Here is a 144,179-nt window from a genome sequence, read left to right as displayed (position 1 = left end):
ACAATATCATAGAAAATACCTTAAATTGCGCCCAGAATAAATCAACCTCATTTCATGTAGCAACTGTTCTCGCATGGAAATAATTGTGCTACATGGAATGGGGGCATTGTTGCATTAATGAACAAGACTAAATGAGGTCATACTTTTTTAAAAGCAATGCTAGATTATTTTTGAAAGAAAAATACCACATGCAAGAGTGACTAACCCAAAGCAATTAAAAAAAACCCAACACTTTATTGAGGTTTAACACACAAAAAGCTGTGCATATTTAATACGCACCCCTGGGTGAGTGCAGAGAAGAGTACATAGCTGTGAAACCATCACCACCACCTACGCCATAAACATATCCATCATCTCTAAGTTTCCTCCCACTCTCCAAGTTGTTCTTAAACACGTGGCAGGTATTTTATATATACTCTTTTCTTGCATGTGAACATGTATACATATACTCTACACTCATTACCTGGACTATGAGATAATTTACCTTCCTAATATACCCAATATATTGACAATTGCAATGAACAATAAATCAACAGACAAAAGTAAAGGTGAATGATTTCAAAATGTGGCCTAATGGGTAAATGTATCAATATTTATCCTTATTAATTAATATGGGGAATGTTCCATAAACTCTGAGCATGATGCTGGCACAAAACAAAAGGCTAATGTTGCCTTTTGGAGGGGGGCGGATTACAGTATAAATTATATACATTTACAGTATGCTGTGTGTTGAATTGTGTTCCTTAAAATGATATGTTGAAGTCTCAGCACCTGATACCATGAAAATAATTTTACTTGGACATAAGATATTTGTATGTATAATCAAGTTGTCATAGTGGATTAAGATTGGACTTAAATCCAATCACTGGTGTCCTTTATAAACCACACACAGGAAGAAATTCATGTGAAGACATGCAGAGATTAGAGTGATGTGTCTTCAAGCCAAGGAATGTCAAATATTCCTGACAATTACTAGAAGCTAGGAGTAGGACATGGAACAGATTTTCCCATAGAGCCCACATCTTGGTTCCAAATTTCTGGCCTCCAGGACTGTCAGAGGGTTACACCACCTAATTTGTGGAGCACTGTTACGGAAACCACTGGAAAGGAATAATACTGCCTTGGAAACTAATTAATCTAGAAATATAAATTATAAAGCATCAATAAGAAGAAAATTATATTTACATAAAATTACACAATCTAGAGTAAACTGTAATAATTATTTGTTCAAATTGTCTTTTGTTAAAATTGTTTTAGCTTTATTTATGTTTTTGGCACTTTATATATTTCTTATTTTTACCATGTTTGTGGTTGTCAAATTTATTAATAGTTTTCCTTTGTGTATTACTTGTTGTATGAAAATAAGACTCTCCATTATACAAGTATAATTCACTTAAATAGTGTTATTGTTTAATTTTCATATTTAAATATTATATCTCTCCCTCCCTTGCCCTTTCCCTTCTTCTTTTCTTTTTTAATGTAACAATCAGCAAAAATCTCAATACAACCAATATTTGATCTTTTCTCAAATAGTTTATTTATTTTGTTAATTTTTTATTTTTTCCTTATTGATTTTTTAGAGAGAGAGAAAGGGAGAGGGAGATAGAGATAGAAACATTGATGAGAGAGAAGATCTATTGGCTGCCTCCTGCATGCCCCCCACTGGGGATCGGGCCCACAACCTGGGCATGTGCCCTGACCGGGAATCAAACCTGTGACCTCTTGATGTGTGGGTTATGCTCAACCACCGAGCCACACTGGCTAGGAATCTTTTCTCAAATAGTTTAAACTGCTATCTTAACCATGAGTTATATTATATATGCAGTGACTTGGCTTTGTGCTTTCTAGTCTGTTTCATTGATCATTCTTTTTCATACTGAAAGGTTGTCATATACTTTTTAATACAAATGTGTAATGTTTATATATCTGAAACTTTAGTTTGTTCATTATTACCTTTTGGTTCAGATTTTTCCAGTTCTTTGTATAATATTTCAAATAAAATTTAGAATTAATTTTTCAAGAGCCATTATTTAATTATATATTGTTTATATAATAAAAATAAATAACAGCAATTAAGCCACTTTAGCATATGTAATTTAAAACTTGTAGGATCTATATTTCTTGTTCTAAGCAAGAAAAATTTAACATGGCAAAATTTTTTTTATTCTAATGATCATATGTAAATTAATTCTAATCTTACTCCTTAGTTAGCTGAATTTTTATCATTGATGCTGTTTTTTTTCTCTGGTTACATCATCCATCCATATCTCCTCCAATCATATTAGCAGACTTGTATCCCTACACATAGATAAGCCATGGTAATTCCTAAATGTTTTTTTCTTCAAAATTATCTCTATAATTATAAATTTTGTAAAAATTTCATTTTACATTTAAAAAATTCTTTGTTTGTTAATCCTCACTTGAGGATATTTTTCCATTGATTTTTAGTTAGAGTGGAAAGGAGGGAGGGAGAGAGACAGAGAAAGAAACATCAATGTGAGAGAGACAAATTGATTGGTTGCCTCCTGAATGACCCCAACCAGGGCTGAGGATCAAACCCACAACCCAGTTACATGCCCTTGACCAGGAACTGAACCAGCAACCCTTTGGTCCAAGAGTTGATTCTCTAACCACTGAGCAAACCAACCAAGGCTATATTTTTAAAATCTTGCTTTTCTAACTTGGGTAGGAAATTTTCTTCAGTTTTAATTACACTTTAATTGTAATATTTTTCCATTTATTTTTTCTGAATTTTTTCTCTATTGTCCTTCATTTTGTTTCTCTCTTACTTAGAACAATGCAACAATAAATATACTTTTATTTAAGCACTTTGTAATTGGTGGTCTCAACTTTTCAAATATATTCAGTGTTTGAGATATTTTATATTTATTTTGTTATTCATGAATTGAAGCATCTCCTTATGTTTTATTAATCTTCTGAATATTTTCTTCTTTGTAATATCAATTCATCTTTTTGGCATTATATTACATTCATTATTTCTTATTAAGTTCTAGTAATTTTAATATTAGAAAAATTAATTTTTGTCTGTCTATGGTGATATAATTGTTTAATTCATTGATAGTATATATATATCTTTTCTTATCAAAGATCTTTTTTTACATACCTTTGCAATTTCTTGCCTTGGTTAGAAAAGACTTTTCTATATTCAAGTAATTCCTATAGTTTTGTAGATTTCTTTGAAACATTTTTATTGCTTTTTAAAAATATTTGAGTATTTTATTTATCTGGATTTTAGTTTTGAATATGATAAAAACTGGGAATCAATTTTTCCCCCTTCCTGTTGAATATCAACTATCTGTTACTGTTAATGATATTGTCTATCACTTTCTCCTGCCTCACAGATTCTATAGAGATTTTAAATCCAGTTTTTCTATTCTGATCAGTTGGTTTGCATATTCCTCCACCAGTTCCAATTAATTTGTGTACCTCTTATATTTTAATATATTTGTAAGAAAATTTCCCACTAAAATTTGCAATTGTGTTATTATTTATTCTTATCTGTTTGCTGTTGCATACTTGTCTGTTGTGGTCCTTCACTTCCCTTTGACCAACTCTAATTTCAGCAGCAGCTGCTTTGGATAATTCCCTGAGAACTCAGATTACCTGTCACTTCAGACTTTATGTGTGCCCTCTGGTTCCATCCTCAAAGCACAAAGGGACACAGTCCAGCCGGTATGTTTCAGTGGTTGAGCATCAACCCCTGCACCAAAAGGTCTCCGTTTCGATTCCCAGTGAGGGCACATGCCTATATTTTGGGCTCAATCCTCAGTGGGCAGCATGCAGGAGGCAGCCAATTGATGTTCTCTCTCATCGATGTTTCTCTCTCTCTCTCAAGTTAATAAAGAAAGAAAGAAAAAAAAGAACAAGGGGACACAGATGGTGTAGAAACACACCAGCCTCCCAGCTGGTGCACAATTCTGGGATACACCCTTTAGACTTTTCAGGTAGCCCCAATATATTGAGCCCACAGTGCCCACAAAAAGAAATTGTGAACATGCAGCTTCTTATGGGTGCTTTTTGTCCTTGACTCATTCTCCCTGTTCCTTCTCTCTTGCTCACTAAAATCATCTCCCAAGTAAATAATTTTCACTCAAATATTTTTCTCAGATTGATCTTAATTATTCAAATAATTTTGTACAAATTATTACAGACCAAAATCATTTTATTTATTTATTTTATTAATTAATTTATTTTTGTTAAGATGGTTCTCCTTTTCCCCCCATTGACACCCTCCTCCCAATCCCATGCCCCTCTCCCCCAGCATAGTTGTTAATGTCCATTGGTTATGCATATATGCATATAAGTTCTGAGATCTAACTCTTCCCTCCCCCAACCCATCTTCTGAGGTTTGTCAATCTCTACCCCACATCCATGTCTTGGTGTATTCTGTTCATCAGTTTGTTTTGTTCATTATATTGCACAAATAAGTGAGATCATGTGATATTTGTCTTTCTCTGATTGGCTTATTTCACTTAGCATAATACTCTCCAAGTGCCTCCATGTAGTCTCAAATGATAAGAGATTTTTCTTTCTTACAGCTGCACATTACTTCATTGTGATTATGTACCACAGCTTTTTTATCCACTCATCTATTTATGGACACTTGGGCTGTTTTCAGATCTTAGAGACTGCAAATACTGCTGCTATGAACATAGGGGTACATATATTTTTTCTGATTGGTGTTTCAGACTTCTTAGGATATATTCCTAGAAATAGGATCACTAGATCAAACGGCAGTTCAATTTTGAATTTCTTGAGGAAACACCATATTGTTTTCCACAGTTTCTTGCACCAATCTGCATTCCCACCAGCAGTGTGCTAGAGTTCCCTTTTCTCCACACCTTCACCAGCACTTGTTGTTTGATGATTTGTTGATGGGAGTCATTCTGACAGGTGTGAGGTGATACCTCATTGTTGTTTTAATTTGCATCTCTCTGATGATTACTGATGTTGAGCATTTCTTCACATGTCTCTTGGCCATTTGTATGTCCTGTTTGGAGAGGTGTCTCTTTAGGTCCTCTATCCATTTTTTAATTTGGTTCTTTGTCTTCATTTGTTGAGTTGTATGAGTACTCTATATATTTTGGAGATTAACCCCTTATCTGATGTATCGTTGGCAGTTATGCTCTCCCATAGAGTGGGTTCCCTTTGCATTTTTTTTAAATCCTTACCTGAGGACATTTTTCCATATTTTGTTCAGATAGAGTAGGGGGGAGGGAGGGAGGGAGAGAGACAGAGAGAGAGAGAGAAACATTGACATGAAAGGAATACATCAAATGGTTGCCTCCCGCACGACCCAACCAGGGCCAGGGACAAACTGCAACTAAGGTACATGCCCTTAGTGGGAACCGAATCCAGGTCTCTCTGTACCGCAGACCGACAATCTAACCTCTGAGCCAAACCGGCCAGGGCTCCCTTTGCATTTTAATGGTGTTTCCTTTGCTGTGCAGTTCGATGTAGACCCATGTATTAATTTTTCCTTTATTTCTCTTGCCTTAGGTGTTGTATCAGTGAAAATTCTGACACATATGATATCAATATTTTGTTGCCTACATTTTCTTCTAGTTTTTTTTATGGAATCATGAGTCACATTTAAGTCTTTCATCCATTTTGAGTTTATTCTTGTACATGGGGTAAGTTGGTGGTATAACTTCATTTTTTTTGCATGTAGCTGTCCAATTTTCCCAACACAATTTATTGAAGTGGCTTTTAGTCCAGTGTATGCTCTTGCCATCTTTGTCAAATATTAATTGAGTACAATGTCTTGGGTCAATTTCTGGGTTCTCTGTCCTATTCCAATGATCTATATGCTTGTTCTTGTGCCAGTACCAGGCTGTTTTGATTACAATGGCTTTGTAGTATAACCTGATATCTGGTATTGTTATCCTGCCTACTTTGTTTGTTTTATGTTTTCAAGATTGCTGTGTCTATTCAGGTCGTCTTTGGTTCCATATAAACTTTTGGAGTTTTGATCTAGTTCCATGAAAAATGGCATTGCTATTTTAATGGGGATTGCATTGAATCTATAGATTGCTTTGGGTAGATTGGACATTTTAATGATGTTGATTCTTCCAATCCATGAACAAGGTATATGCTTCTACTTTTTATATCTTCTTCTATTTATTTTCTCAATGTCTTATAGTTTTTTTTAGAATAGGTCCTTTACTTCTTTGGTTCAGTTTATTCCTAGGTATCTTATATTTTTTGCTGTAATGGTAAATGGGATTTTGTTATAATTTCTATTTCTGTGAGTTCATTATTGGTGTATAAGAATACCATCGATTTCTTGATGTAAATTTTGTATCCTTCTACTTTGCCAAATTCATTTATTAGTTCTAGTAGGTTTTTGATGGAGCCTTTAGAGTTTTCTATGTACAATATTATGTCATCTGCAAATAATGACAGTTTCACTTCCTCCTTTCCAGTTTGAATCCCCTTTATTTTTCCTTCTTGTCTGATTGCTGTGGCTAAGACTTTCAGTACGATGTTAAATAAGAGTGGCAGAAGTGGGCATCCCTCTCTTTTTCCTGTTCTGAAAGGGAATGATTTTAGTTTTTCCCCATTGAGCGTGATGTTGGCTGGAGGTTTTTCATATATGGTCTTTATTATTTCAAGATATGATCCCTCTATTCCCACATTGCTGAGAATTTTTATCAGAAAGGGATGCTAGATTTTGTCAAATGCTTTTTCAGCATCTATTGATATGATGGTATGTTTTTTATCTTTCATTTTGTTAATGTGGTATATCACATTTATTGATTTGCAAATATTGTACCAGCCTTACATCCCTGGGATGAATCCCACTTGGTCATGATGAATAGCTTCTTTAATGTATTGCTGGATCTGATTTGCTAATATTTTGTTCAGGATTTTGGCATCTATGTTCATTGGAGATATTGGTCTGTAGTTTTCTTTCTTTGTAGTGTCTTTATCTGATTTTGGAATTAGAATTATGCTGACCTCATAAAATGAGTTTGAAGTCTTACTTCGCCAAATTAGGGAAGTTTCTGTCATTATTTCTTCAAACAGGTTCTTTATTCCTTTCTCTGATTCTTCTCCTTCTGGTATCCCTATGATGAGAATGTTGCTACACTTTGTATTATTCTAAAGCTCCCTTAAACTCTCCTCCTGTTTTTTAATTTTTTCCCCCATTTCTTGCTCCATTTGGGTGTTTTTTCTACCTTATCTTTTAACTCACTGATTTGGTCTTCAGCTTCTTCTAATGTATTATTGAATCCTTCTAAGATATTTTTCATATCAGTTTGTTGTTCTTTATTTCCTCTTGATTTTTATTCATAGCTTCTACTTCTTTTTTTAAGCTGATATAGTTCCTGCTTAGCTCTTTACAATTCTGACTAAGTTGCTTGTAGTTCTCACTGAATTGTTTGAACACCCTTAAAATCATTGCTTTGAATTCTTTATCTGACAAATTGCTTTCTTCCATTTCATGTAGTTCTTTTTCTAGTAATTCCTCTTTTTCTTTCATTTGGGTATTCTTTATTGTTCTCCCCATTTTTGCCATCTGGTAGTTCTAGACCTGGTGACAGATATTGGGATGCGTAAGCAGGTCAGTGTGTATCAAATAATGCTGCTGTGCCTCCCTGACTATTCTGGTGCGAGATGCCTCTTGCCTGCTGTGGGTCCTTAAGAATTAACTACTGGCAGCTGGTACTGGTCTGTCCTGGTAGGCAATGCTGCTGAAGCCGCAGGCCCCACTGGTGCCACAGCCTGCTGGATCACGCAGGCCCCACTGGAGTTGTGGGCCTCGCTGGTGCCACAGGCAGCTGTATAGCACAGGCCCAAGTGGAGCTGTGGGTTCCACCACTGGCAACTGGAGAGCACTGCTGTCTGATGGGGCTCAGCTCCTGATCAGCCTCTGCTGAGGCTGTTGGGGATTGGTCTCAGCTGCTGATCTGTGTTGCTGCGTCCTGGGGATGGATGTCTGCTCCCTAGACTCTGTTGCTGGGGTTTGTCTTGGCTGTGATCAGGCTACTGCTTTGGAGGATGGTGCTGGGCTCCCCGCTGCTTGTGGCTTCCACAGCAGGCACCTTGACAACACTACTACTGTGCACTGGTCTGTGTTGACACAGTGAGGTCACTGGTCTGATGGTGGGAGATACACTGATGGGCTCAGGTCACAGGGCCCTAGCCGCTCCTGCTGTCTCCCCCAAGAAAAGACAGGCATCTTCCAAAATGGTGGGGCCTCCAGGCCATGCAGGGAGAAGCACCTTAAAGAGCCACTTACTGTGATAGCCAGCTGCTCCCCATCCACAGCATAGGATCCTACTGCCCCACATTTCTGTACTACTTGAGGTTGCTTGTCCACATTCATGTCTACTCACAATCGCACACATTCACCCTCACTTTGGTCCTGACCACCACCATCATTTCTCTCTTTGTCTTCAAACTTTTGTATTTTAATTATGATGTGTCTTAGAGTGAGATGCTTTGGGTTCATCTCACATGGGACTCTACATTTCCTGGACTTGTATGTCTATTTCCTTCCCCAGGTTTGGAAAGTTTTCTGCCCTTATATTTTCAAAAGATTTTCTATTTTTTGTTCTTTCTCTTCTCCTTCTGTCACCCCCATGATGCAAATGTTATTACCCTTAAAGTTGTCCCACAAGCTTCTTAACATATTCTCATTTTTGGATTAGTTTTCTTTTTGCTATACTGATTGTTTTTTTTTTTTCCCCCTTATATTCCAAATAGCTCATTTGATTCATGGCTTTATCTCCTCTACTGTTGATTCCCTGTCAATTATTCTTTATTTCAGTGTATCCTTTATTTCTGACTTCTCTTTTTTTTATGCTATTGAAATTCTCACTAAGTTCATTGAGCATCTTTATAACCAGCGTTTTGAACTCTACATCTAGTAGATTGCTTTTCTCCATTTTTGTTTAGTTTGTTTTTCTCTGTAGTTTTGTTCTTTTCTTTCATTTGGGACATGTTTCTTTGTCTCCTTATTTTCGAAGCCTCCCTGTGTTTGTTCCTGTGTATTAGGTAGAGCTCCTACATCTCCAAGGCTTGGTAGAGTTGCCTAATATAGTAGGTGTTCTGTAAGGTCCAGTGGAACAGCCTCTCCAATAAAACCAAGCTGAGACCTCAAGATTCACCCCCCACCCCGTATGGGCTATGTACTCCCTCCTGTAATTGACCTTTGCTTACTGTTGGCATATCAGTGGGAGGGATTTACTCCTAGACCAATCAGTTTTAAGGACTGGCTGTGACTACTGACCACCTGCCTCCAACCACCTTGGAGGATCAGCTGTGGAGGGGCCCACCCCACAGAGCAGGACTTACTTCAGTGGGTCTCTGGTGCTCACTGAGTCTGCCCTTTGAGTATGTCACTTGTGGAGATGATTGCATTGTGGTGCTTTAGTGTTGTCATATGCTGTACACTGGGTGGTTCTGGGGCCTTCCAGTAGGTATAGGTCAACGTCAGCTACTGCTTGTGCTTTTCCCACGGCCACCTTGCATACACTACAAAGTGATCTTTACCTGGCTGCTACTTGTGCTGGGCTTGGAGGTGCCCACTAGAGGCCAAGCTGTAAAGCGAGGCTGACTATCACTAGTGCCAAATCTGGGGCCATTCTTATGGAAAAGGCATTGGAATAGCTTGTGTTGGCCTGAAAATTAGTGGGGCAGGGCCTCAGGGAATCACCAGGGCAAGGCAAACAGTGTGCGCCAGCTCATTGGAGACTCAGATATGACTCCTGTGTGCTGGCTCTGTGGGGGAAGGGCTCAGAAAAGGATCAATGGCCCCTGCCAGTACTTCTGTCTGGAAGAAAGCTTCTCCTCAGCCTCACTCTGATGCCAGGCAATTCAGTTCCTCCCTGTATGTCTCTGGTACCTTCTGTGCTGCTACTGCAGTGCTGTAGCTCAGAAGGAATAAATTCGAGTAAGTCTGTGTGCAGGCCCTTTCAGAGAACCTGCCTTGGGAACCCAGAACCCTCTGTCTCTCTCAGCCTCAATTCCCACTGTTTTTCACAGACAGAAGTTATGGGGACTTCTCTTCCTGGCACTGGAGCCCTAGGGTATTGGGCTGGGGCACCTCACTCTTCAGGGTGGATTTCTGTAGCCAAAGATATCCCTCCCAATTTTTATCATAAGTGGGTGTGAGACCAGCCTGTTCCATGTCTCCGTTCCTTCTACCAGTATCAAGGTGTTTACTTCTCTAGTTGTGGGACTTCCATTCAGCCAGATTTCAAGTGATTCTGAATGATGGTTGTTTTGTAGTTTAGGTGTAATTTTGATGTGGTTGTAGGAGGAAGCAAGTACCACATTTACCTATGCTGCCATCTTTACCAAAAGTCTCTATGCATATTTTTTACCTTATTGGATTGGTGCACATTTTTTATATAAAGCAATTATGTTTTCTCTCACTAATTCTATTACTAGTTATTTTATATAAAGATTGTTATTTGTGGCTACTTATATAATTTATCCTTTAAGTTATAGACTATGTAGGGGAGATAGTAATTAACCAGAAGCAGAATAACTTTCATATAGAAAAAACTTCAAAGACTGATAAGACTTTGCTCATCTATTTTGGAGAAAGATTGAGTAATGTTTTGTTTCTTGAGCAAGAGATACATTTTTTTTTATTACTGTTGTATTGTTTTTATGCTAATGTTTAGAGATGAATAGATAGACATGTTTAAATGTTGAGTAGACAATGGCTGTGTTTTGTTGCATATAATCAATTGAGACCTCTTACCCATTTCTACTTCCTTCTACTGAGTTTTAGGTACAGCAGAAGATAGATAGGTAAAACAAAACAAAACATCTCATTCTGCTTTGCAGCATTTACAGATGTGCATACTTTCCCTTTAAATAGATTCACTTTCCAAGTTTATGTAATAGACTTTACTTTAAACTGCTTTGTCTATTTCTGTTCTCAAGCAAGGCTGGGAGGACTTGATTACTGAGAAACCACTTTTAGTGTCAATAGCATCTAGACTTAAAGATCAAATCTCTGTTGGCTGCACAAAATGCAACAGCATTATGCATAGCCTCATGACTTCCACACCTATACAACCCTTTTCCTTGTACTTACTTCTCTGAATTAATTCCCATTTACTTACATGCAAAAAATTATTTCTGTTTTGTCTTGCTTTTAATTTGTAATTATATAGGCTCATTGGAGATAAAAAGGGGAAATGATAAATTGGGGGAAGGAAAGATAAAAACATTTTTACCTCTGTGAAGAAGAAATAGGGGAGAAATTGGAAGATAATGGAGAGAGAAAAATGTATCTTATGATGAAGACTATTTGGAATATTGCTTACAAATAAGTATAAAATTATAACTGATTAAGAATGCCAGTGAAAACTTCAACAAAGAGATAGGAAACATGAAAATGGAGCTAGAAAGCATAAGAAAAAACAAGTCATAAATGAAATATAAAATAACTGAAATGAAGAATACATTATAGGGAATCAACAGTAGAGTAGATGAAGCAGAGGATCAAACCAGTGATTTATAAGATAAGGAAGTAGAAAACACACAAGCAGAACAGAAAAAAAAAATCCAAAAATTAGGATAGTTTAAGGAGTTTCTGAGACAACTTCAAGGGTACCAACATTCACATCATGGGGGTGTTAAAAGAAGAGAGAGAGAGCATAATATTTAAAACCTTCTAGAAAAGATAATGTTAGGAAACCCCTAACCTAGTGAATGAAATAGAAGTACAAGTCCAGGAAGCTCAGCATCTCAAATAAGATGAACACAAAGAGGCCCACACTAAGACACATTATAATTAAAATGCAAAAGCTTAAAGACAAAGAGAGAATTTTAAAAGCAGAAAGAGAGCCCAACTGGTGTGGCTCAGTGGTTGAGCATTGACCCATGCACCAAGAGGTAGCTGGTTCAATTCCCTGTCAGGGCATATGCCTGAGTTGTGGGCTTGATCCCTGGAAGGGATGCAGCCAATTGATGTTGATGCTTCTTTTCCTCATCGATGTTTCTATCTTTCTCTCCCTCTCCCTTCCTTTCACTCTAAAAAATAAAAACAAAAAAACCATTAAAAGCAGCAAGAAAACATCAGTTAGTTACTTGCAAGTGAGCTCCCAAAAGATTGTCAGCTGATTTCTCAACAGAAATCTTGCAGGCCAGAAGGGATTGGCACAAAATATTAAAAGTGCTGAAAAGCAAGGAACTGCAACCTGGATTTACTTTACTCATCTTAGCTATAATTTAGAATTGAAGGACAGATAAAGAGCCCAGAAAAGAAGAAGCTAAAGGAGTATATTACCACCAAACTAGCATTACAAGAAATGTTAAAGTATCTAGAAAAAGAAGAGGAAGAAGAGGAAGAGGAGGAGGAGGAGGAGGAAGATGTGGAAGAAGAAATATGAATAATAATATGGCAATAAACTCATATCTATCAACACTTAGTTTAAATACAAATGAATGAAATACTCCAATCAAAAGATATGCAGTGGTTAAATGGATGACAAAACAAGACCCATATGTATGCTGTCTTCGAGAGACTAATTTCTGATCAAAAGACACTCAGACTGAAAGTAAAGGAATGGAAAACATATTTCATAAAAATGGAAACAAACAAACAAAAAAAGCTGGGATAGTAGCAATACCTATACCAGACAAAATAGACTTTAAAACAAAGGCTATAACAAGAGACAAAGAAGGATCCAGTCACTCCACTTCTGGGTATTTATCCAGATAAATGTGAAACAGTAAATAGAGAAGACGTATACATCCATATGTTTATTTTAGCATTATTTACAATAACCAAGATATGGAAGCAGCCTAAGTGTCCATCAGTAGATGAATGGATACAGAAGAAGTGATACATTATACAACAGAATATGACTCAAATGTAAGTAACAATGAAATCTTGCCATCTGCAATAACACAGATGAACCTAGAGGGTGTTGAGCTGAGTGAAGTAAGTCAGACAGAGGAAGACAGATGCCAGATTATTTTACTTATATGTGGACTCTAAGAAACAAATGAGTAAGCAGAACAGAAATAGACTCATAAGTACAGAGAACATTTTGATGGTTGCCAAATAACAGGGGGTTTTGGGGTATAAGAGAAAAAGGTGAAGGGATTAGGAAGCACAAATTGGTAGTTACAGAATAGTCATGGGGAATATTAAAAACAGCATAAGGAATATAGTAAATAATATTGTAATAACTATGCATGGTGTCATTTGGGTACTAGATTTATCAGGGCAATCACTTTGTAAATTATAGAAATGTCTAATTACAGGCTGTATACTTGAAACTACTATAATAATGTATGTCAACTGTAATTGAAAACTTTAAAAGATCTAAAACATGCTAGAGAAAGATGGAACTTATCAATTGAATACAAAAATACTGGCAAATATCATAATTTTTTCTTATATTTCAGTCATTTATATTTTGTCTTAAGGTTTAGATGCTTCTAGGACTTCATCTTTCAGGCTACTTATTCAAATCTTAATAGTTATTATCCAAATCTATAGGTTTGCTACTGAAGTATGTTTTAGGAAAATATTTACTTTTTTTAGCTCCTTGATTCTTTTTATATTAGATTTACTTAATTAAATGCATTTGGATTGTTCAACATGATACTTTCATCCCTCAGGTATTTTGAAAGCTAGTTGAATAAAAAATGTAACAAAGTAAAATTTGAGCATTAAGATTCAGTTGTAGAAAGATGTCAGTTCATCTCATATTAATGCATAAAATACAGTTTATGCATTAACATATAATCGCTTTGCTGTCTCATATCATTTACTTTTAAAAAAAGAGAAGTATTACCCTGGCCGGTTTGGCTCAGTGATTAGAGCATCGGCCTGGGGGTCCAATTCTGGTCAAGGGTATATACCTCGGTTGTGGTTCATCCCGGCCCCTGCTGGGGTCCTGCAGGAGGCAGACAGTTGATGTAGCTCTATCACATCGATGTTTTCCTCTGTCTCCCTCTCTCTCCCTCCCTCCCATTCTATCTGATAAGTAGAAAAATAGCCTCAGGTGAGTAATAAAAAAAATAGAGAGAAGTGTTTGTAAATTTTTTCTCTGTCTCTTTGAGATATGAAAACTTTTTTTTAGCTTCCTGCCAGTATTGCACCCCTGGATTAGGATTTCTGTGGTGGGAACCACACTAATTTGAGTGGGTGCCTTTGTCTAAGTTGTAGAAAAGATCTGTCATGAAGATATGAGAAAGTTTACTTTTACTTTGGATGAGACCAATGGCAAACACAAGTGGCCTATGGTCCACCCACTCCAGCTACTAAAAACTCTCTTTTGTTTCAATGGAGTTGAACTCAAACTAGGTTCTAGTCTCTCTGCCCTATTACAAAAGTCTTGAATGCTGTTCTTTCTTTCTTTTTGCTTCAACAGAGAAAATTTATGGTAGCAGATTTTAAAGCTAATTACAGTTATATATCTTCCATCCCTAAACACTAAAATGAGTACAAATAAATTTAATTTTTTTTTCCTGAGTTTTATTTATTCCTGAAAAAATATTGAAAGTTTTTGTTTGTTTGCTGGCTTGCCAAATAATTTATTAAAGTTAAAATATATATGTAATGCATTGAATGACCTGGTGTCAATAAGATACAAGCTAAAGCAAATTTATTTAGTTTCAGACTTGATTCTTTTAAATTGCTGCCTTGATCTTTTATTTATATATATATATGAAATGCTTGGGTTTTGTGGTAAGTCTCAGGTAATATACGAATCCAGTTTATTCTCAAAACTCCGTACTCTCATTCTTCACCCAGATTCATGCTACTTTAGGCTGAAAAGTGACGGTTGGGTGGAGAAGAACGAGTGACTGGTGCTTCTTGGGCTCTGTTTCCTTCCTTTCCTTTCTCGAGCTGCTGCCTGTGGTCCCTCTGTGGCCAGGCCCAGCGGAAAAGGACTAAACAACGAGGAGAGATGCAGCCTGGCAGATCACAGGTACCAAAGCTGATGCTGTCACTTGGAGGGCACACTTTTGGGTTCTCATCAATCCCTCTACTGGGTACTGTGAACAGAGTTCCCTGACAGGGACAAGGCCTTCTCATCTCAGCTTCTTATGACTGCCTCCTACAGACCCTGCCTTCCAGGGATCTACTCCTCTCAGTGCAGTGTTTTTGAGGGTGGTGTTTTATAAAAAAACTCCCATCCATAAAAGTAGTTGCATTTTTCTACAGTTTGATATGAAAACAATGTAACTACGCTAAAATATGTGTGAATTTGCAGTGTTTTTGAGATGAGACATTTTTACAAATGCTGTCCCAGTGACCAGGATCATTTGTTGTCCACAGTGAGCAATGCATGTGGCAGTAGGCAGGGCGTGGAAGGGGGTGGAAGGATGCATAAGGGAATAAGGAAGAAGAACATGTTTAAATATTATTTTGTTTTTATCAGTCTTATATGCATAAACTTACCACTAAACCCCCACTTTGGCTATAGAAAGAGGTTAAAAGACATAAAAATGTCAATATGTTAGGAATTAAAGCAAGAAAACATTAACACCAATAACTAGGAAATCGATAATAATGCGCTTTCAAAATATTGTCTTAACATTTATTTATTCATTAGACCCTCACTTCTCAAAAAGAAGTATATTTCTTATAATGTGCTTTTCAAACATAAGTGAAGTAAAACCAAGAAGCTAAATAGATTGGTCAAAATTACTAAATTAATATATATTGTGGTTCCAATTGCAAATTCATTTTTTTGGCTCAAAATGTGATGGGCCTTCCACTAACTTATACTGCTTTAACAATGTATTTCAGATGTAGTAGATTTAAACCACTTGTTTTATTTATGCTATATGGATAATACCAATTTCTAAAATATGCATAAGTATAGACATGTATGATAAAGAATTTATTCTACAAGAAATTTCTGTACCTAGAGAATGTGTGTCTAAGTCCAGATTAATGAGTTTAAGTTACACAGAATTCAGCAAAAAATAATTTTAAAAGAATTCACTAAGAGAAGAGCTATAGTTTAAAACCATAGGGAAAGAAATCATAACTGAGACTATATATTTCAAAGCAATGTAGCAAAATTCTAATTTAAAACTTTCATAGGACCAGAAAAAATTAAGGCTATAAAAAGATGAGCTCTGAAAGTAGATTTTTAAATTTGGTTTGGGAAATATTCAAAAAGTGAACACCAAATTCTATATAATTCTATTATGATTTTTATTTTATGGAAATAAGTGGTTGGGGAAATATTCCATTTTATGGAGAGCATTTTCAGGGCAAATAGACAATTTTGAGAGCCTTCACCTGAAGTACAAAGAGGAGTGTGTCAAGGATGTCTTAGGGTAGGTCTAAAGGGTAGGTCTTTGCTTTTTATTACTTCTCTATTCATTTTATACTTTTTTTCTTTTTTTGCTTTAAATTTGATTTAGAGCCAGAAAAGAGTGTTGAAATACTGTGCATTTTATACGTGTTCTCCATCAGTATCTCCCATAAAAACTTGTGCAGTTTGCAAATTTATATATTTGCAACCTAGTGTGACAAAATCAATCCAGAAGGTGTGGCTCACGCTATGTTCTTTTCACCCCTTACACCTCATCACTAATAAAGTATAGCTAAATATTGTGTTGCTGACACATGAGCTCAGGCTGTTCCCTACCCAGTGTCTGGATGCTGAAAAATGCTGGTTGAGGTTAAAAAATAATGTATCAAAGTAAGCAAGTCTAAGTCAAGAATGTGGCCTTGCGTATAGCAACTATATTGTTTTCAAAAAGTGGCATATTTGCAGAACTATTGTCTAAAGGATTTCATATGCTTTTTTTGCTTAGTGCAGTAGAAATAAGAGAGGGTCAAGTTCTTTCCAGTTAAACTGATTTCTTTAGTCCTCATTCATCAAAATGGTCTACAGTCAAATTTGTAAAGAAAGTATTTGTGAGACATCATGTTAGTTGAATGAGGCTTTAGAAGAAACACATAGCTATAGGGATTATGCTTCCTAAGTCTGTCCTGTCTTTTTCTAAACCTTAGCCTAACTTTGGGAACATACATTAACCCCAGATAGATATAAATACCATTAAAAGTATTCAAAGCTTACTTATACTTAGCACTATGCTAATTCCCTTGAATAACTCAATGAAGAGACAAAAATACGTCAAGAAATGGAGTAGATTTGGAAGTTAGAGTACAGAGTTGAATGTTTAGTGAGTTCTTCTTTTTTTTGCAGAGTAGGGTTTAGGAGTTGAGATGTTGAGTTATATGTATGTAGTTTACGAGAGCTTTGTGTAAAACACAAACAAAAATAAAAGGAATAGGTTGTCGAATGTGAAGAAAATAGGGGAAACAAAAGTAACCAATGGAAGACCTACTTAAGGACAAAAATCAAGGAAGAAATTTTGCAATGAGTTTTAGATGAATGGACTGAAAGAATAGGAGAAGAGTTAGAGAATATGAGACAGATGCTAAAAAATAGAAATTGTTTGCACAAAAAATTAGATGAGAAACAGTGTTAAATATTGCCAGATAATCAAGTAAGAAAAGATATCTGTGATTTTATTTCCCTTGGATATTCTTGTGGGACTAGTCATTTTTATAGCATAGCTTAAGAAATGCTGCATTAGAAGAAATGGGATAAATGTCTAATGATGTGGCACCCAGATATATGTGAGTGAGGCCAGATGTTTTCAATTTTCTCAGTTAACTCTGAAATTTAGAAATAAATATTGGAATGGAAATAAGCTTTAAAAGAACTGCTTTGCAAAGCTCACTGTGGAATTAATATGAGCTGATACCAGAAAGATGTCTTGTCAAAGTAAAATAAAAATGTGGTGACTTTAGATAGTATATACTTATCTGAGGCTTCTATATCAACTGCTCTTGTATATAGAAATAAAGAAAGGGAATAGTATGAGAACCTGACTTAGGAGTTAATGTAATATCAGGGAGGGAGAAAGTATAACAGAGATAACTAGCTCTGCAACAAAATTTCATTATCTTGCATAGTGTTGAGCTGATTCTGGGAATCGTCTATCTAAGGACTGGTTTTCACAGGCCTGCGTCTAGGTTGAGCGGTGTCAGAGGCTCTGAGTATTGAAAGGTAAGTGGAAGTGACAGGAGTCACTTTTAGGCTGAGGTAATAACAAGCCCGTGAGCTTTCTTCATTTTTTGTCTCTTATGCCAGTTAGTCATTGACATACAAGTTGATGTTAAATCCTTCAGCCTGAGTCCCTGAATGACTTTGAATAGACAGCTACATCCCATCCCTTCTAATTCCTGACCTCAGATGAATGGATTTTCTTTTAAATCCTCAGCTGAGGATATGTTTATCGATTTTAGAGAGAGGAAGGGAGACAGAGATAGAAACACTGATTGGTTGACTCTTGTATGCACCCCGATCGGGGATCAATCTGGCAACCTAGGTATGTGCCCTGACCTGGAATTGAACCAACTGACCAACACTGGCCAGGGCTGATAAGTGTATTTTTATAATCAAAATGTAAACTCTATTCTGTAAAGCCACTGAGATTTAGGGAATTATTTAAAGTATTACCATAACTAATACAAATGTTTGGGAAATAGGGAGATTTTAAGTAATAGCAGGCAATTTAACACATCAGTTAACACAGGGATGGTGGAAAACACTTGTTATGAGTGGGTAGGAATTATCAGAGTCCTGATGTAGATGAAGAGCGGGGTCACAGTATGGATAAGAAGAAGTAAGATAATGGAAGTTACCAAAAGACATCTGTGCTAAGACAATGCTTATGTCAAGTCCCAAAATCCTGGTAATGATGAGTTCTCATGTATAGGAATAATGATTATAACACAATTGTAATGTAGTAACAACTTTTATGTTTACCATATTTATTCCTCACAACCAACTACAAGGCAGAAAAAATAAATAGTATTCCTTGTGTTTTTTTTAATCCTCACCGGAGGATATTTTTCCATCTATTTTCAGACAGAGTGGGAGGGAGGAAGAGGGAGAGGGAGAGGGAGAGGGGTAGGGGGGAGAGAGAGAGAGAGAGAGAGAGAGAGAGAGAGAGAGAGAGAGAGAGGAAGGAAAGAGAAAGAAAGAATCATCCATGTGAGAGACACACATCAATTGATTGCCTCTCGCAAGACCCTGACCAGGGCTGGGGACCAAACTGCAACTGTGCTCTTGACTGAAATAGAACCTACGACTCTTTGGTCCATGGACTGACACTCTAACTGCTGGGCCAGACCAGCCAGGATAATAGTATTATTTGTTTTAAAGATGAGGAAACTGAGAGCTAGAGGGATTAAATAATATTTTATTTTAAGATCGTAGTTTTGGAATGTATTAAAATCACATTTTTAAAAAGATGATTCACTAAGCCAGAGTTCAACACAGTGAAGCAGGTGCAGAAACCATGAGTTCAGTTTATAGTGTAGAAGTCACATCATGTTGAAAGTAGAAAGATACACTTTTTTTTGTTACATGAATTCTTTAATGTAAAATACATAACACTTAAAATTAGCAAAGCTTCGTTTAAGTTAAAACTTCATTTCACTAAATTTAGTTAACGCCAAGAAGTGTATAGTAGTTGATTTCTGCTACACAATGCAGTCCTAATGCAATACAGGAAAGAATCACACATCACTGATGTCATTTTCCTTCACTGTTCTGAACCCCAAACTGTGGGGAGGCAGAATCAGACACAAAACAAAATACAGCCCAAATAAATTGCACAGTGACTCCTAATAGTTCTAAATACATTTTAACTAAGCTATCCAACCAAATGCCTGGGAAATAAACTGCAGGTTTTTTTACAGAGCTGATAAGTGATTTTGTTTTTTTACAGCTTGGTAGAAATCGTGCACTAGGGGAGAGATCAAAGTTTAAGGATGCATGTTTCCTTAAATTGTCTACAGAAGTAGAAATACTGAGAAGAGTAGACAATAGTGGTAATTATCAGAAGGAAACAATGAGGAGAAAGGCACAATTCTCAAGAAGTAGTTTAGAAAATGAGGGAATGAGGTTAAGCAATTCCTGTCCTTTGGAATATTAGGATCCAAAGATGAGATCATTGGAGGAGGGTTGATGTCAGTCAATATATAGGCAAATGCACCAAATGGATTAGAGATTAAATTACCGTTGAAGGAACTGAAATTCTGCCACTCTGTAGCTGCATTTTGGGATATTGAACATATTCCCCTCCACACTTTTCTGCCCAAGAGAAACCTGCTGCAGGAAGATCTTCAGATGCTGCCTTTGTCTAATTTGAATTATGATAAACAAGAAGGCCCCCAGCAGGCCTGTGAGCTGGAAGCCCCTTGCATCCCCTTGTTTCTGAGTCAACTAGCAAGGATGTAACTACCATGTGTGTTCCTCTCTTCCTCAGCTACCTGCAATCACACATTCTTCCTTCTGAAATCGAATACCCTATTCCTTCCTTTTTCCTTTGTTCAAAAATGTCATATATACTCAAATGTTGACTCACTATTTTTGGAATTTTCATGGATTTATTCTCTATGTGAATTCTCCCTGTACAGGTATTAAAATTTGATTTTCTACTGTTACTTGACCTCTGCTAATTTTGTTATTAGCCCAGCCAGAAGAATTTAGAAGGCAGGAGGAAAAGGTATTAATATTGTTTTAGCCTCCATACTATGCGATGTGTTACCTCCGTAGGTAAAGCTACAGGTACCTACTTGAGTGCACTGTCCGCTACAACAAAGAACAGTGTGAAATTAAGGACAATAGATGTGTAATTACCTTGAAGACGTAATGAGTTCCTACTACATAAACGGCACCGTGAGAGGCATGAGAGGGATTAATGCATCTCAGAGGTGGTTCCTGCTCTGGAGCTTGCCATGCGGTTGGCAAGAAAGGCCCGATTCTTTCATCTTGACTAATAACAAGTAACCGATAACTACCTTAAAAAGCAGAATATACTAGAAATAATAAAGTTAGAAGATTTGGAGTTTAGAAAACTTTCCTTGGGAAGATCAAGGAAGACTCCTTGGAAGAAGTGATATTTAGTTGGTCTTTAAATAGATTTTTTTCTAGAGCAAAATTGGGAGTGGGGAGTATATTTAACAGTAATGAATGCAGCAAAATGTTAAGGTAGAAAGGGCAATGAGGTGACATGGCAATTAATCGACAAGTTCTACAATTTAGTTGGTGGATGAGATCAAAATTGGAACTATACCTGGAAAGAAAATTTTTGTTAAATAATTACCGTATGCCTTGCATTTTATGTACATCGTAATTTGCTCCTGATAAAATCACAAGGTAAAATTTAATGCAACATTCAAAAGTGAGAAAACAGATACTTAGAAAAGTTAAACAACTTTAATTATATATTAAAGGTATAAGTGACACTAAAGAGAATCTTACCCCCAAACCTTGTTCTTTCAACAAAGTACACTATTGGCCTGAGTTTTAAATATAAGATTTTAAGTAGTTTGTGGAAGACTTGGCCACTATGTGTAGGGTTATTGAGTTTCTTTTGATAGTCCCTGGCAGAAATAAAACTTGATTTTATATCAGGGAGAACACTTTGTAATGTATAAGAAACTATGTTGTATACCTGAAACTAATACAATATAATATTGAAAGTAAACTATAATTCGGAAAAAAAGTTCTTTTAATTAGAAAAATCTTAAGGCTAAAAAAATCACCTTGATTTTAAGCAAAGAAAACTTATTAAACATAGAAGAGGTTTAAGTAGGTTGATTAGGTAAAAGTACATATGGCAAAGTGAAGGAAAGAATCAAGGCACAGAGAGAAGAGAAAATACAAAATAGATTGAAAGATATGTCACTACATCATACACTTTTAAACATAAGGGGTCGGCCAAGAAGTAAAGACAAATGTTGTGACATCACACATCTCTCCTATCTGGCAATTTTGAAAGAAAGGGATTTAAAGTCTTGAGCCTCACTGTTCATATCTTCAAAATAGAGTTAGTTATGAAGCCTATCTCAGAGTTGTCATCTCATTTAAATAAACACCTCATGAGGACCCTGGGCCTGGTTTCTGGCATATGGTTGTGGATGCAAAAAAGGTCTGCTATGGAAAGTAACCTCACAGGGTGATTTGATTGATCATAAATTCCTAGCTCCCCAGGCATATAACTTATTTCTTAAAAGGCTTGTCTTTGCCTTAAGCAAGCCCTGTCCATTGTTTCTGTGCATCTAGATGAACACACTTTTGAAATATCCTTTCTGACCCCTCCTTCCAGTACCTGACCACCTTAAGAGAGCACATAATCTTAATTACCCTTTAGCCTGATCTCCATGAGACCCCCTGAAGAGAGCTAATAATTTTAACCATTTTGTAGTCTCATCCTAACATTGCTCCTCCCACCTTCATGTAATCTTCCTTATGTTCCTTCCTTAGTCTAAAATGCATAAAAAGAAACTGCCAACTCTTATTCTCTGGAGCATTCATCTCCAGTTTGTGGAGATCTTGCTTCCAGGTGTATCCTCGGCTTCGTTTGTGGGCCCTAGAAATAGTCCCTAACTCATTTAATACTTCTGGCAGATAAACAGAAGAAAAGAAAAATTTTAATATGGTAAACAGGTACTTCACATAAGCATGAAAATTCCGAAGACAGTGAGGCAATATTGGGTTTATATGACATTTTTGGACAAAGGAGAAAAGGATGGGGGATGGAATATTAGATTTCAGAAGTGAGAATGAACAATTTATAGGTAGTTGAGGAAGAGCAGAACACACTTGGCAGGAAAATCTTTGCCAGGCAATTCAGAAATAATGAAACAGGGGTGGGAACGGAGAAGGTGGTATCCAGTCTAACATGCTTGGACTCTTTCTGACTAATGCTAGGGTGTAAATTCTTAAGGCAATTACCCCAAAGCTCCTTTCCTAAAGTAGGATTTTTTTTATCAGAATCCCTTTAGAAAAAAGGGTAAGTAGCCCAGCCAGTGTGGCTTGCTGGTTGAGCATTGACCCAGGCACCAAGAGGTCGCCGGTTTGATTCCTGGTCAGGGCACATGCCCAGGCTGTGGGCCCAATCCCCAGTCGGGGGCATGCAGGAGGCAGCCAATGGGTGTTCTCTCTCATCGATGTTTCTATCTCTCTCTCCCTCTCCCTTCCTCTCTTACTAAAAAACGTCAATAAAGAAAAAAACATTAAAAAAGAAAAGGGATAAGTAAAAAGCTTTTTCTGAGTCTGTTGGGCTTTAATTGATTACAGTTTAAAATAATCTGTGTCAGGGTGGCACATTTCAGGGACACTGGCTCTTGACGCCCACAAGCTTAAATACATTTTTATAAAAATTCTCTAAAGGTTTGGATGTACTTACATCAACATGGTAAATACAGAATGAGAGTTACTACTGTGTTTATTGTCTTTGTATTAACATTCCCATTATTGTTTTCACTTTTGTACCTAGATAAATTTCATTCTACATAATCTTAGAATCTTTAGCATAAATTCTTTATTTTGATAACTAAAATTGCCTTCATATCCTAAAATGGTCTGCAAAAGAAATATTATCTTCAAAAGAAATCTGTGAATAATGTAGGAATAGAAGTAATCCAATGCATGACTGCTATAAAATTAAGGGTCTTTGTTTCTATTTTGGTTTCCCTAAATATTATATTTATTTGCTTTAACATTTGGAGCACAAAACAGGGTTTCCCTAATCTAGAAATGTTGCTAGGAGCCTCTCACTGTGTAGCAAGCTAAGGGTTTAAAGATTGCTGTTGGCAGAATACCAGGAAGAAAATCCTTAGAGAAAATTACTTTTAAGAGGTGCTGTTTTTTTCTCTTACTTTGATGTGCATATTTCTTTGCCAGATGGTAGTAGTCCCAGTAGGGAATTACTTCAAACGATAGGCCTCTACTTACAAAATTTTTCCCTTGGAAACGAGTGGATCTATTCTGGTGGAGTAATTTCATTGAGAAGAAAATGATAGAAACAATCTTGAATTTAAGTGTACTTAAACTTTCGATGTATGTGTGTGTGCATGCAATGTGCTCAAATATATATGTGTACTCTTAATTTGTAGAAAATTAATTTTTCTCTTAAGATGAAATATGAATTTTACTCTATGAATTGTCTGTTTCATTTGCTGTTATTACTAATATCAAATTTATTAATTTTAGAAATTATTTCCAAAATGCATACATGATTAAAATATATGTAGCCAATAAAATAAAAGAATAGGTGATAGATCACAGGAAGAACAGAATGATGTTTATATGAGTTCTGGAATATAGGAAAAAAGGATGCATGGTTTGGGGATCAAGTAGTAAGAATTATTGCAGAATTGCTTAATCTGGTGCTCAGACTCAAACTCTCTTGAGTGGCATAGTGCAGCAGGGTTCTAGAGAAGCCCACTCTTGCAGAACCAGACCTGTGCTAGCTGCCAGCAGGGGCCGATTGTGCCCACTGACTCCTGGCTTTGCATAGGGTAAACTTGGGTGAGTTTTCCTTGGAATTCTTTTTTTTAATTATTTTTTCTTTATTGGCTTGAGATAGAGAGAGGAAGAGAGAGAGAGAGAGAGAGAGAGAGAGAGAGAGAGAGAAACATTGATGAGAGAGAACATCAATTGGCCACCTCCTGCATGCCCCCCAGTGGGGATCGGGCCCACAATCTGGGCATGTGCCCTGACCGGGGATCTAACCGGCAACCTCTTGGTGCAGGGGTCGATGCTCAATCACTGAGCTACACCAGCTGGGCTTCCTTGGAATTCTTCACCTCCTTGTTTTAAGATAAAAGGTCTACTTTGTTTGAGCTGCTTTTTTCTTTAAAAAATCCTGGAGGTGGAGCTAAAGATTAAGGATTGAGAGAATCTAGCCTAAAAATAAGAATAAAAATAACTCAGAACAGGAGAGAAAAAAAACGGGTGGCTGTTTTTTTAACTTTGGCTTTTCAATTGGAATTGCTTTCTGAGAGTCTGAACAAAAGCTTTTGTTCATAAATGAGAGCCGGAACTCACTGGACCCTGAAGATAAGGAAGAGTTCCTCCCTTCAGCTCAAATATCCTACATGCTTAGATGACTAAGAACCTCTGTGGAGATGTCAGAGGGCATCCCTCATGACTTGTAGGAGCACCATAGGGAATTTTGCCTTAATGGTAATTAAATAATTGACTTGTTCAGGTATGCACACACAGGTTTGGTTTCTTAGCTCTCTAAGTCCTGACATCTGGGGAGAAAACTGAGACATATAAGAGGGTTGAAATAACTTGGAAGGTGACAGCCCCTTGGAGCTCAACCCATAATCAGCACACTTCAACCCACTACACAATCCCTAGAAATTTTGCTCAGACTCTACAGATTTGGGATTAAAACTAAAATTAACATGAATACCATGTCTCCAGGGCTGAAAACTCCCTCCCAGCAACCCATTTATGCTCCTGCAGTTATATAATAAAGGGAAACATTTACTTGGAAGTTCTTAAAGAAATGGGAAGCTTATCTTGATTGGAAATTAGAAGCTTCTTGGAGGAGCACTGATAAATGCTCTTTTCTAGAAGTTAATAAGAACTTTTAGAGCCTGTCTCTGTGCTAAGGTAGGCTTCTGAAGCTTCTCAATCACAACAGCCCTCTTTCCCCGTCTCCAATTGTCCTGCTGCATTCTGTACTCTGTTGTTCCCACTTACCCTCCTTGTCTCCTCCCGTTTTCTCTGTCTCTTCTCACCTCCTCCACTGCAGCTCCTGGCTGACCTAGGAGGACACTCAGAATGGAAAACCAGAAAAGGCTGTCATGGGCACAAGGGAACAGGTAGTTGTAAATGTCCTTGCACTAGAATAGAATTAAAGAATCTACATAAAGATTCCCCACTTTCTTCAGAATCCTGATGGGTTCACAAAGGAATTTTTAGTTGAACTTTTAGAACATGTAATCCTAGCTATTCTAACCTATTTCAATTAATATATATATATATACTGGTTTCTGGGAGCAAACGGCAGAATTACTAAATAGGGTCTGCTAGGAAACTTTTATAGAGGAGTCAGTTTTTATTGCAGAAAGCTAGGTCATCCTAAGGGTTATAGGAAATTGAGATGAGGTTTAAGTCCTTGCCTTCTCAATTGGCAAGTTTCTGGAAATTTAGCCATCCTCGTCCTCATACAGAGAGGGACACACCCTTATAAATGGCAATTTCCCTTAAAAATGTAAATTTCTCCTATAAAAGAGTAACTTTTGCTTGATTTTCAGAGCTGTTCCTATGTCTGCAGTTTCCTAAAAAGAACCAGCTCAAGGCAATTTTGTGTCAAAGAGACATATTTTGGGTCAGTAAATTCTTCTCCCCTTAATTAGCAAAGCTGGAAACAGGATGTTTCTATTGTAAGGCCTCTTCAGAGGAGGGGCTTCAGTAGGAGGGACTAAAAGTTCCTGTTACAGTGTCCATCAAACCTAGATTCACTTCCTTTGTCATGGGTGCAAAAGAAGGCTACATTTTATAGTCTGTGTTATAATAAAGTTTGGGCTCTGTGGCTAGGTCAGGACAAATATGATACAGACAGAATTGATGCAAGCCACACACCAGGTTGGCTAAAGAAACACTTTTTATGATTTTTTCACCCACTTTCCCTTCCCCCATTGCAAAAACAATCGCAGGATGGTGCCTCAGTATGAGAACTTGAATGTCCCAGTCACAAACACAGATGTCTGTGGGAACAGCTTGCCCCACCGTGGACTAAAACATGAGCAGGTTGTCAGTTTAAACAATGTCAAGTCATTTGAGACTTTGGGGTATTTCTAATACCAGTTGGTGTTGATTACCCAGTCTGCAGTAACTCCCATCAAATCCTTATTTTGTCCACTCATCATTTTGTAAACATTCAGATACTTTCCTTTTCCACCTTAGTCTCTGTCCTCTGATGCTATTGTATCTTCCTAGGAGCAGGGTCCATGAGTGCTTTAAGCTTGTCTGCATTCTGCTGCAGCACAGAAGCACGCAGAACAATGCTTGTCGATAGCAAGTGCTCAGTCAAGAATCTGTTGAGGAAATAAATGAGTTTATTTCTCCCCAAGTGAAGTAACTATTGTTATTAATATATCTTTTGTACTAATAAGGAAACCAAGACTAAGAGATTCAAATACAGGACACACAGTTATATGAATAATAAGTTAAAAAAATGATACTAGGACTCTCACTCTTAATCACTGTACTTCATTTTAGTTTGATAGAAGTAAATGTAATCTCAGTGAGGCAGTGAAAAGCAGTAGAATTTAAATGTATCATTAAGGAAGAGAGAAAATTTTACTCCATAGAATCAGAGATAATCAAGGATGGAATTTTTATTATGAGGGAAATAGCACTACTATTTTGAACAGTCCCTGAGAGAATTAATATATTGGAGTAGTGCAACTAAATTATATTCATAATGATTATACTAAATCAGAGAATTATAGTAAAGGACCTTAGGTGATATGTAGTTCTAAGATTCCATTCTATAGATGCATAAATCAAGGTCCAGTATAGATAAGTAACTTACCAGAGGGACATACAGTAAGTTGATACATTAGAACTGAAATCAAGTCTAATTTCCAATACAGTGCTGCCTGGTTAACATATGTTTCTTTCTAAAGGTTTCTATCAAAATTAGTTGAACAATTTAAAATTATCTGAATAACTTATAGTAAATACAGTATTCCCTGATATTGTACAATATTGTGTTTTAGAGTTCTGTCACAGCAAGGATCTTCAAATTAGAAAAAAAATGAATAATATGCTGTGTGTTACATTATTTATGTTATTTAATATATATTTATATGTTATATATAATGTTATTCGATCTATTTTGTTGGTTAGATGATGTTTTTAGTCTCCTTCAAATATATAAGAAATAAATGATTACACACACTTAATAAGCATTTATATTAACCTGGTCCTGTATAAAGATAAAGGTATGTGGATTTTAATAATTTTGAGAAAAGTACCAGGAAATGGATATTTTGAGTAAAAAGAAAGAGAGAAAATTAAAAGAGTAATAGCTAATTTTTATTGGATGCTTATAATCAAACAGGCACTGTCTAAACACTTACTTGTTAAGTTATATATTTCTCATGACAGTCTTAGGTGGTAGATACATTTATAGTCTTTTTTTTTAAAGAAAAAAACTGAGGAATTAAGATTAAAAATGTGCTAATAGCCATACCATGATGAAGCAAAGCTATAAACTCAAGAAATCTGTCCCTAGGACCTGTCCTATAAATCATTATACCTCCACTTAATGGCCAGTAATATTCAAGTTGGCTTTGTTTTGGTGTAGAGATTGTATTATCCCATTATGCCTAAATTCCCTCTTCTCTCAGGCAAGAATACTCTCTACTTATTAAGATAATCCTTGCCTATGATCTGAGGAAGTTTCTTTCTATTTTCCAAGTCTGAAACCTCCTGCTCGCTCTTTATGAAGGGAATATATGTACAAATATATCTGTGTGTATGTATTTTTTTATTAAGCAGTGAATGAGAAATCCATAACTTTGAAAAACTTCATTTATATTCGATACAAGATACATTAAGTAAAAATGAGCTCTTTTCCATACTATTCTCTCAGCCTCAGCTGTTTTATTTTGTGTCAAATCCTGAAGAATGATTTCTCCTTCAATCTTAGAAGGCACAGATATATTGTGGTCCATACAGAATTTTAACATCTGTAGACACAGCCTTGTAAATGCTTTCAAAGGAAGAAAGGATCAGATCCCTATTTTATAATAGAAATTTTCAAACTTTTAAAAACATAGCTCATTCTAAGAACTACATTTTACATTGTGACAACTTTATAAACGTGTGTTTTTAATAAATCAAGATTCATGAAAAAAGATCCTTTATATGTGCAGCTCATGGTGATCATTTATATTCTATTTTAAGTAAATCCATGACTACTAATCTATTGTGCTTTTTAAAAAATTGCTGGTCTTGACTGATTACTTTGATTTAATGCCACACTAAGGATTACAACCTACAATTCGAAAATCACTCATCTAGATGATAGACAGTAGTAATATCTCATAAAATTTTTATTTATTTTTTACTCGGGTAATTAAAAGGTGACTCCCTCTATTTTCTAATGGAAATGTTACAAAATAGTCAACACATATTTCTTTGGACAAAGGAACCAGAAATGTAGCGGTAGTTTGTTTTGTTTGTCTATTCATTAGTTTAGAATAATTCATATATTCTCCTTTGTTGTAACCTGAATACATTTTCTTTTGGGGTGAAACCTTCAGAGCCTTGTAATAATAACATTGTTTCAGTACAGTTCCCAGAAGAATCGGTCCATAGATTGAGTTGTGATATTAAAGAGCTTTTTGTAATAAAGAGACTATTGGTAGATATATGAACTAGGTTATAAGAATTAGCTAAGGCTATTGAGTCACCCTGATGTTAGCAATAGCGTACCTGGGCCTGAAGTTCTGTGTTTGTATGGGTGGTATCGAAGCATGAGGCAAGCGGAGTTCCCACACAGAATCTCTTCAGAAAAGAAAAACATTTTTTTTTTTTCTGACTTGTTCTCTTCCCACTTTGATCTCCTGCCACACCTCCAATTGGCCAAATCCAAGAGGAAGACAGATGACAATGGAGCCTGAGTGATGTGGCCCATAAGTGGCATTGCAGGATCAAGAAAGATGGAACATGAATCTAAGGGGCAAGTGGAGAATAAATTACTGCAGTCTAATTTCCAAGAGATGAAATAATGATTGTTGTTATTTGCAAATAACAAAGGCGTCTTAAAGGTCTCCTGGAACTTCCACTTTTGTTCTTTTTGTTATGATTACATGAGATTAAAAAATAATTTCAAACAGTTCTCGACTCATCGTACACATACGCTAATGTTCTACACATCTCCCTTATTTTACTGCCTTTCAGAAATTAAAGTAATTTAGGATTGTACTTGTTTTCTAAACTCATATGTGGATCCAGGAAGTCAAGAGTAATCAAGCTGAAGGTGAAGTGCAAACTCCCTCGTCTGTGGACACATGGCTCATCTTTGATAGGAAGCAATACATTTGTTCTATTATGGGAGACTCCAGGGAGAGAGAATAAAGGTTAACACATTGGCAGACTTGTCAGGTGGCTTCGAGAACTAAGAAAGGCAGGGGGTGGGAGGGACAACCAAACCAGGTTCTGTCTTTTTCACCCCCAAGATTAGCTATTTCCTATTACATTCTATTATAATACTGTAACTTAATGTACTTATTGAAAAATTGTGTAACATTTTATTATTTCCTTATCCACATAAGGAGCTCAGAGTGTATAGTACATGTAGGTTAATATCAGATTTAAAAATCGCTGAGGTTTTTCAATTTTTAATAAATGATAAAACTACATGTTCACATCTATATTAGAAATTGTAAGACATTTGAAGAGTGAGATCTAGTTTGCATAATTCTCTTATTGTGAATCTGTAGTATCTTTCTGAATTAGATAATGATGAAATTATTTTTATCAGACATAGCAGCCCAGATGTCCTAGGTGAATAGTAATGTTCCCTATGATTTCAATTCCATTTAACTATGAATATCTTTAGTCTATTAACTATTTGCATGATGCTCTCATTCTTCTTTCATATGTGATAACCCTCTAATGAAAATGACTGAATAGAAGGAAAAAAATTATGCCCTGTATTTCATCACCCAATTAGGAATTAGGTTTAATATCACATGCAAAGATGGATAAAAACCAAGGATCTGTTCAGAGTCTCAGAGTTGTTTTCTCTCCGAGGACAAGCCAGTCCTAATTGCTGGATAACCATTACGTTTTCTTCTTTGTATTTAAACAATGTTTTGGCAATGTTACCTTGAATATCTTCTCCTGATTTCTGTAGATACCCAAAATTAAATTCTACATGAAAATGATTTGTGGGAATAGTATCTTGAGATTTACTTTTTTCTTCTGTTAGTATTTTTTTCATTCCCCTTTTTAAAGGAGTGGCTAAGGTTAGTTCTAAGTTTTAATTTATTATGCGAAATTAGAGGAAATATGGATAGTATTTATTGACCTATGCATTTTAGAGTGAAAATCAGAAATTTCCAAATATATAGACCAATCCTCACCAAACAGGTTTTTGTTGCTGTAGATGTTGAGGAACATGTCAAGTAAACAGAGCCACATTAAATGGTTTATATTCTTAAAGACTACAATGTTTGGTGGTTTTAGGGGTTTCTTCACATGGCAGAAGGTATTAAACATTCCCAGAATTCTCTCCTCACAAGTTATGTGACTCTGTGGTCTATAGAGCAGGTCTCAGTAAGGGACTGATCCCATAGTTTCTGAAAGTCATCAGTGGGTTATCACCCAGAGACAACTTGCAGTAATAGCCTGAGTAACAGTAATGACAATAATAGTGACAGGCATTGGTAAAGGATCTGTCTCCTCCCAATATTCTACCTCCTTGTGAACTTTGGATCATTACATGATCCCGGGGACATACATTGGAAGCCTTAAACACAGCTGAAGTTGTATTTATTATCAGTTACCAACAGAAGAGGTTATAAAAAGGTAAAATTACTTAAGAGAAATAAATTAAATATTTTCACTCTCACCTTCTGAAAACTCGCGTAATAATTTAGGAGGCCCAACTAAAAGATGATCTCATTAATGCAGCCTTTCTTATCTTTCTAGCTGGATGCAAATGTTTTTTCATCTGAATTAGCACAGTGTTTATCTGTACTTCTTTAATCATTCTCATTCTTGAAGTGATTCTTGACATTTCTCTTTCCTTAACACTCTATATCCAGTCCACAGGCAAATCCTATTGTCTTTTCCTTTAAAATATATCTAAAAGTCAACAAGTTCTTTTGACTTCCTCACATGATGGGAGAGAATCCTATTGCATTTGTGCTAGTCTCAAACGCATGCACTTCATAGATGAGAAACAGTGGGGTCACAGATGTGACATAACCTGGTTTAAGTCACACCCTGGGTCCTTGTGATTGTTAGGACTGCATAACAAGTCTCTTAAAAGCCACACCTATTTGCACTAGAAAACAAATACATATGATGTTTATCAGAAGTCAAAACTTGTTGAGTCACAAGTGGTGGAGTTTCCCCTCAGAACTGTTGCTAGAAACAGTGAAGCATCTCAGTGGAGCATAGTATTACTGCAGTTAAGTGTGTCAAATTAAATTTTATTTTTGCGTACAGGAATTCTTCTTTATAAGCCACCAATTAACCTCTCAACCACACTCAAACAACTCACCAGTGCAGGTCCATGATCTCAAAAAAGACCATGTAATTCCTGCCTAGAGCACACCATGAGTAATATATTTATAAGGTTTATATAACTTTAAAAATGTTTTTTTATTGATTTTTAAAGAGACAGGAAGGGAGACGGAGAAAAACACCAATGTGAAAGTGGAACATGGATCAGCTGCCTCCTGCATGTCCTCTGCTGGGGAATCCAGCCTGCAACCAGAACATGTGTCCTGCCTGGAATCAAACCTGCAACCTTTTGGTACATGGTGCAATGCCCAACCAACTGAGCCACACTGGCCAGGGCTTCTATAACTTTTTGAGGAAAAGTCTTTCACAAATGAAACACACATACCTATAAGCTAAAACATAGCATTTTCCTTTTACAGTTTTCAAAGACAGAGAAAAAAAATATCTAAATCCAAATGGGAATGTTGAAAGGAATGCACTTAGGACATAATTACCAAGATTAGGCAAACTACTTCTTTGGTAGTTTCTATATGTCTCTAGACTGTGCTTATTGTAATTTCACTCTCTATTTTGTGAGAAGGAAGAAACATGTTGTGATGGCACTGGTAATTGGCAGTACCATTTATGTGTCTTTAGTGATTGCAAATTTATCCCATTGGTTCTCATTATAGGTGAAATGAATTATCTTGAAACAACTCTGTGGGGCACTATTCACGAGTAATGTTTAGTGAAAATCATGTTTTGGCTCTTGATGTGCTTATTTACATTTCTCAGCATTTGGAGTAAGCAGACCTGTGACTGTTAAAAATATTTCCTTCTGTATTTAATTCTCTGGTTTTAGAAATATTTAAAACATGGTAACTGGACAAGTGTTTCAAGTGCTGCAAAAAATTATATTAATTTGACCAAATTGTTTAAAATAAAATTGTTTTAAAATAGATTTCAAATATATGTTTTAAATATTTCTAAATTTAAAAATTACTTACATTGAAGCAGTCTTCCATTGTAAGAGAAGGATAAGACAGGATTTTTTTCAGTAATTCTTTTGAAAGTATTAAATAGAATAACACTGATAAAAAAATAAATAAATAAAAACAACAACTTTGGGTTTTAACTTAAGTATATCTGAAATTCGTCTCTGGTTCTCTCCTTACACAACCTGTGTGACCCTTAGCATGTGTTCTCTTAATGAAAATGGGGAAATAATCCCTACTTTGTGTAAAGGTTAAATGTACCCTTTAAAAACTCAGCAGATGATGATCAGTGGAAACTCTTATTATTAATACAAAAGTGTGCTATTATAAATGCTGTGTGCATGTTTTTCTAATACTATATTTCAGATAAACATATATTTTAAATTTTTTAACTTACTCTTGGTCATATTTAACAATTTATTTTTAAGAATTTTGGAAACATTTGAAAATTCCTTTAGATTTTCCACACCCTTCAAACTAAAAAGTTAAATTAACTTAGAAATTAATATTTATTTATTTATTTATTTATTTATTTATTTATTGTAGTTAGTAATGTTCTGAGTTTAATCCATTTTACCCCCTTTTTTTTTCTTGAGACAATGGGTTTTTAAAATGGTTAGAAAACACTATTATATATCATACCTATGATATTAAATATCATCAGAAAATAATTTCTACCTTTTTTTCTTAAGTAGGAAAAACTATATTGGTAATATTTTGATTACTTTAGGTAGTGAGGTGATTATTTGACTTTGTATCAAAATACCTTAAACTGATGGTTGCTTTTACAGTCTAATTATGTAATTTTGGAATATCTATATAAATTTTATAAAAGTTAATTTCATCACCTCTAAAGTGAGTCAAATAATACCATTATTATGAAAATAATATTGAGTACATCAATGATTGGGGGAAGAGTTAGACAGAGTAGAGTGAAGGAGAAAGATTGAGAAAGTAAGCTGAAAATGAGAACAGGAATCAGCTTTCACAGAACTCTGTAGACCAGAGTTTGGGCCTCATCATACTTAGTCCTTGGAAATCATAAGATATAATTATAAGATATTCTCATAACTGCATTTTAGAAGGATAACTCTGACAGCACATATGGAGTGAAGAGAAGTAAGAGAGGAGGGAGGGGAGCAGCAATTAGACAGAGACAACAATTTAGGTGAGAGAAAACGAGATCAGAAATAGAACTGTGACGCTAGGTGAGATTTGAGAGAATTATGAAGAAAATTGGCAGTACTTAGTATACCTAGTAGCCAATAGTAGGTAAAGAATAGGGTAGTTAGATGAGTAAGGGACAAGTCAATTATATAATCTAGGACATAAGTAGAAGGAAAAAAAGGAGAAGCAACTCCAGAGAACAGGAGGGGGAGTATAGTTTTGAACATGGTTAGTTTGTGGTGATGATGGACATACATGTCTTACAGTCACCATCTGTTTGAAAATTTGATCCTGGTGCTCAGGACATAGGACAGGATAAAAAATTGGGAATCACTGACATAAAAATGGTCCTGGAATACGTGAACTAGATGGAATTTCTCAGAGATTTTGATAACACGGAAAAGAGTAATAATTTGACTACCATTTACATAAATATATAGTAATAGAAGAGAGGTTCATCAAGGAAACTGGTTAGAAGTGAGTGATCAGAGATAAATGGAGAATCAAGATTAAAATACTACTACTACTATTAATAATAATAATAATAATAACAGTAGTCAACAAGCAATAGCTATGCAACAACTCTCATTTCCAGAGGAAATGAGAAAGAATTGGTCAGCAGTGAGTTGTAGGACTGGTTTCATGCTGAATTATATGTGGAAGACTTATTATAATGGGATGGGAGACAAGTATCAGCTATATTTTCTTCTTAAGCATTTTATTTACAAATGTTTATAAACACAAACGTAGAGTTAAGAACTACCAGCACTTTGCCACACTTTGGAGATAAAGGATAGGGAAATATTTACCAATGTAGAGAACTTTGAAAATCTTCACAATAAAAATATTTATAAAAATTATATTAATTAAAGTTTTTCTTTCCTACTTATTACCTTCTTATTTGCACTGAGGAAAGGGTTGGGGAGATTGGTCTTACCTCTTTATTGCGTTTTCAGCACCATTCACATCAACAAATCAGCAACATCTCTCTTTTCACTCTTGACTGAAACTCTTACTATTCTGACCGCAACTACTGTCAATGGGCTAGGAAGCAGCTCTTTTGAGACAATATACAATACCTATACAGAGTTATCTTTTTGTAACAGTTTTGAACCAGACAATAAAAAAAAATATGTTCAGGCTATTGATTTACACATATAATAGATCTCCAGTCAGACCCTTTAAGCTTTAGCAAAAAATTACATTGTGTTGCAGTCAGATTAGAAAAACTATCAAGAACCTATATGTTTTACTTGTATAAAATACTACACTGACCTTCATGGTTCAGTTATTTTGTTTTCACTCTGTACTTTTTTAAAGCCATAAAATATGACATACTACTTTTCCAAACCTAAGCAGCTATATGAAGAAGAGCTGACTCCCATGCCCCAAGTCAAAAGATAATGAGAATCACCTAAAGTACCGATACTTGCATTCTTCAACCTCACTCCGACATATGATCAGAATCTGCATATTTACATGGCAACCAAGCATATTAGATGGATAAAAAATACTTTAAAAGTGAAGACTTAGTTCTCACCAGCCAAGCTTTAAAAGATGACAGATTTTCATAGGAAACAAAACGTGAGTGTTAAAGCTGACAGTTCCCGTATTGAAAAGTATATTGTTGAAGGATGTATCAGCAGACAACAACGGGAGGCTGGATAAAAGTGTGTTGTACCTATGTGGCATCCAATTCCTGAGCAGGGGAGTACACAATAGAAAGTACAATTGATTGTAAGGGTAAACTCAGAAAGAGAGTACCTAGAGGTTATCAGAGAATGGGAACAGAGATTCTCAAAAAGGGTTATTTGTCTCTCAATGTCAAGTGACAATAATTACTTCACATACTTTGAACATTTAAATAATGAAAATTCCTTGGAATTCTACTTTGTAAAAAAAAAAATACAGAACATAATTGACAATACATTTGTTGGAATGACCTTTGATATGTGGAGAAGTGTTACAATCATGATTCTGCTTCCCATACAATATCAGCTTGATTTTTCACATGGAATCTATCAAATCTTATGACAGTTTCTAAATGATCCCTTCTAAACTTGTAGGATGCCACATTTTTATTAATTTTTTGTATTTATTAATTGTTTATTTATCAAGAGAAACTATTTCTTAGCTCAAATATTCAAGTTTCAGAGCTCAGGAAAACAGGTCAGTGACAAACTTCCAGGAATTTAACCCAAGAATTTTTAAAATTCAATTTATCTCTATTGTTGAAAGTATTACTGATATCTCTCTTTTATCCCCCCACTGACACCCTCCTCCATCCTCCTGCCTCACCTCTACCTTCATCGCACTGTCTATATCTATGGGTTATACATATATGCATATACGTTCTTTAGTTTATCTTTTCCTGCCCCCCTCAATCCCTTTCCTCTGAGGTTTGTCAGTTTGTTTTCTACTTCCATTATTCTGGATTTATTTTGTTCCTCTGTTTTATTCATTAGATTACACAAGTAGGTGAGATCATATGATACTTGTCTTTCTCTGACTGGCTTATTTCACTTAGCATAATACTCTCCAGGTCCCTCCATGCTGTCTCAAAAGGCAAGAGATCTTTATTTTTACAGCTGCTTAGTATTCCATTGTGTAAACGTACCACAGCTTTTTTATCCACTTGTCTACTGATAGACACTTGGGCTGTTTCGAGATCTTAGCTATTGTAAATAGTACTGCTATGAAGATAAGGGTGTATATATTCTTTCTGATTGGTGTTTTAGAATTCATAGGATATATTCCTAGAAGTGGAAGCACTGATTAAAATGGCAGTTCCATTTTTGATTTTTTGAGAAAACACCATAGTGTTTTCCATAGTGGCTACACCAGTCTGCATTCCCACCAGCAGTGTACTAGAGTACTGTTTTATCCACATCCTTGCCAGGACTTGTTGTTTGTTGATTTGTTGATGGTAGTCATTCTGGCAGGTGTGAAGTGTTACCTCATAGTCACTTTAATTTTCACTTCTTTGATAATTAGTGATGTTGAGCACTACAAGACCAAGAATTTTGAATGATAGCCTTGCTGGATAGAATAGACTTGGATTCAGTCCCTTGCTTTTCATTACTTTATATACTACATTCCACTCCCTTCTGGCCTGTAGTGTTTCTATTGAGAAATCTGCCAACAGTCTAATGGGAACTCCCTTGTGGGTAAATTTCTGTCCTTCTCTAGCTGCCTTAAGATTCTTTGTCTTTAAAATTTGCTATTTTAAATAAGATGTCTAGTTGTGGGTCTTTGGGGTTCATTTTGATTGGGACTCTCTGTGTTTCCTGAATTGAGTGACTTTTCCCTTAATCTGGTTAGGGAAGTTTTCTGCTATTATTACTTTATACAGGTTCTCTATCCATTGCTCTGATTCTTCTCCTTCTGGTACCCCTATGATGAGGATGTAGTTACATTTTATAATGTCTCAAAACTTTCTTATTAAACTATCATCCTGCTTTTTAACTGGTTTTTTTTTTTTCTTTCTATTTGCAGCTCTGATTGGGTGTTTTTTCTACCTTGTTATTTAATTCACTAAGTTGGTCTTCAGCTTCTTCTAGTCTACTTTTTTAATCCCCCCAAGTATTCTTTACTTGAGCTATGTCATTCTTTATTTCTGCTTGGTCTTATTTATTTTTTCTATATCTGTTTTCATTTTATACAATTTCCACTAAATTCACTGTAGTTCTCACTAAGTTGTTTAAGAATCCTTATAACCATTACTTTGAACTCTATATCTGATAAATTACTTGCCTCTGTTTCATTTAGCTCTATTTCTAGAGTTTCCTCCTGTTCTTTTACTTAGGGCCTGTTTTTTTGTTTCCCCATTTTTGTTGTTTCTCTTCTTTTTCTTTCTTTTATTTTCCCCTCTGTGTATCGAATAAGACTGCTATTCCTCTCAGTCTTGGTGGAAGGGTCTCGTGGGACCCAGTTCAGTAGTCTTCTTGATCTTCTGAGCTAGATGCTCTAGGAATAACCAGCATATGGGTTATGTGGGCTCTCCTATTGAATTGGATCCTAATTGCTATTGTCCAACTATGAGTGGGCTCAGCCCTCAGGGTTGTTGAATGTGAGTCTCAACCCTGATCCTGTTGTGCCAGCTGTTACATAGGTGCTGACAGAACAAAACAAGGCAAAACCAGACCAAACCTAAAAGAACCCCCCAAAATATCTGCAACAACAATAATAAAAGCAGACACCTCAAAAATATTAATAAAGATAAATTAAACACACACACACACACACATACACAACACACAAATAATACTAGAAGACACAAGACCAAAAGAATAAGAGGAGGGAAAAAAATAATATGAAAGCAAAGAAGGCAAAGACCAGAAATAGGTTAAGTATAAAAAGTAAAGGGTGGAAAATAATGAATGAAAGAACAATAATAATTTTAGAAAACAACAGTGCAAATAAAATAAAATAGAATAAGAAAGTAAAAAATGGGAAAAGAAAAATTTAAAAAATTAATTAAAAATAAATAAACACAAAAACCACCACCACCACCACCACAAAAATCCTTGGATCTGCTATTTGTGTAGCTCACTGGATTTTGCTTCAATATTATTGGATTTTCCCCTTTGTTGTGTGAGTCCCTGATCTCTTGGGCAATTCTCTGGTGCAGGCCATTGTGAATTGATGTCCCTGGCTGGGTTTGGGCAACCTGGCTGAAACCCTGCAGGGCAGGATCCCAAGGTGGGTAGCGCTTCCTTAATCCAGAGGCTGGGTCGGCTTCAGGGCTTACCTGTTGAATGTAGTTGTTCTGGGCGCTTTCCTTTCCCCAAAGAACTAGGCTCTGTGTCATATGAAGTCTGGTGAAGATAGTTTAAACAGATTTGTGTTGGGGGTGGTGCCTGTGGCTTGTAGGGGGTGCAGGCAGTCACTTCCTCTCCTTCCAATGCCTCAGCTCTGCCTGGGTTGCTGGCATCCCCTGGTCACTACCCCAAGCAGGGGAGGGTATAATTTAAAAAAGAAAAGTAAGAGAAAAATACAGTCCTGCTTGGCTCTCTAATCTTTCAGGATGGCCAACTCTTGCTGAGTCGGGCTTCTGCCCAGGCTCCCACAAGGCCAGGTGTGCAAATCTCCACCACTGCCAGGCCCAGTCACTGGGGTGCCAATTTCCAGCCCAGAGCTATTCCATGGGTGGGGGAACAGACATCTCCTCTTCCCTTGAAGTGCAGAGGATTGCGCCTCTTTCCCAGGGCACTCTGACTAGTCTCTTCCCAAGTTATTTCAGCAAATAATAGGCCTCTCAGATTCACTGCTGTGTGATTTGCTCAGACCACTCCACAGGTCCAGAGTTCTTTTTAGTGTCCCCTCCTGCTGACCACAATCAGGATGAGCTTCCCAAGCTGGAGTTGAACCTAGCACTTGCTTTTAGCCTGGGATAATCTTGTCTGAGTCCCCCCCGGTTGGCCAAATCACCTCTGATGCCCACTGTCCATTGCTACATGGGCTCCCCTTCCCTTTTCTGTTGCTGTTGTTTGGGGATCCCTGTGTGGGGCTGAGTCACCCTGCTCCCAGGGGGCAGGAGCTGCACTGCTGCACCTCCCTTTGGCTTCCCAACTGTGCTGCACAGCTGTGTGAGTTGGCTCACTCACCCACTCTGTGTCTTCTTTTGTCCCCTCTCCGGGCTCCCCACTTGCAGCATTTTCAATCAGCTATTTTCAGGTGGTTTTTGAAGTCTAATGTTCTACAATTCAGCCTCAAGTCTCGTCCAGTGCTAGGAGCAAGTGGACAGAACTTCCTTAGGCTTCAGCCATCTTGCCTTTCCCAAAGAAATTCTTCACATTTCAAGATTACTTTGTACTGAGAAAGATACCAACCTTCCTCATCTTAAAATCTTTCATGAAATCATAATTTCTGTAGAAATCTGCATATGCCTTCTCTCTTGGTTCAGCCACAGCAAACTTATAGAAAGCTGCAACCACCATGGATACAATGATGGCTCCAACATTATGAAATCACAGATACTTAGCCAGAAGACTATGCATCTGAGGTTTGATCACAGCACTGGAAGACATGATAGCTATACTCTCCTCAACATCAGTGTCATTCCTGATGAAGAAATGGAAGCTGCCTTTTATAAGTATCTCTTCCCTTCCTTATATACTCTATGATGGATAAAAACATTGTCTCCCAAATCAGTATAAATCTGTCTCAGGCTATTTACATATTGCTTACCATAAATTACTTCAATTGCTTTTCTTCTTTTGGCCAGACAGTAACTTACACTGGATCTTCCGAAGGCCAAATTGGATAAGGCCTTGTAGGACATTATAAGAAATATTAGTTATTTTTATGGCTCAGCAACACAAAATTGCATACAGATCCAAAATATACCCTCAGATAGATTTTATCAGTAAGATATGCTATCTCTGTATCTTACATAAAATGTAATGCCTCACTCTAGTATCTTTTAAAACACATTGAAATCTTCAAGGGTTTATTTGCCAAATGTCTGTCCCTAGGTCTTAGGAAAGTAGCTGGTTTAGAGTAGATATTTAAAACATGTTTGTTTAATTGCATATTGCATCTATTTGTTATAGATAAAGAATTGGAACATGTTTCTGTATGTCAAATTCTGTTTATACTATTTTGTAATTGCACAAAAATTCAGAAATAATGAAGGATGATTTAAATAACACAGCAGAACTATAGCTTATTGATAAACAGGAGCTATGATGGTCAATCTATCAAAAATCTTGTTTCTGATTTAAAGTATTTGAATAATGATGGTTTATAGTAGCGTGGGGGAGTAGCAAACTTTCTTCTACTCTCAAGGTGTTTTTGGCTGGTCTAATGATAAAGTAGACATAAAGAAGATTAGCAAGAGAAAATAACCAAATTGAATACACACTCTATATATGGAAACCACACGTACATGTCAGCGACCCCACATGCTGGAGAGGCTCAGAGACACAAAGGGGAATTGAGGTGTACAAGACACTCTGAGCTAGGGATGAGTAAATACATCTTGGGGGCTTCAAAGGATCATTATAGGATGAAAGGAAGAACAAACATTTAGTAAACAGTAGTTTTCCCTGCCTTATAGATAGATCAAAAGGAGTTATCTCTGCTAATACTTCACACCCTTTAATGCATGTGATTCTCATGAAAACCGTCCACAATATATTCTATTGCTATGTATTTAGTATGAAAGGAAAAAAAGGTCTAGAGAGAGATATAAATGCAGAGCAATAAGCAGTCCAACCAAGTTCTGGTTTTGTTTTTGAAACTACACCCCTAGCCACTTAATTCTCATCATATTAATCTATTTGTTGGAATATGTATTCTAGGAAGACAAGGACAAACAATTTTTGTAAAGGGTCATAGCTATACAATCAAGGATGTTGTGAAATGAGTATTAAAGCTTGAATTTAGGTATTACAAAAATCCATAGGCACATAATCAGTGTTACAATCTTTTCAGATAGCTGATTAAGATCATGTTGAATATACTAAGGTAATAAAATTATGAATAATTTTGAAAATAGTACTCCTGTTGATATCAAATTTCCATGAATTTTATGTATCAAAATGAGTTAACAGAGGGATTCTTACAGAGACATTGAAATTGAAGCTTGATATAAACTTTTAATACAATACAATTGTTTATTTTAGTGAAGGTCAAAGGATGGCCATGAAATAGCTTTCTGTGATCTGGAAAACATAAAAGAAAAAGATAGATATATTTTCAGTTGTATGGTACTATAGGAATAACTGGGCTTATTTCAGCAATAAAGAATTTGATTATACATAAGGAGAGCTGTGATTGGTATCATTGTGTTTTATACTGGAAATATACACATGATCATAGGTTGACTATTTGGATTTCTGATGGAGTAGTGCTTAAAAATGAGTAATTGCATTATTAGTATTAGTTTATTTAAAATTACCAAATTTCAAAGTTCTGGTGTTGGTTAGATACAAATGAGGAAACTGATCCAGAATGGGTGAACCCATAATAGAATGGGCTTCTTCTGATTTCTAATGTAGTGCACGTGACAACGGTAGTTAGGAACACACAAGACTCATGCAGAGACAGGGCCAGATCATCTCTTGGGACTTAAAGCTGAAAATCAATTTACTTGTATACTACAGAGTTAGTGGGATCTTATTAGCCACAGTAGACCCTGAGTCAGTGGCTTATACAACCTATATTGGTCAGTATAGCTAAAGAGATGAAAGAATAGAAAGCTAATTTTAATTGAAATAGGCAATATTTATCCTGTTGGAAAATAATTTTTCATATTTTTCTTTAAAAGTTTTTAGAACTCCACAACATTCCATATATGTAAAAATGTCAAATGTAGGGTCTGACTTTTAGTTGTTGACTAAATTACACATACCCATTTTCATTTTGTGTGTGTGTGTGTGTGTGTTTAGTCATTTTAACTATAAATATCCTTGACAGTTGTTGTCTTTAATAAGAGAGGCTTTACATAGGTTTTGCACATTGACGGTGTTTGTTCTCTATTCGTTTTGTTGTCACTGACATAATAACTTGTTATGCATATTTTAATAACTTTGTTATCATGCACTTGCAGAACAATTTTCCAATTACTTGCTCTAGTTTTACCACAGCTTTATTACTTCTGTCTTGATTGTGATAACTCCTGATACAGTTTCCTTATAATAATGTATAGTAATGTCCTAGTTCGAATACTTTTCCTCACTTCCAAATGTAACACATACTGTGTTTGAAACCAGTAAGATTTATTTAGTAAACAAACTAGTCATCCATTATTAAGATGCAAATTATATAATAAAAGGAAAGCTCTGTATTTGTTAAGTAATCTGTGTAAATAGCTGCAGGTGTGTAAAATGTGTGTCCTGTTCTAATGAGTGAAAGCTGTATTTCCACTCATAACAGTAAGACTTTACTATTTTGAAAATAACTTTACACTCTTAAATTTGTCTTTGGAGAGCCATCTTTTTAAAGTTATATTTTACATTAGCATGTTTAAAATATTTAAAAGCCACTAAAACCAGTTTTGTGTTACATATATTTACATGCTTCTACAGTAAACTCTTTATTTCTAGCATAATAATTGTATAATACATAATATACATATAATACATAATTATATAATTATATCATATTTATATAATAATAATTATATAATTACTCGTTGAATTGACTAATATTAGTCAATTAGTGACATTAAGTGGTGTTTTTGTGATGAGACCATTTCTTCAGTGATGAATTGTTCCTTTTGATGTCCTTTAATAATGAAGCAGTTCTACTCACAGAGAAGATTATATGGTTTTACCCAAACTGATTTTCTGGATTTTTTCAGAAGTAATAAAACCTTATGAAAATAATATTAGGTGATATTATACTTCTTAAAAATAACTATTTCAAGGCAATATTTGCTCTAGGGGCCAGGCACATAATTTTTTAAAAAATAGAAGCAGGACTATCTCTACTACACTTCTTAAATTAAATGTACTATTGATATCAGAGATCATTTTTCCTAGTAATTTCCTTCTCAGTTAATATCTAAACCATGCATATGGTAGGAAACGATTAGACAAGATAGCAACATGAATGCCCATCAAATGTCAAAACTAAAGTGCAGAGCAATCAGTGTGTTTTGTGTTGGCTAGGAGTAGCTGATGAAATAACTAGAAGATGTGACATGATGTCTCTTTCATCTTTAAAAGTATCAGCTCAGAGGTTATGCTTCATTAGCTTCAAATGTAGCATGCATAATAAAGGAGAAATTCAGAGCAGTTCTTTGATTCATTGTGAAAAAGCTTATCAGATCCCCTTTCAAGTGTCAGTTCATTAAATAAGATGAATAATAAAAAAATATTCCAACTAAAACGGAACTATAACCCTATATTTGGCACTTGATTGCAAAGTACAGATGACAGTGCTGTACCTTCATTTTGTATGATTACAAACTAAATAGGAAGAGATAGGCAGGCAATATTCCTTGAATTTAATGACTTTTTAAATTTTCTCTTTACTTCTGCCTTTTTTCATCTTTTTTATATGAAATAGTTAATTGAATGTGAAAAAGTGATGGGAAAATGACTTTATTGCAAAATATCAGAATGCTTTCACTTCCTCAACATAGAGATGGTCAAGTTAAATATGTGAGCCATACCTAGAGAAACCATGGTTCCACTTACATTCTTCACTGTCCTTAGATATTCTTTGCAAAGGCATTGTCTTCAGGCAGTATCTATCTCATTTTTTCAATGATTCATTTATTAGTTTATTGTTTCATTCATTCAGTCATCACTTCTATCAACCCAATCAACAAAATATTTTATCATGTTGTGTTTTATGATGAATTCAAAAAGCCTTAGATTCTAAAATATAAACATGGCCATTGCTCTTATAGATATTATAGTCTAAAATAATATTTAACATTTTTTGTGAGTTTAGGAGTTCTTCTACTATTTAAAAAAAAATGCCAAGCTGCCTTCCCTACCAACATACTTCTCCTTTTAAAATAGGTAAAATGTTTATCACTTCCTATGGCAAGACTAGGTGTTCCTGAATTATACTCCAATATCTCCAAGTGTATCATCAATAGTAGCATTTATTAGGCTATGGAATTATTTCTGGTTATTAACCTTCCCCCCCCCCACCCCCCAGCTCTGAAGTCAGATTCTATAATATTTATCAACACTGTATTACCAAAACCTAATAACAAGTTTAGACAGTTTCATAAGGTGGTTAAAAGTACAGAATCAAGTAAAGACAAGAAAACTTCTCTAGTTCTTGCTACTTTTGTGAAGCTGATTGAGTTTCTTAATTTCTCCAAGTCTCAGTTTCCCTCTCTGCTTGGGAATATACAACTGTACCTCATAGGGTTGAAAAAATTAAACTATTTCCTGATAATTAGTAAATATTATATATTAACAGCTACTGATGTTTAGTTAATGTTAATTTTTTATTTTAAAATAGTTTAAATTCTGGAAATAAAAATGCACAAGAGCAAGATATTCTTCAGGCAATGTTCAAAGCTTACATGAACCCTAAAAAGAAAAAATTAAACAGGAAAAATATTCATCATGTTCTAATGCCTTATCAGTCTGAGCTCCATGATTTGTAAAATGCTATGGAAATTTAGAGAAGGGAGAGATTGTGTTCAGCTGGACCTATCAGGAATGGGTGCTTTGTGAAGAAAATGCTATTTGATTTGGTTAATTGAATCTATAATAGCTGAACACTAGTGTGGACATTCCGACCAAAGGCAACTGAATGCACAGTAGGGCCATGAAGAACTAGTGCAAAGTGTGTCTGGAGGCAGTGGATGGTGTATGTAGAGAAAGATAACAAGAAAAGAGAAGTTTGATCAGAATGCCGAGAACTGTGAATTATAATAACTGTGAACAGGTATTATTGAGTAAGGGCATTTTAAAATGGGAGATGAGTTGGGAATACAGATGTACTTGAATTTTATAAGCAGGGAATAAGTTGTTATAGTTATGCTTAAAAGGAAGAAATATGACAGTGCATAAGATGAATTCAAAGTTGACTTCTAGACAAACATGTTTAGATAATCTGTTTTTCTCCAGTATTCTTACTTTTAGAAATAAGTTTTTCACATTTGCTGTCAGGAAACATGGAGTTGCCTTGAATAATGAGTATGCTTTTATTTTATTAAATTTATTGGGGTGACATTGGTGAATAAAATTATAAAAGTTTCAGGTGCACAATTCTATAATACATCACCTGTATATTGTGTTGTCTGTTCACTACCCCAGGATAAACCACTTTCCATCACCATTCATCCCACCATTCATCCCTCCCTTTCACCTCTTTCACGTCCTCCCACCTCGCTTTCCCTCTAATAATCACCATACTGTGTCTGTCTATGAGTTTATGAGTATGCTTCAGTTGGTACTGATACTCATTCTACTGGATAAAGCTCACAATGTGCTTGCTTATTCTGAAATATGTCTGAAATAACTGTAACTGGTATGAGCAGACTTGGAAATGCTGCAATTAAACTGCTGATGAGAGTTTTCCAGATGTTTGCTATAGTTTAATATGCTTTATTGCTACTTAATCTCTGATAAAAACATTTAGATAGTCATTAGAAAAACAACAGTGCTAATGCTTCATAAATATCAATCTCATTTACAGTCAAGAGAGTGGAGTGGTTAGAAATTTGGTTTTCCCATTTGTGATACAACTTTCTTTTTTTCTTTTTATCCTCACCCGAGGACATTTTTTGATATTTTGTTCAGATAGATTGGGAGGGAGAGAGAGAGAGAGAGAAACATCGACGTGAAAGGGACACATCGAGTGGCTGCCACCCACACGACCCAACCAGGGCCAGAGACAGACTGCAACCGAGGTACATGCCCTTAGCAGGGACCAAACCCGGGTCTCTCTGGACCGCAGGCCGACACTCTAACTACTGAGCCAAACCAGCCAGGGCATGTGATACAACTTTCTTAATTACAGCTTTTCATTGATTTGTGTCACTCAAACTCAAGTGCTTCTATCAACCAATTGCAAAGTGAAGTATGATGGCAGAGGATCCATTGAAGCTTTTGTTGGGTCAAAGGTTCTCTTCCTTGTGAACTATTTTGTGAATTATGTTTTCTAAAATCAACTGGGCTACAGATATGAGGGGTCATGAAGAATGTTGCCTTTCATTCTTTAGCTTTTTTTCTGAACAAAATCACTACTGAGCTCACAAGATAAACTAAAGGAAAACCACCTGCAGCCGTGTATGATCATTGAATGGACAGAAGGCCATTTCGGGGCATCAGGAGATATATTCTGTTGCACTTCTGATATCCACTAAATCATCTAGACACAGTGGCATTCCTTTCTACTTATTAGAAATGCCAATTATGCAAGTTGTCTAATTACTTTTATCTTTATACTGAAATCTTCATGTTACAGAGCTGGATAGTTTAAATTTCTAACCTGTTTTTTCTATGAAGTTGTATTTCATTTATCTTTACTAGACTAATGGGGTCATCACTTTATAAGTTATAGAGATATCTAATCACTATGCTGCACTCCTGAAACTAATATAATATTGAATGTCAAATGTGATTTAAAAGTAAAAAAAAAATTGGCCTGACCTGGTGGCTTAGTTGGTTGTAGCATTGTCCCATACACTAAAAGGTTGCAGGTTCAATTCTTGGTCAGGGCACATATCTAGGTTGTGGGTTCAATTCCCAGTCTAGGTGTTTACAGGAGCCAACAGACGGGTGTTTCTCTCTCACATAGATCTCTCTCTCTCTCTCTCTCAAACCAATAAACATATCCTTGGGTAAAGATTAAAAACTTTTAAAAATTATTTAAATAATAATAATTCTATTTACAATAATAAAATAATGCAGATATTTTAATAGATGAGGAACTAATATAATCATATTTTACTGTATTCAGTATTATTATTAATAGATAATATATCCCAACCATAAAAATGTATAATAATTATAATATCTAAATAGAAACCTTTACCATCCCAAGAAAATAGATGTAAAAATTGACCCAGTTACATGTTTTAATATTGAACTAACATAGCAGGTTAGAAACAATTTCTTTACATTGATTGCAAAATGTTTTGTTTTTATATTTACAATATGTAACATTTAGACCAATCAGTAAGAAAGGACGATCCTGGGAGGCTACATTAATATCTCACCAATCTCACACAACAAATGCATTCTTATCCTTTGATTTAATTTCATTCTGTAATCTTGGTACCAATTAACAGACTTTGTATCATTTCATGGGTTGGCTATTTTAGGAGACGAATGTGACTGCTTTAACACTTCCCCTGACACCTACTAAGAAAGTGGAAAAGTGCACTTTTAAAAAAAAATTAAAAATCTTTAGTAATATTTTTTAGGGAAAAAGATAATTATCAGAAAGTGGCTTTTTTTTTATTTGGTTCATTCCATAGCACTGTGTGATGATAACTAGAGAATAATGTCATCAAAGATCAAAGAATAATTAGAAATTAGAACAATAATTTGAGTCACTTTTTTAATGACTGAGGCTGAAGACTCAGGGTCTTGTAAGCTGACTTTCGGCTGCTTATTAGCAACATGGTGTTTGTCAATTCATTTAACATGTGCATCTAAGTTCTTCATCTGTAAAATGATCCTCATGACCTGTTTTGCTTCTATGTTTAAAAATTTAGTGAAATACTTTCTAAGTGATCCTTGAGAAATACAATGCATAAAAGTACTTAATAATTATTACTAGCCTTCAAAATCAGTATTGAGACAATCAGGTTCTTTATTTATCTTAAGTTTGTTGATCCCTATTTGTAAAAGGAAAAAAAGTAATTAAACTCATAAAAGGTTAGGTGTGGAAGATAATTTAGGGAATATTCCAATCTGCTTATTTTAAGTAAGAATTTTAAAAAAGGTTAGGTGGCATCTTTAGGAGGATTGGACCTGAGTTTCTGTTTATCATAGTTTAGAGTCATGGGAGGCAATTAAAAGTTGACTGGTCCCTTTGCTTTCTACGGACCTACTCACGAAAATGAAGGTTAATTAGCCATGTTATAAATTATTGTGTGTTCTTTCTTTTTCCACTACTTATTTTCTCAATATTTCATTACTTCATAATGTATTTACAGATTATTTGGCAAGGAGTGAAAAGTTTGTTCATTTATTATTAATACTGAACATTTTTGTTCATTATTACTGTTATTTGACAATCATTGAGTCATTTAGTACTTTTCAATTGTTTAGCACTTCTTAAATTCTACTTTTAGTGGAGCTCATTGTTACAATATTCTTCCACATGATTGTAAACATCTTGAAAGCAAGGTTCTTGTTCAACTTAGAGACTGTGTGGTACCAAACTAAGGGGCTGGCCCATAGAGATACCCTCAGTCAATACTTGCTGAAATAAACCCTTCCATCTCTGCATAATCTTGAATAGACTAATAATTATTTTGTGAAAGCATTTAATTCAAATTAAGACAATTTAATGTGTTTTTATTTAATGTGTTAAATCTCTATAGTCCTATCCTTGAGAATTTTAGCCTAGTATGAAAAACAAAACAAAATAAAACATATAATGAGCAATTTTTTAATAAAAAAGTAACATTCTCATGTGGGTAGTACAGCTTGTGGAATCATAAATTTTGTCCACCTCACTTCAAGCTAATGACTGCCTTGAGTCCATTATTTAATTATTTGAACCTCAGCTTTTATTTTTTACAAAAGAGAAATCAAATGCTTTGTAATGTGGTCAGTGGGGCTAAAAGAAATAACCTTAAATACTCTATACAAAGAGGGACGATGTGAATATATTAAAAACAAAAAAAAATAAAAAACAAGTAGATACACCGGACAATGTATTTAAAGAGGAAAAATATGACACTTACCATTATTTTTGTTCCTTCCACACTTTTTACAGATTTTGACTCTGAGGAGAGTATCTCTATCCTGTCATTGGTTATGAACCACAGTGCCATTACCATCTAAGGCTTTTGATTGCTAAGTACATGGTTCATTTGCATGACAATTTAAGTGAAATACATCTCTAATAGGGAGAGAAAGCTGTTATGCAAATTATTATAGACATTTGTCTCTAAAATGTCAGTGTAAAAATAATCTCTCAGTTATGATAGTTTTTTTCTAAATCATGTCGGTAAGAAGACAAGCATTAAGGTAAATCTTTTGGAGAATCTAGCATTCTGGGTCTGAAACAATAAGAATGTTGGGGAAAATCAACTGAAATTAAACACTTTTAATTTTAATTCGTTTTTGCCCCTAGAGTTTTATTGAAGTTTAATTGACAGATAAAATTTATGTACTGTATTTAAAGCGCACCACATGGTGATGTATGTATACATTACAAAATGATTAGCACAATCAGGTTAATTAACATATCCATCACATCGCATAGTAAATTTCACTTTTTTTTGGTAAAAACACATATTAAGATTCACTTTTTTAAAGCAAATTTAAAGGAAGTAATGCAGAATTATTAAATATCATTAGCTCCTCAGAAATTATTCATTTTATAACTAAATATTGTACTGTTTGACAAAAATCTGCCCATATTTTTTCAACTCCAGTCCCTGAAAACCACCATTCCATTCTGTTTCTATGAGTTCAGTTTTCTATACTTCTATATATAGAAGTTAACCATATAGAAGAATGGAAAACTTTTAAAAATTAAGAAAAAAATTATTTAATAGAAAAAATTAGTTCGAATGATACAAAGATAACTTCTTTTTAAAAATCAACAAATTTATGGCAAATTTTATTAAGAAAAATATACGAAACACAAGACGACATTAGGTTAGACAAAGTAAATATATAACCTAAAACCAGGGAAATATTAATGGGATTATATGCTGATAAAATTAAAAATTCAGATAAAATTAATATTCTAGAAAGTTGTAGAGTTGACCAACATTTAATTAAGAAGGGTTAGAAAAAGGGAAAGAATTTAGAAAAATAATAGGCCCATATAGTATTGAGACTTCTATTAAACCTTCAAACAAGAAATTGTATCTCTAATTTTAAATGTCCAGAGAAGATAAATACTTCAATTTATTATATGATTACTATAATTCTGGCATACAATCTAATCAAATATTGAACTGACAAGTAAACATTGGAAAACTATTCTAATTGAAATATAAGATGTTTAATATAGAATTAATTTAAAAAGTTATGTGGTATGACTTAGAAATTTTTAATCTATGATTACAAGGATCATTGATGATGGGAAAACTCACTTATGTGATTAACTACATTGATAGATTAATGTAATCACTATAGATATGAAAATGACATCTGATAATTTCAACACTCATTCTTGGTTAAATAATAAAACTCATATGAATTTAAAATTAGAGAAAATTCTCTCATTATCATGAGAAAAATGTATCTTTTAGAAATTAATAGCAAACATGATACCTAATAAGGAAACTCAAAAATATTTCTATTGAAATTAGGAACAAGTTATGGAAACCAATAATCATTGGCATACTTGTAATATGTCCTCCTCATAACCAACATGATAAAGTAAAAATAGATTAAGATGAAAAAAATATTTAAAAAGAAATAAAATGTATTATTTTTGATGATATGATTGTTTAACCTTCAAATTCAAGGGTATATGTATTGGTGAAATCTTTCAGAAGGCAATTTGTTCATGCCTACTCAAATAATGAATGTACATTCGGCTCTTATAGGCCTATTTGATAGATACTCATGGAAAGAATATATTTAAAAAATATATTCATTGCCCTGGCTGGTTTGACTCAGCAGTTAGAGTGTCAGCCTGCAGTCCAGAGAGACCTGGGTTCAGTTCCTGCTAAGTGCTTATACCTCGGTTGCAGTTTGTCCCCGGCCTTTGTTGGTTGTGCGGGTGGCAGCCACTCGATGTATCCCTTTCACGTCGATGTTTCTCCCTTTCTCTCTCTTCCTCTCTCTCCCTCCTTCTCTATCTGAGCAAAAAATGGAAAAAATGTCCTCGGGTATGGATAAATATATATAAAAATATATTCATTCATTTACAAAAAACACATCACAGAAAACACTGACTAAATAAAATAATATATCTATTCTATGGAACATTATGCAATTTATTAAAACAATGAGTTGTATCTCTGTGTACTGATGGGGCAAATTATTTATTACATAGTGTGGAAATATTAAAAAAATGTATAAAACATATGTAAATGAGATACATATATTATATATAAATGAAGACCATGCTATATAATGTATATTACATATATACATATGTGTGTGTGTGCATATATATATATATATAATACTTATTTTATGTTTGATTAAACTCAATTCAATTTGCAACACATATACTAAAATCTTCATTACTCTAGGATATGTTAGGGTTTAAACATTTCAAAAGAATTCTTCCTTTGCTTTTCAAAAATTATAGTGCTAAAATTAAAAAGTTTATGAATGAATAAAATTTTGAATGTTGAGTTGAGAGTAGTCCTTGTAAAATTAGGATTATGTAAATGTCATAGTCTAGCTTTGTTTCAATTAAGTGTTAAAGTAATAATTGAAAACAATTTTTAAAATTTTAATCAAAATATAAAGTGATTTTGTGGAAACTAGTGGACTGAAGTGCTCACAAGTGACTTTTAGATGATGTATTAATCGAGGGTCATATATCTAATAGTTCTCTTAACTAAGGGACCAAAATATTTAGTTTGATTTTCCCCCAGAAAATAGTTTACCCTGGATTTCTCTACTTTGCATACATTATTCAGAAAATACAGTTATCGAGATGGAAGAATTTGCATCGTACAAAGACTTGTTTTCAATCAATTTTCTTTTATTGAGTAACATGTACATTTGGACACATTTTATCAAAAGGGGTTTATATCCGCATAGTGAAGTAGCCCCTTAGTCAATGTTAATGCATCAAATTATAAAATATACTTTTTATTTTAAACAATCACTGGATATTATAGTCTACCTATAAATAAATATTTATATTATTTTTGTTTGTTTCCCATTCTAGCAGATTTTGCAGAGGAAACACTGAGAACAGTTTTTGTTTTGAAGACCTCAAACTATAAGAGACTAAATTAAAACTTCCCAATATCATTTAGAATGTGGAAAGTTTAAATTGTACAATATCTTAAACAGAATGGGGTGGAGGGAAGAGAAAGAATGAAGAGATTACGGGAAAGAGAGAAAGACAATTCCCGACATCAACATCAGTCAAGTTTTTGGTTGTTAGACAGAATCCACTTATAAATTGAAGTATGTTTTTCAATGCTATTTTCTAATTTTATGCATTCATCTGCATTTCACAAATGCATCAAGTCCAAAGAACTGTAAATTGGGTGATATTTACATGGTTGAAAATAGAATTAAGGGAGAGGGAACAAGCATTTTTACAATTCAACTAAATAGTAGATTCATATTGATATATTTAAAAATCTCTTTTCCCCTGAGTTCAGTAAAGCAAGCATTTATTTGGTTCATTGCTGTCAAGAGCACTTCTCTGGAGATAATTCTCTTCCTCTGGATATAGAGTAATAGGTTTACAATCCTTTGTAGAGTTTAGTAGCAACCCAGAATTTATTCTTTTGCCTGTCGCACCTAGTATGCAAGTAGCCATTTCCTATAACTATAGAAAATTTCTGATGCCTGGAGGACCAGTGGTAAATGTCAATCCAGCTATTTAAAGGCTCATGTATGTCCATGGTATTAATTGGATAGGAAACTGGGGAAATAATTTTTTAAAAAAAGAAATTAAGTCCAATAAGGCCTGAATATAATATATATTTTTAGGTTGAGAATAAATTCAGGCTATGTTCAATCTCATGAAATAAAAGCTGATAGAATTCATTTTAGGTGAGATAGTTTCATTGTCAGTTCAGGATGCTATAACAGATTACCATAGACAGGGTAGTTTAAACAATAAACATATTTCTCAGAGTTATGGGGGCTGGGATGTTCAAGATTAAGGTGTCAACAGATCTGGTGTCTGGTGTCTGGGGGGGGAGCCTCTTCTTAGTTTGCAGATGGCCTTTTTCTCATCCAATCCTTATATGGCAAAGAGCAGAGAAAGAAAGCAAACTCTTTTTATTTTTTGTCTTTTCTTTTTTTTTTTAATCCTCACCCGAGGATATTTTTCCATTTTTTGTACAGATAGAGTGGGAGGGAGAGAAAGGAAGGGAGAGAGAGAGAGAAACATCGACGTGAAGGGACACATCGAGTGGCTGCCACCCGCACGACCAATCAGGACCGGGGACAAACTGCAACCGAGGTACGTGCCCTTAGTGGGAACCGAACCGGGGTCTCTCCAGACCGCAGGCCAACGCTCTAACCGCTGAGCCAAACTGGCCAGGGCTATTTTTTGTCTTTTCTTACAAGGGAACTAATTCCATCATGATGGCTCCACGCTCATGACCTCATCGAATCCTTACCTCCCAAAGGTCTTACCTCCTAATACCACCCACACTGGGGGATAGGATTTCAACACATGAACTTTGAGGGAACACAATATTCAATCTATAACATAAGTTACCACAATTTATTTGTAATTATCATTTTGATCTTTCCTCGCCTCTTACTGGCTTGCTCATGTCGTTGTACCCAGAAGCTTGCAAAGATATAAATATTGAGTTTAATTTTCAAACATATTCACATTCCATTTGCTTCTGTGAGGTTTCTGTAGAACTTTAGCACAGCAGTATATCAAGTTTCCTGTATACGTACAAAACCACAGACCACTTTGTGATCTCTTGTTGGAAAAGGCAAAGGAAACTAGTTCGCTGGCACCCTAATTGTATAAGGAGGATTGTTAATTAACCAGAGTCATATCTTTGACAATGTGTGCTTTACCGTTACCCCCATACTATTTCATAACAATATGACTATTTTATATAAAGGTCTGTATCATGTGAGAACACGACCTATTACAAATCCTCCTTGAATTAAATATTCCAAGTGCCTGTTATATGCTGTCAAGAAAAAGCAGGAAACATAGCAAATATTATCTACCTTGAAGATACTTAGCATATGTAGAGATTCATAGTGCCCCATGTTTAGCTTTATATGACCATGGTAATTATAATAATCTTATGTTTAAGCAATAAATAAAGAAAAATGAAATAAGGCAGTTGAACATATATGTGATACACATTATTTCTCAAAACAGATTGATAAATTGTCATTATGTTATCCGAGAAATGAATGGATGGTCTTTCTCCATTGCTCAGCAGAGTGGGGTTCTTGGAGTACCACTGGAATAAGCATTTCCAGAGGCCCCACAGGAGTATGAGAATAGTAGAAAGCTTTATTTCTGTGGAATTGCATCCCTTCAGTAAAGCTAGAAGCAAAGCCAGAGTCCAGAGTGTCAATTCCATGTTGGAACTGGGTCCACTACAAGAGCAGCCTAGCTGCAGCTCATTAGTCCATTCTGTGTGGGGTCCACGTAGGTGTGAGCCATGGGGGTGAATGAGGAGCATGAGAGCCCAGCAAGCCAGTGGTCAACCAAGAGGGAGCCAGGGGCCAAGAGCACAAGAGAGGGAACTCCTTTGTTTAGAAAATTAAATACCTTAAATCTTCCCAGGCTTGCAGTGGCCACACCTACTCTGGCCAATGACTGGTTCTCAGGTGTGACTGACAGGCAAGCACCTTCCTTATTCCACCCATACCTTACTGAGCATGTGCCTGTTTTCCCCCTGCCCAGTCCCTTCCCCCAGCCATCTGTGGGAATAGACCCATGATTTCCTGAGGAGTGTTAAATTGCAGCTTCCCGACAAAGCTGCACAAATGGCATACCTCTAATATTTGGCCTTCCCTTTGCTTTTTTCCAGTTATACATAACTATGTTAATTACAAGAGTATCAACTAGACTGTTGGCAATGTGTGGTGGGAAGTACAAGAACTTTGGTAGCCCTGGCCAGTTTGGCTCAGCGGTTAGAGCGTCGGCCTGCGGTACAGAGAGACCCGGGTTCGGCTCCCGCTACGGGCACGTACCTCGGTTGCAGTTTGTCCCCGACCCTGGTTGGTCGTGCGGGTGGCAACCACTCGATGTGTCCCTTCACATCGATGTTTCTCTCTCTCTCTCTTCCTCTCTCTCCCTCCCGCTCTGTCTGAACAAAAAAATGCAAAAATGTCCTCGGGTGAGGATAAAAAAAAAAAAAAAAAAAAAGAACTTTGGTAAATAACAGAAGTTAATGTATTAAATTAGAAACAATAAAAACATTGTTGAATGAATAAATGCCCTAATGAAGTTGAATGAGCTCAGAAACTAGGAGGCTTGGATTTGAGTTTTAGTTCTTGGACTTGTTCCCTGCCTCAATAGGTACCAGTCATCTAAACTTTCAAGGCCTTATTTTAATTTTTTTACAGTGGAGATTGGTTATATTATCTGTAGGACAACTTTTGTAGTACTACTTGTGATCAGGACTGCACTAATGAAAAACACCAAGCTTGAAATCTTATAATTTAGAAAACTGTGACAGGAATATTTTGATGTAAATGTTTTATTGAATATATCATGCTTACAACTCAAATTTCCACAAATTAAACAAAATCTCTTTAACCAGCAGCCAGTTCAAGATATAGAATATTTCGAATACCCTCAAAGTTATAGAATCACTGTACCCCAAAGCTAAATATTTTGATGACTTTTGTCATCATAGATTTGCTTTTCAAAAATTTAATATGTCTGATGTTTTTCACTTAACATATTTTTATATTCATCAATTTTTTTGCATATAGCAAAAATCTTTTTTATTTTTATTGCTATATGCAATTCATTGATTCTATATCTATTTCTATATTTATATAACAGTTAATATATAATAACTGGTATATATGTTGATGTATATATATTAATATATATCATATATCCATATGTAAGGTATCCCCCAAAAATGTATGCAGGGTGTCTGGCTTTATAATTATTCAAAGTATGTATACATTTTTTGGGATATGTTATATACATATATCTGTACATATACATGTCATATATATAAATATACAATTATACACATACTATATAAATTTATTGATTCATTGTAATGTTGATAGAGATATGGGCTGTTTCTAGTTCAGGCTGTTATAAAGAGTGTTGCTTAGAATATTCTTATATCTACTCTACTAGGAGTGATTTTTTTAATCATAGGGTACTTAAAGCTTTAGTAGATACTGCTAAATAATTTCCTCCCAAATTATAATAATGTACATTCCCATCAGAATTATTTGATTGTTATCGTTGCTTCACATGATTGTCAAGAAAAAATAATATTGACTTTAAAAAATGTAATCCTTCTTGTAAGTATACGGTGGTTTTTCTTTCTGTTGTTGTTAATCCTCGCCCAAAGATATTTTGTCCATTGATTTTTAGAGAAAGTGGAAGGGAAGGAGGGAGGCCGCGCGGGGGGGGGGGGGAGAGAGAGAGAGAGAGAGAGAGAGAGAGAGAGAGAGAGAAACATCGATGTGAAACAGACACATTGATCTGTTGCCTCCAGAATGTGCCCAACAGTGCTGGACATTAAACCTGCAACCCAGGTACATGCGCTTGACCAGAAATTGAATTCGCAACATTCAGTGCTTGATCTGACACTCTAACCACTGAGCCACATTGGCCATGGCATATGGTGGTATTTTAATATGGTTTTGATGAGCGTTTTACTGCTAAGTATTGATGATGAACCAATTTTAAAATTTATTAGAAATTTTTTCCACTTTTGTAAAATGTGTATATAAATCTTTAAGTAGTTTTTTAAAAATTATTAATATTTAGACATTCCTTATCAATACTAGTCTATTGTTAGATGTATGTATTATAAATATATGGTCCCAGTGTGGCTTTCCTTTTTATTCTCTTAATGAGTACTTGAGTGAACAAAATTTATTATATAAAAAATATAAAATAAAATATATTTTTTTTCAAAATCTAGGCCAGTGGTTATGGTAGTTAATCTGTATTATATTTTAATTTAATATCTATACAAAGAATGTAGCAAATATATTTCATTATCCTAACAATTTTTAACTAAGGAGACAATTTTTCTGTTTCATCCAATGATATACCCATATATTGTCATTATGCACTTTAAACTACTAGAAGAAACACATTATTTTATAATAAAAGGAAATTTTATTTGATATGAGGGGTAATAAATGAATTATTAATTGCATACTTTCTTGCAAGATGCACTATGAAACTTAAGGTTCAGAATATCACCAAGAAATTACTTTAAATAATTTCAACCAGATAATTAAAGTTTTTCCTGCTTTTAGTTGATATTGCTAAGCACTCAAAAAAGGAAAATTATTTCAAGAACTTCCGATAGTTATGTCTTGTGCTAGTTTAGATGCGGAAACAATTTTTCTTTGCTAGAAATATTTGATATCATATTAGAGACCCTTTAACAGTATATCCTATTTTCATAGTAAATGTAAGCTTAGAAAGAAATAAGAAATATTTATATAGTACAATACTGAAATCCAACCTCTGGAGCTTTGGGGTAAAAAGAAAAGTTCTTGATCTTTTAGGTGGGTGGTAATTAGTTCCTAAAACTAAATCTAACAGGAAGTCCTGTTAAAATTCATTCTGAGTAGTGACCTGTAGACTTGCATCCCTAGTGACTGACGTGTCTGGCAGTGTCTCTGAACTTTGCATTGACCAGTACGCAGCCTAACTGATCTTCTGAACCATAACATTCCTGTCCTCTATTAAAAAATAGTTTAATACCATCTGTAATAAGGTGACAAATCAGACATTCTCAAAAAGAATCATTAATATCATATTATATTTATTATTTGCTAATTCAACAAGAGATTGAAAAGACTACAAAGCAAGTTAACGAGACCTAACATTTTAGGAGTATCAAACTGGGAACACAAAACAGACATTTTGTGGAGTACGTGTGGTAGTCGATGACATATATTTAAACATACATTTAAATAATAGTCTTGAAAGTTTGGTCATGAGATAAGTTAATGTAGATAGTGTCTCTGTGCATATGTCACATTGGAAGTTTTCCATTACCTATTTGGTATCAAAACTATAGTTGTGATCACTTCTTTTTTCTCCTCTTCCCATTCTCTTTTCTCTTCTCATCTCATCTCTTTCTGTCCAATTCAGACATCAAGCCATTAGGTGGGCAGAAAAATAAATGAAATCGTGAGCCAGAAGTGGGGGATGAGGCACCTTATGGCTTAGAACAGGGAGTTAGAGCTTAAGCAGGAGGGTGAAATCCACTCAGAGGACTCATTAGCTTAGGGAGTCAGAGCATATCTGCGGATGGTCCAGAGAAGGCGTATAGCCCAAGCAGAATGAAGAGGAATCCACATGGTGGGGTGAGTCGTAGTCTAATCAGGGTGATGAAAGCACCCATAAGGATGGTGTAGGGGATGGAGAAGGTTGATTTACAGGGAGATCGATCAAATGTATGAATGTATGTGTGTACATAATGTATATAAAAAGGATATTGATATCTAAGTATATCACTTTCAAGGAAAGATGGTACAAGTATGAAAATATAAAAAGAAAAAGAGACAAAAACCTATGATAATGGGCTATAATTGGAGGAATAGGTATGTACTCCTGGTTTTTAAAATATATAGATTCATACAGAAAAAATATAGATGTAAATATCTCTGTGTATGTGTGTCCAGTTCTGTCCACTGACAGAATGTAGAAGCAGAGTCACCACCATAGTGATGAGTGTATCTAGCACCTACAGCTTGATTTATAAAAATCATTAAAATCGACAAAATCTTCTCTGAAAATTGACTGATACCATGGCTGACAAGTTTAAGTGCTAGATGAACCTGAGACATCTTTTTTTACCCGAAAGTAACAAAGTGCTCAAAAAATATCAGGGGCATGTCAAAAGGACACAGGAATAGGCTTGAATGTGCTCTCACTGGCCAAGTCTTGGACAATTTGATCATCAAAGTAAAATTTTAATAATGATTTTAACACATTTAATAAAATAGCAATCTATGAATCAACACATACAAATATATTAAATAATTATTGAAATTTGAATAAGAACCAGATCACAGTGATAATGGCAAATAGCATGTTAGAGAAAGTTAAAAATGGGAAAAAAGATATCTGTGTTTTGATGAATAAATGAGTGACTACAAATTCTAAACTTAATGGCAAAAATATTCCAGCATTGTTCCTATTACTACATTAATACTAATATTTATGAAATACTTGGTGTCAGGAACTGTACTTAAAGTATTTTATTTTATATATAAAATTGTATCCTGCCCCTAAATAAGTTAGTTATCATCCTCTACTCCATCTTTACAGATCAGTAAAATGAGAACTAGCAATTGAAAAATCTACTTTATATGGCGGAGTTGCTTACTCCATCACAGTTTGCTACCCTGTGTTGTATTGGTTTCTATCTCAAAAACATAACTTGTAGCTTTCAGCTACTATTTTGTGCTACATTTGTAGGGACCCATCAGCTGAGAGGTTCCAAGTTTGTTAATTGCCCCTTTGTAGACCTTTCTGAGAATATTGAGAACTAAAAATAAGACTGAATCAAGAAAACCATCTCTGCCCTGATGTTGTCATTATTATAGTAAAGCCTATGTTTGAGATGACTTTTTAAAATTCCTGATTACAAGGTGATTTATAACATGCTTTATTGTATTTGAGTCTCCATGAATAACAGCTCATGTTGCTTTTTACTGGTAAGAACCTTTCTATTTTTTTATTACCTATTTTTTTTTTTTTGAGGAGGGAATTTTTGTAGCCTATATTAAAGAAAATAAAATAGTGTGAAATCTCAAAAATATATTTCCCTATGCAAAGGATGGCGAAATCTCTAATCATTTATATACTGTAGATAAAAGGAAATATCAACTGAAGGTTGATATATGAATGTTAATATTCTAATATTCTGAGGGCTCTGTCCCACTTGGTTCAGCTATTAGAGCATCCACCCATGGACCCAAGAGTCACAGGTTCAATTCCTGATCAAGGACTGATATCTCGATTGTTGGTTCAATCCTCAGCTTCAGCTGGGGTGCAGGATGGATGTTTCTCTCTGTCTCCCTCCCTCCCTCCCATTCTATTTAATATTCTGGTAAGCCTTATAACCTATTCTGTCATTTTCTTTGTGTTAAATGAAACTCAATAAAAAATAAAGGTTGAAAATTATTTTATTGTATATTGGCAGGTGAACTAGATTTATGTTGTATTTGTTTGCAGTTTGCATGAAAGAACTAAATAAAGTTCTTATAAAGGAGTATATATTCGAAATGAAAAACAAAAGTAATTATAGGTGCAGAACAAGTCCATCAAAATAATAAAGATGGAAAGAGTTCCCTCATGATTGAGGTGATAAGGTTTTAGTCACATTGAAACTGTGTCTTTCACACTATTTATATGTAACCAGCTACATGTGTGAACTTCATGTATAGGTGAGGATGAACTGAGCTAGAGGTGATGCCAATTCTGTGTTTATAACATTCATAACCAAGAAACTAAGATGAATGTATTATTTCTTCATTAATGCTAAAATATCTCACTATCCCATAGGCATGCATAATACCCCTTTCATCAAAAAATACTGATACGGTCTTTTCCAGTAATTGTATTAGTAAAGCATTTGAATATGCTCTTACAAATCAAGTTTAATCTGATAATAGATTGATATTGTTTTGTTTAAACTAATTATTAGGCACCTATGGACCTTCCAAATTTTAAAAATAAAAAAAACATATTACTGAGATTTTCTCTTGTATAGTAGAAGACTCTTCTTCTAGGCATTTTGGTATATGTGTCATATGCTAAATCATATTATATACATGCACGCATATATATACAAAAATGGGTACAAATGTGTTTCTGTTGATTAATTTTCACAAAGTGAATGCCTGCAACCAGATAAATAAACCACTGTTACCAGCACCTCAGAAGTCTTCTCTTCTTTCTTCCACATATCATCCCACATCTGTAGGACAAATACTATCCTATCTAACTCCTCGTACCATCATTGGTTTCCCTGTTCTAAAACCTAAGTAGTTAAACTAATAAATGTGTCCTCTTTTCTGTCTGGCTTCTTGTGCTCATTGACAGCTTTGTGACAACATTCATGTTTTTGCATGTAGGTATGAGGGCCACAGAACATTTTTCTTTAGCTTTAGGTGATTTATTTTTTCAGTTTTCCTAAGGGGTTTTATCAATTTATACCCATACCCATAAACTAGAGTTTCATTTGCTCCACACCCTAGTCAATACTGCTATTATCTGCCTTTTCTTTTAACATTAGCCATTTTGGTGAGTGAATAAAGTTATATTGTGGTACTAGCTGCATTTCATTGATGTCAGAGTTGAATATCTTTTTATATTTTCTTAACTACTTTTATGTCATCATTTGTGAAATTTCTGTTCAAGACTTTTATTTAATTTTTTGTGTACTGTCTCCTTTTAAAAGTAGATTTGTAGTCCCATTTATTAATTTTTCCCTTTGTTTCTCTTGTCCTAGGCAATGTATCAGTGAAAATTCACTACATATGATGTATGAGATTTTTATGCCTACATTTTCTTCTAGGATTTTTATGGTTTCACAAGTTACATTTAAGTCTTTTATCTATTTTGAGTTTATTCTTGTGTATGGTGTAAGTTGGTGGTCTAGTTTCATTTTTTTGCATGTACCTGTCCAATTCTCCCAACACCATTTATTGAAGAGACTTACCCTTCTCCGTTGTATGTTCTTGCCTCCTTTGTCAAATATTAATTGTGCATACTATCCTGGGTTGATACCTAGGTACTCTGTTCTGTTTCATTGATCTATATGCCTGTTCTTGGTCTAGTAGCAGGCTGTTTTGATTATGATGGCTTTGTATAACTTGATATCTGATTTTGTAATCCCTCCCACTTTGTTTGTTTCACGATTGCTTTGGCTATTTGGGGCCTGTTTTGGTTCCATATAAACTTTTGGAGTATTGGCTCTAGGGATTGCATTGAATATGTAGATTGCTTAGGGTAACATGGGCATTTTAATGATGTTGATTCTTCTAATCCATGAACATGGTACATGTTTCTACTTTTTTATACCTTCCTCTATTTCTTTTTTTAAGTGTCCTGTAGTTTCCTGAAAACAAGTCTTTTACCTCCTTGGATAAGTTTATTCCTAGGTATCTTATTTTTTGGTGCTGCAATGGTAAATGGTTTTTTTTTTTTTTAGTTTCCCTTTCTGAGTGCACATTATTTGTACATAAGCATGCCACTGACTCTAAGTGTTAATTTACTGCAAAAGAAAGCAGCATGAAATTGAAAATGGAGTCCACTTTATGGGAGAACATATTTGCCAGTGATACATTGGGTAAGTATTAATATCCAAAATATATAAAGTACTCACACAACTCAACAAAAGAAGACAAACAATCCAATTAAAAAATGGACACAGCCCAGCTGGTGTGGCTCACTGTTTGAGCATTGACCCATGTACCAAGAAGTTGCTGGTTTGATTCCCATTCAAGGTACATGCCCAGGTTGTGGGCCCAATCCACAGTGGATGGCATGCAGGAGGCAGCTACTCAATGTTCTCTCACTTTTTAAAAAAATTAATTAATTAATTTTTGTTACAGATGTTTCTCCTTTTCCCCCTACTGGTACCCCCCTCGCCCTCCCTCCCCACCCAGTCCCCAGCTTTGTTGTCCATGTTATACATTCATATAAGTTCTGTGGTTTATCTCTCCCCCACCAACCCCTCTTCTGGGGATTTTCAGTCTGTACCTCACTTCCACATCTCTGGGACTACCCTGCTCCTCAGACTGTGATGTTCATTATATTCCACAAATAAGTGAGATCATGTGATATTTGTCTTTCTCTGCTTGGCTGCTTTCGATTAGGATTATACTTTCAACGTCCCTCCATGTCGTCTCAAAGAATAAGAGATCTTTCTTTCTTACAGCTGTATAGTACTCCATTCTGTATATGTACCACTGTTTTTTTATCCATTTGTCTACTGATAGACATTTGGGCTGTTTCTAGATCTTAGCTATTGTAAATTGTGCTGCTGTGAACATGGGGGTACATATATTCTTTCTGATTGGTGTTTCAGGCTTCTTAGGGTATATTCCTAGAAGTGGGATCACTGGGTCAAATGGCAGTTCAATTTTTAATTTTTTGAGGTAACACCATATTGTTTTTCATAGTGGCTGCACCAGTCTGCATTCCCGTCAGAACTGTACTAGAGTCCCCTTTTCTCCACAACCTCACCAACACTTGTTGTTAGGTGATTTGTTGATGGCAGCCATTCTGACAGTTGTGAGGTGATACCTCATTGTTGTTTTAATTAGCATCTCTCTGATGATTAATGATGTTGAGCATGTCTTCATATGTCTCTTAGCCATTTGTATGTCCTGTTTGGAGAAGTGTCTATTCAGCTCCTCTGCCCATTTGTTAATTGGGTTCTTTGTCTTCCTTTTGTTGAGCTGTATGAGCACTCTATATATATTGGAAATTATCTCCTTATCTGATATATCATTGGCAATTATGCTCTCCCATAGAATGAGTTGCCTTTCCATTTTGGTTGTTGTTTCTTTTGCTGTGCAGAAGCTTTTGAGTTTGATGTAGTCCCATGTGTTCATTTTCTCCATTGTTTCTGTTGCCTTAGGTGATGTATCAGTGAAAATTCTGCTGCGTATGATGTCTGAAATTTTGTTGCCTACATTTTCTTCTATAATTTTTATAGATTCATGAGTCACATTTATGTCTTTTATCTATTTTGAGTTTATTCTTATGTATAGTGTAAGTTGATGGTCTAGTTTCATTTTTTTGCATGTAGCTGTCCAATTTTCACAGCACCATTTATTAAAGAGACTGTCTTGACTCCACTGTACGCTCTTGCCACCTTTGTCAAATATTACTTAAGCATAATGTCTTGGGTCCATTTCTGGGTTTTCAGTTCTGTTCCACTTGTCTAGATTCCTGTTCTTGTGCAAGTACCAGACTGTTTTGATTACAGTGGCTTTGTAGTATAACCTGAAATCTGGTAATGTGATCCCTCCAACTTTAATCTTCTTTTTTGAGATTGCTGTGGTTATTTGAGGTCTTTTTTGGTTCCGTATGCACTCTTGAGGTATTTGTTCTAGTTCTGTGAAGCATGGCATTGGTATTTTGATGAAGATTGCATTGAATCTATAGATTGCTTTGGGTAGTACGGATATTTCATAATGTTAATTCTTCCAATCCATGAATAAGGTATATGCTTCCACTTTTTTGTATCTTCCTCTATTTCTTTTTCCAATGACCTGTAGTTTTCTGCGAATAACTCCTTTATTTCTTTGGTTAAGTTTATTCCTAGGTATCTTAATTTTTTTTTGTCATGATGGTAAATGGGATGGTTTTATTAGTTTCTCTTTCTGTGAGTTCATTATTGGTGTATAAGAATGCCGTCGATTTCTTGAAGTTAAGTTTGTATCCTGCTACTTTGCTTAATGCATTTATTAAGTCTAGTAAATTTTTGATAGAGTCTTTGAGGTTTTCTACGTATGGTATCATGCAAATAATGACAGTTAAATTTTTTTCTTGCCACTTTAGGTAGGCCTGTAGTGCTATGAACTTGTCTCTCAGAACTGCTTCCGCTGCATCCTATATTGTGTTGTTGTTGTTCATTTTCATTGGTTTTCAAGAAGGTTTTAATTTCTTCCTTGATCTCCATGGTAACCCATTCATTTTTCAACAACATGTTATTTAGCCTTCATGTGTTCAAATGTCTTTGCATGTTCTTGTTGCAGTTGATTTCTAGTTTCATGCCTTTGTTATCTGAGAAGATGCTTGAAATGATTTCAATCTTCTTGAACTTGTAGAGGCTTAGTTTGTGCCCTAACATGTAGTCTATCTTTAAAATGTTCCATGTGCACTTGAGAAGAATGTGAATTCTGCGGTTTTGGGGTGTAATTCTCTGTAGATATCTGTGAAATCCATTTGATCTGGCACTTCATTTAGAGTCTGTGTTTTCTTGTTAATGTTTTGTCTAGAGGATCTATCCAGTGATGTCAGCAGGGTGTTGAAGTAACCTGCTATGATTGTATTGCGGTTGATTTCTCCTTTGCTGTCCTCCAGAAGATTATTAATATATGTTGGTGCTCCTATATTGGGTGCATATATGTTTACTAAGTTTATATGCTCCTGTTGAATAGATCCTTTCAATATTATGTGGTGGCCTTCTTTGTCTCTAGTTATGGTCTTCATTTAGAAATCTACTTTATCAGATATGAGCATTGCTACCACAGCTCTTTTTCCTTTTCATTTGCTTGAAAGATTTTTTCCATTTCTTCGCTTTCAACCTATGTGTGTCTTTTGTTGTGAGGTGGGACTCTTGTAAACAACATATATGTGAGTCATACTTCTTATCCAGTCAGCTACTTTGTGTCTTTTTATCAGAGCATTCAAACCATTTACACTTAAGGTGATAATTGATATGTACTTATTTATTGCCATTTTTATTTATTGTGGTTATATTTTTCTTCCTATATCTTCTACTAATTCTAACAGTCCTTTTAGCATATCTTGCAGTGCTTGTTTAGTGTTAATATATTTTCTTAGCCTTTTTTTTTTTTGTCTGGAAAGCTCTTTATTTGACCTTGTATTTTGAGTGATATCCTTGCTGGAGAGAGTAGTCTTGGAATCAGATCCTTGTTTCTCATGACATTGATTACTTCATGCCACTCCCTTCTGGCCTGTAGTGTTTCTGTTGAAAAGTCAGCTGAGAGCCTTATGGGGTTTTCTTTGTAGGTAACTTGTTGCTTATCTCTTGTTGCCTTTAGGATTCTCTTTGTCTTTAAATTTTGGCATTTAAATTACTGTGTGTCTTGGTGTGGGCCTGTTTGGGTTCTTCTTACTTGGGGCTCTCTGTGCTTCTTGAACTTGAATGCCTTCTTCTTTCACCAAGTTAGAAAAGTTTTCTGTCACTATGTCTTCAAATATATTCTCTAACCCTTGCGCATTTTCTTCCTCTTCGGGGACTCCTATGATGCGAATGTCATTATGTTTCCAGTTGTCCCATAGTTCTCTTAAGCTATCTTTCTGTTTTTTAGTGTTCTGATTGGTTTATTTTTGGTGTTCTGATTGGTTTATTTTTTCTACCTTGTCTTCTAATTCACTGATCTGGTCCTCAGCTTTCTCTACTCTTCTGGTTAGTCCTTCCAATGTGTTCTTTATTTCTTTTATGTCATTCTTCATTTCCACTTGGTTGGTTTTCAGTGTTTCTATATCCTTACTCATGCTGAAGAATATTATGCTTAGTGAAATAAGCCAGTCAAAGAAAGACAAGTACCACATAATGTCACTTATTTATGGAACATCATGTACAAAATAAGCTGTTGATCAAAATAGATCCAAATTCATGGAAGTAGGAAACTGACAAACCTAAGAGGGATGGGGCGGTCTGGGAGGGGTGGGAAGATATAAACCAAAGAAGTTATATGCAGATATGAACAACTAATGGATACAGACATTAGGTTGGAGAAAGCAGGAGCAGGAAGAAGGGAGTCAATGGGGGAAAAAGAGGGGCCATCTATAATACTTTCAACACTAAATAAATAAATTAATTAATAATAAATAAATTTCTATTAAAATAAATAAAACTAGATTTGTAGTTGTGTTTCAATATTAGATTATGTATTATAATTTATAAAAAATTTAATTGATTTTTAGAGACAGAGGAAAGGAGAAAGAGAGATAGAAACATTGATGAGAGGGAATATCAAGTGGCTGCCTCCTACATGCCCCACACTGGGGATTTGGCCCACAACCTGGGCATGTGCCCTGACTGGGAATGGAACTGGTGACCTTTTGGTGCATGGGTCAATGCTCAACCACTGAGACACACAAGTCGGGCTATAATTTTAAAACTCTAATTAAATTTCAATTAATTTAATTTTAATGAATTTCATTGCAGTCCAATTTATCAAAAATGTGTTTAGGATTAGATTTATCCCATATTTTAAATTGTTAATTTTTATATAGTATTACCCAATAAATTAAATTTGTATAATAAACAGAACAGTCACTAAAAATGTCTCAAGTTGATTTTTCCTTTATTTTAATCTATGTAAAATATGATATAGACTAGATTATATCATATAGCAGAGCCACTGCTAAACTGAATATTTTTTCTTATAATTAAACCAGTTAATGTGTTGTGGAGAGTAGAACAGGGTGATAGACTGAATGCCAAATCCAGACCTCTGATTTTAGAAATCATATTTAATCTCTCTTTCCTCTACCTTATATATGTACTATATTTTTCACACACACACACACACACACACACACACACACACACATATTGTTTCAGATATATATATATATATATATATATATATATATATACACACACATATCTATTCAGAGATATTTTATATATAAATTATATAGAAAATATAGTAGAACATGTTATAACAATAACATGATTATATTAATATAATTTCCCCTCAACTCCATACTTCATGTATCTAACTGCTTGCTAGATATCTCCTTAAGCTGGATGCCCAGCAGGCAACTTAATCTTTTCATGTTTGAACAGAAATGTTGATATTTTCCCCTACTGCTCCCCCAGTCTGTCAAGTCCTTCAGTCTTTTCTCTTAGTATTTGGCAATTTCACCCATCTAGCTGCTTTAGACAAAACCCTATCACACTTGATTTTTCCTTTTGATTCTGTCTCTAAAACAAAGTTCTAAAGTACTTCAATTCTCATCTTTTACACAACCCCCATTCCAGATAAACATTAGTCATTCCCCTATCCAAGATTACAATAAGAGCTTCTTAATTAGTTTCTCTGATTTACTCCTACTACTCAATCTTTGCTGAATCACCAGAGAGGTCTTTCACAATGGTAAATCACTTCACTTCCCTGCTTAAACTCTCCAGTAATATCCTATTCCGTTTATAATATGATCCAAATACCTTTTCCTAACTGCTCTGGTGCACTACTAGACGTGGACCACATCTCACTTAATTTGGGCAGGGTAGGACATGCCTGTCACCAGTTAATTTGCCACTAAAGTAGCTTGGTTGACTCCCTCTTTCCCAGTAACCTTTCAGTTTCTATCTCCTCTGTAAAGAAATCTGACCTCCATAAGCTTTTTATCTTACACCCAGAGTTTGAGAAGCTTATCTATCCCTTCTTATTTTCTAAGTGTCAGAAACATGGTTATTTAACTTTTCTATTTCCCCTCTTTGTTTTTGTTGTATCATTTATTCTATGCTTGTTTCCCTTCTGGATATTGTTTAATTCTCAAGAACTCAGTAGTGTATTCAAACTAGAATAAGTGTTATCACTTCTATAAAAAATGTCCCCCATGTCTCCAATCTATTTATCCTACAGCAGATGGAAGCCAATCTTTTTTTTTTTTTTAGCCTTTCGTTGGTTATTAGTCAAATTTCACTGTCAGTTAAGAACTGAAAGCGACCATAATCATCCTTGCAACCTTGTGCATAAGTCTAAGCATAGAATGGTTCCTTGCTCCATGCCAGGATATATGTGGGCCAGTGAGACTCTTGCCAATGAGGTCCTAAAATAATAACTGACATGGATCTCCAATTGGCTAAATTGGTGTTCTACTTTAGACTATGAGAGATGTTCATAATCAATGAAAATATTGCTCAGTCTAGTATGATTAATAATTGTTAGAACTGAAATCCTAATCAATCAAGTACTACCATATAAAAAATCCAGTTAAATTATATTTTTAGCCCTGGCCAGTTTGCTCAGTGGTTAGAGCGTCAGCCTGCAATCCAGAGAGACCCAGATTCGGTTCCCACTAAGGGCGCATACTTCAGTTGCAGTTTCTCCCTGGCCCTGGTTGGGTTGTGCGGTTGGCAGCCACTTGATGTGTCCCTTTTATGTTGATGTCTCTCTATCTCTCTCCCTCTCTCTCTCTCCCACTCTATCTGAACAAAAAAATGGAGAATGTCCTCAGGTGAGGATAAAAAATATATATATTTTTAATATGTAATTTATATACCAGGTTGTATCATGCTTTTTTTTTTTTTTTTTTTTAATAATCCCCACCTGAGGACATTTTTTCATTGATTTCTAAATAGAGTGGAAGGGCGGGAGGAAGAGGGAGAGAGAAACATTGATGTGGGAGAGACACATCAATCGGTTGCCTCCCACACAACCCTGACTGGGGCTGGGGATAGAACCTGCAACCCAGGTATGAGCCCTTGACTGGGAATTGAACCTGAGACCCTTTGGTCTGCAGACCAATATTCTAATTGCTAAGCCACACCAGCCAGATTTATATTATGCTTTTTAATTTTAATGTAGAATGTTGAGAATGGATTTTGACTTAAAATAATTTACTATATTTTATTTTTTTAAATATTTTAAAAGAAAATTTTGATTTAAGTATAACTGGTAATACAATATTATATTGGTTATATTAGTTTCAGGTGTACAATATAGTGATTTGACTTTTTTTATACCTTACAATGTGATCACTCCACTAATGCTAATACTCATTTGTCACAGAGCAAACTTATAGCAACATTATTGCCTATATTCACCTTCCCTTTTTTGCCCATCTTCCCACCTACTCCCTTCTGGTAACCATCCCTTTGGTCTCCGTTTTTATGAGTCTGGTTTTGTTTTTTATGTTCATTTGTTCTACTTTTTTTTCATTCCACGTATAGGTGAAACCATATGATATTTATCTTTCTCTTCCTGATTTATTTTACTTAGCATAATACCCTCCTGATCCATTCATGTTGCAAATGGCAAGATTTCATTCTTCTTTGAGACTAATATTCCATTGTATATACATACAATCTCTTTATCCATTTTCTATCAGTGGACACCTAGATTGCTTTCAAATCATGCTATTGTAAATAATGCTACAATGAGCATAGGGGTGCATATATATTTTCAAAGTTGTGTTTTTGTTTTCTTTGGATAAATACCCAGACATGCAATTGCTGGGTCATATAGCATATCTATTTTTAGTTCATTGAGTAATCTCCGTATTGTTTTCCACAGTGACTACACTAATTTACAATCACACCAACAGTGCGTGAGGGTTTCCTTTCTCAGCATCCTCGCCAATATATGCTATCTGTTGACTTTTTGACAGAAGTGAGATGGTATCTCATTGTGTTTTTGATTTGCATTTTCCTGATAATTAGTTATGTTGAGCATCTTTTTATAAGTCTGTGGGCCTTCTGTAGGTCTCCTTTGGAGAAATATCTCTTTATGTCTTTTGTCCATTTTTTTGATGATTTTTTTGTTTGATATTGAGTTATGACAATCTCATAAATATGTTTTTATTGATTTTTTTAGAGAGAGAAGAAGGGAGAGAGAGAGAGAAATATCCATGTGAGAGAGAAACATCTATCCGCTGCCTTCTGGACACCTCATAATGGGGATTGAGCCTGCAACCTAGGCATGTGCACTAATTCGGAATCAAACCAGGATCTATCTCTCAGACCATAGGTCAATGCTCAATTCACTGAGCCACGCCAGCCAGGTTACTAGTTCGGGATCTTAGAAAAAAAGCTTTTTTCCACTATTCACTGTTGACTATGATCTTAGCTGTGGGATGGTCACATATAGCCTTTATAAAGATGAGATAAGTTCTTCCTACACCCACATTGTTGAGAGTTTTTATCATATAGGGACTTTAATTTTGTCAAATCCTTTTTCTGCATCTATTGAGATAATCATAGGTTTTATTTTTTTATCCTTGGTTTTGTTGATGCAATGAATCAATTAATTGTTTTGTGGGTGTTGAGCCTCCCTGGCACTTTATATAACTCCCACTCGATCATGGATTATTATCCTTTTAATATACTGTTGAATTCATTTTGCTAGTATTTTATTGAGAATTTGGCATCTCGATCCTTCAAGGATATTGGCCTATAATTCTCTTTCTTGTAGTGTCTTTGTCGGTTTTGGTATGAGGGCAATGCTAGCCTTTAGAATGAATTTGGAAGGATCTATTCCTGTTTCGATTTTTTAAAATAGTTTGAGAAGGATAAGTATTAATTCTTCTTCTTTTTTTTTTTTTTTAATGGAAGAATTCACTGTGAAGTTGTCTTGTCCTGGGCTTTTGTTAGTTGAGAGTGTTGTGGTTACTGCTTCAATTTTATTGCTAGTAATGGGTCTGTTCAGATTCTTTAGTTCTTACTGGTTTAGTCTGAAAGGTCATATGTTTCTAGAAATTTATCTATTTCTTCTAGACTGTCAAATTTGTTGGCATATAATTGTTCCTAGTAGTCTTTAATAATCCTTTGTAATTCTATGGTGTCTGATGTAATCTTTCCTTTTTCATTTCTATTTTATTTATTTGTGTTCTCTCTCTTTTCTGCTTGAGGAATCTTGCTATAAGCTTGTCAATTTTATTTGTCCTTTCAAAGAACCAGCTTAGTTTCATTAATTTTTCTATTTTTTTATTTTTAATTTTATCTATTTCCTCTCTGATCTTTATTATTTCCTTCCTTCTATTTACTTTGGGTTTTGTTTATTGTTCTTTTTCTAGTTTCTTTAGTTGTAAATTTAGATTGTTTATTTGGATTTTTTTTCTACTTTTTGAAGTAGGCTTGCATAGCTATAACATTTTTTCTTGTAACTGCTTTTTTTGAATCCCATACATTTTATAAGGTTATATTTTCATTTTCATCTGTCTCAAGGTAGTTTTTATGTTCCTGTTTGATTTTATATTTGATCCACTGGTTTTTTAGAAGCATGGTGTTTAATCTCCATGTATTTATGTTTTTTCCAGTGTTTTTTTTTTCCTGTAGTTGATTTTTAGTTACTTGCCATTATGGTCAGAAAATATATTTGATTTAATTTTAATATTTTTGAATTTATTAAGGCTTGTTTTCTGGCCTAGTATATGATCCATCCTGGGAAATGTTCCATGTGAACTTTAGAAAAATGTTTAGCCTGCAATTTTTGGATAAAATGTGCCAGAAATATCTATTAAGTCAAACTGGACTAATGTGGCAGTTAAGGCCATTATTTCCTTATTAATCTTCTGTCTGGATGATCTATCCATTGAAGTAAGTGAAGCATTAAAGCCCAACTATTATAATATTACTGCTAATTTCTACCTTTATGTCCAGGAACATTTGCTTTATATACTTGGGTGCTCCTATGTTCAGTGCATAGATATTTACAATTATTATACCCTGTTCTTGGACTGATCCCTTTAAAACTATGTAATGTCCTTCTTTGCCTTTTTTTTTTTTTTTAGTTTTGAAGTATATTTTATCTTATATGAGTATTGCTACCCTTGCTTTCTTATTAAAATATATTTTTATTGATTTATAGAGAGAGGAAGGAAAAGGGAGCGAGAGAGAGAAACACTGATATGAAAGCAAAATGCTAATTGGCTACCTCCTGCGTGCCACAGACCAAGGATCAAGCCTGCAACCCAGGCACATGCCCTGACCAGGAATCAAACGGGCAACCTTTCAGTGCACAGGACAATGACCAGCCAGTGGAGCCACACCAACGAGGGCAACCTCCATCTTTCTTTTTATTTCTGTTTGCATGAAATATTTCTCCCACCCCTTTACTTTCATTCCATGTGTCTTTCAATCTAAAGTGAGTCTTTTATAAGCAAAATTTTTATTTTTTTAAAGTATCAATTTTTTTATTGTTGAAAGTATTACAGATGTCCCCACTTTTTCCCCATTTTTTTTGTTTTTCTACTCTGCCACCCTATGTCTTTTGATTAGAGAATTTAGTCCATTTACATACTATATTTTATTCTAATGGCAGAGTATTTTTAGAAAATTTGTCATGAATTTATTTATGTGAAACTTATTATTGCTTCTTATGTTTAGTTGGTGACAATTTCTCACAACCTTAACTATGTACATAATTCAGACTTAGTCATTGAAAATGCTAATATCTAAAAATAATCATCCTCCTTTTTAAAGGAGAATTTATAGACAACCAAGTTTGAATATGACATTCAACAATCACTTCATCAATAATTTGGACTTTGGACAAAACTACATTTCTATTACCCCAGGAACAACACTGTTCTTACAATAGCAAATAAGAATTAACTTCCTTACATAAAGAGCAATATTTTCTCTTATATCAATTCAGAAAGTTTCTCTTCATTCCTAAATTTAACTTGCTTAATATTGCTCATTTATATTTTTATCTAAAATATTTTTGAAGTGTTTTTAGCCATTCATAATAGAAAATACATTTATTTTTGGATTTTATCATTTTTAGTGCTTGAATTTTTAAGCAAAGTAAGAAATCTTTCTTCTTTCTTAGGGTTGACCCTTTTTGTGAGAGAGAAATATTGGTTACTTTCTGCATGTACCTTAACCTGGGATCGAACCTTCAACCTAGGTATGTGTCCTGGCTGGGAATTGAACCGGCAATTTTTTGGTGTACAGGACAATGCTCTAACCAACTCAGCCACCCAGAAAAGGGCCTTTTTTCCTTGGAGATATGCTTCACACAAATTAATTGCAAGAGTCCAGTTTAAATAAGTATTCCTTCACAACTCTGACATTAAATGTAATTTCTAAATATGTTTATCATTCTGACCACAAACATCCAACTAAAACGAACTGTATTGTGTGAAATTTACACCTAATACAGCTACAGGTTAATAAGGCTAAGTAACAAGTCAATTTTTAAAAGGCTATGATTGTTTTAAGAAAAAAGAGAAAGTTAGATTTGCAGGCAATTGACTTGGGCAAACATTTTCTCCACAACTTAGCCTAATTATCACCATATTGTTTTCACAATTCCGTTTCATCCCTGTGAAATAAGCAGAAAAACTCCTAAATTATCCACAGTGTTGTTAGGATCAAAGGAAGAGTGTGTGTGTGGTGGTATGTCATGGTGCTTAAGAAGGACTAAAACCAAATCCCAGTGCTGGCCCTATGACAGGCATGACATTAGTGAGTCCTCAAAACCTCATTTCCCATTGCAGTAATGAGAATAATCATAATTATGTGGTTAAAGATTACTGTTTTATAATACAGCATAATTCATTACAGGGATTCAGTAAATTTTAGTTATATAAAACTACTTCATAAACTTGTAAACAGCAGTAAAGTATATGATTGATAATTGTTATCATTTATTCAAATACTAAGATGGAAGTTATAGCCTCTAAAAGATTGTTCATAAAGTGCAAAAATGGCAGTTATGGTTCAGCCTAATTTTCACTTCATCTCATTCTTCCTTTTGGGGAAAAGGTGTTCATTTGTTTTATGACATGTATTGCATTTTCTTCATAACCATGACATTAAAATTGCTAATGAGCCCTTGCTGGTTTGGCTCAGCAGTTGGAGCATCGGCCCACAGACTGGAGGGTCACAGGTTTCATTTCAGTCAAGGGCACATACCTGGGTTGCAAGTTCAATCTCTGGCCCTGGTCAGGGTCCTGCAGGAGCCAACCAATCGATGTGTTTCACATTGATAGATTGATGTCTCTCTCTCTCTTTCTCCCTCACCCTTCCATTCTATCTTTAAAAAAAAAATTACTAATGATATTGTGACACAGAGAAGTCCCTATTACCATAAAGAATGCTGTGTGATTCTGGGAAATCTTGCTATAAATGAGGTGACCAACTCAAAGAAAGACATTATGTACAAATGTTTAAAATGTACTATTATAGTTCATGAGCAAACTTCATGCCCTAACTTAGTTGCTCGATTCTGCACCTTATCAAAACAATATACAGTTGTCTTCATTAACTCTACCTCCATTGGGTTATATTAGAATTTTAAATCTGATTTTTGCAAGAATAATTTTGAATTAAAGGCTATCAACATATTTCAAATGATATATTTATATACAAAATCAAGTATATCTTAAAATATAGTTCTTTTAAAGAAAAGGATATGCTTTTTAAGTAGTACTCTGTATATTTTATCATTTCACCTTTAACAAAATTGATTCTAAATCTCTGGTGAGACATTTCATCTTTTTATCTTCTAATTGTAAGCCTATATCTATTGTCTGTTTTAAAGTCTCAATTTTGGTTCTAGTATTTTAAGTTTTTTTAATACTGGTTTTTTAAGTTTTAAAAACATAAACACCTCAAATGAGGTTCTTTCTCCCTATAAAGTGTGCATCTTTTCCTCTGGTAGTCAGAAAAGCTGACAGCAAGGATCAAGTGCCCTTGAACCAGGCCAGCTGACATCTGGAGGAGCTCTGGCTCTCTCCTCTGTGTTCCTGCACATATATCAGAGTTGAGAACAAAATAAATGTTGTCTTGTCTTAAGCCATTATGTTTAGGGGTAGTTTGTATGATAGAAATAGATAATAGAAAGAAGAATCAACAAATAAATAGAACATATTTGAAAAAGCTTTTTAGATAATATATTAATATTAATGTCTGGTAATAAAGCAAAATGTTTAGTTAATTCCAAATTATTAAAATTCCCTCCAAAATAGTCTATAGCTCTATTACATTTTTTCTCAATATACCCAGTTGTTTTGTAGAAATTATCAAGCCGATTCTAGACTTTAAAGCTTCATTTGTTGTATAAAGGCAATCTTCATAGGAAAGAACGAAGCCCGAGAATTGAGATGACTATCAATATTTGTACATAAAGCTATAAGAGATTAAGAAGGTTTAGTATTGATTACCCATGCAATAATGGAAAAATGGATAAATGGAACATAGTAGAGCATTCAGAAATAAACAACACATACTTATATCTAAGGTGACATCACAGTGCATTGGAATAAAGATGGCCGTTTTAAAATAAAATGTTCTGTGAATATTGAATATCCTTCAGGCAAACATTACTCTTGTATACCCTAATGGATACCACAGCAAGCATGAACTTCAAATTAGTCATAACCTGAATATGAAAGGTATAAACAAGAAGGCTTCTACAAGAAAAGAGATTATCTTCATAACCTGTGTGTAGGTAAAGATTTATTTCATAAACAGTACAGAAAATAATGAAGGGAAATTGATAGGTTAGAATTTATGAAAATTAAGAAATTCTGTTCAATGTCAAAATGAGACTGAAAACACTCATACCCAAAACGTTTATATCCATTATGAATGTATACATATTGATGTATATTGATTGGTGCATACATATTCAGAATTGAATTATTTATTTAAATATGTGAACTGGGACTTCTCAGTCCATGGGATGACATTCAATCCTTTGAGACACACCAGCGAGGCTATTAATTTTCCCCCCATATCCTTCACATCAATAAGGTAAATAGACAACCAGTAAAATAATATACAAGAAATTTCAACAAACTAAAAAAATAATGAAAAGGAAATCTCAATAGGTACTTCAAATAACAGAAAAAAAAGATAAATAAGACTTTGAAATGGGACTCAACTTTATTAGCTATCAGGAAAATATAAATTAAAATTCAAATGCAAATTACTATATACCCTACAGAATGATTACATTTTAAAAAGGCAAACAGTGTTATTCATTTATTGATACCATGTGGAAAAAAATTGATTATCATAACTGCCACAGCAAAGTAAATTTGTATAAATAACCTGTATAAAATATTTGGCAGTATCTCTAAAGCTAAATTCATATCTATCCTAAGACCCAATAATTACATTTCTCTTTAAATGCTCCGCAAAAGTAGGTACATACATTCTTCAAAATGAAAATAACCCAAGTATCCGTCAATGGTATAGTGCATAACACCACAGAAAACTGAATACATTTCACAGAAAAGTAATGGGGGGAAGTGGCCTCCCAAATATGAGTATGTACTGTGAGATTCTAAGCATGTCAAATTCAGTTTCTGTATATAATAATTCAATTAAAAATTCTAAATATATAAAAGATTCTTCTGGTCCAAGGTTACACATCCACCATGCTATTTCAATAAGTTCTGACCGTAATGATCTTATATAAAATTTTCTTTTCTTTTCTTATATTTGATAGAAATTAAGTCACAGATTAAATAAACTTGAGGCAGAGGGTACTACTGGTTGAAATTTGTAAATAAAACAATAGAGCATTTCTCTAAGTTCAGTTTATCTTTATCTTCTGCTTATATCCATATCTGAACAGCTGTAGTCAAATTTTATTTTATTTTTGTCACATATAGTGTTTCAGTGTTTTTCAAGTGTTACTCAGTTACAATAGGTGGGTCTTATATCCATTTTATTGCTGAGCATTTATTTTTCAAACATTGAACTTTCCCAATTTCACACTAATACAAAGGGAAAGAATTTTGAATCAAACCTAGTTTTTATCACTTTGAAACTAGAATTTGTTGTTGCTAACAAAAACACTCAAATTCGTATGTCTATGTAATTTATTTCTTATTTGAATATTTCTATTAATATGGCATGGCCACAAGTATAATAATGAAAAGAAAGTGTTTAGCACCATGCATTTCATAATGTACTTTTGTTTAAAGAGCTACTCCCACTTCCCAATTCATTTGGTCTCTTAAAAATTGTTTTGCTTTTTAAAAAATTAAATTCATATTCTTATAGTGTCATATATTTTATATATTCAGTTTATTAAAACTTCTCAGTGCTAGATGTGCTTGCCTATGTTTGCCCGAGTTCAGGTAATTAGTAACCTGTCTGATGTAATATGCAGCATAATTAATATAACTTAATGGAAAGTAATTTTTAAACCCTCATATACTCTTCAGAATTACAATAATGAAATTAGTATCTAAAGGTCACAATAATGTCATTTTGGGAAAGCATTCATTCCGAAATGAATTAAGCCTGAGTCATATTTTCTCATGTGATTGATTAAAAAATAAAATCAGACATTTTTTAAAGCTGATTTATACATTAATGTTCACATTGTTGACATGTAATTTTGGTAAATAAATTGATCTTACAATCTCCGAAGTCGATGAAAAATGTGTAGAAGCCTAAATTATTGGTATAAAATTGTGTGAAGTTATTAAAATAATATAAATGTAATGTTTGAATGAATTTGTAAATTCACTGTTATACTCAGTTAAAATTAATTAATAATTAATATTTCATATGTTTAACTTACAACTAGCTAGTGTCACAGTGATGATAGTAGTGAGCAGAAAGATTACTGTATGCATTCTGAACCATAAATATAATCAATCATATATGTATATTTTAATTTCTAGTTTCATTAAATTATGTTCTATGTCTACAAAATTGTTAATCAGATTATGGCCACCAAATAGTAGCAAATAATAGTTAAATATTATATTTTAAACTTTAGGGTGCAATGCTAGAATTGATAACTGTTTTTAATAACAATGACTATCAAAATATATCTCAACCAGCTAAATTTACAGGATTATAAAACAAAACAGCAATATGTAATGTGAAATTTTACTATCTTGTATTAGTCTTCATTTTGGACTTCCGGAAAGTTTAAACACCACATGTGAGGACAGTTTTTCCTTTTCTTTTCTGTATTTCCATTTTTGTACATTTATGAAAGAAAAAATTTGTGAGAAATTGAATAACATAAACAAGATGACAGCTGAATTTTTTAAAAATAAATGTTATCAAGATTAAAATACAGCAAAATTGGCACAGTTATGATTATTATGCAGTATAATTTTTTATGGACAAGTCCAAAATAGTACTATAAATTAACTGATATTACTAAAAGAGGGTTCAACTTTTTTATTGCTATAGTTTTCTTTCTTTTTCCCCCTTTTTAATTAATTATTATTTTTTATTTATTTTTAAATTAATTAATTAATTCATTTTTGTTACAGATGTTTCTCCTGATTCCACCACTGATTCCTCCCTCCCCCTCCCTCTTCTCCTTGTCCCCAGCTTTGCTGTCCATGTCCATTGTTCATGCATACATGCAGATAAGTTCTGTGGTTCATTTCTCCCCCCTATCCATTCTTCTGGGGATTGTCAGTCTGTACCCCACTTCCACGTCTCTGGGAGTACCCCATTCCTCAGACTGTTATGTTCATTATATTCCGCAAATAAGTGAGATCATATAATACTTGTTTTTCTCAAGTTTGGCTTGAGAAACTTGTTTGGCTAGTTTGGCTTAGGATAATACTTTCCATGTCACTCCATTTCATCTCAAAGGATAAAAGATCTTTCTTTCTTACAGCTGCATAGTATTCCATTGTGTATATAGACCATGGCTTTTTTATCCATTCGTCTACTGATAGACACTTGGGCTGTTTCCAGCTCTTAGCTATTGTAAATAGTGCTGCTATGAACATGGGGGTACATATATTCTTTCTGATTGGTGTTTCAGACTTCTTATGGTGTATTCCTTGAAGTGGGATCACTGGGTCAAATGACAGTTCAATTTTTAAATTTTTGATGTAACGCGATAGTGTTTTGCACAGTGGCTGCACCAGGCTGCATTCCCACCAGCAGGGTACTAGAGTCCCCTTTTCTCCACAACCTCACCAACACTTGTTGATTGATGATTTGTGAATGGCGACCATTCTGGTAGGTCTGAGGTGATACCTCATTGTTGTTTTAATTTGCATCTCTCTGATGATTAGTGATGTTGAACATTTCTTCATATGTCTCTTGGCCATTTGTATGTCCTGTTTGGAGAGGTGTCTATTCAGCTCTTCTGCCCATTTTTTAATTGGGTTCTTTGTCTTCCTTTTGTTAAGTTGTAAGAGCACTCTATACATTTTGGAAATTAATCCCTTATCTGATGTATCATTGGCAATTATACTCTCCCATAAATGGGTTGCCTTTTCATTTTGATGGTTGTTTCTTTTACTGTGCAGAAGCTTTGGAGTTTGATGTAGTCCCCTCTGTTCATTTTCTCCTTTGTTTCTGTTGCTTTAGGTGATGTATCAGTGAAAATTCTGGTGCGTATGATGTCTGAAATTTTGTTGCCTGCATTTTCTTCTAGGATTTTCATGGATTCATGAGTCACATTTAAGTCTTTTACCTATTTTGATTTTATTCTTGTGTATGGTGTAAGTTGATGGTCAAGTTTCATTTTTTTGCATGTAGCTGTCCAATTTTCCCAACACCATTTATTAAAGAGGCTGTCTTGACTCTACGGTGTGTTCTTGCCAACTTTGTCAAATATTAATTGAGCATATTGTTTTGGGTCCATTTCTGGGTTCCCTATTGTGTGCCATTGATCGATCTGTCTGTTCTTGTGCCCATGCCAGGCTGTTTTGATTACATTGGCTTTGTACTATAACCTGAAATCTGGTAATGTGATCCCTCCGATTTTGTTCTTTTTTTTTTTTTTTCAAGATTGCTGTGGCTATTCAGATTCTTTTTGGTTCCATATGAACTTTTGAATATTTGTTCTAGTTCTGTGAAGTATGTCATTGGTATTTTGATGAGGATTGCATTGAATCTATAGATTGCTTTGGGTAGTATGGACATTTTCATGATGTTAATTCTTCCAATCCATGAACAAAGCATGTGTTTCCACTTCTTTATATCTTCCTCTATTTCTTTTTTCAATAACCTGTAGTTTTCTGGGAATAGGTCCTTTATTTCCTTGGCTAAGTTTCTTCCTAGGTATCTTAATTTCTCTGCCGTGATGGTAAATGGGATTGTTTGTTTTAGTTTCTCTTTCTGTGAGTTCATCCTTGGAGTATAAGAATGCTGTCAATTTCTTGAAGTTAATTTTGTATCCTGCTACTTTGCCAAATTCATTTATTAAATCTAATAAATTTTTTGATGGAGTCTTTGACGTTTTCTACATATAGTATCATGTCATCAGTGAATAATGACAGTTTCACTTCCTCCTTTTCAATTTGCATCCCTTTTATTTTTTCTTCCTGGCTGATTGCTGTGGCTAAGACTTCCAGTACTATGTTAAATAAGAGTGGTGAAAGTGGGCATCCTTGTCTTGTTCCTGTTCTTAAGGGAAATGCTTTTAGTTTTTGCTCATTGAGTATGATGTTGGCTGTAGATCTTTCATATATGGACTTTATTCTGTTGGGATATGATCCCTGTATTCCCAGATTGCTGAGTGTTTTTATCAGAAATGGTTGCTGGATTTTGTCAAATGCTTGTCAGCATCTATTGATATGATCATATGATTTTTACTTTTACTTTTGTTTATGTGGTGTATCACATCTATTGATTTGCGAATATTGTACCAGACTTGCATCCCTGGGATGAATCCCACTTGGTCATGGTGAATAATTTTTTTGATGTATTGCTGGATCCAATTTGTAGTATTTTGTTCAGGATTTTGGCATCTATGTTCATCAAGGTATTGGCCTGTAGTTTTCTTTCTTTGTAGTGTCTTTTCCTGGTTTTGGAATTAGAATTATGCTGGCTGCATAAAACAAGTCTGGAAGTCTTCCTTCTTCTTGAATTTTTAGAAATAGTTTGAGTAGAATGGGTATTAGTTCTTCTTTGAATGTTCAGTAATATTCCTCCGTGAAGCTCTCTGGGCATAGGCTTTTGTTTGCTGGGAGAGTCTTGATTACATCTTTAATTTCTTGTGTTGTTATTTGTCTGTTCAAGTTCTATCTCTTTCTGGTTCAGTTTTTGGAGACTATGTGTTTCTAGAAATTTGTCCATTTCGCTTAGATTGTTGAATTTGTTGCCGTATAATTGTTCATAATATTTGTTAACGTTCCTTGGTGTTTCTGTAGTGTCAGTTTTTATTTCTCCTCTTTCATTTCTGATTTTGTGTATTTGGGTTCTCTTCCTTTGTTTCTTGGTAAGTCTAGCTACGTGTCCATCAATCTTGGTTATTTTTTTCAAAGAACCCGCTCTTTGTTTCATTGATCCTTTGAATTATTATTATTATTTTTTTTGATCTCTGTCATTTATTTCTGCTCTGATCCTTACTATTTTCTTCCTTCTACTTGCTCTGGGGTTTTCTTTTTGTTTGCTTTCTAGTTCTTTAAGTTCTGAGGTCAGATAGTCTATTAGAAATTTTCCTGTTTCTCGAGGCAGGCCTGCAGTGCTATAAACTTCCCTCTCAGAATGGCTTTCACTGCATCTCATAGATTTTGTGTTGTTGTGTGTTCATTTTCATTGGTTTCCAGGAAGTTTTTAGTTTCTTCCTTGATCTCCATGTTAACCCATACATTGTTCAATAACATGCTATTTAGCCTCCATGTTTTCAAATGTCTGCATGTTTTTGTTGCAATTGATTTCTAGTTGCATGCCATTGTGATCTGAGAAGATGCTTGATATGATTTCAATCTTCTTGAACTTGTAGAGACTTAGTTTGTGCCCTAACATGTAGTCTATCTTTGAGAATGTCCCATGTACACTTGAGAAAAATGTGAATTCTGCAGCTTTGGGGTGTAATTCTCTGTAGATAGCTATTAAATCCATTTGATCTAGTGCTTCATTTAGAGTCTGTGTTTTCTTCTTAACGTTTGTCTAGAAGATCTCTATCCAGTGATGTCATTGGGGTGTTGATATCCCCTGCTATGATTGTATTGCTGCTGATTTCTCCTTTGAAGTCCTCCAGAAGATTTTTAATATATTTTGGTGCTTCTATATTGGGTGCTTATATGTTTACCAAGGTTTTATCTTTCTGTTGGATAGATCCTTTCAATATTATGTAGTAGCTTTTTTTGTCTCTCGTTATGGCCTTCATTTTAAAATCTACTTTGTCAGATATGAGTATTGCTACCCCAGCTTTTTTTTCCTTTCCATTTGCTTGGAAGATTTTTTTCCATCTCTTCACTTTCAACCTATGTGAGTCTTTTTTTGTGAGGTGGGTCTCTTGTAAACAACATATATGTGTCATGCCTTCTTATCCAATCAGCTACTCTGTGTCTTTTTATTGGAGCATTCAAAGCATTCATATTTAAGGTGATAATTGATATGTACTTAATTATTGCCATTTTTGTTTAGTGTGGTTCTATTTTTCTTTCTATTTCTTTTACTAATTCTAGCTTTCCTTTTACCATATCTTGCAGTGCTGGTTTGGTGTTAATATATTCCCTTAGCCTTTTTTTGTCTGGGAAGCTCTTTATTTGACCTTCTATTTTGAATGATAGACTTACTAGATAGAGTAGTCTTGGATTTAGATCCTTGTTTTTCTTGACATTGATTACTTCATGCCACTCCCGTCTGGCCTGTAGTGTCTCTGTTGAGAAGTCAGCTGAGAGCCTTATGTGGTTTCCATGGTAGGTAACCGGTTGCTTATCTCTTCTTGCCTTTTGGATTCTGTTTATAATTTTTGACATTTTAATAACTATGTGTCTTGGTGTGGGCCTGTTTGGGTTCTTCTTACTTGTCACTCTCTCTGCTTCTTGAACTTGAATGCCTCCTTCCTTCACCAAGTTAGGAAATTTTTGTGTCACTATTTCTTCAAATATATTCTCTAACCCTTGCCCATTTTCTTCCTCATCAGGGACTCCTATGATGCAAATGTTATTACATTTCCAGTTGTCCCACAGTTCTCTTAAGTGATCTTTCTTTTTTTTAATTGTTTTTTCCTTTTGGTTTTTTGATTGCTTGATTTTTTCTACCCTGTTCTAATTCACTGATCTAGTCCTCAGCTTCCTCTACTTGCTGCTGAATATCCTAGGGAGGGGAGGGCAGCTGCTTTTCCCCACATTTCTGGGAAGTAGCACACTGGCCACTGTCCTTTGTGGCTGCAACTCAGCAAAAACTCTGAGTGCCCTCCAAATCTCGGGTTTCCCCACAGAGCTTCTGCCCAGTCTGCCCTCCCTCTGCTGGAGCCCCAGGTTAGTGGCTGTGGCTATTTTAGCGCTCTGTCCCAGCTCTCTGTGCTGTGGAGCAGGATTGATCTTTATTCTCCAAGGGTGCTGCTCACAGCTAAGACTGCTGCTGTCCATGGGTTCCTAGCCTGCCATCCTCTGACACCTCCACAGATCCTACCAGTGTCCCTGGTTACATGGTTGTCCTGCTGCTTTTCTGTTGCTTTTTTCCTAGGATTTGTCTTTATTTTAGTTGTAATTCTCATTTGGTCCTGGGAGATCATCTGTGTAGCTTCCATTCACTCTGCCTTTATTTTCACATCCTCTAAGCCTGTCTTGTGCACAGCTGGGTCACACAGGCTTCTCTGGTGCCCCTCACCCTGCAGGTCCTGTGGGTAACTGCATCTCACAGTCTCTTTTGGGACCCGGCTCTATGCCTATATAATGGGCTGGTGGGTTGCACAGGCCTCTCTGGTATTTCAGCACCCCGCAGGTCCTGCAGGTAACTGGATCACACAGTCCCTGCTGGGTTGCACAGGCCTCTCTTGTGCCCCCGCATCCTGCATGTCCTGTGGGCAGGCAGCTGGATTGCACCAGTCCATCTAGGGCTCTGTCTTCCCAATGCTCTTGTGGGCTGCTTAGTCCCACTGGCTTCTCTGGTGCCCCAGCACCCTGCTGGACCCATGGGCTGCTGGATCGCATCAGTCCCTCTCGGTCCCCGGCTTCCCACTGCTCTTGTGTGCTGCTGGACCGTACAGGCCTCTGTGGAGTCCCAGGTGCCTCCGCTGGTGTCTGAGGAGTGCTGCTGTCACTTGGGGCTCAACTCCTGTTCAGCTTTTTCTGTAGTTTTGGGTTTGGTTCTTAGCTGCTGGTCTGTGCTTCCTTTGCCTAGGGATGGATGTCTGCTCCCCAGTCTTTGTTGCTGGGGGTATATCTGGACTCTGATCAGGCTGCTACTGCGGGGAATGTTGCTGGGCTCCCGGCTGTCCATGGCTTCCGCCACTGGGACCTTGGCAGCTCCACTACTGTGCACTAGTCTGTGTTGACACAGAGTATCCGCTGGTCCTATGGTGCCGGGGGGCTGGGGGGCTCAGGTTTCTGGGCCCTCGCTGCTCTCACGGCCTCCTCGCAGGGACGACCTGGGATCTTCCAGAATGGTGGGACCTCCCTGAGGCACGGGGAGAAGAATCCTGAAGAGCCGCTTACCGTGGTATCCGGCTGCTCCTGTCCACAGCACAGAAACCTTCTGCTCTGTGTCTCTGCACTGCTAGGGTTTGGTTGTCTACCTTCAAGTCCACTCGTACTCTCTCACACACTAGCTCACTCTGTCATACACTCCCCCTCCCTCTGGTCCTGCCCGCCACCATCTTCTCTATTTATTTTTGTTACAGATGTTTCTCCTTCTATCCCCCATTGACATCCTCTACCCCTTCCCCCCCCATCCCCATCTTTGTTGTCTATGCCCATCAATTATGCGTACATGCATATAAATTCTGTGGTTTATCCCTTCCCTTCCCCACCCCTCCTTCTGTGGATTGTCAGCCTGTCCCCTACTTGTATGACTCTGGGTCCAATTTGTTCATCAGTTTGTTTAGTTCAGCCAAAAAAGCCAAGCAGAGAAAGACAAATACCACATGATCTCACTTATTTCTGGAATGTAATGATCTTTTTTTTGTTTTTGTTTTTTGCCAATTATACAGTATCTTTCCAAGAGTAAGATGACCTTTTACCATTATGTATTCAGAAATGTTTTAGTAGTGCTGCTATGTAAAGGATTTGCTTATAAATTATTGTCTTTCATGAAGGAGGGTTTAATGGACTATGCTAGCACTATTTGCAATTGTCTGTATTGATCATTTGAAAATAATAATGATGGTTTCTTTCCCCCTTTTTTGATTTTTAAATACTTTAACTTCAAAATTCTTAAAAGTAACAATTTTTAAAATTTATTTTTTATTTTTGACATTATTACAGATGTCCCCATTTCTCACTCCCTTTGCCCACCTAAACCCAGCCCCCATCCCCTCTTTCCACTAGCTATCACCACACTGTTGTCTGTGTCTGTGTGTTTTGTAGACATGTTCTTTGGCTAATCCCTTAACCTTTTTTCATTCAGTCCTCCCCACCCCCTTCCCCTCTTGACTCCTGTCAGTCTGTTTCATGTATCCATGCCTCTGGTTCTGTTTTGTTTATCAGTTTATTTTATTCATTAGATTCCACATGTTAGTGAGATTATGTGGTATTTGTTTTTCTCTGACTGGCTTATTTTGCTTAGCATAATAATCTCCAGGTCCATCCATGCTGTCACAAAAGGTGTGGTTTCTTAATAGTCCAAATATTGATTTTATTTCATATACCCATTAATCTATAACAATTAAGTCTTTGTATCACCCACATTTTTCTTAATTGGGGCTATAATGATTAAAATGATTAATCAATTTATTAGAATAGAGATGAAAATGAGTTCTGAATTGAAATAAATATAAAATTTTTAATGTTTTAATTAAATGATAGAATATAAGTTTTATGTTAGGAATACATGGATTCTTCTTACAGTTTCAGGGGTCTTATATCATTTATGAATATGAAAATGACATGACATTGGAGTTATATATTCCTTTATTTGTGTAGTATTACATTTTTGTGATATTTCTATAATGAAACCAAGGTTTATACCTAGCAGTTCTCACATTTTGTAATTTATTTTCAAAAGTGGAACTAGATTTTTAAAAATATGAGTAAGAAATATGTAAAGATGTATTTCAATTTTAAGTTTTAGTAGAAAAAATGGAGTTTAATAAAATGCTTGTACTTATCTACTTCCAGATAGTACTTATCACTTTCTTTGATCATTTAAAACTATTTTTTAGGATAATAGATGAACTAACATTTTAGAATAATTCTTTTAAGAAAAGTACATTGTTTACTCCCTAGAAATATATTTTCTGAAGAATTATTTGTCCCTCTGTACCAAATTTTCTCAATTTGCATATACAGTTTCTCCTATTCTTCTTCTGGTCTCTCTTAAATCCTCGCTCCATTAAAATCTCAAGATAACACAACCACCATTGATAGTTTTACCAATGGCTCCTATTTTGGTAAATCTAACGGATGCTTTTCCGTCCTCATTTATGTTATCAGATAACAGAATTTAATATGGTTAATCCTCCTCTCTCCCTTGGCATATGATAGCTAAGACCTCATTTTCTTTTGGAACCCACTTATGTTGTAAGGCAATAGTTGATCAGTTCTCATCCTCTTCTCTCTACTAGTACTCACTCCCTCAGTAATTCATGTAGTATGCTGGCTTTAAATTCAATCCACCTATCAACGCCTTAAAAGTTATGTCTTCAATCCAGACCTCTCTCTGAAACCCAGAATTGATAGTCCAATTGTTTATTTGATATCTTGACTCATATGACCAATAGTTATTCCTTATTGACCATATCCAAAATTAGTCTCCTGATTTTTTCTAACCTGCTGTACTCACAAGCCTTCTCCTTCTCAGTATTGGTTATCAAAGTATTTTGAGTCTTGCTTGATCCTCCCTTTTACTCATATCCCAGGTAGATAGGATATACATTTCACCATCTCCACTGTTAACCCTCTGGGACAAGCTACTGGCACCCTCCTCACATGTGCAACAACAGCAGTCTTTCTATTGATCTCCTTGCTTCTAACCTCATTCCCCTAAAGTCTTAATCATGCAGCAAAAAGTGTGAACCTTTTAAAATTATGTAATTTAGCCCAGCCAGTTAGGCTCAGTGGTTGAGCATTGACCCATGCACCAAAAGGCCACCAGTTTGATTCCAGATCAGGGCACATGCCCAGGTTGTGGGCCAAATCCCCAGTGGAGGACATGCAGGAAGTGGCTAATGTTCTGTCTCATGAATGTTTGTATCTCTCTCTCCCTTTCCCTTCCTCTCTCTAAAAAAAAAAAAAAAAATTCAATAAAGAAAAAATGTAATTATGTAATTTATTTACTTGTTATTTTTACAAAAATAAATTGTGCACATTAAAGTATAAACATGATTTAGTATATATATATTCATAGCAAAATGATTATTACACTCAAGCTAATTAATATAGTTACCATTTTTAATGATAACAGTACCTAAAATCTCTCTTAGCAAATTTCCTATATTCAATACAGGATTAATAACTATACTCATCATGCTGTATATTTGATATCTAGATTTATTCACCCTACAAAATTACAACTTTGTACCCGCTGAACATAACCTCTCCATTTCTCCTATATCTCTGTCATGGTAACCACTGTTCTATGTTCTGCCTCCATGTATTTGACTTTTTATAGATTCCACTTAGGTTGTTTCCATATCTTGGCAATTGGGAATAATGCTACAATAAACATGGGCATGCAGATAACTCTTCAAGATACTGGTTTCATTTCCTTTAGCTGTATATTCACAAGAGGGATTTGACTTTAAATGTGTAAGTCAGCTCACCCTTTTCTCGGGCTTCCTATTTATTCAAAGTAAAACCTAACATATTGCAATCTCTACATAGTCTTGTATGATCTGGCCATCCCAGTTCTGTCTTTGACTTCATATTTTATTTCATTCATCTCCAGCCATGCTGGTCTCCTTACTTTCCTACAATATGACAAATAAAATTCCACATTTGCATTGTTGTCTGGAAATATTTTTCAACAGAAACCTGCATTGTCAACGACGGACTCAGCTTCTTTAAGTCTTCTCACTGTGAACCACCCTGATCACTTTATTTAGAATTGCAAAGTGCTCTTTAGCACTTTTATTTTGACTTTTCTTCTTCCCACAGCATTCATTGCCTTCTAACACATTGTTTAGTTTGCTTGTTCACTGTATTCATTGTTTATTTTTCTTTCTCCCTGACATCTAGAATCAAGCCTCCTAAAGGCAGGGATCTTTGTCTACTTTGAGCACCTAAAATGAAGTAAACACAGAACAGCCTTTCCAAAAATATTCACTAAATGACAGCATATCAGAAGTTCCATGGAAGGATAAATAGCTGTATTTTGATATGGCATAAAATGCTGTTGAATATATCATGCTTAACATAGACTGCATCAAAAAAATGGTTTATAAAAGTATGAACATTAGTGAGCATTCCAGATCTGGTGCATGGAGTCTGTCAACATATGTACCGTTCTGGCTAAAAAGATTGGATGTAATCACAGGGACAAGCCAGGAAGGCAAATATTGAAGAGCTTCAGTTGACCTAGGTTTCTAATTTGTACTGGAAGGTGGATTTCATAGACTGATAGGAAGCAATTAAGAAAAAATCTAGGGATGTAAAACCGACAAAATGGAACACACACAAAAAATAATAATGTGAGGTGATGGAAGTGTTAACTAGCCTATTGAGGTAATAATTTTGTAACATATATGTGTATCAAATCATCATGAATGTCTTAAATGTACAATGTTATATGTCAATTATATCTCAATAAAGCTGGAAAAAAGAAATTAATGAGCAAATATTATTAAACAACTATATAAAAATGTAAATATAGTTTTCTCTTACATGTGAGTTATTTAATTAACTTTAACTGTAAATGTTTTAAATGCCTATTACCTTTCTGTGTTTAGCCTGTAACAGATCGTTATTAAATTAACATAATATTTTTTGCTTATTCTTTCATAAACAACTTCTGCTCTTATACCTCTTCAACCAATTTGCCAGGGTCAAATATTATCTTTTTAAAATGTAAATCCAGTATAGTCTCCATTGCTCAAGTATCTTGAACCAGTTATCATCATAATGATCATATACTTGAATAGGACATGTATGCTCCATCGCAATTTGTCTTTTTTCTTACTTTATCATCCAGTTGCTTCCCAAGTATTATGAACATATAGTATCCTAGTGAAATTTCTAGGACTCTTGCTTCTGGACATAATGAGTACCTACTATCAGGTTAATGCTTCTATCAAGAAAAAGTAGAAAAGACATCCCTGAAGTCACCAGAGAGCTGCTGAGACAAAAATGTTCTGAGGGTAAGATGGCAGAAAGAAAGGAATAACACGACTTGAGGAGAAAATTTACAAGTAGCTTTTCTTTCTGGTCATTTTATCTATTATTAGAGCAAAAGAGATATTGAGAATATCAATTAGCTACAGCCATGTAGCTGACAAATCAGAAGGTTTGGGAATCTCATAAAGCTGCAGAAGCAAAGAACAGGCTTTGGGATGACCAAAGTAGACAGGACTTGAGGGGTGGGAGAGAAGGTCAATATGTCAGTGAGAAAGAATATGAAGGGGAAGTGAACCCCACCCTCAGCAGTTTCTACCACCGGGCTTTTACAGATTAGTAATTCTGTAAAACTAAGCAGAATATTGCTGAAATGAATGGTAGTTCATAGCAGTTTTACAATAATGAAGAAACAAATATTGGAATTCAGAAACTTCCAAAGAAGAAAGCCCTGGAAATCTTCCTATACTCTAAAGTAGTTATCCTGGGGTACTAAACACATGTAGGCAGAGCTTAAATAAAACTCCAGTCCAGCATCTGATCAACTCAGCCTTGAATTAGATAACAGTTCCATTCTTGTTTTATTGTGTTTTTTTTTTTTAATCAGAGAATAGGATTCAGCCTTTCTTGAATTATGATGATAAAATGCTTGACATTATATCAAAAATTACCCTACAAAAGAAGAATCAGAATCTAGAGACAATGCTACTGAGAGATGCCTCAAATAATTAGACTTACAAGTCACAGATATGAAGTACTTGCAATATATATTGAAAAAGGACATAAGAACTTCAGAGAATTGGATTATATATTCTTTAAAAATCAAAAGAGCAATCTATAACTGACAAATACAATTAAGAATTCAGTATATAGCCCTGGTCAGTTTGGCTCAGTGGTTGGAGCGTCTGCCCATGGAACAGAGTTATGGGTTTAATTCTGATCAAGGGCACTTACCTCAGTTGTGGTTTGGTCTCCCGCCCAGGTCAAGGTCATGTGGGAGGCAACCAGTCAATATATCCCTCTCATATTGATGTTTCTCTCTTTCTCCCTCCCTCCCTTCCTCCTCCCCACTCTGTCTGAAAAGAAGTGAAAAAATATCCTCAGGTGAAAATTTAAAAAAAGAAAGAACAAAAAATTTAGTGTATAATAGTATATGGAGTCATCAGGAAAGAGGATTGGTGAACTAAAAGAGAGGCCGACAGAACATTTTAGTTTGAATCATGCAGAACAAAACAGATGGAGGGAAAAGAGTAAAGAGTATCAGAATCATTGAGACACAGTGAAAAGTTCTAATACGGTATACCAAAATTTGAGTCCCATATGATCAAAGTGATATTTGGTCAAAGGAATTTTAATAATTTCTTGCACACATATCCACTCCAATTTCCACTGTGTTCAAATCATCCATTTTTGCTCTTCACCTTTCCTTCTAGGTCTTTGTTTTTATTTATAACTTTCTTACCATTAGATGTTGCAATTATTTAGGTATCCACAATACTTAGCACAAGAATTTCTTAAAACATCTTTTTTAATTGACTAAATGTTTACAGATGTATAGCACAGAGTTCTTTTTCATGATATACTTCTTTTGCTGTTAAAGTTAATATTTCAGTTAATAATACCTCTCTATAATGTACTTGGGTGGAGGAGGATACAAATACAGACTCTGTGTGGAGCATCAGTCAATTAAATTTCAAAAATCATTTAAAAATATTTATTGAAAACAAAACACAAAGACATCCTACTGCAAGGGAGAAGATATTCATCAATGATACATCTGATAAGTGGTTAATATCCAAAATTTATAAAGAATTTATGTAACTTAACACTAAAAAAACAAGCAATTCAGTTAAAAAACAGTCAGAGCTTCTTAACAGACATTTTTCCAAAGAGAACATACAGTTGGCCAATAGACATATGAAAAGATGCTCAAGGTCACTAATCATTACAGAAGTGCAAATTAAAACCACAATGAGATAGTACCTCACACCTGTCAGAATGGCTATCATCAATAAATCAACAAATGAAGTGTTGGTGAGAATGTGGAGAAAAGAGAACCCTCATGCATTGTTAGTAGGATTGCAAATTTGTGCAATCACTGTTAAAAAAGTGTGGAGTATCTTCAAAAATATAAAAATAGAGCTACCTTATGACCCAGAAATTTCTTTCTGGGTATTTATTTGAAAAAATTCAAAATCCTAACTCAACAGGATATATGTGCCCCTATGTCCATTGCATCATTGTTTACATTAGCCAAGATATGGAAGCAACCCAAGTGCCTATCAGTAGATGAGAGGATAAAAAGTGGTAGTATGACCCTGTCTGGTTTGGCTCAGTGGTTAGATCGCTGGCCTGCAGACCAAAGGGTTACAGCTTCAATTCCAGTCAAGGGCATATACCTGGGTTCCAGGTTTGATCCCTGGCCCTGGTTGCAGTTATGCATGAGGCAGCCAATTGATGTGTCTCTCTTGCATTGATGTTTCTCTCTCTCTCTCTCTCTCTCTCTCTCTCTCTCTCTCTCTCTCTCTCTCTCCCTTCCACTCTATCTAAAAATCAATGGAACAGTATCCTTGGGAGAGGATTAAAAAATGTAGTGGTATATAATATACAATGGAATATTACTCAGCCATAAAAAAGAATGTTTTGTAATTTGCAATAACATGGATAGACCTAGAGGGTATTATCCTTCTAGTGAAATAAGTTAGAGAAAGTCAAATAGCATATGATTTCACTTATATGTGGTATATAAAGAACAAAATAAATGAGTAAACAAAACAGAAACAGACTCACAGATCAAAGAATAAACTGATGGTTGCTAGGTAGGAGTCAGGTTGGGGACTGGTTGAAAAAGGTAAGGGGATTAAGAAATACAAATTGCCACATTTATAAAAGTTATAGAGATGCAAATTATAGCATAGGGAAAATAGTCAACAATATTACAATAACTATGTATGGTGCCAGGTGGGTATTAGACTTATAGGGGGATCACTTTATAAATGTTTAACCATTATGCTATACACCTGAAACTAATATAAAATAATATTGAATTTCCACTATAACTAACAAATAAAATAAATAAAGAAGGAAATATTTGTTGAAGAGAATTATAGTAGAAATAAAATCCCTTAGGTGCAAGAGAAATAGCATATGTTTTCAACTTATCACTTTGCATCAAGGGGCAGCACAATATTCATTCCCCCCCCCCAATTGCTAATATATGAACTTTGAGATTCTTTCATTATTACCGAGTTCCATATGACTTTATGTCATAAAAGCAAAATGAGACAATAAAAGTAAGAGTAAAGTTTTCCTTTTACTTGTCCATTTTCCTTTTCATCATTTAACAATTTATAAATATCATCAATAATATGGTGAGCATCAATGCCCGTGGTAAATTTCCAAAGTGAAATGAAGACAATATTCCAATTGCCTTCACGAGGCCATAATAGTCTTAAAATAACATAATGTAGTTAAGCATGTTGAGACTTAAGTTTGCTCTCTGTGCAGTTGAATCAGGAACAAGAAAAAATAGCCTTTGTCTTCTCTGTCTTGCAGAAAATTTCCCTTGTACTTAGGAGACCTGCTGGGTCAAATGTGAAGGTAAGTCAATGTTGCATCTTTGGTTTATAGACAATTTTAACAGATGCAATCAATAAAGTTGTTGTGAATGTATACCCAGATAAAAGGGCACTTGGCACATCCTATGTAATTGATTTTAAAACTGATTTAAACCTGCATGATTCTTACTTTTAAAATTTGAAAACCCAAAGCCATAAACGAAAGATTTTGTTAACAGTGAAGATTCTAATTTGCAGTGTACTTCTCTGACAAACCAAGCAGACAGTTTTGTCCCTATTATGGCATAAATTGGAATGTGCACAGGAGCAAAATAAATTGCTCTGAGAGTAGCAGAATGAAATTAATAATGTCAGAGCCTCTAGACTGGGATTAGTGGTTTCTTAAACAATACAGAAAAAGTTTGTTGAACTATAATTAATTTTACCTGGTAGAAGATATTATTGGGAATTAGTGACCATGTAACTTTGAAATCAGTGAGGTCTGCCAAAAGAAATTATGGAGTTCACACTATTTTAACAATTTAGGTTATTTGGCTTAAGATTTTTATAAAAAGTAGCTTGGGTAATTGTAAGATAATGATGAAAAGATACATGAGCAAGGAGCAGGAATTTGAGAAGGCTATACTTGATATAACTTGTCTCTACTAGAAAAAAACATAGGTTAGCTATATTATTGGAAATACGTATATAACATTTGTAACATTGTTATGTTTGCAAATATTAAAAATACAATATAAGTGGGTCTATACTATTTCTAGTTTAATAATAATATTTCATTATATTTTCATTTCTATCACAATACAGAAATGAATTTCCCTTGATTAGATTCACTAGAGCATCTTGTCATAATAGCATCATTTTGACAGCATGACCATTTCCTCTGCATCAACAGTGTTCATAAGAAATACTAAGGGCTCTGATAAGGATAGCATTGAATACAAAATATTTTAAACATGAAATAGTAAATATTTCATTCATCCTGACTTTAACAAAAATATAAACATTTATATATTTCTTTAAGATAAGATTTTTTCCCATTAGTTAAATAAAAGCATTTTATTTATTTTATTATTTGTCTGCATGTTATGTAGAAAACCATGATTTTAGACTTAGCTCTAAAACATCCAATTAAACTGTCATAAAGAATGTCCATGCCATTAGGCTTACAAGTTGAAACAAATTTTCATAAAGTGGAAATTTCAAAGTAGATGTAAAAATTATGAGTTTGTCTGAATTTGTCACTTTCTATGTAACATCAAGCATCTGTCTGCTTATGATATTGATTATCTTATGCTCTTTGCTCCCCGAATAAGAGAAACCTTCTGCGAAGCCTTACCCAAAACTTAAAGTAGTCAAATAAGAAATGGAACATCCCTTGGGAAGGATGATGCTGAGAACTTGGTTTGATCATTGTTTCTTCAGGAAACAATCTTTTAATTAAGAAATCATAAAGGATATGAGTCTTGGAGTTCATAAAAAGAGCTGCAGCCTTAGTATACTTGGTAAAATGATGTTCCCTGAGGAATCATGGAAACATAGAATCTATTTTAACTGATTATACTCCTGACCATAAAACCAACATGCACAGTGATGGAGAAATGCAAAAAGGTATTTGCAGTCCTCAACTGGTCAACCTTAGGACCAATAATTTTATTGGGAAGAATGGGGAATTGTCCCTGAGATGTGTCTGAAGGAAGGCAGGATAAATCATCTGATGCTCAGAGGACAAGAGAAAGCATAACTATTTCAAGGTCACTAAGCTTCTAAGTGACAGAGCTGGGATTAAAATGGAGATTGATCAGGTTATACCTTCGTTATAATCACTACATCATGGTTTTTAAACTGTCTCAGTCCGTGGGACGACACTCAATCCACTGAACCACACTGGCCAGGCTTCAAACCGTTTTTAACAGCTGAATTTTGTATTGAATTGGATAGCACCAAGTAAAACCATATTAAAAACTGTGCTGCACATGGTGAAGTTGGGGTGAGGAGCTGTCCCTTGTTTCTGTGCCTACAACAAACTCACCCATCCCTGTACTGCACAGTGATCTCCAAGGCCCCTAACACAACCTCTAGCTATCTCTAAAAGTGTTTAAAATTATTGCAGTGAGGACATTAGAGGCTATATTAACCTATTTTTTCCTATGGACATATTAATGTTCATTTCCAATATTACATTAGAATAAATTAATTTATTAGTTGGTTAACTGAAATCAGAGAAGAAAACTCAATGTTCATCATTACTTGATAACAATCAGACTCTTCTAAAATGTATGTGAAATTTTGGCTTGGTTCTGAGGACTTAAAGGTGTCACTACTTAGTGGATAGATCTAAAGGCCCATGTGGGGGGCATACAGGAGGTAGCCAATCAATATTCTTTCCCATCAATGTTTCTATCTCTCTCTCCCTCTCCCTTCCTCTCTCTCTAAAATTAATGAATAAATAAATAAATAAATCCATCCTTCAAGTTGATCAATGCAAACATGCTGGACACTCTTTTTCTTAAAGCAAAACTATTGAACAGGGGTGCTGTGGTAAAACTGATATGTAAAACCTCTCAAAATCTACCCCACTCCTCAGCCCTAAGGTTGGGAAACCAGTGTAGTCAGAAGTGTGGGCCCTCCAGAAAATGGAATGGTACAGAAACTGCCAATAACTTGGAATGAACCTCCTCAGTCACCTGTCGCGAGAGTCATGAATGAAACTGCCAAACTCTCCTGAGTACACTGGTATTACACCTTCAATATTTAGGTTCTGAAAGTCATAGATGGGATACTCTCTTGTGATTTGGACACTGCCTGGCCACCTGCAAAGAAAGGGAACCAATTCTTCATGGGTGAGTTTGCCTCCAATCTATTACTGGAAAATTTCCTGGTCATTCTCATATCTGTCCAATCTGACCTTTGTAATTTTCTTGTCACTCTCCCATACACATTTACTCAACCCAGGAGATTCTGAGGCATGAATGATTACACAATAGTTTCACCAACATTGTTCCATACATGACATTTCTACGATTAATTCCAAGACACTAGCACAACAAATAAATAATAGTAGCAGCCATGTACACCTGTGGAGTGACAGCTTCTGAGAATCATTTATCCTAGTACACTCTACCACTCTGTGAACTTCTCTAAGGCATAGAGACTATTTTATTCTCTTGATTGGCTATATCACCTGGCTCAGTTTCAGGCAAGCAGTGGATAAATATTTGGTTAGTAAAGGATTTTAGTTTTTTTGATCAAATATTGAACGAAACAGCTCATTTACCAGTTCATATGTTGCCATGTGTTAATCTTTATGTTAAAGTTGTGTTATGAATTAACGAACATGTTTAGTCTTATTTAAAAATAAGAGTGTATGTAGACTAATGATTATAAATTATTTGAGAAACGTACTTGATTCAAGTTCCCCAGATGCACACAGCTTACAACCTCAAAATGCCAAGATTTTGCTTACATTTTCTAATGGAAACATTACAAAGTATATTAATGATATGTAAAAAATCACTTAGAATAGTCATACAGTATTCTCAAAAAGAGAAGCATAAAAGGTTAGGCAAAAATTGCGTCTGTGTTGAAAGATCACTACCTTAGGGAGATATTTGAGTTTACATATAGTAATTGTCAATGAATATAAATGAATACAGGGTGGTGCAAATGTAAGTTTACAGTTGTTCACATGGAAAATAATACAACAATAATAATACAGATGAATTCTGTGTTTCTTGTACTCACAACTGTAAACCTACTTTTGCCTCATCCTGTATTTACTAGACGAATGGATAGTTGGTTGAAAAATGCATACATTAAAATTTTGCTAGGAAGAGTGTTGTAGGTTGAAAACTGTTCAGCAATTTCAGCTAAAACGATGCACATAATCACAGAAATAAGAAGATTGTATACTTGGGAGTGAGCCAAATTCCAGGTTATTAGATTTTTTAGCATCTCGTGTAGTATGTGATAGACTTGTAAGAAAAGGACAGAACAAGACAGCTTTTCTCCTCTACTCCGTTTTCTTCATCACTTCCTTTCACCTTCTCTTTTTTCTTTATCTCTTAAGCCCATCTTCTATTTTCACTACTTTTTAAAAATACATAAGCAAGAAATCACATAGACAAATTGAAAATCTGTTTTAAGCAAGAGAGTGGGATTTCCCAAATAGTAAATTTAGTTATAAAAGCCCTGAATAAGTAAATTTGAGGGATAATTTAAAGGACCAGAATTCTGCAAATATAGCCATAATACAAATATCTTTATTCACATCTTTTTTTTTTTTTCCTTCCTGAAAATAATCATTAATTTAGAAGAAAGTGATCACAAACAGACCTATAGGGGTCCAGAGGGCATATCTAGAAGTAATGACTTCAACCCTTAAATTTCTTTGAGGTTTAATAATTTTTTTAAAATTCATGTAAAATTATCATTGTACTCCATGATACATTGATTTTTTGATGTAAAAATGGTTTTCTATATCAAAATCTTAGAACTTTCTTGGTAATCAAATAAAAAGAATTATATTTATTTTGTTGTATTTTTCACCATCATATGAAGAGTATTTGTAGGCCAATTTGAGAGGAATTATGACTTTATGATATTCACTTTAAGTACTTTAAGAGGGTAGAAAGTGAACGAAATTTTGATCATCATGTGGTGTTAACAATTTAAGCAGCCCTTACATGCAAGTATTTAATGCAGTCCCTGAGTATAGACACAGAGTGAGGAAATGAGATACAGTCAATAATTTCAGCAAAATCAATGTGAGATAATAAAGGCTCTCCTTCATATGGTAAATTTATAATTATGAATTTAGTCCATGAAACCTAGACCATAACATTAATTCTTCACTGAAGAATGTTTTTTTAAATGAAATTATACTATTCAGGCATAAGTGAGTGGTAAAGACTGTATAGTTATGTATTCACAACATTTTGTGCTTTCAGGGATGCTTCAAGCATGTAATAACCAATAATTAGTCTATATGATTTGGAATAGTTTGCATTGGATTTTGTTGAAATGATATTGTTCTGGTATTTTAAGTCATTCCTGGTTTTCACAAAATAAGTAAGTAAAACCAAGCAAAGATATCACTCTGAAGCATTTTTAAGAGGAAGATTGTCAATTGGTTATTGTATAATTATATAGGGAGAAGTAACAGTTAGCTACATGCATTTACACACACACACACACACACTTTGTCTTTTCCTATATGTATGACTGTCTACAGATATGTAGACATAGACATATATGTGCCTAGACTTAGATGTTTTTTAAGGGCTACTACACATTTTGGGTAAAAGTCATGGATGCTAATCCAAAAAGAAAAAAAAATTAATATCTCCTGGGCATTTTTGCTTCCTACCTAGACAAGTTTTGACAATATATTTCACCTTTACTAAAAAAATAAAAAAAGAATCCTTTCTTCCTTTCTTAAACTGATCAAGTCCTACATCCTATGGTTCCATTTAAAGTTATTACCCAGCTTCTCATTACTTTTATTTTTAAATCTGAAAATCATAATTTATATCCAATGCATCCATCTTTACACCAAACATTTCTAATATTTTATGTAGATTTTTCTAATCCTGACTAATCTAAATCTCACTGTAGACTTTCTAATTTGCTGATATATTTTTTTCAAATGTTAATAATATTTTCCTCATGTCAGATCTAGTCTGCTAACCATTAATTTTCCTCTTCTACTTTCATTGTTTGGGATTTTTATAGTTTCTTACCTATATTTTCCATCTCTATTATCTATAACCTGGATTTCCTTATTAGGAAATATTTAAAGTCTGAAGTCAGTCTAGGGTTCAATACCTACAAGTCCACTCACTAGCTTTGCAGCCATGTTATTTAACTACTATGCACTTTGCTTTTTTCAGTTGATAGATAGGAATGATAATAGCATTTATAGCACATATTTGATACATTTAAAAATTCAAAATTTTGTCTGATACATAGTGAGAACTACATAAATATCAGCTATTATTATTCCCATAAATTTACTAGGTTGTGTTTGTAATTAATATGAAAAAACTTGCTTTTCACTGACTTGGGTTTGCACAACTTTTATTTTATGTGTATGCATAGAATGACTTATATGCGATCAGAAAAGTAATGGGGAGAGGGCCAAGTGGGTAACCGAAGGAGTAGAAAAAGAAAAGATAATCAATATTTTATTAGTGAGGTGTCAGCTAAAATGCTTGAATGGTAGTCTCCATAGATTGTTGATTTCTCTTGCACATAGCACTTGATTGTTGAGCAATACAGGATGTTAGGACTGTGGTCCTCAGCAAAGTCTTTCAAGGGCCCAGTTTACCATAATTTGGTGACATTCTCATTGCACTGTCATTCATTCTCCAGAGTAGTACCCTCATCTACATGGTTGAAGAGGATCCATTGATTTATCTGTCTTCCACCCCACAAGGAAAGATTATGGAGGACATTCAGGGTAAGTATCATCAGAAATCATACCCGTCTCTTCTAGCACATTCCACAGGATGGGCTTAAGTCAATGACATACTTATATGGAAGAGAAGCTATGAAATGGTTTATAACTGGATAGTCATATACCTAAATTAAATTTGGAAGCATCCTTACTGAAAGGTAAAAGAAAAAAGTTATGTTGATGGTAGCAGTGTTTGCTACAGTATTTAAAATTGTACCCAAGTGAAAATGACTTAATAATTGTTCATTCTATAATATACAAATGTGTTTCTTTGTTTGGTATGCAGTGAAGATGACAAAGAGGTTATAACTGTGAAGTATTTTCTCATCTATATCTTATTGTTTTTGTAATAATCCTGCTTATGTTATATTTGTAAAGTCCAGATCTCTCATTATAGTGTTGACTCTAAATTGTATTATATTGTATTTGAAATGCAAAATGTATCATTTGATGGTAGTTCATTTCAGAATTATATTAATTCAAGGTTTTTCTTTGAATCCTTCCAATCCTCAGGATTGTTAATAAGACACCCTGTCCTGTTCTATATGTTAGGTAGATTTAAAATTCACTTTTCTCAGAAGCAGATATATCAGCATTTGAGTTCTGAAAATTACTGTGTGACCTTTTGATAAGATCAACTTTCTCTAAGAAAATTTTATTACCTTTTAAATAGGGTATTATTTTCTCTGGATAGTTATAATAATTAAATATAGTCGGGAATGAAAAAAGGATCTTAACATAGAAGCTGCTACTCAATAAATGTACATTTTCTTCCTCTTCACCCTTTCTCCTGTTTGTGGATCAATGATTATTTCCATTTTTGGGGCAGAGGATTGGAAATGGGAGACTACATAAAACTGGTGAACTGATGAAGTTTTCCATGTCACCACACTGACAAGGTCTTAGAGTTCATCGCCCTTTTCCAAATCCTTCATGAAGACATTTCTAGATCTTTTCAATTCTATCTGACACTTTTCTTTCCACAGGTCTGAAGCTAAACCTTCTTTTTGTCTGAAAAACTCAATTTCAGCTCACTGATTTCCCCACTATGTAAGTAATTTTAATTAATTAATCACCATGTCCACTTTCTCGGTAGGGAATTTCAAGGCAAATGCATGAAAATTTCCAGGTATGGGAAGTGAAACATCTGATATTTACAATCTGTTTATATTGATCACCAGAGTGAATGATGGAAAAGTAGTTGAAAGTTGAATTTCCAAAATATTTCAATAATAATAAAAACTATATGTTACTAATAAAAATGTGTAGAACAAAAGTGATATTAATATGCTATTAAACTATTTTATGTCAGCTGAAAGGTTTATTAAAATACAAATAACCACAATTACATCTTAGAGAGTCAATATGCAATTGGTTATGTTCATTGGTATGTGATTTTCTTAAACACAAATAATTCTTTCTACATTGGCTTTGCTCTAGACTGAAAAGAATATTGAACAAACATTTTTGTTTTTTAAAATAAAAACGAGCTTGCAAATGTCTCATTGAACATCTAATTCACATATCCAGTAATGTTATATACCACGGAAAAGTGAATCACATTTTCTAAACCCTATCTTGCTGAAACAAGTCTACGGATGAGAAATAATACCTGTGCAATATCAGGTAATGAAATGAAAATACTAATGAAATGAAAATAGTGAAATGTTCTTTAAAAATACGATAGACTATAGACCCACATATTTCTTGAAAATCAGGTTCAAAATTAAGGTGAAAATTACTGGGATAAAAAATTGCATCTGTATGTCCTTTAAATGATCTATAACAAGTATTATAGATGGAAATGTGTACAGTAAATTTTATGAAAATAATGATTTAAAAACAACTGAGCTAGAGAATAGGTACAAATATAAAATGACACGATGTGCATATATCTGTACTTTCAAACTATTTTGATTTCATAATTACTATTAAAGAATAATTATATGAAAGTATATGGAGTACCTAGCACATTTCTAATTACTTTACATGTTTTAGTTCAAGGTATCCTTACTAAATACAGTGACATTCTCTTATGATTCAGTGAGGCTTATTAACATTATCAAATGCCTCACTTTGAATCAACATTTTTGATATTTGTATGCTTACACACAGGGTTTACTAGATTTTGGTTTTACATTGTTTCTAAAATCTAAGTTTGCATTTGTGTGTGTGGAGGGGCTGGTCTATACATAAAAAGATTGAATTTGTTACTCAAATTGCACCAGATGTGAACCAACAGGAGCTCTTTTAAGCAGCATTCAATTTTTTTTACATGATTCCATTAGTTTTTGAATGCTTCATGCACAACAAAATAGATCAGTTTTAAAACTTGCGTTTTTTCCAGCCATAGAACTATATTCATCTATTTCTTCAAGGTGTCCTACTTGTCTTTAGTGGCAAATGGTAGTTGCAAACTCGGACTTGGGTGCTAGGCGTGCTAATTGCTTTTGAAGTGCCATTGCTTTTAGACCTTTTCAGGGAACAGATTATAGGATATATGTTTAAAGGAAATGTTATATTTTAGAACACTTTTAGATTTACAGGACCATTGCAAAAAGAGTAAAGTTTCCATATGCTCTGCACTCAGTTTCCCTTACAATCAACATCTAATATTTGTTTGATGCATTTGTGATAATTAATTAACCAACATTGAAACATTATTAACTAAAGTCCACATTTTATTCAGATTTTATTAAATTTCACATAGAGTCCCTTTTCTGTTCCAGGATCTCATCCAAGATACGTATTGTATTTCGTCATCATGTCTCCTTAGGCTTCTCCTGGCTGTAAGAGTTTCCCAGACATTCCTTATTTTCTGTGACCTTGGAAGCCATGGGGAGTGCTGTTCAGGTGTTTTGTAGAAAGTTTCTCAATTAGAATGGTCTCAATTAGACTGAGAAAATCTGATGATGTTTTTCTCTGATTAGACTGTTGTTATGGGATTTTAGAAGGAAGGCCAAAGGTGAAGTGCCATTTTTAGCACATTACATCAAGGGTACCAAGGATCCTGTCTTATTGTTGCTGTTAACCTTGATCTCATGGCTGAGGTGATGATTTGTCAAATTTCTCCACTTTCAAGTTACTTTTTTCCTCATTTTCATAACAATCTTTGGGGGAAAGTCACAATATGAAAACAACACTTCAGGAGTGTGGAATTAAACTCCACCTCCTAGAAGGCAGATTAACCACATAAATTATTGGAATTTCTTTATTTTTTTTTGGAAATTTGTCTCTTCTTCCTCATTTTCTTTTTTATTTATTGATTCAACAATTTATTTATATTACTATACACTCATGAATATTTACATTTTACTTTGGGTTAAAATGCAATACTTATTTATTTTGTTGCTCAAATTATTTGGGAGGTCTTTCAGTTGCTTTTGGGTTGCTTTAATTTCCACATCATTGTTTTGTTTCATTTTCCTCTGCTTTGATTTTTTAGGACTTCTTTACTTTCCTACTAAAAGATGTTCCAGATTCATTTGGCATATTTGCTATCCTAGTCCTAGAATCTATTCATCCATAGAATTTTAGTTCCTTATTTTGGAAGTTGGAATTAGAAAACAAGATCTGGACAATAGATATTGAGGTGGTTACTTTTATGTGTCCACTTGACTGAGCTCAGAAGTACCCAGATGGCTGGTAAAACAATATTTCTGGGTGTGTCTATGAGAGTATTTGCGCAGAGATTAGCATTTGAATTGATAGACTGAGTAAAGATCACCTTTGCCAATGTAGTTGGGCATCATCCAACCCATCGAGGGCCTGAATAGAACTTTAAGGCAGAGTTCTCTCCTTGAGCTGGAACATTAATCTTCTTCTGCCTTTGGACATTGGTTTTTCTGGTTCTCAGACATTTGGGCTGAGACTGAAACTTGCACCATTGACTTCCTTGATTCTAGAGTATTTGAATTGGACTAAAACTATACCACCAGCTTTTCTGGACCTTCAGCTTGCAAATGGCAGCTAGTCAGACTTCTCGACCTCCAAAATTACATAAGCCATTGGCTCAACAACCTATTGGTCCTGTTTCTCTTGAGACTATTCACTAATATAGATGAATTCATTGCTGCTGGGGTATCTTTGCTTCTAGGTCCCCTTAGTTGTCAGAGCAGGAAATACATGTGTCTGTATAGCAACACATATAGGTCTTTTGTATTTCCATAGTAACTTAAAAAGAATCAATTTGTCAGTATCTATACAATATCTTCCTGGGATTTTAGTTGGGATTGTACTGAATCGATAAATCAAGTTGGGATGGATAACCTTTTAACAATATTATCTTTCAATCAATGAATATGAATTCTCTCTCTCCATTTATTTAGATCTTGTTCAATTTCTTTCATTAGAATTTTATAGTTTTCACATAAAGATTCCATGCATAATTTTTTAGATTTATACCTAAGTAATTATATTTTAGGGGTGCTGTTATAAATGGTATTGATTTTAATTTCAAATTTAAATGTTGTTTATTGCTAGTGTATAGAAAGTAATTACCTTTTGTACAATAACTTTGTGTCCTATTACCTTGCTGTACTGGATTATTAGTTCTAAGAATTTATTTGTTGATTCTTTAAGAATTTCTAAAGAAATTATCTTGACCTTTGAGAATAAAGACAGCTTTCTTCCAAATCTGTATACTTTTTCTTGTCTTACTGAGCTAGGTAGAACTTGTAGTAAAATGTTGAAGAGGAGCAATGAGAAAGGAAACCTTTGACTTGTTCTAATCCTTGGGGAGGAAGCACTGAGTGTCTCACCATTAAATATGTTGTTCACTATGTTTTCATAGGTGTTCGTTATCAAGTGGAGAGAGTTCTCTGTTACTAGTATGCTGAGAGTTTTATCCTAAATGGATATTGGATTTTGTGTAAATTTCTTTCTGTTTCAATTGTTAATGTGGTAAATGCATTGATTTCTGAATGTTGAAACAGCCCTGAATACCTGGAATAAATCCCACTTGGTTGTGGGATAGTACTGTTTGGAAAGATTACTGAATTTTATCTGCTAATATTTTGTTGAAGATTTTTGGCATCTATAGAAGTATTTGTAGTTTTTCTTTCTTGTCATATGTCTCTCATTTGGTATTAAGTTACTGATGACTTAGTAGAATAAAAGAAGCATAGGAAGTATTCCTTATGCTTCTATATTCTAAGAGATATTTTATAAAATTTATGTCATTACTCCGTTAAATATTAGGAAGAATTTACCAGTGAAGCCATTTGGGTGTAGTGATTTGCTCCTTAGAAGATTATTATTGATTCCATTTCTTTAATAGATATTGGTCTATAAAGATTCTCTATTTTTCACTATGTGGATTTTATAATTTGTGTCTTTCAGAGATTTGTTTCATTTTATCTGAATTGTTGAATTTGTACACATAAAAAATTGTTGAAATTTTCTCTTATGTTAGTGGACTTGTCTATTTCTCCTTGAAGATGTATAAGTTTTTTCCATGTATTTTGTTCCTCTGTTAGATGCATACACATTAAGGACTAAAATGTCCTCTGTGAGAATTCACCCATTTGTCACTTTAGTGTCTGTCTTTATTCCTGATTAATTTCCTTGTTCCAAAGTTTAATTTACCTAAATTAATATGGCTACTTCTGTTGTTGTTTTTTTATTAGCATTAGCATGCTATGTCTTTCTCTAATCCTTTCGTACAACCTATATGAAACAATATTTTGGAGGCGATATATAGTTGTATCTTTTTAAAAAAATCATTCTGACAGTCTGTTTTATAATTGTAGAATGTTGGCCATTCACATATAAAGTGATTAATGATTTAGTTAGACTAATATCCACTATGTTTGTAACTGTTTTCTGTGCCTTGTACTGGTTCGTTTGTTCTTTTCCTGTCATTTTCTGCCTTATCTGAGTTTGATTTAATCTCCTCTCTTAACATTTTAATTATAATTCTTTCTCTCTGTTTTTATTTTTATTTTTTGTTCTCAGGTAATTGACAATATACATTTTATCTAATCGAAGTCCACCTTCAAATGACACTGTACGGCTTCATCTGTAATGGTTATACCTATAACAGAATATTCTCAATTTCTCATTGCCTATTTCTTATGGCATTGTTGTTATTCTTTTCACTTATTCATATTCTATAATCACGCAATACATTGTTACTATTTGTACTTCAAAGAAACAGTTATCTTTTGTGTTATTTTAATTAAGAATAAGAAAAATTAAAGATTTTTCTCTGCCTCTCTCTGTCTTTATGGACATCCAAGTTCCTGACATTTATAATGTTCCTTTTTATGAAGAACTTTTAACATGTGTTGCAGGATTGCTTGTAATAATTTTCCTAAGTTTTGTATAAAGTAATCTTTATTTCTCTTTCACTTATCAAGGATTAGCTTTCTGATAAAGAATCTACATTGGTGAGTATTGCTTTGCAATACTTTACATATACATTACTTTCTATGTAAAAATGTGAAAAAATATATATGTATACACACACAGACATATATGTGTGTGTGTATGTATATATATTTATATATATATATATATGTATATATATAAACTGTCTATCTCTCTTTTATGTGGTTTCTACTTAGAACACAATTGTTTTTCTTATTTCTGTACCTCAGGCAGTTTTTTCCTGTGGCTTCTTTTAAGATTTTCTGTGTTTATTTTCCTGTAGTTTGAATTTGATACGCCTAGGTATACATTTTCTGGAAATTTACTGCTTTGTGTTCTGTCAGCTTCCTGGATCTGTGTTTTATCATAAGTCATTAGTTTTGTAACATTTTCACCCATTATTGCTTCAAACATTTTTTTCTGCTGTCTTCTCCTTTTTGTATTCCAGTCAGCTATACACTATATGTTTTGAAATTATCCCATAGTTCTTGTATGTTCTAGTCCACTTTTTTTTTCTTTCTCTCTGTATTTCAATTTGGGAGGTGTATATGTTGGCATAACTTCGAGATCACGGATTCTTTTCTAGACCATGTTGCGTCTACTGAAGAGCTCGTTGAGAGCATTCTCATTTCTGTTACAGTATTTTTATTTGTAGCATATCCTTTTGATTCTTCCTTAGAGTTTCTAACTTAATCCTTGTATTTCCCATATGTTCTTGTATGTTATTGACTTTTACCATTAGAGTCTTTATCATATTTATCATAGTTATTAGGTTCCCTGTCTGGTAATTCCAATATCTCCTTCTTATCTGGTTGTTTCTGATGCTTGCTTTGTCTCTTCAGACTTTGTTTCTTCTTGCTTTGTAGCATGACTTTTATTTTTTTAATTAAATGCCACACATGATGTATTAGAAAATAGAAATAGAGGTAAAGAGGTCTTAATGAGAGCATTTATGTCATTATGACTAGAAGTTGTGTTTATAATGTTTGCTATAGCTGTAGGCACTAGAAAATCCCAATTTTCTAGTATCCTTGCCTTGGCCATCCATGTCGTCTTTGGGCTTTCCTAAGAACTACTAGATGGAGGCTTGCAGATCTGTTACTTTATTAAATCTCTTTTGGTGTGGTTATGTATGGGGAAGGAAAAGCATTCTATAATATTATGATTACATCTCAGTATTCTGATGGAACTGTGTTCCTGAGCTACGCCTTTTGTAAGCATTTCTTAGCTTTTATTCCCCTGTCAGTGAGAGAGAAAAGCCAGAGGGAGCTAGAGTTGGGGAAATACCCTTTCTAGGTCCAGTAAGGTTTTACAAGGTCTTTTATTTGTTTATATTTTTCCCAGAGAGTAGGCCTTTGTTATGGAGAAAGCTCTGAACTCAGGAAGGGATTTTCTTGGCAATTCTTCACCCCAAGAATATGGTTGATTTTCCGGAGATGAAACCTACAGAAGTTTGTAACCTCCCAAGACTGTCGACCCCAAGAGTTTCTCAATACGTTCCTCCTGTTAATCTATCTATATTTTTCCTGCAGTAACTCATGAAAATAACCTTGTAACTCTCCAAATGAGTTTATGGCTTCAGCTGTTTCTTCTCTGGGTAAGGAGCTACCAGCTGTGATCCCTTGGATTTGCCTCTCTCTCTGGCTTTCAAAGCGACATTTTTATTTTCATTTTTTATTATTATTGATTATTTTTGAGAGAGAAGAAGAGAGAGAGAGAGAGAGAGAGAGAGAAATATCAATGTGAGATACATTGATTTGTTGCTTCCTACATGTGCTCCAACCAGGGATCCAACCAGCAACCTAGGTATAGGCCCTCACCAGGCATTAAACCTATGACCTTCCAGTGCACCAATGATGCTCCAACCAACTGACTCATACTGACCAGATTTCAAGTGACATTTGTCTTACAACTTCAGTTCTCTGATGAGTCGAAGATAGGTCATTGATTTTTAGTTTGTTCAGCTGTTTCGTGGTGTAAGAAAAGGAGAAAAACTTCCATGATGTTTACATGTTAGATAGAGCTAAACTAGAAGTCTTTGGATTTGTATTTTTTAAAATGTGAGTTTTTAATTAATATTTTCAATTTAAATACAATTTTGCGATATTGCTAGACTTTTATTAATTAATTTTTTCTCAAACATGAAACATTCTATTAGTATTATTAACATGTTCATTTATTTGCGTTGCTTAAGATTCCTTAGCAATTCCTATTGTCTGTAGAATATGTACCATAAAGGGTGTATAGTTAGAGTCATGTATGCAAATTTATTACAAAAGTTATTGTGCCTTTGAAGTTATGTTAAATATCTGAGATATAGGTTTGTTCCATTTTTCTCATATTTTGTTAGAGGCTTGCAGTTGTCTTAAAAATTGAATTTTATAGTTTTACTATGTAAAACACTGATGTCATTTAAAAATGAAAACTTTTAAAAATGATTTTTTAGAGAAATATTACTTTCATTTATATCAGTTCTTCCAGTCCACGCCATAGAAAATCATTTTTAATATTTTGTGCTATATCCTTTCACAAGAATATATATATATATCTTTTTGTCCTTATATTGTACACAATTATAGACAAGTATAAAATGTATCTAGAACCTGACTTAACAACATATCCTAGAAATAAATCCACAATGAACACCTTTCTTATTTATTTTTATAACTAATTAGTACTTACCGGTATGCATGTACCATAGTGTATCCAACAAGTTACCTAGTATGTTATTGAAGTTGTGCAAATTTTCCAATCTATGCTATAATAAATAACAGTATAACAATACACTTGTGTGTTATATTGTTTTATATTTTAAAAGTGAATCAAACTCCACTCAATGAACGTTGTAACATTTTGAAAGCCTGCACAGCATATAAAACTTCCCATTTTCTGTATCTTAGTCAAGAGTGTATTGTCAGTCTTTCTGATCTTTCCAATCTGATAAAAAAGACATGCTATTATTGTGTAGTTGTATGATTTATTGTTATTACTATGTTAAACATGATTTTATGTTCATAAGGGCCATGTTGCTTTTTATTCACTATTCATTTCCTCTTGCAATTTCTTTCTGTTAACTTGGTCTTTTTCTCTATTTGTAAGACCATTTTATGGACTAGGCATTTTAAGGCTTTGTCTGTAAAAGCAATGGGAAATATTTTGTCCCGATTCTTCTTTGGCTATTTCCTTTTCTAAAGTTAAATTATTATTATTATTAGATTATAGTATTTATGAATTTTTAATTTTTTTCTGAATTTTAAATAGCAGAATGTTCCACGAACACTTTGTAGCTCTATTTTCTAGAATCGGAGTGCAAAATTATATGTATCAAGAAGAGTCTCATTATTGATTGCTATTTAGATGTTTTTCATCTTTACTCAATATTGTGTCCATTTGAGCTGAGACAGTAGAGTGTGCTGGAAGTTTATTAAGAAGTGTTCTTCTAATCAATACTTATTGATAGCAATCAAAAGAACTAGAATGGGCCAGAGGCAATGATTGGGCTGCCATGCAATCTCCCAGAGGCTTCCGCCAGCAAACCTAAGGGAACCACTGAAACTGGGATGGCCACTCGTAGCTGTCCCATGTTACCCTGATGTGGATGCTCCTGTGTACTTTTGTTTTGATTAGTCTCTGGATATTGTTTGTTACCAGAAAGGGAACTTGTTATTTGGAGATCCAGCTCCCTTCAGCCAAAACAATATTCAAAGAGGACTAACAACTGGGAGATGGCAGCTGGTGGTACTCCAAGCAGCTTAGGGAAAGGTCTTCCAATCCTTACGAGAGTTCCTGGGCAGTTTCTAGTTCTTTCTCCTTGTGTGTCCTCTTGCCTCTGCTCTTTGAAGGTGGCTGCTGATTTTTTTTTTTTTTTTTTTAGTGCAGGTTAGCAATAACTGGAATATCTTTATTTTAAATTGTGGTTATTATATTATAAAAATATATGTGTAATAAAACATTCCACTTTATCTTATTTAAAAGTAACTCATTTCAGATGGAAAGTTTTTAATACTTGTTTAAGTTTTGTTTAAATTGTCTTATATATTTTACCCATTTTTAATGTATGTCCACTCATAATAATTTTTAGTGTATATTTTTTTGCTTAATCTCTTCAATTTTTCACCCAGCTCCACAAACCCCCCTCTTCTGACAGCTGTTTATTGTGTATTTTTCTATAGAATATAGAATTGTATTTAGCTTTGTGAGTGATTCTGAAATTTTTTCTTTTGAATGGTGAGTTAAGCCCATTTACATTTATTGATGGAATTTATATGTTTATTGTTAGCTCTCCTACAATTTTATGTTAAATATACTATGCATTATATTTACCATATTTTTTTACTATGTGGCCTGAATTTATTTTTACCACTTGCTAAAAGGTATTTTGGTATTTAAAATATTTCTACTTCTCTCATGATGATTACTTTTATACTAGCATTGTTATCTGATACTTAAATCCACTATTTCTCACAAAGGCTTCCACTGTTCGATTTGTGACTTTTCTATATTATAGTATTTTCTGTGTGGGTGTCAGTCAGTTTACATTTTCTTATGTTGTATGTGTGTTTGTGTGTGTGTGTGTGTGTGTGTGTGTTCTGCGTGTACACTCACAAGCACGCTATATTCACTTTATCAGAGTCTATGTAATTAGTTTCCACTCTTCTCACTTTTGGTTTAGTCTTAAAATTATATATAACCAATGTCTTTTCACTATCTTTTTATTAATGTTTTCTCATCTATTTTTGTATGAAATGTAGCTTTTCTTCAGTAGGAAGGGCTCCTGGAAACAGGATAATCTGATTCGTTTAGTTGTTTTACTTTTAGTATAATAACTGATATAATTTAGGTTTAAATACATCATCTTATTATTAATATATAGTAGCTTCTTTCTGATTATTTTTACTAGTCAGGGTTTTCCTTCATTTGCTTTTATTCATATAGCCTTCCACTCTTCACTCTTTTTTTTTCTTTCATCCTCAACAAAAGGTATGTTTTTCATTGATTTTAAACAGAGGAGAAGGGACGAGGGGGAGAGAGAGAGAGAGAGAGAGAGAGAGAGAGAGAGAGATCTATGTGAGAGAGATACATCACTCGACTGCCTTCCATGTGAGAGCCAACCTAGTATCAAACACATAACCTAGGCATGTGCCCTGATCAGAGATCAAATGCAGTATACAGGACAATGCTCCAACAAACTGAAACTAAGCCACCAGCCCGTGCTCACTCCTTTTTTTTTTTTTTTTCCTTCAATAGTTACCCTAGAGGTTGCATTATGTCATCACTATTAAATATGAATCTAAAATAATGCCTTAACCATTTCCTGGGTAATGAGGGACCTTGGAACATTTAACATGCATGCTCTTCTTAACTTATATGTGGCTGCTTTTATGCATTTTAATTGCCTCCATGATGTAAACTTCACAAATATTTTAATTACTGTTTTATAAAGTCAGTATTTTATTAAATATACCATCAGATGGAAGCTTTCGACTACTCACATTTGTTCTGTCTCTTCAAATTTCCTTCCAGGTTATGTTTCCTTTCGAGTGAAGAATATTCTCTTCCATCACCTTCTGAGCAGTTCTGTTGCTGGTCACTGTTCTCCATTTTGTTCACCTGAAAATGTGTTTATTTAGGCTTCATTTTATCTTGAGAGATATTTTCTTGAGGAGTAAGGAATACAATTTTGCAGTGTCCTGGTTTCCATTCTTTCTTTTGAGATGCTAGCTATCACCTTCTCGGTGGTCCTTTCAAGTCCTTCCCAGAGCCTGCCTACTACTGTCCGGCTCCTTTCGGATTGTCGTCTCTGGGGGTATGTTCAGCACTTGTCCTGTGACAGTCCTGGGGATATATATATATATATATATATTTGTATGCAAACTGTTTGAGGTTCATAGACCTTCTCGACTCCATGAAAGGAATTTGCTTATTATTTTTGGGAAACTTTCAGCCATTATTCTCTTTGAATATAGCTGCTGCCTCATTCTCGCACCGCTACCTGGAACTGAAAGAACACGTCAGTTACATCTTTTCATGCTATTAAACAGGTCTCCCAGGCCCTTTTCTATGTTTCCTGCTTTTTTATGCTTTTGTATTGCAGATAGATTCTTCACAACCATAGTCAGTTTTACAAATGTTCTATTTAGTGTCATCCAGTCTGCTATTAGTTCTACATATTGCAACTTAGCGTATTTTAAGAGACAATTTTTCCCACTTATTTTTAAAATAGTTAGCTTTTTTTTTTCTGCCAAATTTTCTTGGTACTATCCTTTTATTCTTAAAATTAATAAGCATAGTTGTTTTGGTCTGTATCTGCATTCTTCATATTACATAATATGACCTATTAAGATTCTTTTACTTATTTATTTAAGACCATATATGTGAGTATTTTCACTCTCCTAAAAATCTTCTGGGTTCCATATGTATATCAGAGCAGTTTTAGGTTCACATCAAAACTGCGAGAAAGGTACAGAGGTTTGCCGTATATGTCCTTCCCCCCATATGCATAGCTTCCCTGTTATTAGTATCCTCTTCCAGAGTGTTACAATTGGTGAACCTACATTGATGCATCATAATTGCCCAAAGTCCATAGTGTACCTCAGGGTTCCTCCAGGTGTTGTACATTCTACAGGTTTAGATAATGTGTAATTACATGCATTCATCATATATATAGGCTGAGTATTTTCACTCTTCTAAAAATCTTCTGTGTTCCACATATTCATTACTCTTTTCTCACTAACCTCTGCAAACACTGAACTTTTTACTTCCTATAGTTTTGCCATTTCCAGAATGTCATATAGCTGGAATCATATAGTATTTCGTGTTTTCATAATGGCTTCCTTCACTTAGTAATATGCATGTAAGGTTACTCCATCTTGGTTGTTTCCAAGTTTTGACAATTATAAATAAAGCTTCTATAAACAGCCATGTGAAGGATTTTGTGTGGATATAGGTTCTCAGCTTCTTTAGGTAGATACCAATGAGGGTGCTTGCTGAATCACATGGTAAGAATGTGTTTTGTTTTGTAAGAAACTGCCAAACCATCTTCCAATACCAGTTTACATTCCCGCCAGCAATGAATCAGGTCTTATTGCTCCACATTCTTGCCAGCATTGAGTGTTGTCATTCTAATAGGTGTATAGTGGTGTCTCCTTATTGTTTTAATTTACATTTCCCTGCTGACATATGATGTGAAGCATGTTTTTCATATGTTTATGTGTCATCCAAATATCTTTGATGAACTATTGGGTAAGATCTTTGACCAGTTTTAAATCAGAGTGTTTGTATTCTTACTGTTGAGTTTCAAGAGCTCTTTGCATATTTTGGATAATACACCTTTATTAGATATCTTTGAAAATATTTTTTCGCAGTTTGTGGTTTGTCTTGGAATTCTCTCGATATTGTCTTTCACAAAACAGAAATTTTTCATTTTAATGATGTCAAGCTTATCTGTTATTTCTTTTATGATCCAATTTCTTGATATTATATCTAAAAAGGCATGGCCATACCCAAAGTCATTTAGGTTTTCTCCTATGTTATTTTCTAGGGGTTTTATAATTTTGCATTTCACATTTAGTTCTATGATAAATTTTGAATAGGGTGTAGTTCTGTTTCTCAACACATTGTGTGTGTGTGGGTGTGGGGGGCTGTCATTGTCATATTCTCATGCTGTTTGTTGAAGGGACTAGCTTTGCTCCATGGTATTAGCTTTGCTCCTTGTTCAAGGATCAGGTACTGTATTTATGGAGGTCCATTTCTGGGCTCTCTATTCTGTTTCTTTTTTTTTTTTAATTTATTTTTTTGTTACAGAAGTTTCTCCTTTTTTACCCCATTGGCACGCCCCTCCCCACCTCACACCTGCCTCGTCCCCAACCATGTCTATTGGTTATGTATACATGCATATAAGTTCTGTGGTTTATCTCTTCCAACCCCCACCCCCTCTTCTGACAGAAGTCAGTCTGTGCCCTACTTCCATGTTTCTGGGTCTACCGTATTCCTCAGACTGTGATGTTCATTATATTCCGTATAAAAGTGAGATCATGTGGTATTTGTCTTTTTCTGCTTGGCTTATTTCACTTAGGATAATACTTTCCAGGTCCTTCCATGTAGTCTCAAAGGATAAGAGATCTTTCTTACAACTGCATAGTACTCCATTGTGTATATGTACCACTGCTTTTTTATCCATTCTTCTACTGATGGACACTAGGGCTGTTTCCAGATCTTAGCTATTGTAAATAGCGCTGCTATGAACATGGGGGTACATATATTCTTTCTGATTGGTGTTTCAGGCTTCTTAGGGTTTATTCCTAGAGGCGGGATCACTGGGTCAAATGGAAGTTCAATTTTTAATTTTTTGAGGTAACACCATATTGTTCTCCATAGTGGCTGCACCAGTCCGCATTCCCACCAGCAGTGTATTAGAGTCCCATTTTCTCCACACCCTCGCCAACACTTGTTGTTTCATGATTTGTTGATGGCGGCCATTCTGACAGGTGTGAAGTGATACATCATTGTGGTTTTAATTTGCATCTCTATGATGATTAGTGACCTTGAGCATTTTTTCATATGTCTCTTGGCCTATTGTATGTCCAGTTTGGAGAGGTGTCTATTCAGCTCCTCTGCCCATTTTTTAATTTGGTTCTTGTGTGAGTACTCTATATATTTTGGAAATTAACCCCTTATCTGATGTATCATTGTCAATTATACACTCTCATATAGCAGGTTTCCTTTCCATTTTAATAATTGTTTCTTTTGCTGTGCAGGAGCTTTTTAGTTTGGTGCAGTTCATGTGTACATTTCTCCTTTGTTTCTCTTGCCTTAGGTGATGTATCAGTGAAAATTCTGCTGCGTATGATGTCCGAAATTTTGTTGCCTACATTTCCTTCTAGAATTTTTATGGATTCACGAGTCACATTTAAGTCTTTTATCCATTTTGAGTTTATTTTAGTGTATGGTGTAAGTTGATGGTCTAGTTTCATTTTTTTGCATGTAGCTGTCCGATTTTCCCAACACCATTTATTAAAGAGGCTGTCTTTACTCCACTGTATGCTCTTGCCACCTTTGTCAAATATTAATTGAGCATATTGCCTTGGGTTCATTTCTGGGTTTTCAGTTCTGTTCCACTGTTCTATATGCCTGTTCTTGTGGCAGTACCAGGCTGTTTTGGTTACAGTCGCTTTGTAGTATAACCTGATATCTGGTATTGTGATCCCACCTTCTTTGTCCTTCTTTTTCAAAATTGCTGTGGCTATTCGGAAACTTTTTTGGTTCCGTATGAACTTTTGAAGTATTTGTTCTAGTTCTGTGAAATATGTCATTGGTATTTTGATGGGGATTGCATTGCATCTATAGATTGCTTTGGGTAGTATGGACATTTTAATGATGTTAATTCTTCCAATCCATGAACAAGGTATGTGCTTCCACTTTTTTATATCTTCCTCTATTTCTTTTTTCAATGTCCTGTACTTTTCTGCAAATAGGTCCTTTACTTCTTTGGTTAAGTTTATTCCTAGGTATCTTAATTTTTTTGCTGTGATGGTAAATGGGATTGCTTTTTCATGCTTCTCTTTCTGTGAGTTCATCATTGGTGTATAAGAATGCCGTAGATTTCTTGACGTTAATTTTGTATCCTGCTACTTTTCCAAATTCATTTATTAAGTCCAGTAGATATTTAATGGAGTCTTTAGGGTTTTCTATGTATAATATCATGTCATGTGCAAATAATGACAGTTTCACTTCCTCCTTTCCAATTTGGATCCCTTTTATTTTTTCCTCATGTCTGATTGCTGTGGCTAAGACTTCCAGTACTATGTTAAATAAGAGTAGCGAAAGTGGACATCCCTGTCTTGTTCGTGTTCTTAATGGAAATGTTTTTAGTTTCTGCCCATTGAGTATGATGTTGGCTGTGGGTCTTTCATATATGGCCTTTATTATGTCTAGATATGATCCCTCTATTCCCACATTGCTGAGCGTTTTTATCAGAAATGGATGCTGGATTTTGTCGAATGCTTTTTCAGCATCTATTGATATTATCATGTGGTTTTTATTCTTCATTTTGTTTATGTGGTGTATCACATTTATTGATTTGCACATATTGTACCAGCCTTGTATCCCTGGAATGATTCCCACTTGGTCATGGTGAATAATTTTTTCGATGTATTGCTGGATCCGATTTTGTTTAGGATTTTGGCGTCTATGTTCATCAGAGATATTGGCCTGTAGTTTTCTTTCTTTGTAGTGTCTTTTTCTGGTTTTGGAATTAGAATTATGCTGGCCTCATAGAACGTGTTTTGAAGTCTTCCTTCTTCTTGAATTTTTTGAAATAGTTTGTGGAGAATGGGTGAGTCTTTTGTTGTGAGGTGTGTCTCTTGTAAACAACATATAGATGAGTCATGCTTTCTTATCCAATCAGCTACTCTGTGTCTTTTTATGGGAGCATTCAATCCATTTACATTTAAGGTGATTTTGATATAGTATACTTATTTATTGCCATTTTTTGAATGTTCGGTAAAACTCCCCCGAGAAGCCTTCTGGGCCTGGGCTTTTGTTTGCTGGGAGAGTCTTGATTACCTCTTCAATTTCCTTAGTTGTTATTGGTCTGTTCAAGTTTTCTATCTCTTCCTGGTCCAGTTTTGGGAGACTGTGTGTTTCTAGAAATTTGTCCATTTCGCTTAGATTGTCGAATTTGTTGCCATATAGTTGTTCATAGCAGCTGTTAACAATCTTTTGTATTTCTGTGGTGTCGGTTGTTCCTTCTCCTCTTTCATTTCTGATTTTGTGTATTTGGGTTCTCTCTCTTTGTTTCATGGTGAGTCTAGAATCTTGTTTATCTTTTTGAAAAACCAGCTCTTTGTTTCATTGATCCTTTGAATTGTTTCTTTGGTCTCTATGTCATTTATTTCTGTTCTGATCTTTACTATTTCCTTTCTTCTACTTGCTCTGGGGTTTTCTTTTTGTTTGCTTTCTAATTATTTAAGGTGTGAGGTTAGACAGTCAATTAGAAATTTTTCTTGTTTCTTGAGGTAGGCCTGTAGTGCTATGAACTTCCCTCTCAGAACTGCTTTCACTGCATCCCATAGATTTTGTGTTGTTGTGTGTTCATTTTCATTGGTTTCCAGGAAGTTTTTAATTTCTTTCTTGATCTCCTCTGTAACCCATTCATTGTTTAATAATATGCTATTTAGCCTCCATGTGTTGAAATGTCTTTGCATGTTTTTGTTGCAATTGATTTCTAGTTTCATGCCATTGTGATCTGAGAAGATGCTTGATATGATTTCAATCTTCTTGAACTTGTAGAGATTTAGTTTGTGTCCTATCATGTGGTCTATCTTTGAGACTATCCCATGTGCACTTGAGAAGAATGTGTATTCTGTAGTTGTGGGGTGTAATTCTCTGTAGATATCTATTAAATCCATTTGGTCTAGAGCTTCATTTAGAGTCTCTGTTTTCTTGCTAGTTTTTTGTGTAGAGGATCTATCCAATGGTGTCCACAGGGTGTTGATGTCCAAGTCCCCTGCTATGATTGTACTGCTGTCGATTTCTCCTTTGAAGTCCTCCAGAAGATTTTTAATATATTTTGGTCCTCCTATATTGGGTGCATATATGTTTATCAAGGTTATATCTTCCTGTTGGATAGATCCTTTCAATATTATGTAGTGGCCTTGTTTGTCTCTCGTTATGGCCTTCATTTTGACATCTATTTTATCAGGTATGAGTATTGCTACCCCAGCTTTTTTTTGCTTTCCATTTGCTTGGTAAATTTTTTTTCATCCCTTCACTTATAACCTATGTGAGTCTTATGTTGTGAGGTGGGTCTCTTGTAAACAACATGTGGATGAGTCATGCTTTCTTATTCAATCAGCTACTCTGTGTCTTTTTATGGTAGCATTCAATCCATTTACATTTAAGGTGATTATTGATATTTACTTATTTATTGCCATTTTTATTTATTGTGGTTCTATTTTTGTTCCCTTTTCTCCCGCTAATTACAGCAGTCCTTTTAACATTTATTGGAGTGCTTGTTTAGTGCTAATGTATTCCCTTAGCCCTTTTTTTTTTTGTCTGGGAAGCTCTTTATTTGACCTTCTATTTTGTATGATAGCCTTGCTGGGTAGAGTAGTCTTGGATTCAGATCCTTGTTTTTCATGACCTTGATTACTTCATGCCATTCCCTTCTGGCCTGTAGTGTTTCTGTTGAGAAGTCAGCTGAGAGCCTTATGGGGTTTCCTTTGTAGGTAACCTGTTGCTTATCTCTTGCTGCTTTTAGGATTCTCTCTTTGTCTTTAATTTTTGGTATTTTAATTGCTATGAGTCTTGGTGTGGGCCTGTTTGGGTTATTCTTACTTGGGACTCTTTGTGCTTCTTGAACTTGAATGCCTTCTTCCTTCACCAAATTAGGGAAGTTTTCTGTCACTATTTTTTTGACAATATTCTCTATCCCTTGCTCGTTTTCTTCTTCTTCGGGGACTCCTATGATGCGAATATTATTTCGTTTCCAGTTGTCCCACAGTTCTCTTAAGCTGTCTTCCTGTTTTTTAATTGTTTTTTCCTTTTGGTTTTCTGATTGTTTGATTTTTTCTACCCAATCTTCTAATTCACTGATCCAGTCCTCAGCTTCCTCTACTCTGCTTTTTAAACCTTCAATGTGTTTTTCATTTCTTATATGTCATTTTCATCTCTTCTTGATGGTTTTTAATTTCCAATTGACTTATTTTCAGCGTCCCTATGTCCTTACTCATGCTGTTGAGCTTTCTCAAGATCATGGCTCTGAATTCTAGCTCTGTTAACATGCCTAACTGCTCCACATTGAACTCATCTTTGGTGGAAGTCTCTTCCTCTTTCATTTGGCTTCTGTTTCTGTGTTTCACCATTTTGGCTATCACAGTGGCCTTTGGAGCCTGTCAAGTTTTCCCTGTGGGTGTTGGTGTTATGCTGTTTGTGGCTCCCTCTCCTGGGTTTAGATGAGCGAGGGAGGACCCAAGTTAAACACCACTGTCAAGTCTTACTTTCCTGGTTAAAGTTGCTAGCCCAGGAAAGGTACTGTTATCCTCTATCTTTTTGCCTGGAGGCTAGCAGTTGAGGTTACTGGATGGGTTTTGGTTGTAAGTTGATTGAAAAACTCCCTCAGGTGCTCAGCATAAGGGGATTTCATGAGGGTGGGGCAGATGCTGGTTGTTAATGAGCTTCATTTAGCACTTCAATGGCCCACAGGGTGGGGTTGGATCTCTGAGACAGGGGCTGCTGCCTCTCCCCAGAGCCCTGGGAAGGAGCAATATGGCCACTGTCCTGCATGGCAGCAACTCAGCAAAAGCTCTGAGTGCCCTCCAAATCCTGAGTGTCCCGACACAGCTCCAGTCCAGTCTGCCCTTCCTCTGCTGGAGCCCAAGGTGAGTGGCTGTGGCTTTTTTAGCCTCTGTTCTGGCTCTGCGCTGTGGAGCCACTTGGGAGTGTAACCCGAGGGCGCTGCTCATAGCTGAGGCCGCTGCCGAGCTGCTGACCGTGGACTCCCAGCCCCCGTCTCTCACCTTCGCAATCCTACCAGGATCGAGTCAGTGTCTCTGGTTGTATGGTCCTCGCAAGCTGCTTTTCTGTTGGTTTTTTCCGTCGATTTGTCTGTGTTATAGTTGTAATTCCAGTTTGGTTCTGGGAGATGGTCTGTGTAGCTGCCGTTCACTCCGCCACCATTTTGGAATCTCGACTCTATTCTGTTTCTTGATCAATGTGTCTGTTCTTTCACCAATACCACATTGTCTTGATTAATAGCTTTAGGGTAAGTTTTGATATCAGGTAGTATCAGTGCTCCAACTTTGGTCTTCATTCTCATGTTGTTGTTCTGGATCTTGTCTCTCCATATAAACCCTAGAATCAGTGTGTCAGTATCTATAAAATAATGTGCTGAGATGTGGATAGATCAAGTTGGGAAGAACTGACATTTTGACAATAGAGAGTCTCTTTTTCCATGGAGCATGGACTGGCTCTCCTTGATTTAGTTCTTTGATTTCATTGATCAGTTTTGGGGTTTCCGCATATAGATCTGTACATATTTGTTAGATTTATCTATAAGTCTAATAAAATTTTTGCCCTAGCTGGTAATATTGCTCCGTGGTTAGAATGTGGGCCCGCACACTGACGGGTCATGGGTTTGATTCCCAGTCAAGGGCATGTACCTGGGTTTCAGGTTTGATCCCTGCCCTGGTGGGGCACATACAGGAGGTAACCAATCAATGTGTCTCACTCACATTGATGTTTCTCTTTCTCTGTCTCCCCTGCACCCTTCCTCCCTTCCTCCCTTCTGCTCTCTCTAAACAACAACAACAACAACAAACAACAACAACAAAAAAAACAGAATCAACAAAAACAACAAAAATCTAATAAAAAAAAATCAGGAGGGGGTCTGGTTCTATCTAAGTAAATGGCCCTTGTGTTTCTGTTGTTATTGTTGTCATTTGTTAATCTGCTTCCATGGATTAACCCTTCACTTTCCCTGATAATTTAATTTTTTTTGAACTTTTTTCTTGAAACTAATATAGCTACTCCCACTTTCTTGCAATTAATGTTAGCATGGTCCATCTTTCTCTCTCCATTTAGTTTTCATCTATATATATCTTTATACTTCATTGTGGTTTTCTTATAGACACACATATACTTAGGTTTCTTTTGGATCCAGTCTTACAATCTCTGTTTTCTAATTGGTCCATTAAGACCACTGATGTTCAAAGAAATCATTAAGTTAGTTGGATTCATATGTATAATATTTGTTAGTTTTCTATTTGTTGCCCTTAACCTTTTTCCCTATGTTTGTCTTCCAATCTGTTTCTGCCTTTTGCGCTTTTAATTGAGCATTTAATATGATTCCATTTTTTTCCTTTCCTACCATATGTTATAGTTAATTCTCTGCTTTTTTTTTAGTGGTTTTCCTAGATCGTGCGATATGCATACATGACTAATCTAAGATCACTTTTGAATAACACTGTACTACCTTATCAATAATATAAGAACTTTTTAATAACAAAATAATCTAAATTTTCTCTTTTCATCCTTATATCATTAATGTAAGTTATTTCACTTATGTATACAAATATATAATCATATGTAATTATATATACACATACATAGTTTAATACATTGTTGCTATTATTTTGAACAAATTATTATCATGTTGCTACTATTTTTAACAAAATGTTACCTGTTAGATTAGTAGGAATAAAAAACAGAAGTTTTTTATCTTCACTTATTCTCTAATGTTCTTCTATGTCTAACCTATATTGTTTTCTTTTGGTCTAAAGACATTTTTATAAACATTTCTTGCAAGGCAAGTCTACTTGCAACAAATTTCCTCAGTTTTTGTTTGTCTCACAAGTATTTATTTCTCCTTCACTTTTGAAGGATAATTTCACAAAGTTCAGAATTCTGCACTAATGAATTTTCTCCTCTCTTAACATTTTAAATATTTGTATTTACTCTCTTCTTGCTTGCATTTTTTTTTTTTTCTGTGCAAAAGCAGGTTATAATTCTTATCTTTATCTATAGATAAGGTGTTAGTGTTCTTTTTATCCTACATCTGTTTTCTTTCAAGATTTTAAAAAATCTTTTGTTTTAGTCATTTGAAAATGGAAAGCCAGGCTCTGGTGTTTTAACATTCATCCTGCTTGGTGTTCTCTGAAGTTTCTGGATCTTTTATTTGGCCATTGATGCTAATTTAAGGAAAGTTCAGTTATTATTATTTTAAATATTTCTTTTGTTCCTTTTCTCTTTCTTCTAGTACTCCCATTATGTGTATATTATACTCTTGCAGTTATTCCATTATTCTTGGATATTCTTTTATATTTTTCAACCTTTTTTAATATTCGCTTTTCAGTTTTAGAGGTTTCTGTAGTGAAGTGCTCAAGGCCACTATTCTTTCCTCAGTTGTGTTCACCTTACTAACAAGACCAGCAAAGGCATTCTTTATTTCTGTTACAGCTTTAGAGTGTTTTTTGATCTCTGGCATTTCTGTTTCTTTCTCAAGATTTCCTTTTTTTTTGTTTTGTTTATGTACTGTGTACTTTATCCATTACAAATAAAAATCCTACAAGCAACATCATACTCAATGAATCAAAACTAAAAACATTTCCCTTAAGAACGGGAACAAGACAGGGATGTCCACTTTTGCCACTCTCATTTAAGATAGTATTGGAAGTCTTAGCCACAGCAATTAAAAATTAAGAAAAAATAAATGGGATCCAAATTGAAAAGGAGGAAGTGAAACTGTCGTTATTTGCAGATGACATGATATTGTACATAGAAAACCCTAAAGACTCCATCAAAAATCTACTAGACTTAATAAACGAATTTGGCAAAGTAGCAGGATATAAAATTAACGTCAAGAAATCGATGGCATTCTTATACACCAGTAATGAACTCACAGGAATAGAAACTCAAAAAACAATTCTATTTACCATTATGGCAAAAAAAAAAAAATTAAGATAACTAGGAATAAACTTAACCAAAGAAGTAAAGGATCTCTTCACAGAAAACTACAGGACATTGAAAAAAAAATTGAAGGAAGATATAAAAAAGTGGAAGCATATACCTTGTTCATAAACTGGAAAAATTAACATCATTAAAATGTCCATACTACCCAAAACAATCTATAGATTCAATGCAATCCCCATCAAAATACTTCACACAACTAGAACAAATACTCCAAAAGTTCATGTGGAACCAAAAAAGGCCCCAAATAGCCACAGCAATCTTGAAAAAGAAGAACAAAGGTGGGATCACATTACCAGATTTCAGGTTATACTACAAAGCCATTGTAATCAAAACAACCTGGTATTGGCACAACAACAGGCACATAGATCAATGGAACAGAGCAGAGAACCCAGAAATTGACCCAAGACAATATGCTCAATTAATATTTGACATAGGTGGCAAGAGCATACAGTGGAGTAAAGACAGCCTCTTCAATAAATGGTGTTGGGAAAATTAGACAGCTATTTGTTAAAAAATAAAGCGAGAGCCCCAATTTACACCATACACAAGAATCAACTCAAAATGAATAAAAGACTTAAATGTGATTCATGATTCCATAAAAATACTAGAAGAAAATGCAGGCAACAAAATTTCAGACATCATACACTGCAGAATTTTCACTGATACATCACCTAAGGCAAGGGAAACAAAGGAGAAAATGTACACATGGACTGCACCAAACTAAAGAGCTTCTGCACAGCAAAAAACAAACAAACAAACAAAAAAACACAATTATTAAAATGGAAAGGGAACCTGCTATATGAGAGGGTATAATTGACAATGATACATCAGATAAGGGGTTAATTTCCAAAATATATGGAGTACTCACACAAGAACCAAATTAAAAAATGGGCAGAGGAGCTGAATAGACACCTCTCCAAACTGGACATACAATAGGCCAAGAGACATATGAAAAAATGCTCAAGGTCACTGATCATCATAGAGATGCAAATTAAAACAACAATGACGTATCACTTCACACCTGTCAGAATGGTCGCCATCAACAAATCATCAAAAAACAAGTGCTGGTGAGGTTATGGAGAAAAGAGGACCTCAGTACATGGCTGGTGGGAACTTTGATGCAGCCACTATAAAAAACACTATGGTGTTACCTCAAAAAATAAAAATTGAACTGTCATTAGACCCAGTGATTCCACTTCTAGGAATATGCCCTGAGAATCCTGAAATACCAATCGGAAAGAATATATGTACCCCTATGTTCATAGCAGCACTATTTATAATAGGTAAGGTCTGGAAACAACCGAAACAGCAATCAGTAGACGAGTGGATAAAAAAGCTGTGGTAGCCCTGGCCGGTTTGGCTCAGCACTTAGAGCATTGGCCTGCGGTCCAGAGAGACCCAGGTTCGGTTCCCACTAAGGGCATGTACCTCGGTTGCAGTTTATCCCCGGCCCTGGTTGGTCGTGCGGGTGGCAGCCACTCGATGTGTCCCTTTCACGTTGATGATTCTCTCTCTCTCTCTCTCTCTCTCTCTCTCTCTCTCTCTTCCTCTCCTTCCCACTCTATCTGTACAAAAAATGGAAAAATGTCCTCGGGTGAGGAATAAAAAAAAAAAAAAGCTGTGGTACAGTCCAGCCAATGTGGCTCAGTGGTTGAGCATCGACCCATGCACCAGGAGGTTGCCAGTTCCATTCCTGGTCCGGGCACATGCCCAGGTTGTGGACCAAATCCTCAGTGGGGGACATGCAGGGGTCAGCCAATCGATATTCCCTCTCATCAATGTATCTCTTTCTCTCTCCCTCTCCTTTCCTCTCTCTCTCTCAAATAAATAAAGAAAAATACAATAAAAATAAATAAAAAAGATGTGGTACATATACAAAATGGAGTACTATGCAACTGTAAGAAAGAAAAATTTCTTATCCTTTGATATAACATGGAGGGACCTAGAAAGTATTATCCTAAGTAAAACAAGCCAAGCAGAGAAAGACACATACCACATGATCTCACTTATTTCTGGAATATAATGAACTAAACAAACTGATGAACAACATAGACCCAGAGACATAGAGGTAGGGTGCAGACTGACAATCCTCAGAAGGAGGCCGGGGGTTGGACCACAGAAATTATATCCATGTGCATAACTGATGGACATAGACAATAAAGCTGGGGAGGGGCTGGTGTGGGGATGGGGCATGAGGGTATCAATGGGGGTGAATAGGAGAAACATCTAACAAAAATAAATTAATAAAAAAGAAATGTCAGTGAATCGTATAAAAAATATAACACATTCTTCAAAAAAGGAATGGCACGATTTAATATACAAACAATAACTTTTTTTATTACTTAAAATGAATTATGTCATGGGAAATAAAAGCTAAGAACAGAAAAAAAGAAAATAATACAAGCAAATCCCTGCAAACCTCCTAATAATAAAAATAGAAAAATAAAAACCCGAATCACGCAATTAAGTACAGACAGACATAAAAGTTAAGGAGAAATGGCCAATGCGTCAGTGGCAGAGGGCGAGCAGACACAGCCAGCGGCCCTGCAGCTGCCCTGACGCATTTTCCAGCGGCGCCTCCTCCTCCGTGGCAGGAACCAGGGCAGTTTCAGAAGAGGGCTGTTCAGGAGGACGAGGACTGACTGGCAGGGTCCACCCCTAGGGAAATGAGGTTCCAGAGGGCACGCGACCAGGATGCTGCCCACCCAACACCTGCAGTGCACGCACGCACACATGAACACACACATGCATGCACACATGCACACATGAGCATGGGAACCCAGGGGCACACACGTGCGCATGCCGATACCACACGCACACGCAGGGAAATGGTTAGAATGGTGAGCACCCCTGTCAGGAATCTCCTCCTGGAAGGACTGCGTTCGCGATTCTGAATTACTTTAGAATTCATTATTGTACTCTAATACACCTTTGTTTTTCTTGTTATGATTTTATTTCAGATTTAAAAACTGTAGGATGTACGTTACTACATTGATGAGTGATAAATGGATACTATAGAATCTATGACTTCAGGACTTTTACAACGATCAAGGTCATACATGCATTATAAACATGTAGACATCACCTCACGGAGAAGATAAGAGCTTTGCAAGTCCCTCCCCATAGGTGACCCTCATGAGTGGCCTGGTGGGCCTCTCTCAGCCTACGCCTCTCTCATTGTGTGTCTCTGTCTCTGTCACAGGCAGGCTCATTTTCACAGGTGCGTGTCTGCCTGTTCAAATCTCATGTCCGTGTTTTCATAGTTGGGATCCTGGATGTAGACTGTTGGCCCACGTGTCTCACGTTAGAGGTCCCCTGAGGTCTTTATCTGTTGGCACAGAGAGATCCCTGCACCCACTTTAGCAGGTGCTTAGCTTTCGTCATCCATGTGGACCTGGATTGATGGGTCCATTCCCTTCTCCATGCATATTAGTGCTTTTTCCAATTCCCAGCTATTTCGTCAGTGCACTGATGGGTGGTCTCAAAAATGCATCTTTGAAACATCGTGCAAGAATTCCTGTGGGGCATCCTCCATGGGTGAGCACTGCCAGGGCAGGTGGGCACCTGTGGAACTTGGACGGGTCCTGACAACACTGTGCTCACAGAGGAGGGGCCCTTCCCCTTCTCTACAGGGGACCTGCGGCGGCCTCTGCTGCCTCACCTTGTCCACAGGGCTGGTCGCCACCAGACCAGAAGCTGCCAGTGTGATGGAGACAGAGCCCTCTCCCCAGTGTTTACGCTGCGTGTGTCCCCAGGGGGAGGTCGGGCATCTCTGACATGTCCTGGCGTGTGCACTGCCCCTCGTCGGAAGTCCTGTGTTTCCCCTTTGTCCTTTTAGAAAACACTGACTTTTGAGAGTTTTCTGTACCACCGAGATGTTAAATCTCGCTGTGGCCTTGGGTTGTGAGGGAAGCTTTCCAGCTTGCGGTTTGTCTGTCCAGATTTCTGCCTATATTTCTACCTTGTTTTGGGCCCATAAAGAGCCAGCCGTTCCCTGACTGGTTTCTGGCCCTGGGGTCACACTTAGCATGGTGGTGTATACCCCAAGATGATGCTCACTCTTACTAAAAGGGAAAGTTTTTGTTTGTTTGTTTTTTTACCTCTGATCTCTAATCCATCCGGGATTTCCCTTTTAAATAACAAAACTATGATTTTATTTAATTATATTTTTGTTTATTTATATATTTATTTATTTATTTTATTTGTGTTACAGATGTTTCTCCTTTTTTTCCCCATTGACAGCCTCTTCCCCATCCCCCACCCACTCCAACCCCAGCTCTGTTGTCCGTGTCCCTTGGTCATGCGTCCATGCATGGAAGTTCTTTGGTTCACATCTTCCCTTCCCTGCCCTCACCACCCCTCTTCTGAGGGTTGTCAGTCTGTACCCCACTTCCACGTCTCTGGGCCTACCCTATTCCTCAGACGTGAACAAAAATGCTCTTTCAGAGAAAACCAAACAAAAGCTTGTGAGCAGACTCAAAACGGCACCTATGGAAGATTCCATTCCTAGGAAACGTCCAGAACAGGTGAAGGAGCAGAGACAGGAAGCAGATCGGGGGTTGCCAGGGCAGGAGGAGTGGGGAGTGAGTACTTTGGGGCAGGGTTCCTTTTGGGGTGATGGACCATCCTGCAACTAGACAGCGGTGGCGCCTGCACAGCGTCGGGGGTGTCCTTCATGCTCAGGAATGACACAATTCAAAATATGAACAGTAACTTTACTTTATTAGTGAACATGAATTATGCCAGGGGAAAATAAAGGCTAAGAACAGAAAAAAAGAAAATGATAAAAGCAACGACCCCCAAAGCCCGCACATAATGAAAGTTAAAAAAGTAAAAACTGAATCCTTCCAAGGAGAAAATAAAAACATTAGAAAGAAGGAAAATAAAAGAAAAAGGTCAGTGAGTGAAGGTAAAGCAAATGCTTCTGAGGCGTCAGGTTGAGCCCCTTCAACAAGCAGCTCTGGAGCTGGCCCTGGTGGATGGTCCTGAGGCAGCTCTTCCCCTGAGGCAGGAACCAGGGCAGGTTCAGGGGAGGGTCCTTCAGCCAGGGGTGGGGGCGCCTCAGCCAGGTCAGGAGAGGCTGCCCAGGCCGGCCCGGGCTCGAGAGCCTCAGCTGCAGCGGCTGCTGGAGGCGGCAGGGCCTCTGGGACTGGACACCCCTCCGGGTCTGTCCCTGCATCGGGCTCCCTGGGACGGACGACAGCTGGCTCTGCCTCCTGGGCTGGTGCTGGAGATGTGAGAGGAGAAAAGATCACCCACATGCCTGTATTTCCATGTGCCCCCCAGAGGCAGAACACAGCCACAGCCCAGGGCCCGCAACAGGATGTGGTCTCCCCTGGGAGTCCAGCAGATGGCTGGTCTGAAGCCGGTCTTTGCTCCTGGACAGCCTCTGGGGGTGCTCCCTGAGTGTCTGGCACCAAACCCTCCCATAAGCTCGCATGTACCTCCACCCCCTATACTTCCCCCACCTGCCCCACCTGCTCACCCCTGAGCTCTGCCTCTTTGGGCTCCAGGTCATCCATCTGGGTACATTTAATATCAGCATCGTCCACCAAGTCGCCGATGAAAAATCTCACCTTCGTGCCCATTCTGGGCTGCTTCGGGATTGTGGGGTGGCGCCTGGGCAGCTGCGGGTTTGGGGGCCTGTAGAGGCTGGGCAGCTTTGGGGCAGGGATGTCACCCTGGCCAAGCCCTGGAACCCCTGACCCCCAGGTGGCTTCACACATTTCAGGCCTGCTCTGGCCTTCCATGCTGAGGCTCACCGGCCCCTCGTTGGTGGACATGGGGTGAGGGTCTTCATTGGCCAGCTGCCGATCCTCCTTGTTCTGGGTTGAGCTCTGCAATGACAGTGACCGGCGGCCGGTCGGGAGGCCTCAAGCCCGGCCCTGGGTCTAGTCTCTGCTGCCTCTGCCCACTGTTCCTTCTGCTCCCAGATCAGGCCCAGCCCTGTGTCTGCACAGACCTCCACCCAGGGGAAATGAGAGTCACCTCCAGGGCTCGGGATAAACCTCAGGAAGAGGGTGCTGCCCACACTCCCAGTCCACCCAGCCAGCCTTGACCTGGGTGTGAACATGACCTGCCCACCAGGCTTCTGACCTCTTCACCCTCAACCTGTTCCTGCTGAGGACAGTCCCTTACTATGTGAACCCCGTTCTGCATGTGCGTGCGCGCACACATACACACACACCACACACAGAGGGGACTTAGGGCTGGTCAGGTGGGATCAGAGTGGTGGCCGGGCCCGAACAAAACCTCCTGGGTCTCCCTGAGTTACCTCTAGGTCCCGCCTTGAAAAGGGCCACAGGCGCCTGGGTGGAGTCCAGGTCCAGCGGCGGGCACGACGGAACCGACTCTCATCACTGCCTCTTTTGAGGCCACGGCCTCGGGTCACTGGTAGACAGCACGAGAACATTGTGTCCTCTCCAATGTCTGTACCCACGTGAGCTGGGTAGGGGCAGTTAGAGAAGGTCGCTGCCTGGTGACCAGGGTTCCAAGTTCTGTTGGGCTCCATCATCAGGAAGTGAGGTCACTGCCTGGGTCATCTACCGCGAGCATCTCCTCAGACCTGACTTCCTGCCTGGGTCATGTACCCCGAGCTTCTCCTCAGACCTCACTTCCTGACGATGGAGCCCAATCTGGGCTGTGCAAATAACTCCGCAACAAAGATAGGGCTGCATATATTCTTTTGATTTAATGTTTCAGGTTTCTTTGCATATATCTTCAGAAGTGGAATCACTGGGTCATAAGAAAAGTTCTGTTTTTAATTTTTTGAGGTAACTCCACACTGCTTTCCACAGTGGTGGTACCAATTTGCATTCCTACCAACTGTGCATGAGAGTTTCCTTTTCTCCACGTCCTCACCAACACTCGTTGGTTGATTTATTGATGGTAGCCTTTCTGATAGGTGCAAAGTGATATCTCATCGTGCTTTTAATGTGGATTTCTCTCAGGATTAGTGATGATGAGCATCTGTTCATGCCTAGTGGCCTTCTGTATGTCCTCTTTGGAGAAGTGTCTATTCAGGTCTTTTGCCCATTTCTTAATTGGATTGTGTGTGTGTTGAGTTGCGTAAGTTTTTTTTTTTATGTGTATATATATAAATTTTGGGTATTCCTTGTCAGATGTAGCATTGGTGAATATGTTCTCCCATTCCGTGGATTCTCTTTTCATTTTGTTGATGGTTTGCTTTGCCATGCAGTAACTGTTTAGTTTGATGTAGTCCCATTTGTTTATGTTTTCTTTGGTTTCCCTTGCCTGAGGCAATATAACAAAAAACAGTGCTAAGAGAAATGTTGGAGATGTAACTGCTTATGTTTTTTCTAAGATTTTTATGGCTTCAAGTCCAACTTTTAAGTTTTAATCCATTTTGAGATCATTCTTGTGTATGGTGTAAGAAGGTGGTCTGGTTTCATTTTATTGCATGTGTGTGTCGAATTTTCCCAGCACTATTTATTGAATAAACTGTCTTTACCCTATTGTATGTTGTTGCGCCTTTGTCAAATATTAATAGCCATAAAGGCATGAGTTTATTTCCGGGCTCCTCATTGTCCTCCATTGATCGATATGCTAGTTTTGATGCCAGTACGATGCTGTTTTTGTTACTATGGCCTTGTAGTATAGTTTGATTTCAGGTCGCATGATTCCTCCAACTTTGTTCTTCGTTCTTAAGATTGTTGTGGCTATTGGGGTTCTTTTGTGCTTCCATATACTTTTTTTGGAATATTTGTTCTAGGTATCTGAAATACGCCATTGGTATATTGATAGCAATTGCACTGAATCTATAGATTGCTTTGGGTAGTATGGATATTTTAATAATAATTCTTCTTATCTCTGAATACAGTATATGTGTCCACTTATTTGTTTGTTCTTCAATTTCTTTCTTTGGTGTCTTATAAATTACGGAGTACAGGTATTTTATATCCTAGGTTAAACTTATTCATAGGTATTCTATTGTTTTTATGAGGCAATTGTGAATGAAATAGTTGTGTGTTTTTAATGTTTGTATTGATTTTAGTGAGAAGAAGGGGGAGAGAGAGAGAGAGAGAGAGAGAGAGAGAGAGAGAGAGAGAGAAACATCAATGAGAGAAACATTGATTGGCCATCTCAGGCTCCTCCCCTACAGGAGATGAAGCCCTCAACCTGTGCATGTGCCCTGCCTGGAAATCAAACCAGCAACTGCTCTGTGCATGGAATAATGCTCAACCAACTGAACCACACTGGCCAGCGCTGGGATTGTTTTCTTACTTTCCCTCTCTGACAGTTCATTATTGGTGTATAGAAATGCAACTGATTTCAGGATATTTATTTTGTATCCTGTTACAGTACTGAATTATCAGTTATGGTAGTCTTTTGGTAGAATCTATAGGTTTCTCTGTACAGTATCATACCATCTGGAAGTAACACTTTCACTACTTCCTTTTCAATGTGGATGCCTCTTATATCTCCTTCTAGTGTGGTCGCTGTGACTAGGACTTTCAGTACTATGTTGAACAACCATGGTGAAAGTACCTCCCTTTTTTGTTCCTGATCTTAAGGGGAACATTTTAGTTTTTCCTCATGGATTTTGATGTTGGCTGTGGGTTTATTGTATATGTCCTTTACTATGTTGAGGTATATTCACTCTATTCCCACTTTGCTGTGAGTTTCAAATATGAGTAGGCATTACATTTTATACAATGCTTTTCCTGCACGTGTTGACATGTTCATGTGGTTTTCATACTTCATTTTGTTTATGTGGGGTATCTTATTCATTGATTTCTGGATATTGACTCAAAAAAACATCTATTGTAAGGTTCCATTTATAGCCCAGCCGGTGTGGCTCAGTGCTTGAGCGTTGACCCACACACCAAGAGTTTGCTGGTTCGATTCCCGGTCAGGGCGCATGCCCAGGTTGTGGGCCCGATCCCCAGTGCGGGGCATGCCAGAGGTGGCCAATCGATGTTCTCTCTCCTTGATATTTCTATCCCTCTCTCCCTCTTTCTCTAAAGGCAATAAAGAAAAAAAATGATTCCATTTATAGAAAACTTCGAGATTAGGTACCGAAACAGAAAGTAGGTCAGGGGTTGCCAGGGCAGGAGGAGGGGAGAGCGAGTACTTCAGGGCAGGTTTCTTCTGGGATGAGGGACATTCTGCCCTAGGTTGGCTGATGCCTGCACAGCGTCGTGAGCGTGCTTCATGCTCAGGGATGGCACAGTTTAGTATACAGCAATAACTTTTTTTGTTGTTTGAAATCTTTTTCGTTGAATGCAGAATGTATTACAGATGTTTCTCATTTCTCCCCCATTGACCATCTCCTCCCCACTCCCGCCCCCCCTCAAGCCTTTTCCCACCCTATTGTCTGTGTCCATTGGTTATGCATATACGTTCTTTGGTTTATTTCTTCGCACCCCTCCCCCAACCCCTTTCCCTTTGAGGTTTGTCAGTTTAGCAGTGAATTTGTACTTCTTAATCCCTTCACCTTTTCACCCATTCCCCCAACCCCCTCCCATGTGGCAACCAACAAAATGTTCTCTGTATCTATGAGAATAATCCTGTGCTACCAGTTCATTTTGTTTGTAGATTCCATTGTTGATAGATATGTATTGATTGCCATTTTGTGTGTTCATATATTTTATCTTTTTCTTCAAAAAGACCCTTCATCATTTCATATAATAACAGTTTGGTGGTGATGACCTCCTTTAAGTTTTTCTTGTCTGGGAAAGTCTTTACATGGCCATGGATTCTAAAGGACAGCTTTGCAGGATAGAGTAATCTTGGTTATAGGTTGTTGCTTTTCATCACTCTGAATATTTCTTGCCTCTCCCTTCTGGCCTGCAAAGTTTCATTTGAGAAATCAGCTGATAGCCTTAAAAAGGTATCTAATTCAAGATTTTAACTGTGTTTCTACTTTTGTTTCTAAATACAGAGTAATTTTGTATTTTCTTTTATAAATTAGGCATAAGAATGATATCAGCCACACTAATTTTCTAAGTTTTTAAAATGTATTAACAATATACTGTCTTATTTTGGATCTAAGAAACCTGAGGTGTAGAAATCTGAGGTTGATTTAGCTGTCCCAGTGTCATGGAGCAGTTAAATATTGGAGCTGAGAATTGTACACAGGCAGTCTGGCTCTGAGTCTCTATGCTCAACAGAATTCGATGTCAACGAAACTTTTCCTCAGCTTTATATACCTTTTTTCCTTAGGCTCAAAATTTGAGCCTAAGGTACAGTTGAAATTGAGAAATTTCTATTTAGTGAATGGAGAATATAGGTGGGGAATGGTGTAAAAGGAAAATTGTAGTACCTTCTCAGAGACCTAATTTGCAGTTCTTAAAGTGGGTCCTTTAACTTTGCATTTCTATCTGAATCATATTGCGTATTATTTATTTTCATGTGACAAATTATTGCATGTGTTTTACTTAATATCAATAATACATAAAAAATATTCTAAAAAGTAAAATAAATATTTGATTCTTTCTAGATAAATCACATGCAAGTCTGTTTTGTGACCACAATTTGCTGCATTTGCTACTTTTCCCTTTTGTACAATTGTTTTTGTCTATTTGTATTAATTTAGTCCCCACCCTTACCTATAAGCAGAAGAGCAAACATAATATAAAGCTCTGGGACGTGATTCTATAGTGCATTGTCTCTCTTTTATAACACAGTGTCAACCTTCTGGAACCTCTATAAGATTTTCCCCTGTTCTGGTGAAGCACAATATGTTTTTAAGATACTTATTTCTGACCTTTTGTTCATGTGTAATGATATTGTGTCAGGAAAAAATTATAGTATCACTTATTTTTATCACAGGTTTTATGTATATTTTCAATATTAAAAACTGTAGGTATTTAAAACAGAAGCATAAGGAAGAAATGTGACAGTCATGTTGTATGGGATACTGTGTTTAACGTTCTATAATTGGTAAGCAATAAACAAATTAAAAATCTGGCTTCTTTTTATAGAAGGAGATCTAGAGTAAATAAAAAAAAAGTCTATACCAGTTTTAAAATTATTTTTTTCATGGAATTATCAGTATCAAGACATGAAATGATTGATTTTCCCCCGTTTTACACTACTGAACCCAATGTGTGTGAAATGTTCAATGTTATAGAACTGACGAGTGATAAAAGTCCTGCTATTTCCAGGTAACTTTCCTCCTCCTCATAACTTAAAGAGTAATTTAAATATAAAATCATTACCCCACCACCACCCCCCACACACACACGTGTGTGCATGTATTTGTATTTTTTTTAATTTAGATTTTTCAGCCTTTGTCTCATTACATGTCATTTAAAAGGTAATATGGCATGCCCTGCCTGGTCTTTCTCAGTGGTTAGAGCATCGGCCCATGGACCAATGAGTCAGGGGTTGGATTCCAGTCAAGGGCACATACCTCGGTTACAGTAAGTCTCTGGCCCTGGTTGGGGTTTTGCAGGAGGCAACCGGTCTCCATGTGTCCCTCTCACATCGAGGTTTTTCTCTCTCTCCATTCCCACTCAATCTGAAGATAAATAGAAAAATATCCTTGGGTGAGGATAGAAAAATATCCTTGGGTGAGGATAGAAAAATATCCTTGGGTGAGGATTAAAAAATAAATAAATAAAAGGTACAGAACTTATATGCATGTGTGCATGAACAATGGGCATGGACAACAAAGCTGAGCACAGGGAAGGGAGGGAGGGGGAGGGGGGAATCAGTGGGGGAAAAAGGAGAAACATCTGTAACAAAAAATTAATTAATAAAAAATAAATAAATAAAATAAAATAAAAGGTATTATGATGTTAAATTTGTTAAATGTTCAATGAGCCATTGAACAATCACTGCTCAACTCCAAAGATGAAAGCATGGAGAAAGACCTCTCACAGGAAACCAAGAGGGGTGGAGAATGTGTGCGTCTGCGGGTCAGCTAACACTGTCTCATCACTATGCCTAGTATCAATTGGAATATTCATCAGTTTCATCTAAGCTATAGAAACATGCACATAATAAGAATATACATTATGAATATGAATGTTTTGGGGAAGGAGTTAGCAGTGCTCTGTGTTCCTGACCCTGCGCTTCTCAGACACACGCATGCGTGCCCAGCCAGAGCACTCTGAGCACAGAGGGTATGCTTTCCTTGCTCAGCTCTTTTTCTTATCCTGCTTTCTAAGCCATTCCCCCTGGTTCTCGGGCTTTTGTTATGCAGAAACTGGAGACATGGAAGGAATATGGGAATGAAAATACTCAGACTGGGTATTTGGGAAAACACAGCAGAAAGATAAGATTTAAGGCAGGTATAAAAAGGAGCCACGGGAAAAGTTGAAAAGGAGAGTAGAAAAGTTGGAAAGAAGAGAACAACACTATGTTTTGTCAAAGTGTCACTTTTAAGGCCCAGCATTAAAGACTGTATTGCATTTTTATTGCTTTTTTTGTTTATAGACTTTTTATTTTTTTGGACAGTCAAAACATCTTACAAGGAGGCTGGATTTTTTGTTTGTTTCTTTCTTTTACATATACACAGAGACAAATATAATTATCACATAGAAAAATATAGCTTACTAGTTTATAAATTGATTTTGAAACCTCATGTTATTTTGAAAACATACTAGCATGATTTTAACATGAATGGGGTAAATATATTTTTTACATTGAATGTATTTTTTTCTAAATGATATCACAGCATACATACATTACTTAAATTGAAGTTTTAATTAAGTATATTTTCTTTTTTTTATTAAACCTACTTTAAAAAAATCTTTTATTGATCGTTTAGAGAAAGAAAGGGAGAGAGAGATAGAAACATCTATGTGAGAAAGAAACATTATCAGCTGTCTCCTGCACGTCCCCTACGGAGGATCAAGCCTAAACCCCAGGCATGTGCCCTGACAGGGAATCGAACCTGGACATTTCAGTCCATAAGCTGATGCTCAATCCACTGAGCCACACAGGCTGGGCTTAATTAATATTTTTTATATGTTGTGACAACTATAATACTTGATAGCAAAAGAAAATATTTATACATTATGAATATTAATGAAATATTATCTAATAAATAATAAAATGTTTTTATTATAACAATGATTTGGTAACAATATAAACATTTGTCTCATTTTTATTTCTAGTAGAAATGTAGAAATTATTATTGAAAGACAGAATATTTTTGAGGAGTCAAATCACTGCTTCTTAGGTAGTTTTATTTCCAAAGGCTTTCCTCTCACTCTCTACATAATAAGTGATATGCAAGCCCGTGATACACAAAAAATCTAGCATATACTCATCCAGACTACAGAGATATTAGCCACATGCTCCGTCCTTTGTTATATTAACACTGCGCCAATAATAGGTGGCAGATACATAGAATCAAAAGCAACGTAGGCTTTTAAAATTAGTTTTTTGAAGAGGGAGTCAGAAAGAGAAACAGGTAAAATTTAAGATATATATTGCTAATTTAAACTTTGATCCTTGAAGCAGTGTCAAGGAAAATAAGCAGGAAAAAATCTGGAAAAAAATCACTAAAATCCTCTGATTCTTCTGGGTAAAGATGGGCCATGTAGCAATAAGAAATTTAGAAAATGGAATGAAATGGAAAGTATAATGAATAAGCAGAATTTCTAGATGTTGAAACAAGGAAACGGGGTTATTCCTGTTTTCAATAGGTGGCATCAGGGTCAGTAAGTAAAAAAAGCAAAGAAAATCTATATGCCCAGATATCAAAGTGCTGTATTAAAGGGAAGTAAACAAGATTTTTCAAAATAATGGGAGAAATGCAGGGGAAGTTGTTGCTTGAAACAATGTTGAAAAATAAACAGAAAGTAGAAACAATTTTACAAACACCTGCAGTATGCTGTATGGTACTTTTGAAATCACAATAAAAACAGAAAGATGCAGATAATAGAATATAATATAACATTTTTTAATTAGCTTTTTGAAGTGGGAGTCATAAAGAGAAATAGATATAATTTCAATTGTAAAAATCTACACAAAAATAATCATATCAAAACTAGAAATCAAAATGTAACAGAATAGCCGAATTCATACTGCAGAAAATTGCATTTGAATATCAAGCTTTCACTTAGTGGTAAATATGTTTTTGTCCTCCAAAAAACATGTAATGAAGTACATTCTCTTACAATGTTAATTAAAATGTAGAAGTGTGTGTTCATATGTGTGTGTATATCAGTTGTTGTGGGGTATCCCTTTCTCCATTGAGTGCTGGGTGTGGTCTCCTTACGTTATCTTGAGAAAAAGAATTTTCTGAGACTTACAAGGGAGGATGGATGATTTTTATTGTCAAGAAATTATACCCCTGGGTCCCCAAAGTCCCATTTTTCTTAATCCAGTTCTAGAAGTATAACTGGGGTTTCATTAGCGCTAAAAGCAATGCCAATGTATAGAGGTTCTGTTCCATGTTCCAACTGGGTCCTGTTCAGTCCATCAGTCCATTGTGTGTGGAGTCCACATGGCCATGGGCCATGTAAGCAAATGCAGGGGAGCCAAGAGAGCGTGGTCCCTGCAACAAGAGTCCCAAGAGAACCAACAGGAACAAGAGCCCGAGAGAGAACTCCTTTGTTCGGGGAATTAAGTATTTCAAATCATTGTGCATTCGCAGTGGCCATGCCTACTCTGTCCAATGACCGGTTTTCAGGTGTGACTGAGAGCAAGCACCTTCACTGGTCCCCCCAACTTTACTGGGCATCCATGTATCTGCCCCCTGTCTAGTGCCTTCTTCCCCCGGCGATCTGTGGTGAGTGGCCTGGTGGCTCCCTGGGGAGTGTAAAGCTGCAGCTTCTAGGCATGGCTGCCCAAATAACATGCCTGCACTATAGGCCTTCTCTTCGCTCCTTTCCTGTTATTAATAACTAGGTTAACTACAATGGTATCGTGAGTATATATCCATCTTTATATCTCTATCTCTGCCTCTGTCTCTGTCTCTGTCTCTGTCTCTATATGTATATATCTGAGTATCTATCTATCTAGATATCCTAATTATTTAAATTGAAAATATTTTGAGGTAGAAAAGAAATAGCATATATTATGAGCACATAAATGATTGGATATTTTAAAATATATTTGCTTTATTTGTCACATTTTAAAATTTAGCACACTTAAGTCTCATTACAGAGGGACATATCTGTACCCTGTTGATTTTGTATTATGGAGATTTCATTAGAGAATATGAAACATCATGATATAACTTATATGAATCTGTCTGCATTTTTTCAACTAAAGCCTATGATTTTAAGCACAGAATGAGAATTACACAACCCATGGCAAAATACTAAGTACATAATGTTAAATTATTTTCTTATATCAACTTGATGACTATATGATTCAAATTAATTTCTAATAAATCATAGTCATTAGAATCAAATCAATGATTTGGAATATAAGGAAGCACAAAACATCTAATCAGAACAGCAAAAATAATCCAAAAAACTGAGGATATTGTAAGGAGCCTCTGGGACAACTTCAAGGATACCAGAATTCACATCATAGGGGTGCTTGAAAGACTAGAGAGAGAACAAGAAATTGAAAAACTCATTAAAAAAATAATGACAGAAAACTACCCCTAACTTGGTGAAGAAAATAAGCATTCAAGTCCAGGAAGTACAGAGAGTCCCAAAAAAGATGAACCTAAGGAGGCCCACATTAAGATACATCATATTTAAAATGCCAAAGGTTAAAGACAAATAGAGAATCTTAAAAGCAGCAAGAGAAAAGCAGTTACCTACATGGGAGCTCCTTTAATTCTGTCAGCTGCTTTCTCATCAGAAACTTTGTAGGCTAGAAGGGAGTCGGAAGAAATATTCAGAGTGATGAAAAACAAAGACCTACAACCAAGATTACTCTATCCTGCAAAGCTCTCATTTAGAATAGATGGACATGTAAAGAGCTTCCCAGACAAGGAAAAGCTGAAGGAGTTCATCACCTTCAAACAAGCATTACAAGAAATGTTAGTTTTTCTTTTCTTAACTTTTTTTTTTAGAAAGATGAAGGGATAGGGAAATGGAGAAAGAAATATCAATGTGAAAGTGAAATATTGATTGGCTGCCTCCTACATGCCCCATACCAGGGATTGAACCCACAATCTGGGCATGTGCCCTGACAGGGAATTGAATTGGCAACCTTTTGGTGCATGAGACTTTGCCCAATCAGTGATTCACACTGACCAGGGCTTAAGGATCTTGAAGAAGAGTGAGGGGGAGGGGGAAGAGAAGGAGGAGAAGGAAGAGAAGGAGAAGAGCTAAAAATATGAACAATAAAATGGCAATAAATACATATCTATCCACAATTGAATCTAAAAAACAAAATAAACAAACAAACAGAACAGGAACAAACCCATAGATACAGAGAACATTTTGATGGTTACCAGATGGGCAGAGGTTGGGGGAACGGGTTATAAAGATGAAGAGATTTAGAAGTACAAATTTGTTGTTACAGAATAGCCATGGGTTGAAAAGTGCAGCATAAGGAATATAGCCAATAATACTCTTATAAATATGTATGGTGTCAGATGGGTGTGAAATTTATCAGAATGGCCATTTAGAAAGTTATATAATGTCAAATCACTGGGGTGTACACCTGCAACTAATATAGTATTGTATTTAAAAAGAAGCATCCAGTTGTTAACTTGACAATTATGATTTTCTGAGACACAGAAAGAAAGAGGGGAAGATGGAGATGAAAGGAGAGAGGCTTGTTCCACCGTGTGCTTAGTCTCTACTGTATCACTTTAAACTATTTTACATTTAAACTGTAAGTCTCTCAAGGAGAGAAAATGTCGCAGTAGAGAATGTTTATGGACTATTTTTTCCCCTTTTAGACTTTTCAAGCATTTTTTTTTTTTCTGAGATGATTCTTTGCCATGGTAAAGGATTCCCAAGATAAGGAGGTGAGATTTTTCCTATTATAAGTGCCAATTTCATAAGTGGTTTTAGTGGTTTGATCATTTGTCCAGGAGAAACCACCAATGTGTATCATATAGACCACCAAAGAGCCTTCAGATTCAAGTGGCGTTCGGTCACCATCAAAGCTCAGTTTTCTGAAAACACAGTTTCTCAAATATTCTGGCTTTTAACAAGACTTTCTGTCTTTCTGCCTGATTTTACTATCCCCTGTTTTAATGTCTACATACAAACAGCAAACACTAAAATAGCAAACCAAATATGTTAAGTTGAATAATGACTATCATCTGACAAGTCTGAGTTTCCTATACCCCTTCTCCAGGTAAGTTAGCAGAAGGTAAGAGGTTGAGGGTAAGATTCACTTTTCTAGAGAGAATAAGTAGCAACCTTGGCAAAGTGAATGACTTTCCTTAAAAGCAGGTATGGAAGACAATGTGCATTGAAGGTTATCATTGTGGACTCAGGAGCCAAACTGCCTACATTTAAATCCTTATTTTTCTATTGGCCAGTATGTGTAAATAATTTGTTTTCTCTCGAGAGTATAATTCCTTCACTTTCCTTCTATATATAATTCCTTCCCTGTAAAATGGGAACAATAATAATAAGTTTTCACTAGCTCCCTCCCCTGTAAAATGTTAACATGATGATAGCTCCCGCATAGGACCGTTGTGAGGAATATCATATGCAAAGCACTAGTAAGTGGTTAGCATTTGAGAGTTAACTCTTGCTATTATATAGCATACGGATGAACTGAACTGCTCACCTTTCCTTACTAGACATTTTATCTTTTATGGCTACTCTGTTAAGTGTTCAAAATAGTATATTTTGGGGTGATTGCCAAAGCCACACCCCTGCTTTGAAACTACTCATTATCAGCAGCTCCCACTAATGGGAGTCTATTTGCACCACCTTCTGGGTGACAATAACTGATCCATGGGAAAACACAACATCTTATTTCCTACCTCCCAGGATATCATGACATTAAAAAAACATAGTCTGTAGGAAATATGTTGGGAATATCTGAGGTCCTGTAGATTTGGGGCAGGCAAATCTATTCACTCATGCATTGGCAGGTAGAATTAACCACGAAGAGGAAGAGGAAGAGAGAGCCTGGGCGATGAGGAGAGAAAAGAGGTCATGCAGTGATGGAGAGCTATGTCTCAGCTCCTGACTCTCCCTCCTACCTGCAATTAAGCCTATAATGAAGTCAGCTAAAATGTTGCCTTTTCTACTTGAATTCAAATAAAGATTTGCTCATTCTAATGAAATCAAACTTGGATGAGTGATTTCTGCTTCTTCTAAGTAAATGACCCCTGCCTCAAATATGTTTTTGTATTGCACAGCTGGAAGCATAGAGTTCTGTAAAAATACATTGTGATAAATGTAAGCAAACTATGGGGGATGAGAGAAGTGGGTTGATCCCAAGCAATGACAAGCATCTCTGTGCTGAAAATAAACTCAGAATAATTCATTTCTCCCACATCAGCAAAAGGAAGTTGGAAGAAGCCCATAAAAAAGAGGTGTTGTGAAACAAAAAGTGCTAAAATTTTGCTAACAGTGTTGAAAGTTTTTGCAGGGGGCAATCCAAAACAAGTAATCCCCTACAAGAATATCTTTAAGGAGAAACTGACAAGATGGTATCAATTTACTCAGCGATTTGGAGAAAATGAGACTAGGTAGAACTCATAACGATGATGATGATGACGATCACTGAATATTAGTGAGGAGTACCACTATAGGAAGACTACAAGGTGTAATATAAAGAGCGCAGAGATTTACAGTTTATAGATTTGCAGTAGAATCCAAATTCTATCTTGGACAACTGATTTTATGTCCCTTACTAGCAGCCTCCTTAGTCTAAATTTGGGGTAACAGCAAAAAAGAAGCAATCCAATTAAGATATGAGCAAAGGGCCCTGGCCAGTTTTGCTCAGTGGTTAGAGCGTCAGCCAATAGACCAGAGAGTCCTGGGTTCAGTTTCTGCTACGGACACATAGCTTGGATAATTTGTCCCCTGCCCTGGTTGGGGTTGTGTGGGTGACGGCCACTTGATGTGTCTCTCTCATGTTGATGTTTCTCTCTCTCTCTCTTCCTCCTTCTCTCCTTCCCACTCTATCTAAAAATAAATGAAAAAATGTGCTCAGGTGAGGATAAAAAAGGAAAAAAAATTAAAAAAAAAAGAAATAGTCAAAGGACCTGAACAGACACTTCTCCAAAGAGGACATCTATATGTCCAATAAACATGAAAAGATGCTCAAGGTCACTACTCATCAGAGAAATACAAATTAAAACCACAATGAGATAGTACTTCACAACTGTCAGAATGGCCATCATCAATAAATCAACAAACAACAAGTGCTGGCCAGGATGCAGAGAAAAGGGAACTCTAGTGTACTGTTGGAGGAAATGCAAATTGGTGCAGCCATTGTGGAAAACAGTATGGAAATTCCTCAACAAATTGAAAATAAAATGACCTTATGTTCCAGTGATTCTTCTTCTTGGAATATATCTGAAGAAACCCGAAAATGAATTCAAAATAATATATGCACCCCCTATGTTCACTGCAATGTTATTTACAATAGTCAAGATTTAGAAGCAACCCAAGTGTCCATCAGTAGATGAGTGGATAAAAAAGCTTTGGTACATTTATACAACGGAATATTACTTGGCCATAAAAAAGAAGGAAATCTTTCCTTTTGTGACAGCATAGATAGTCCTGGAGATTATTATGCTAAGAGAAAAAAGTGAGTGACAAAAGAAAAATACCATATGATTTCACTTATATATGGAATCTAATGAACAAAATAAACCAAATAGAAATATACTCATAGATAGTACTTCACAACTGCCATATTAGGGGAGGGAGATGGAAGGGCTGGGTGAAAAAGGCAAAGAGATTAAGCAAAAATGAAAAAAAACTCATAGACACAGACAACGGTAGGATTATTACCGGGGGGGGGGGGGGGAAGGAGGTAGAAGATGGTAAAGGCAGGATAAAGAGTGACTGAAGGAGACTTGACTTGGAGTGGTAAGTACACAATTCAATTGTATACCTGAAATCTATATAATTTTATTAACCACTATCACCCCCAATAAATTCAATATAAATATTTTAAAAGTACAGTAACAATGCATATTATACAGGGTTGTCATGATGATTAGGAATAAGAACATTGTCATCAAATAGACCTAGGTTCCTATTCTGATTTACAATAAAAGTTCCAAAAATGTAAGATTTTAAAATTATAATAATTTTTAGTATTACTTTTCAATCACAAGGGTTAATAATGAACAGAGGAATGGAGGTCTAGCTTGAACCATCAAGCTATAAACAACAGGAAGAGTTTACCCTAACTTTAATTGAAATTCATATTAAATTGTTTATAGTTTATTTAACTGGTAACGTGCTGTTCTTAATAGCACATGAGAGAATGAAGAACAGCAGACCTCAGTAATGGCTGTTTGTTCATGTTTTATACATCTCTCTCAATCCTCTGTGTCACTTAAAGCATAACTCCTATCTTTGTGTATCTGAACAGTTATTATGTTCTCTCTATTCAATTGCAATAGGGATTCTTAGTTTCATGAGTATAATGTTATATTCTTAAGAATTCTATCCATAAGAAATTTTATAACTTTTGTGTGTTCAATAAAGATCTTTATCTTGTGCAAGTCTCTTCACTTCTCTGAATATCACTTTTCTCATCTGAAAGGTAGGATTAATAACAAGTAACTCTTCCTATGTCACCAAGTTTGACAACAAATACAACTCTCACTGGCAAATCTTGGAAAATATATACAAACTCTAAAGGTGCCATCATGAAAGCAAACAAAGAGCTCAAAGTGGTAAGCTTTTTCAAAAAGGCTATATAATTAAACCTGTTTTTTTGTCATATATATTTCATGCCATTTCTCTAAATCTAGACCTCTTTATGCACCATAAAAACCACAGTATATAAAAAGCAGTAAAGAAGAGTAACATTCTATACAACAAAGAAAGGTAGATCACAAAGGAAAACTTAATCATCAATGTGAGCAAACCTTCTCTTTCAGGAATTCATGACCATCTAATTTGCATTTGGAATCTTTCTTTGAGATTAGGATGCTATTATTTCCTTGGCACTGGAGATATATATTGTGACATATGCTTCTGATTGCTTACTCAATATCCATTCTCTGTGTCTTTTTTAATTATCTCAATTTGTTGGGGGTACAGGAATATACCCAGATAAATTTGGTCGTCTTATAACA

This window comes from Molossus molossus, unplaced genomic scaffold, assembly GCF_014108415.1.
Source record: "Molossus molossus isolate mMolMol1 unplaced genomic scaffold, mMolMol1.p scaffold_m16_p_14, whole genome shotgun sequence".
NCBI classification, from domain to species: Eukaryota; Metazoa; Chordata; class Mammalia; order Chiroptera; family Molossidae; genus Molossus; species Molossus molossus.
The sequence above is the reverse complement of the archived record's forward strand: the minus strand, read 5'-3'. Positions refer to the sequence as shown.